The sequence below is a fragment of the Rana temporaria genome, chromosome 7 (genome assembly GCF_905171775.1).
Source record: "Rana temporaria chromosome 7, aRanTem1.1, whole genome shotgun sequence".
Lineage (NCBI taxonomy): Eukaryota > Metazoa > Chordata > Amphibia > Anura > Ranidae > Rana > Rana temporaria.
In genome coordinates, this window is record NC_053495.1 from 156,597,742 (window position 1) to 156,731,640 (window position 133,899).

Consider the following 133,899-nt stretch of genomic DNA (forward strand, 5'->3'; position numbering starts at 1 on the left):
TATACAGTAGTGCCTGGTTAGGTGGTAGTGCCAGGTTAGGTGGTATACAGTAGTGCCAGGTTAGGGTGGTAGTGCCAGGTTAGGGTGGTAGTGCCAGGTTAGAGTGGTAGTGCCAGAGTAAATACATGACATGAATAGATAAGAGTCCTGTTCCCCATTTCCATCAGCTGCACTAAAAGCATGAATCTATGACTATCCAGTGCCAGGTTAGTACCTGTATACCATACCCCCCCCCTCTCTGAATACTGTACCTCCCCCTCTCTGTAAACTGTAACACCCCCCCTCTCTGAATATTATACCTCCCCCTCTCTGTAAACTGTAACACCCCCCCCTCTCTGAATATTATACCTCCCCCTCTCTGTAAACTGTAACACCCCCCCCTCTCTGAATATTATACCTCCCCCTCTCTGTAAACTGTAACACCCCCCCCCCTCTGAATATTATACCTCCCCCTCTCTGTAAACTGTAACACCCCCCCCCCCTCTCTAAATATTATACCTCCCCCTCTCTGTAACATTTACCTCCTCCCCCCTGTACCTCAACTGTGTCGTTCTGGCTCTCCATCACATGTAACTTAGTCTCTCTGGCTCTGCAGGCTGGTCGGGTGTAGTGTGGCCACGAGTGTCAGTCTGGGCCCCGCCCCCTTCCTGCTCCTTTCTCCCATTCAGCAGAGCGGCCAGCACAGCTATGCATGTCTGTGTGCAATCAGCTGTGCGCCGCTCGGGAGGGGAGGGGAGGGGTCGGGGCTGGATCGGCACTGAAGGGGGAGAAAAGCAGTGACCGCAGCTGGACTCTGCGGCCCCTGCCTGCGATCCGGGGACGATCTCCCTATCCTAACCTGGGGGGGATTTTACCATACTTGTCCCCCCCGCATTATTTTCTGGGGGGGATGCGTCCCACCCGTCCCCCCCGGTTCCTACGCCCATGGCTCTAGGTGGCACTTCCAAACTATCACCTCCCCTGCCAAGTAGGGTGCCAGCTCAGTATGCAAGATACGTGTGATCAAAAAATGTCCGGATGGCCGCACTCCAAATACATACCTAAACATAGTCCATACAAACAATGGATAAAAATCAACTGACACGTTTCACACCAGTATTATCATTGCCTAATCATAGCCAAATGACAAATGAATAACATTGGTATTTATATATATATACACACACACACATATATACATATATATATATATATATATATATATATATATATATATATATATATACATATATGTAGCACTAGGGGCTGCTGGTTTGATTTGGGTGGCACGTTACCTTTGTTTCTCCGCCGTCTAGGGTACTGGACGAGAGCTGTAAAAGTCAATGTCCACACTGTAGGTATCTTTTCTTGTGCTTTATTACCCAACGGGGTAAAAATAGTAAAAGTAGTAGTAGGTAAGATGATAGAAGAAGTGGTAGGTAATGGATTCAGGCGCATAACAGGGTTTCGGAAGCAGTCCTGCTTCCAACAACAACTTACGTCGCCACTCTAGCCAGAGTGGGTATAGTGCATCTGGATAGGCCGCTATCACCGGTCTAGCAGCCAGAGTGTCACTCGGAACTTTAGCAAAGTCTCTGCCACAGACCTTCCCAAAGAGCGGTGATGTATTTGGTCCAAAATCCTTAACACTGGATTAAGCACCCGGATCTCTCTTGAACAGCTTGTTAAATTTTCAAATACTGATAGGCGACCCTCGTCTAGCCTTTCAGAAACGATGTGTCCTTTGATGAAGCAGTGGGCCTCTCTCAAGATACCAGCCTCGTGCTTGGTATTTCCCAGACAGGTTCTCCATCAATCGGCTTCCTCCCTCGGGATGGTCAGCACCGGACAGCTCTGCAGCCGCAGACTCAGTCTACACACTGAGCCTACAAGATAGATTGCTTGCTCCGGACCAACGTGGTCCTGGAGCCAGGAACACTGAAACACACACCCCGGCCAGGAGGGCCACACACGGGTGTGGTGGGACGACTGCCCAGGCGGATAGCGGCGAAGATGACCCCAAACCAATGGCGTCTGCCCCTAAATACCCCTCCCCAGCATGCACAGCATGGCGATCAACCCTCCTGATTGGCTGCCGAGAAGAAGTATCCACACTACTGCTGCCACATGCTGGTCTGGGGTGTGAGGCCCCCAGACAACGACAGTGGACACACAATACAGCCAAAGCTGTTACAGAGGCCCTAAAATGTAGTCAAATAAAAACGGTCAGAGGCAACTCACTCTCTGGCCACCCTCTAAATTTACAGCAGCACCTGCTATGAAAGTAGCCAGGCTCTATATATATATATATATATATATATATATATATATATATATATACACACTTATATAAAGTCAATCGTGTGAAGATTCAGGTCCATTCAATGGTGATGGGAACAGCTAAGACCAAAGTCTTCACATAGGTGTATCCCAGAGTCAGGTTTTAATTTTACCTTACCTAACTTCAATACTTTTCCTTTAACCACTTAAGCCCTGGACCTTTAGGCAGCTAAATGCCCAGGCCAGGTTTTGCGATTCGGCACTGCGTCGCTTTAACAGACAATTGCGCGGTCGTGTGACGTGGCTCCCAAACAAAATTGGCGTCCTTTTTTCCCCACAAATAGAGCTTTCTTTTGGTGGTATTTGATCACCTCTGCGGTTTTTATTTTTTGCGCTATAAACAAAAAAAAGAGCGACAATTTTGAAAAAAATTCAATATTTTTTACTTTTTGCTATAATAAATATCCCCCAAAAACATATATACATTTTTTTTTTTCCTCAGTTTAGGCCGATACGTATTCTTCTACCTATTTTTGGTAAAAAAAATCGCAATAAGCGTTTATTGATTGGTTTGCGCAAAAATTATAGCGTTTACAAAATAGGGGATAGTTTTATTGCATTTTTATTAATTTTTTTTTTTTTACTACTAATGGCGGCGATCAGCGATTTTTTCGTGACTGCGGCATTAAGGCGGACACTTCGGACAATTTTGACACATTTTTGGGACCATTGTCATTTTCACAGCAAAAAATGCATTTAAATTGCATTGTTTATTGTGAAAATGACAGTTGCAGTTTGGGAGTTAAACACAGGGGGCGCTGTAGGAGTTAGTGTTCACTTAGTGTGTGTTTACAACTGTAGGGGGGTGTGGCTGTAGGACTGACGTCATCGATCGAGTCTCCCTATATAAGGGATCACTCGATCGATGCAGCGTCATAGTGAAGCACGGGGAAGCCGTGTTTACATACGGCTCTCCCCGTTCTTCAGCTCCGGGGAGCGATCGTGACAGAGCGGCTATAAACGAATAGCCGCGCCGTCGTCCCGGATCGCTCCCCGAGGGAATCCGTACCTGTACGGCCATTTGCCTGTACGTGCCATTCTGTGGACGTACATATACATGCGGCGGTCGGGAAGTGGTTAAAATAGCAAAACGTAGCTAAAATCTTCCAATTTAGCAAAGATTTGGAGAAAAGAAAACTCTCATGCCGCGCACACACGGTCGTTTATTGTGATGAAAAAAAAAACATTTAAAATGACCGTGTGTGGGGAAAACGTTGTTTTATGTCTTCTGAAAAACGACAAAAAAAAAAATTCGAACATGCTTCAATTTTTTATGTCGTTTTTCAAAACGTCGTTTTTTGTGTCATAAAAAATTATCGTGTGTGGGCTAAAACGACGTTTTTAAACCCGCGCATGCTCAGAAGCAAGTTATGACGCGAGCTTGAACGGAACAGAGTGCTGTCGTACGTGTTGTACGTAACCGCGTTTTGCTAGAGCATTTTGAAAAAACGATGGTGTGTAGGCAACGTTGTTTTGTAAAATGAAGTTTGAAAAACGTCGTTTTTTTTCATGAGAAAAAACAACGTTTTTTTACAAGACAAAAAACGACCGTGTGTACGCGACATCAGTCGCAGTGGATTGAAGGAGGCATATTTTATTTCAGCAATCTGAGCTACTCCCCTCGGCCCCCCCTCTGCCCTGCAGAAGATTTTACCAATAATTTGTATTTTAACCACTTCCATACCAGGTACTTACGCAGCTTCCCGCCCAAGCCAATTTTCAGCTTTCAGCACTGTCGCACTTTGAATGGCAATTGCGCGGTCATGCTACACTGTACCCAAACAAAATTGGCGTCCTTTTTTCCCCACAAATAGAGCTTTCTTTTGGTGGTATTTGATCACCTCTGCGTTTTTTTTTTTGCGCAACAACTAAAAAAAGGCTAAAAATTTGGAAAAAAAATTACGTTTTTATTTTTTTCTGTTAATTTTTTTGTAAATAAATTTCCTCTTTCAATTACGGGCACTGATATGGCGGCACTAATGGGCACCGATGAGATGGCACTGATGGACATCGATGAGGTAGTACTGACGGGCACAGATGAGGTGGCACTGATTGGCGGCGCTGGTATGCGACACTGATGGGCACACATAGGCGGCACTGATGGGCACACATAGGCGGCACTGATGGGCACACATAGGCGGCACTGATGGGCACACATAGGCGGCACTGATGGGCACACATAGGCGGCACTGATGGGCACTCATGGGCGGCACTGGGCACTCATAGGCGGCACAGATGGGCACTCATGGGCAGCACTGATGGATACTTATGGGTGGCACAGATGGGCACTGCTAGGTGGGCACTGGGCATGGATGGGCACTGTGGGGTGGCACTGATGGACACTGGGGTGGCGCTGATGATGGACACTGGGGTGGCGCTGATGGACACTGGGGTGGCAGCACTGATTGTTGCCAGTCAGTGCCCATTTGTGGGCACTGACTTGCATCTTTTTTCTTTATGTTTTTTTTTTTATTTATTTTTTAGACTTTTTTTTTTTCTGGCTTTTTTTTTTTTTTGCCCACCCTGGTGCTCCAGGGTGGGCATCCCTGGTGGTCCAGTGTGGCGATCCGAGGGGGGGCTGCGCTGATAAACAATCAGCGCAAACCCCCCCTGTCAGGAGAGCCGCCGATCGGCTATCCTCTACTCGCGTCTTTCAGACGCGAGTGAGGAAGAGCCATCAACGGCTCTTCCTGTTTACATCGTGATCAGCCGTGGTTGGACACGGCTGATCACGTGGTAAAGAGTCTCCGCCGGAGGCTCTTTACCGAGATCGGAGATGCAGGGTGTCAGACTGACACCCCGCATCACCGATCGCCGCGATGCGCGCCCCCACGGGCGCGCGCGGCATGAAATCCTGCAGGACGTTCTAGAACGTCCTGTCAGGATTTCATAACCACTTCCCGGACGTAAATCGGCCATAGGCCGGGCGAGAAGTGGTTAAATATCTACATCTGGGAGTACCAGGGAATTCTGGGAGAGATATCTTGCCACAGGAGCCTGTGAGCGTTGTAAAAAGACAACATATGATTCCACTTGACAGCAGCCTCGCAAAGCATAAATAACCATTTTGTTTGTAAGATCACTAAAAATAAAATTTCTATGGATTGGCAGCGCTGGTACACACATATCTGCTTTGTCTCTCTTTGGTGTGGATCTATATAAAGCTACATAAGTAAGATACAGTAATAGCAGTATATAAACACGCACAGTAACCTTTAAAGGTCACCTCCATGTGTGTTTCTATCTCAGTAAAAGTCAAACGTAAAAAAAAGCTACGTAAAAAAAAAAAAAATGTACTTAGATGTTCAGAAATAGACGCTGGATAGGAGGGGTTAATGTTGCTTCCTTGCCCTCAGGGCCCGGTATGAACAGATGAGATGAGAGTGTTAGATTTGTTCAGGCTTGATGCTGTTTGCTATCTTTCATTTAAACCCATTTGTGCAGTGGGTGGTGGTAGCCCATTTGTTCTATTTTCTAAAGGACAGTATGAATTTTGTGCTGTGTTGTGAGAGAATATCCCTAAGGGAAATTTGTGAAAAAGTGACGCAGTGCCGTATCGCAAAAAATGGCCTGGTCATTGAGCATCCAAATCTTCCGGGGGTTAAAGTGGTTAATTGATACCTAATTAAACCTTTGGATTCAGTGCATAGGAAACTAATAATGTCATGATTCAATACGCTATTTTAATATGCACTATAAACTGGAAAATTTCTTTTACTCCCAACTGTCCCTGATTTGGAACAAAGTCCCTCTGTCCCTCGTTTCTCCTCATCGGCCCCTCATTTTAATCTGATCTATATAGCTGTATCTAAAATGCACTATTTATCTTCCAAAAAGTGTTTCCCAGTGCTAAACCTTTCATCCAATATCTAAATTGCTGCATTTGTAAATTTCAAAAGCCAGTATAAGTCTCGGTTCACACTAATGCGATGTGGGAACCAGCGCAATTCCTGTGAGGGTTACCGCATTGCATCTAATTCGCAGGCAGTACACACTGCTCTCAGCGAACCTCTGCTGGTGTCAATAGAAAGTTTATGACACCAATCGGTTCGCAGAATGCAGTGCCAACTGTGGAATCTAATGCCTCGTTTCCACTGAGCGGATCGGTTGGTGTTGGTTCGGTATGCTATTTTGGGTGTTTCCATTATGAAAGCGTGCCATAAAACTGAACCGTTTCGCACCATTCTGGGCCCTGCTTCAGATGTGGGGCCATAGAAAATAGAACGGTTCGGTTAGGGCGGAGCTACAATACATTCCACTGATTGGTGGACACGCTAGGCATTTTTTCGAAACCCTGTATGGCCCCTGACGGTCCGACTTGCAGTGAAATCGCTCACCTGAATAGACCGGACCATTCTAATCGTTCCAAACTGTACCGACCCGAACCGTTCCGCTCAGTGGAAACGAGGCATAATTGATTCAAGTGAGGACCAAAAAAAGGGACCTGGACCAAATTTGCACCGCACAGACGTCACATGTATTGTGGACAGAAATGCGGTGTGAATCACATGCGATGTTTGGCATGTACCCAGCCTAAAGGAACAGTAGTGGTAAAAAAAAGCACTTGTGGGTTTAATTAATCTTTTTTTTTTTTTTTTTTTTGTATAATGCTCTTTTAAGGCTGTGTGGCAGGAGGTGTGTCCTATGGCTACATTCTGTTTTTTTTTAAATCCTGACTTGTTTGCAAGCGTTGTCTCGCAAGACGAGCAGGATTCAAGCCTCTGAGGTGTGCAGTACCACATGTGGCCAGAGGTGCGGGGGCACCAGTGACGCTCTGAGGCACTCAGAGACGCTCGGAAACTCTCTGAGTGTCTCCGGAACTCCACCCACCTCTGGCCACATGCGGTACTGTATACGCTAGCAGTGACACTGAAACAAATTATCAGAGTTTCCATTGATTCATATGGGTAAACTCGCTTTGATATACACGTGCTTTGGATTACAAGCATGCTTCTGGAACGGATTATGCTCATAATCCAAGGTACTACTGTATATATATATATATATATATATATATATATATATATATATCTTGTTATTTTAGTTAACCCTGTCCCTTCTGGTCTGGGTTTCTATAGCTAGCATAGGCTAGAGCCAGGTTAGACATCCGATGGCCACATTTGGTAGTTAGAGGTCCAGTTGCATGATGGATTAGAATCTAGGGGCCAGATTCACAGTGAGAGTACGCCGGCGTATCTACTGATACACCGGCGTACTTTCAAATTTGCTGCGTTGTATCTTTAGTTTGAATCCTCAAACCAAGATACGACGGCTTCTGGCTTCGATCCGACCCAGCGCCCGCTGGGTGGAGTTCGCGTAGTTTTCCGCGTCGGGTATGCTAATTAGCATTTTCCGTCGATCCACGAAGTTACGCGTGGCCGTCGCATTCTCTTACGTCGTCACTAGTTGGCTTTTCCCGGCGTATAGTTAAAGCTGCTATTTTGTGGCCTATAGTTAGACTTGCCATGTTAAAGTATGGCCGTCGTTCCCGCGTCCGTGAATAGGAAAGGACGTAACTCATGTCGAAGTTCAAAAAATGACGTCGGTGCGACGTCATTTCGCGCAAAGCACGGCGGGAAATTTCAAAACGGAGCATGCGCAGTACGTTCGACGCGGCAACGCGCCTAATTTAAATGATCCACGCCCCCTACCCAGATCATTTGAATTAGGCGGGCTTGCGCCGAAAGGATTTACGTTACGCCGCCGCAACTTTACAGGCAAGTGCTTTGTGAATCAAGCACTTGCCCGTAAAACTTGCGGCAGCGTAGCGTAAATGCGATACGTTACGCCGCCGCAGATGTACCTGAATCTGGCCCTAGGTGTGTTGCGGAGGTTGAGTAGGGCTGTATAAACATCAGAACCATTACATGCACATTTCTCTAGGAGATGATTGGCCGATCTTACACTACACTCTGCAAGACCATTGGATCGAGGGTAATCTAATGCTACTAAGACACAGTGTAGATAGGCTGACTGTGAGTTCCAGTGCCACGCCACGGTTTCAGTTTGTATGAATCAGCGTTTCAGGCTGGTTGGGCCATGGTTGGATGACCACCCCAGCACCACTAATCTTGTCTTTAGGTCTATGACACAGACGGACGCTGCAGTGTGATCATCCTCAGGGAACCCTGCAACTGAACTTTGCTGCAACATTTCTCTGGAAGTATCTTTATTAATAACTATATATACCAGGGTATATTTGCACCATTCCGCCAGGATTCATGTTGTGCCCTTTATTGATAATATATGTATGTACATTGGATGTATATATACAGTTATTAATTTCTTCTCATAAAAACCTTGTATTATTTCCATACTGCTGTGCATCTATATGCTTTTGGTTAACATTATTATAATGATATAGAACATTGGGCACATGAAAAACTTTTATGCAGCAGCCATTGTTAGGTTTAAGTTCACCTGCTGGAGGAACTTGGGTTCACTTTGCCGATGGCTGCAGTTCCAGTGGCCACCAGCAGGTGTCTCCCAGAAGCCAGCAGGTTCTGATCAGCCACACCTGGCTCCAGCTGCCAGGTGGATATTTAAGGCTGCTCCTCCCTTGCCCCTAGGGCGTCACTATCCATTCTTATTGCCTCCTTGCTACTAGATTGCGCCTGATACCTTTCCTAAACCTTCCTGTGTCCTGATCCATCTTGCACCCCTCTGCCTTGTTCCATGCTCTTGTACCCAGTCGTGTTTCCCTTCCTTGCATCCCTGTTACCTTTGTCCCTTATGTTGTAGATATTGTATATAGATAGCAGTTAGGTTCATTAGTTATTTTTGTTCTTGTTTGCTGGAGTGGTTTATGTTTTCACTGCAGGGGCGTTGCTAGGTGGCAAAAAGACCAGGGGCTTCAGCCCGAAGCCGGCCGGGGGGGGGGGGGCGGTCGCGGTGCTGAATTTGTTGGCTGGGCAGTGGGGTTGTGTGACCTACCTGACACACATACACTGACCTACATGTCAGCGTGTGTGTGTGTCAGTACATACACATACTGACATGTCTTGAGTTCTATGGTACAGGCCAGTCTAAGGTTCCATGGTTGGCCTTCCAACCATCCCGTGGCCAAAGCTCCCTTTCCCTCCTAACCCGCACACTGACCACTAACCCACACAATGCACACTGACCCACACACTGCACACTGACCACTACACTGACCCACACACTGATCACTGACCCACACACTGACCACTGACCCACACACTGCACACTGACCCCTGACCCACTACACTGACCCACACACTGACCACTGACCCACACACTGCACACTGACCACTACACTGACCCACACACTGACCACTGACCCACACACTGCACACTGACCCCTGACCCACACACTGACCACTGACCCACACACTGACCACTGACCCACACACTGCACACTGACCCACACACTGCACACTGACCCACACACTGCACACTGACCCACACACTGCACACTGACCACTGACCCACTACACTGACCACTGACCCACACACTGCACACTGACCCCTGACCCACACACTGACCACTGACCCACACACTGCACACTGACCCCTGACCCACTACACTGACCCACACACTGACCACTGACCCACACACTGCACACTGACCACTACACTGACCACTGACCCACACACTGACCACTGACCCACTACACTGACCACTGACCCACTACACTGACCCACACACTGACCCACACACTGACCACTGACCCACACACTGCACACTGACCCCTGACCCACTACACTGACCCACACACTGACCACTGACCCACACACTGCACACTGACCACTACACTGACCACTGACCCACACACTGACCACTGACCAACTACACTGACCACTGACCCACTACACTGACCCACACACTGACCACTGACCCACACACTGACCCACTACACTGACCACTGACCCACTACACTGACCCACACACTGACCACTGACCCACACACTGACCACTGACCCACACATTGACCACTACACTGACCACTAACCCACACAGCACACTGACCACCAGGGTTGGTGCGAGGATTGTTGACGCCCTGGCTGCGCCCTGAACCACTTTACCCTGCAACACATGTGACATTAGAAAAAAAGAAGCCCTAAGGCAAACGCTGCGCTAATTTAAGAAGATAATAAAAAAATAAAAAATAAAAAAAAATGATGATAAAGTGTATGGGAAAGCAGGTGGCATGTAAGTTCACTACAAAAAATAAAAAAAGTTAGGATAGATAGCAAAATATGGAAAGAGTGCAGCGCTATGTGGTTAAAACCATGTGTGAAATAAATGTTATACCTTGAAGTGTAAACAAATAATACGTGAAAAATGTATTAAAAGAAAAACTAATGCAGAATACAAAAAGAACATAACATATTCTGTGAAGAGTTAATTCCAAAAGAAAATCCGTGAAGGGTTAACTCCCCAAAAAAAGACACATTGCTTGCCAAGAAAGTGAAGGTAAAGTTTGGTGAATAATAAGTCCCAAAATAAAACATGGTATTGCCAGAGTATTTTGGGACTTATTATTCACCAAACTTTATCTTCACTTTCTTGGCAAGCAATGTGTCTTTTTTTTGGGGAGTTAACCCTTCACGGATTTGCTTTTGGAAATGTACTCTTCACAGACTATGTTATGTTCTTTTTGGATTCTGCATTCATTTTTCTTTGACACCACCTGACCCCCGACACCTACAGTCTTCCCACAGCTCGGTGCAAATCCGTCCTCCTTACCTGTGTCTCTGTCCCGACTTCCCGCCAGCGCCATCCACCTGCAGCCCGCTCTATGGTGCAAGACGCGTCGCTGCACCTCCATCATCATTCTCTACCGAGCCAGCCGAGTCGCCCTGCCCCTCCGCTAGACACGCCGCCTCCGAGGGACACAGAGCAGAGGAGCATGCGGAGGGGAAGAAGACAGCTCGCAGACAGCCTAGGCATCTCCCGCCATCACATCCGTATTTCCCCGTCGCACTGTGATTGGGCGTACAGCGGTCATGTGCGGAGGCGGGACTTCAAGACGAGCGCAAACAGGCCAGCCCCACGCCGCACATGACCCCAAACGCCCAATCACAGGGCGCCGGAGTCGGACACCAAACATGGCGGGCGAGATCTGCCGGCACTGACTCGGGGCTCGTAATTAAACACTCCATGCCCGAGACTCGGGGCTTTTCGGCGGCATATTCGGGGCTCCAGCCTCCTTAGCCCACCCCTAACGACGCGCCTGTTTCACTGGCTGCTGTGTAAGTTTATTGGAGTGTGTTCACTGTAAATAAATATCACTTTAATGATAAATATTTTGTTTGGTCTCAGTTCCCTTGTGTAGCTGGTGTTTCTGGTCTCCTTAGACGCTGATCCCTGACAGCCATGTTGTTCAGGTCACAAGTCCCCCATGCTATTGTGTCATAAGGAGAGACATAGCTGTAGTGACCTTTCCCCTCCCTCTACCTTCAGTTTATTCAATTCACAAATTCCTAGCTGCATGCTAAACACCCCTTATCAGTACTGTGATATGATTAGCAGAACCCCAAAACACGTCCCAAGGACCTTGTTACCAGTGAAAGCATAAGATTGCAAGCCTAAGTAACGAATTTTAACAGATACCCACCTGGTCTCAGGTCTATCGGTCATTTAACAGTTGTAAAAAAGCTCAAAGTTTTAAGTCCAAACACCTCTATCTTAGATGATATGAGGAGCCAACGAGACACATTACCCCTCTTAGGCAAAGTAGACATCTTGTCATATTTATATCCATTCAAAAAGTAATTTAATGCTAGACAATAATATTCAAATTGGCAGACTTTAACCTGTAGGTATTCAAAGATATTAATACTTATAGAAAACTGTATCTCGGACAGAGTCATAAACACAGGAACATCCCAGCAGCAGCACCTTAACCCCCATAGACACGGGCCGAATGTCCGGAGACATCGGCCAGTTTAATAAAAATCACACGATATTTGGTCCGTGTCTATGTCGGCATGTCTGACAGAAGCCGGCCATTTGACCAGCTTCTGTTAGACGAGCATGCTGGAAAACCAGCAGCCGGCTGACTCCTGATCAGCTCTCTCAGCCAATGGCCGAGAGCACTGATCAGCATTTTCTGCGCAATGAGGATCTCTTTCTGTCATTTCCATCTATCTGTATGAGGCATTTTTCCACATGAGACATCAGCCAACGGACTTCCACAGGGGTATCCCCACACGCTTGCAATACCACACTAGAGATAGGCGGTCAAATCTAATGCCTCGTACACACGACCGGTTTTCACGACGAGAAAACTATTTTTTATATTGGTCGTGAAAACCGGTCGTGTGTACTCTCCCTAGCAGTTTTCTTGGCGAAAAAACTGCCCGCAAAAAAATTGAAACCAGCTCTCTTTTTTCTCATCGGGTTTCCCATCAGTCTTTTTCTCGTCACGAAAAACGGTTGTGTGTATGCTTTTCTGAGGCATAGGCTCAGAATCAAGTATGCAGCCCAAAAGCAGGCCAAAGGGTGGCGTCATTTGAAAGGAACTTCTCCTTTGTAGTCGTACGTGTTAAACGTCACCGCGCTTTGGTTGGAAGTTTTTTTGCATGAACGTGTTTGCAAGTCAGGCTGGAGAGGAATCACGTTGGGAAAAACAACGTTTTTTTTCCTGCCGAGAATAATGGTTGTGATTACGAGGCATTAGGGGTGAGTGCATATCCATGTGGGGCACCCAGTCTGAGCACATTTGAACATGGATTCATTGAGCATGAGCATTTTATATCACCACCATTTGGGACTGTTTAAGATACATATGTGTGCACATTTTTTTGCCAACACTAAGTGCAGTGGACTGTTTATTTGATCCGATTCTGGTGTGGACAAAAAAAGGGTCCCGGAATAGCTTGGTCTGAATGCAAATTCAGCCATACAATCTGTATGGCTGAGTTTGCATCAACAGACATTAAATGTGATCTGCACAACAGTGCGGTGTGAATCACATGCAATGTCTGACATAGCACCAGTGTGAACCCAGCCTAAAAGGTTAATTGCTTAGTTACATAAATCCAGTGACAGTGTCTCTTGGCACCTAGATTGTGGTCTCCCAAGCTAAAAAATCTTTGTGCAGGGTGTGGCTAAGAGTGCCATTGTTGCGAATTAGTGACAGCGTGTGTGAGGTTGACCAGCCATTTGTCACAAGCTGGTGAGGGTGACAGTGTCTAACTCGCCATGTGACAGTTATATGCTGGTTTCAGTAGTTCTCCTCCCAATTACTTTGATTACACTATTGAATAATTTCCCAGGAAAGGAATCTCCTTTCTTCACAGAGGCCATGTATTGGGTTGCTTACTGCTGAGATGTCAGTGTAGGGTTGCTTTCTGCTGCAATTGGGAATTAAGGCCCTGGTTTGATTCTGTCTGTGTGCCTTATACGGCATTTATGGATCTCCAAATAATATTGCTATAAGACCCCTTGACCTTAATATTGCTGGCTCTTATGAATGAATTATGGACACATTGTGGGTGACTCTGACCTTTGGTCCTGGTGACCTCCCTTAATTTTTGGATCCATTTATTTCTGCCATTTTGTTCCATCTACCATCAGTCAGCCTCGTCCCATTACTGAGAAGGTTTACCATCTCCAAAACATTTGCCTGGCCCTTTAAGCGCTGTTTATCTATTATTTTGCTCTTTATATTTCCACCAAATATATTATGCTTTTGAAGAAGCGTGCTCGCACGTGAAACATGTCAAGCTTTTCTCTCTTCGATCAAATGCAACTTGATAATCTATTGCTGCAGGTGTTGAGCCACATTTCAGGACACTGATGATACTATGGAAAGAATTTAGTGATCTTCCTAAAGGTCCTGTCATTAGCCAATGCAATGATCCGATTGTATGTTCTGTATATTTTCCGAAATGTAAAGGTCTTTTAGAATTTAACTTAATTTTTGTATTTATATCAATAAATTCTTTATACTTTTCTAAAATTAGTCTATTACTGTGCCTACAAAGTCCAAAGCCCCTCATTTTTTTATTTTTCCATGTCTTGGGTTGAGGCACTGCCAACCTTATTATCAAACCCACTCTTCCACGTTGCAAAGGTTCTGGTTCTCTTATTTACCTACAGGTTTAGCACAATATTCTGCTGGGGAAGGCCATTTCTTATACCCCCCAAACTAGGGCTACATACAGAAATAGCTGACATAAAAATTAGTGAAAGGGTTATAACAGTACTATCTTGTTTGTTTCTTTTTTTTATAATAATATTTATTATAACTATTATTATATTTGTATTATTATTTAAAACTATGCCCCAAAATCTTCTTAATTTGTATTATTTTGATGTTTCAGTTTCACACACATTCGGAGATGCTTATCATTTACTGTGTTCTAGTTCTGTCTGCTCTAATTTATGGATGTTGTTGTCAGAATCAACATATTTCAAACCCAGTGCTCTCACACTAGATTGTAAAGGCAATAACTGTGGAGAAATCTTGGTAGAGGTTTTCCTTAGAGGAGATAAAGATAAGTTGTATTGCATTCCACTTTTATTTCATTAGCATTGGCTTTTTCTCTAAGTAAAGAGGGAGTTAATAGTATGACCAGACAAGCGCACTGTACATACAGTATCTGTCATCTTTGCTTATTGACTTTATGTACAAATAAAGAGGTTGTCCAGTTTAGGATTTTCACTGCAATACATACTGGTAGGGATAATGTTTTGTCCAAACAGATCAATGACTGATAGGTTGCACTTACAACAGTATTCACTTTTTGCTTAACATTTGTGATGCCTAAATATAAAGAGAGAGCACTCCTATGGCCACATCCATTTTCGAAAATTGATAGGAGGGAAAAAAGGGCAGAAACTGCCCCAAGGTCAGACTTTAAAGGCACTTTTGGACAAAAGTTAAAGTGTAAAAAATATATTTTATTTGATAACAATGCATAAGGCAATAGAACAAAAAGGAAGACAAGAGTTAAAAATACATATATAGTAGACGAAAATACATGGCGCAACAAAATGAAAATCTGCACCACACAAAAAATGTTGTTCATGTGGTGCAGATGTTGTGTCTAAATTCAGGAGAATCGATTTGATGAAACAAATACATCAAAGACATATGGGAGTGGAAAAATGTTAAATCAGATCCCAAAATACACTGATCAGCCATAACTTTATGCAGTGCCATCGTAATAGCATCATGGGCAGCAAAAAGGGCATGTGGCTAAATTATGCTACTTATTGGGCAGAGCGTTTTAGTCTGATTGGAAACAAATAAACACAACTAGGGAATTATCCCAAATTACAATCACCCCCTTTACACACTGGACCACCCTCTCTACACCCCTGTATGCACTGACCCCCTTTATACATTGACCCCCTTTATACACTGACCTTCTTTTCCCTGTACACACTGTTCCCACTCTTTTTTATATTATCCCCTTCCCTGTACTCGCTACCCCATGTCATAAATGCCTCTTCCAGCCTATTAGTGGCCTATATATATGTCTGTACACAGTACAGAGCGGGCAGAAGGGTACCGTACAGGAGGGTAGGAGGGCACAGTACAAGGCAGGCAGGAGGGGAAAGTACAAGGGGAAGGAGAGCACAGGAAAGGGTGGGCAGGAGGGCACAGTAAGAGGGGTTAAAGGACAAGTACAGGGAGGCAGGAGGGCACAGTACAGGGTATGTAGGATGGCACAGTACAGGAGGGCACAGAACAGGGTGTAGAAAGGCAGAGTACAGGGAGGGAGGCAGGGGAGCACAGGACAGGGTGGGCAGGAGGGCGCAGTACAGGGGGAAGGAGAGCACAGGACAGGGTGGGCAGGAGGGCAAAGTACAGGGGGGGGGGGGGAGAGCACAGGACAGGGTGGGCAGGAGGGCACAGTAAGAGGGGTTAAAGGACAAGTACAGGGAGGCAGGAGGGCACAGTACAGGGTGTGTAGGAAGGCACAGTACAGGAGGGCACAGAACAGGGTGGGTAGAAAGGCAGAGTACAGGAAGAGAGGCAGGGGAGCACAGGACAGGGTGGGCAGGAGGGCACAGTACAGGGGGAAGGAGAGCACAGTACAGGGTGGGCAGGAAGGCACAGTACATGGGGCACGGGAGCACAGGACAGGGTGGGCAGGAGGCGTGTGCATCACTTATATGGGGAGGAGATGGCTTGCTTCCTTTATGGCAATAGTCTGTTAGTTTAACAAAAGAAATACATTGAACATCAAGGTTTCCAAATTTAGAGAATGTTTTACAAAACTAGCTGCAAATCAACCTATTTGCTCATATTTGGTTATAACCCATTCCCACTGTAACAAAAATGTAAAAAAAAATGCATTTTGCCTTGAGTTGGGTTTTAACCTAATACATAAATCTCAGTATATCTATTATTATTTTTACTAAAAGAGTCTAAATTGCAACAGAAGATATTTTTTTTTCTTTCCCAGTTTGTCAAACACAGATGCTAAGGGCAAGAAAAGGAGTTTTGCTTTGGCTTGCTATAGCTGAGCTCACTGTCTGAGCAATTTACAAAATAAACATTCCAATTAGATTATGACTCGGGTACTCTGCAGAATTTCACTACTTACAAATCAGGGAAATAATAAAGATGGCAATGCACCCTGCAGACTCTGTGAATTATGTATTGCGAGTTCGGATGCCATAATTGATTTTCAAGGTGGGGGAGGAAGGGGGGTAGTAAGGGACTGCAGAATACACTACGTATAAGTAAGTACACAGCAGAGTAATGCAGGCACTGCTTCCCAATCTAATTTCTGCTACCTTCCCAATAAAAGAAAGGAAGCTAATTACACAAGGTTGAACACAGCTGGTGCTAGATTTTATCCAGGATCTCTCTAATTACAGCACGTGACTTTAATTTAATATCCATCCTGATTGTGTATGCAGTACAGCACACTTCAGTGTAGTCACTGCATTATTAAAAGTCTCATGATAATAATTGGCTTGAATTGCTTGTGTACACCTGGCTGCAATACTTTGAATGGAAAATGAATAGCTTTTGGGGGGGTTTCCTTTTTTTTTTGTAAATGATCAACCATTTAAAAGAAGTCAAGTATTGTGTTTTCGATTTGATTACATATCTAGTTTTATATATATATATATATATATATATATATATATATATATATATATATATATATATATATATATATATATGGATATTTGACATTATGAATAGAGATGAGCAAAATTGAGAGGTTTCATTTCCCACATTTTACCATTTTGGTGAAGTACATTGAAGTCAATGGGGAAGATAACTGTAAGATGTTTTTGGTAGTTTTTAGGCTTTAACCACTTAAGGACCAGAAGGTTTTACCCCCTCCCTCACGAAGCCATTTTTTCCGATACGGCACTGCGCTACTGTAACTGACAATTGCACGGTGTGACGCTGTACCCCCAAAAAATTATGTCCTTTGATTTCACACAAATAGAGCATTCTTTTGGTGGTATTTGATCACCTCCTGTGGTTTTTATTTTTTGCGCTATAAACAAAAACAGAGTGACAATTTTGAAAAAAATATATATTCTTCACTTTCTGCTATAAAACATATCTAATTAAAAAAAAAAGTATTTCTTTATCAAGTTAGGCCAATATGTATTCTGATACATATGTTTGGTAAAAAAAATCCCAATAAGTGTATATTGATTGGTTTGCGCAAAAGTTATAGGGCCATATTCTCGTAGTTTTCCCGCGGCCGTAGCATAAGCCATTTACACTACGCCGCCGCAACTTACTGGAGCAAGTGCCGTATTCCTCAAGCACTTGCTCCGTAGTTTGCGGCGGCGTAGTGTAAAAGGCCCGGCGTATCCCCGCGTAATTCAAAGGGGGTGGCTTATATTTAAATTAAGCGCATACGTTGGACTGGCGTAAGGTTACCCCTCATATAGCAGGGGTAACCTTACGATTACGCAAACGACGTAACCGACGGTTACGCTACGCGATTTCGTTCGGGAATCGGCGTATCAGGCTCATTTTCATAAACAAATGAGACCTGAACGTAAACGCCACCTAGCGGCCGGCGGCGAATTACATTTAAGATCCGACAGTGTAAGTGACTTACACCTGTCGGATCTACAGCGTATCTATGCGAAAATGATTCTAGGAATCACTCGCATTGATACGCAGGTCAAAAAACAGAGATACGACGGAGTTTCCTGAGATACTCCGTCGTAACTCTTCTGAGAATCTGGCCCATAGCGTCTACAAACTATGGGATATTTTTATGGAATTTTTTTGTATTTTATCTTTTATTAGTAATGGTGGTGATCAGCGATTTTTAGCAGGACTGCGACATTGCGGCGGATAAATTGAACACTAACTGACACTTTTTTGGGAACCAGTGACATTATTACAGTGATAAAAATGCTACAAATATGCACTGTTACTGTACTAATGACAATGGCAGGGAAGGGGTTAACACCAGGGGAGTTCAAGGGGTTAAGTGTGTTCCCTGGGAGTGTTTTCCAACTGTGTGGGGGATGGACTGACTGGGACAACACAGAGATCAATGCACCTGCTTAGCAGGAACACAAGATCTCTATGTCCTCCCCTGTCTTGTTTACATAGGCAGATCCACATTCTGCCCCTTTGGGGAACGATCACAGGTAGCCAGCAGACATCGCATCCACCGGATCCGCTGATTGGCTCACCCTCTGGTCAATCACTGTACGCTTGCCCACACAGGCTAGTGCACAAAATGATGTACAGATATATCAATTTGTGCAGCCGTGCCTACTTGCCAGTAAATCTGCAGCGGGCGGGCGGCAAGTAGTTAAAGTGGTTCTAAAGCTTGAAGGTTTTTTTTTACCTTGATGCAATCTCTGCATTAAAGGGGTTGTAAAACTAAAAACAAATTCCCTAAATAGCTCCCTTTACCTTAGTGCAGTCTTCCTTCACTTACCTCATCCTTTGATTTTGCTTTTAAATGTCCTTATTTCTTCTGAGAAATCCTCACTTCCTGTTTTTCTATCGTAACTACACACAGTAATGCGAGGCTTTCTGCCTGGTGTGGAGTGTCATGCTCGTCCCCTCCCTTGGACTACAGGAGAGTCAGGACGCTCTCTACGTTGCAGATAGAGAAAGGAGCTGTGTGTTAGTGGGCATCCTGACTCTCCTGTAGTCCAAGAGAGGGGCGAGCATGACACTCCACACCAGGGAGAAAGCCTTGCATTACTGTGTGTAGTTACAGATAGAACAGGAAGTGAGGATTTCTCAGAAGAAATAAGGACATTTAAAAGCAAATTCGAAGGATGAGGTAAGTGAAGGACGACTACACTAGGGTAAAGGAAGCTATTTAGGAAAAAATGTTTTACATTTACAACCCCTTTAAGGTAAGAAACCTTCCTTGTCCAGTCTGCCCCCAAATACTTACCTGAGCCCGATCGTGATCCAGTGATTAGTGTTGAGCGGAATACGCCATATTCGATTTCGCGATATATCACGAATATATAGACGAATATTCGAGAAATATTCGCTAAAATCGAATATTCGTGATATTTTATCCAAATGAAATTTTTGCGAAATTTCGCTATTGCGAATGCGAAAATAATTGCGAGATTTCGACAAGTGCGGTAAGAGAACTCTGATTGGCTCATGCTGAAATCGAATATTCGTGATATATTATCGAAATTTCGCAAATGCGAAATTGATTGCGGAATTTCGACAACTGTGGTAGGAGAACTCTGATTGGCTCCGATGCAAAAGAAGGACGGAGAAAGTATTCGCTAATATTCTGAAATCGAATATTCGTGACATTTTATCCAAAAAACAATATTGCGAAAATTGCGCTAATGCGGATGCGAAAATGATAGCGAAATTTTAACAACTGTGGTAGGAGAACTCTGATGCAAAAGAAGGGCGGAGAAAATAATCGCGCAATATTCCTATTGCCGAATATTCGCATTGCGAATATTCGGCAATATAAAATGATCGCTTCAGCTACTCGGCCCAGTGTCTCTAATCATACCAGCAATGCTTTTAGACGTCGATGGAGATCACTAGGATGTGATCTGTTTTAAAAATAAAATTTAAAAAATGCGAATATTCGGAATAGCGAATATTGGCCGCGAAATTCGATATATTCGCTAATACTCGAATATGCCATATTCGAGCCGAATATTCGCAATTCGAATATTCGTGAGCAACACTACCAGTGATGTGCTTGAAAGCTGAGGCTCTTTCAGTTCTCTGAAGGAACAACCTAAAAACCTGGGTGCATCGATCGACACCCACCAATGCTTTCTCCAAAGACGGTAAAAGAAACAGGAGAAATTGATCAATGTATAGTATGTGCTTCACTAGAAAAATAAAAAATAAACAAAATATCCAAAAAATCGAAATTGGATATAAGGTAGATACCAAAGAATAATGAGTAGGTAGTCTTGGACTAGACGTGAAAAAAAACTGACACTAAAAGTGTGCTGTTGTCAACTATAGAGGAGGGTATTCACCTGTGTGAAGATAAAAGAGGGGAAGGGACAGACATTGCCACTGCTCAGGTGTAGTATGTCGGTGTAAGCCTTTATTCAAATAATATAAGACGATCCTACTCACAAAGGTAGATGCATCGGGAGCAATTAAGGGTAAAACTGTGCGCTACTGTTGGTGCACTGTCCTGAGCCTTACAAGGGATCAGTCCATAACCCAGCATCTGGATTGCTGAGAATGTAGTGGCTCTTTCTAGGCGCTGAGCCACCACCTAATGTCCCAGTACCAAAAAGGTCCCCCACACCGATGACACCAACAAAGGATCTAGTCTCTCGTCTCTCTGCTTCCTCATTGGCTCCTGCTGCTGTCAATCACAGCCAGTGTGGAGAGAGTGAGAGGCAAGGCTGAGCTGTGCTCTGTGTGTCTTTTGGATACACAGAGGTGGCTCAGGAGTGAGCATGCACAGGTGCCCCATAGCAAGCTGCTTGCTATGGGGACACTCCGCAGGTGGGAGTAGCCAGGAACACTGGCAGGGCACCTGAGAAGAGGAGGATCAGGGCTGCAGGTCAGTATAATATGTATGTTTTGACAATCACTTTAAAGGGTCACTAAAGGAAAAAAAAATGTTTGCTGAAATGACTGTTTACAGGGTATAGAGACATAAAAGTTAACTGATTCCTTTTAAAAATGATTAAAAATAGATTAAATTCAATCATATAATGTGCCTGCAGTTTCACTTTCGTTTTTAAACTGGCTTTATGTTTCTGTGAAGTAAAGAGACCCACAGAACAAAAACAAACAAATCCAGGGCAGTTTTGTTTTTAAAATGAATCTGACTGGTTCTGTTAAGTTTTAGACACACAGTAATGACAGCTTAGACCACTGTGAAAAGCTCCCAGTATGATGGTTATAAGGAGCCAGACAAGCAGGAAGTGTGGAGATCACAGCAGTTTTACAGCAACTTCAAAGCAAAAACGAGCAATGAGGACATGAATCCAGTACTGCAGTAAGGTAAAGGAAGCTATTTAGCTAAAAAAAAAAATCCTTTAGTGATCCTTTAAGGGTTACAAAAGCTCATTTCAACTATCCTGGACCTGTTTCTTATGCCCCTCTTTAGCCGAAGGCCCCATACACACGATAGAATCCATCCGCAGATAAATCCCAGCAAATGGGTTTCTGCGGTTAGATCCTATGGTGTGTACACGCCAGCGGATCTTTTTCCGCGGATATATCTCCCCTGGGATGGATTCCAGCAGATCGGATATTTGCTGACATGCACAACAAATCCATCTGCTGGAATCCATTCCAATGGATGGATCCGCTCGTCTGTACAGACTTACCGGATCCATCCGTCCAAAGGGATTCCCCGCACGCGTCGTAATGATTTGACGCATGCGTGGAATTCCTTATATGACAGCGTCGCGCCGTCGCCGCGTCATAATCGCGGCGACGGCGCGACACGTCATCGCCAGAGGATTTCCGCGCGGATTTCAATGCGATGGTGTGTACACTCCATCGCATAGAAATCTGCGGAAATCTTTGAGAGGATTTATCCGTGGAAACGGTCCGCTGGACCGTATCCGCGGATAAATTCTCTCGTGTGTATGGGGCCTTATTATTTTATGGTTTTAGTTTATTTTTCAGGAATGAAAAAAGGAGCAAAATAAGGTACAAAAAAATGGAACAAAAACAGCAATCATATATACAGATAAAACAAAAAAACGAAATGAGACTAAACTGCCCTAAATATAACCCCTCCCCCTTTCCCCCAAAGTAGATCCATATTTTCCAATCAACACTCTCCTAAGGAGCTCAGTAAGCAAAATTGAGGGTTTACATTTAAGCAAAAATTCACCAACGTTTCCCCAAAATCACTCTACTCATCCATAATGAAAGAGTCGTCCTTCATACCTTGGTATTTCTTGGCCACTAGACCTTCCATTGTGTTTAATCTGACTTTGAAGAAGGTTGAGACACCAATGACTGCTTTGGTATTAGGTGCTACACAATGGGGGTTATTTACGAAAGGCAAATCCACTTTGCACTACAAGTGCAACGGGCACTTAGAATTGCACTGAAAGTGCACTTGGAAGTGCAGTCGCTGTAAATCTGAGGGGAAGATCTGAAATGAGGGGAAGCTCTGCTGATTTTATCATCCAATCATGTGCATGCTAAAATGCTGTTTTTTATTTCCCTTGCATGTCCCCCTCAGATCTACAGCGACTGCACTTCCAAGTGCACTTTTAGTGCAATTTCAAGTGCACTTTCCCCTTTAGTTTGCACTTGTAGTTTGCACTTGTAGTGCACAGTGGATTTGCCTTTTGTTAATAATCCCCACTGACCCTCCTTGAAGGTCAGTCTCCTAGTACCTAAGGACCACACTATACTGACAGAAATCATTTGCTAGGTAATATTCACATGCCTGGTGTAAGGACATTAAAGCGGGGGTTCACCCTGTTAAAAAAAAAAAAAAAAGTTTTTTTTTATTAGACCATTAAATTCGGCATCGTAGCGCGAGCTACGGTATGCCGGTCTTACATTTTTTATGCCCGTACTCACTGTGCTATCGATGATTGAAGAATCCGGGGAATGGGCGTTCCTATGGTGAGAGAAGGTGATTGACGGCCGGCCCTGGCACGTCACGCTTCTCCGGAAATAGCCGAAATAGGCTTGGCTATTCACGGCGCCTGCGCATAGCCTGTGCGCAGGCGCCGTGAATAGCCAAAACCTACTCCGGCTGTCTTCGGGGAGCGTGACGTGCCAGAGCCGGCCGTCAATCATCCTCCCTCTCCATAGGCACGCCCATTCCCCGCGGGAGTCGGATTCTTCAATCATCGCTAGCACAGTGAGTACGGGGATTAAAAATTTAAGACCGGCATACCGTAGCTCGCGCTACGATGCCGAATTTAATGGTCTAATGATGGAAAGGAGGGTGAACTACCGCTTTAATGCAGATAATCTTAGCTGGCAAAAGTTATGAGATGTCATTTAGGAAGGCAGTGAAATCTAGGCTAATTTGTGTTTTTTTTTTTGCTTACCACACTACAGTATGTGATCACATTTTTTTTATATATATGTTTGTATTAACCTCCCTGGCGGTATGATCCTTTCAGATTTTTGGTGCTGAAAGCGGTACAATTATTTTGCATGGAAATTTGGCGTTTTATATTGTAGGCCTGTAATTCTTAGGAATAACTCACTTAAATCTGTCCAAACAAGAGTCTAGTAGACATCCCAGGTATGATAAAGTTTGAAACACAAAATCATAAATTATAATAACTATAAATAATTATAACTAATAATAAAATAATAATAATAAATATTATTCAATAATGTAATCAAAAACACAGAAATTTGCTCAGTTTTAGAATTGTCGCTGTCATTACTTTCAGTGTTTGATGAAGAATTTCCCCACAAATCACTATCGCTCAATTCTGCAAGTGATTCTAATTTATTATCGCTGTTTACTAGTTGGTCTAAAACCACTTTTGATGTAAAAGGGACACTTTTTGGTTGCTATGGACAATCTACAATTTCCAGGCAGAAAAAAACAGTATTTATAATATAAAAGTGCATGCAGGACACTTGACAGTCCACTAGGGACAAAGAGGATGTGTAATTATTTTATACAGCACTGTAATCTGTAAGATTACAGTATACTGTATGTGTACTATGTTTTTACTTTTTTGAATTTGGCGCCGATCTCCACCCCCGTGCGTCGTAACGTCGCAGGGAACGGAGCTCGGCGGCACTCGGGCACTGTGTGAATCGAGCGAGGAGACACCGCTCGCTCACACAGCGGGGAGACATCGCAGGATCCCGGGGACAAGGTAAGTAACTCCCTGCCTGGATACTGCGATGCGATCCAGAGTCTGGCTCGGGGATACCGCTATTAGTACTGAAATTCCACCCCGAGCCACACTCGGGAATACCGCCAGGGAGGTTAAACATGAGGTATCAGATTAATATCTATGGTGGTTGATTTACTAAAACTGGAGAGTGTAAAATCTGGTGTAGCTCTACATAGACACCAATTAGCTACCAGTTTTTTTGTCAAAGATAAATTGAACAAGCTGAAGTTAGAAGCTAATTGGCTAAAGCTCAAACACACATGCATGTATGTGTGTCTACATATATATGACCCCGACACATTAATTTCCCTGCCGATACAGTGAAAGAGAAGAGCATAAACACTTCTCTTATGGCAGAGCTCGAAACAAAGGGAGATCTTTCCCATGTTCCTGCTGCTACACAGAGCAATACTACTAATGTGCATGGGGTGATTAGGGTGTGCCTGTGCACACCTGGCACACCCTGTGCTCACACCTATGTTGGTTACCATATACAGCTGCACCAGATTTTGCACTTTCCAGGTTTTGTAAACTTATACATATTTCATATTTTTTTTTTTTTTTTTGCTTTAACCATTATTCAATGTGCAACATTAGAGGTAGAAAGTACTATCCCATCACTGTTTTAACAAGAACAAACAATGCCGATTCATAGGGCTTAACCAGTACCAGGGTTTACCTTGCCAGTAGTTTAAAGTGTTGGAAGAGTTGAGACTAGCTGAAGTAAACATCTTTTTATGTCCACTTAAAAATGTCTCCAAACATGGTCATCTGACATCAGACAGAGGATTGAAAATATGATAGTGCTTGGGGGATGGGAGGATTCTTCGTCATCAGTCACAGTCTGACTTTTGACAACAACACTAGGGTATAAAATGATCAATAGACACAGTCATCAATAACTTAATAAGCAGAGCTATGACTGCAGGAGTATATATGTGTAGTGAACAGTGTCAACATGAAATACAACTACAATAAGTAGAGCTTGATTTTCTGTTAATCGTCAATTATTATTTCCCAGTAGTACCCCACCATATTTTATATATTTTGGAGGATATTTATTATAGCAAAAAGTAAAAAATATTGATTTTTTTTCAAAATTGTCGCTCTATTTTTGTTTATAGCGCAAAAAATAAAAACCGCAGAGGTGATCAAATACCACCAAAAGAAAGCTCTATTTGTGGTAAAAATAGGACGCCAATTTTGTTTGGGAGCCACGTCACACGACCACGCAATTGTCAGTTAAAGCGACGCAGTCCGATTTGCAAAAAGGGGCCTGGTCCATTAGCTGCATTTTGGTCCGGGTCTTAAGTGGTTAAAAAAAGTAAACACAGTTTATTGATAATAAATGGTTTCAACCAAACACTAACCATGAGTTAAAGTGGATGTAGACCCTCCATACCCCCAGTGAAGTGAACAGCCTCAGATGATACACAGGGATTAACCAAATCTCCCTACATAGGTTTTAAAAGTATATCTGCTGTCTTCACATTTATATACTGTTTAGAAAGTTCAGATCGTGTTAGATTTTCTCTTCCTGGTTAACACAGAGTGTGATGTCTGGCCATACAGCCAATATAGCTAAAATTGCTGATTGGAGGAAAGGCACACACCCCCTCTCTTCATAGGCAGAGACTCTCAGAGCTGTTTTGTAAAAGGAGCTGCTCTCTGCTACTCTATTTTAGCAACCTCCTTTGACAAAAGCTTCAGGCTGCTTTTGTCTAAAAAGTCAAAAAATATGTCGGGTGTTCTCAGGCTGATAAAAACAGAGAAATCGGTCAGAAGAGAGCTATAAGACTTAGCTCATTGAAAAGAGATGACAAAATACTGCAGATATATGTGCCCAGCTCAAATTTCATGAATCGGGTTTACATCCACTTTAAAGAATATTTTCGCTGTTATCATTCATATTCTCTGAAATCATAAATGTTGCCAGGGTATGTAAACTTATGAGCACAACTGTAAGTAATAGATCTGGGAGGGGGCAAAGCCAGGGTTTCACATTAAGCTAATGAAATATGCTTAGGGAATTCCCTGGCACAGTTGCTGTTCATGGTCACATTATACGTGGGTCACCGTACTGACTGGAGTGATGTCGTAGATGTAGCCTAATATCTTGCATTCTGCTATGAGATGGAGACTTTTTCTAAAAGTCATGTGTGTTCAATTTACAGGATTTTGCTTATCTAGTAATAATGCCATTTTTCTGTGAAGTCAGCATTTTTTCTAGCCATAAAATATTGAATAGGTTACCATAGCATTCAGGTTTGTAATATGCCTTTATGGATATTTTACAAAGATGCTTGCATGACACTTTCAGTTTGATGGAATTGAACACATAGGCAGATGTTTGTAATATAGCGGTTGTCATGCTTGCCGACTTCACAATTTTAGATACTAAAAATACCCTTGGGTCTAACATACGTGTGTGCTCTGGTTTCCTGAAAAGCAGATTTTGCTATTAGCTCATTGCTTTATGTGTGCCGTAACAAGCAAGTGTAAATTAAAAAGAGGTTTATAACCTGGCCTTGGAGAAATCGCAAGCTTGAGTGAAATGAAACGCACAAGGGAAATTCTTCCTGACATGGGAAAGTTTTATAAGGAACAGAAATAAAACAAACAATGCAGAAACATTTTCAGAATAATACATGGTATGTATAAAGAGTTAGACCCCCTTCCCATTGGAGCGTTTTGGCGTTAAAAAAAGCCTGTAAAGCGCTTGAAAGAAGCCTCATCGGCAATCAAATTGTGAAAGCCCGAGTGCTTTCAGAGCCCTTTCACACAGCCAGCGCCCGAAAAATGCTGGTAAAGTGCCGCTAAGACCCCTTTCACACTGGAGTTTTTCAGGCGCTTTGGCGTTAAAAAAAAAGCTCCCTCTATGGGAAGGGGGCTTTAGGAGTGATGTATTCACCGCTCCTAAAGCGCTGCAAAGAAGCTGCTTGCAGGACTTTTTTTTTGACGCCCTGCCAGTGCAGCGCCTCAGTGTGAAAGCACTCGGGCTTTCACATTGGGATTGCAGATGCAGCTTCTTTTAGGCGTTTTACAGGCGCTTTTTTTAACGCTAAGACCCCTTTCACACTGGGGCGTTCCTCAGGCACTTTAGTGTGAAAGCACTCTGGCTTTCACATTGGGATTACAGAAGCAGCTTCATTCAGGCGTTTTACAGGTGCGTTTTTTAACGCTAAAACACCTGAAAAACTTCCCAGTGTGAAAGGGGTCCTACTTTATGAGCAATGATCTCCAAGATTCAACACCCTCTTTTCTCTTGCAGACAACGCTGTATCCTGGCCTAGGCCAACAAGGTCTAGGGCAGCACTTTGCAGGGGGGCAGCACGGAAAGAGTCCCCGCTGGCTTGCTCTACACTGTTAGTGTTACGCAAACTGCTTCTAATTTTGACTGTCCTATCATCCTGGACCACAAACCTTCTTCACTGTGCTATATGTTTTCTGCTGCACTATTGGCATGGTTATATCTTCTAATGCCGCGTACAGACGGTCGTTTTTTGTGATGAAAAAAACAACGTTTTAAAAAACGTCATTTAAAATGATCGTGTGTGGGCAAAACGTCGTTTTATGTCTTCAAAAAAACGACCAAAAAAAAATTCGAACATGCTCGAATTTTTTGTGTCGTTTTTCAAAACGTCGTTTTTTGTTTCACAGAAATTGACCGTGTGTACCAAAAAACGACGTTTAAAACAACGTTTTTTAAACCCGCGCATGCCTAGAAGCTAGTTATGAAGTGAGCTTCAATGGAAAAAAGTGGTGAAACGTAACCTCGCTTTGCTAGAGCATTGTGAAAAAAACGATGGTGTGTAGGCAACATCGTTTTTGAAAATGATGTTTCAAAAACGTCGTTTTATTTCATGATTTAAAACATCGTTTTTTTTCATCACAAAAAACGACCGTCTGTATGCGGCATTAGTCCTCTCCATAAAGTTATCAGAAATTTGTGCTTTAAAGTAGAACTATAGGCAACACTTTGTTTTTCTTTTTCATTTTGGACAGCGTAACGGAGGGTTATAGCCCCTGTCAGTTTATTTTTACCTATCCATGTCCCATTGCAGAGATTTCCCTTCACTTCCTGCCCCATAGCCACACAGGAAGTGAGAGGAAATATTTGCAAATTAAGGGAATACATCGCCCCCGTCCCCATCCCGTCCCCATCCCCAGGCCCTGAGAACTGGTGTTCCCACTCGAAAATTTCAGGGCGGGTCTTAAACAAAGGGATGTGGCCTTGACAGGAAGGGGTGGGTCATATTTAAATTAGGGGGTGCACGAGTTTAGTCAGGCCTAGGACAGCACAAAACCTAAATGCACTACTGTTTGCAGATACAGGCCCGGATTCACGTAGAGCGGCGTATATTTGTGCGGGTGTAGCGCATCTCATATGCGCTACGCCAACGTAACATTGAGAGGCAAGAACAGTATTCACAAAGCACTCGCTCCCAACGTTGTGCCGGCGTAACGTAAATTGTCTGGCGTAAGCCCGTCTAATTCAAAGTAGGAAGGAAGTGGGCGTGATCCATTTAAATGAAGCTTGACCCCATGCAAATGATGGGCCGAACGAACGGCGCATGCGCACGCATGCTCAGAATCACGTCAAATTTACTCCCTAAGATACTACGGCTCAATGCCTACGACGTGAACGTAACCTACGCCCAGCCCCATTCACGTACGACTTACGTAAACAACGTAAAATACTACGGCTGTTTTGACGTCCATACCTTTGCATGGGATGCGCCTCCTTATATGTGGAATAACTTTACGTCGGACGTACGCCTTACGTAAACGGCGTAGATTACTGCGACGGGTGCAAGTACGTTCGTGAATCGGCGTATCTAGGTAATTTACATATTCGACGCATAAATCAATGGAAGTGCCCCTTGAGGCCAGTGTAAATATGCGCCCAAGATACGACGGCGTAGGAAACTTACGTCGGTCGGAGGAAGCCAAATTTCAGGCGTATCTTACTTGCAGAATCAGGCGCAGAGATACGACGGCACATCCGTGGACTTACGCGGCGTAACAGTAGATACGTCGGCGTCAGTCTTTCTGAATACGGGCCACAGTGTCTTGAAAATGTATCAATACCCCCTTCATTCCACATTTATGTCATGTTACAACCAAAAACATACGTGTATTTTATTGTGATTTTATCTGATATTTATTTATAAAAAAAAACAAATTGAAAACCATTTATCATTTTCTTTCCACTTCACAATTATGTGCCACTTTGTGTTGGTCTATCACATAAAATCCCAATAAAATACATTTACGTTTTTGGTTGTAACATGAAAAAAATGTAAAATAAAATTCAAGGGGTATGAATACTTTTTCAAGGCACTGTATACCTTTATTATTTTAGCAATACTAAAAGGTAAGGATACGCGTACCCTAAAAAGAAAAATCTCTACCACAGTCAGTATGTATTTTTTTCTCTAGACATTTCACTGCATTTTCTGTTGCTTCATTTACAGCCTTTCAAATGACCTGAGTCCTGCAGTGGGAATGAGAACGAGGTTAAATAACCACATCAATAATGCAAGCATTACATTTTTTTTTTTTTTCATATTTAAATCTTTTATTTTATTTTTCTTTTATGGTAAGGTTCACAGAAGGTTAACATATCTTATACAATGGATACATAATCATATAGTTCTTATCACTACACACTTATGATGGGCTAGCAAATAAACAGGTGGGGATTCAGAAACTTAAGAAGAATAAACCAAAAGCAGTACCTCCCCGGTCCTCTTGCTCTATTCCCAAGCCCGCCTGCCTTTTATCAGTAACTTCTTTTCCCGTTTCCTAGTACCACTGTATTGACCTCACACTTCTTCCTCCCCTCTGTTCCCTTGTCCATTCCTATACCCCACCTAACCCCCCCTTAAACCTAGAATCAACATAATCCTCAACAAAACAACAACCAACAAAAAAAAAAAAAAAAGAGAAAACCCCGCCAACCCCCTCCCCTCCTCTCCCTCCCCTACCTCGCCGGAGACGGACGGATCCTCCCTTACTTCAACCCTTCGGCCTCTCCCTTTTCACTTCTACCCAAAAAGGAATCTTCTCTCCCCTATCTATTCCACCAGTAATCTCTTCCCCTCTTCCGTACTCATAAACTGATTCCAACCTGTCCAAGTTTCTACATACTGTTCCCTTTTGTTCCGGGCTGAGAGGATCAGGTCTTCTATAGCTCCAGTCTCTCTCACTCTATTGAGCCATCTCGCAATAGAGGGTGATCTACTGTCTCTCCATTGTAATGTTATTCCATTTCTGGCAGTATTTATCATGTGACATATCACCATCTTTTTGTACTCTCGCACTGGGATTTGTGAGCAATGGAGCAGAAAAAAAGCTGGATCCTCCTGAATCTGGTGCTCCGTAAATTTTTGAACAATTCTCTGGACTTCCTTCCAGTAATCTCTTACTTTTGCACAGGACCAAAATATATGCAGCAAAGTTCCCTGCTCCACACCACATCTCCAACAATACTCTGAGTAGCCTTTAGAAAATTTATGTAACCTTACTGGTGTATAATACCATTGGAACAATAATTTATAATTGGATTCCTGTATTCGCGTAGATATTGAGGAGTTTAGTGCTAAGTGAATTATGTGTTTACGTTGAGTCTGTGAGAAATTTCTCCCCAGATCTCTTTCCCATTTCCCCAGTCCCGGCAACTCAAAATCCTCCTGAGGGGAATTCAATAGTCTATACATCTTTGAGCTCACTCTTTGTATTGGTTCCTCCTCGTCGCAGTATTGTTCAAATTTTGTTAGTTGTCGCCGAAAATTAGATGGTTGTCCCAGGGATCTTAAAAAGTTGCTTATTTGAAATGCTTGCCAAAAGGATAACTCATAATTCCCTCCTCTCTTTGTTAGGGCCTCCAATGATGGCCACATACCAGTTTGCAGAAAATGTGATACCTGTACTTTACCCCTTTGTTTTAATTTATTAAAAACTGCTCCTGCTGTACCTGGTATGAAGCCTGGGTTCCCTAATATAGGGAACAGGGGAGAACACTTCGATGAGAATTTTGGATTTTTACATATTTTAGCTGCGATTGACAACGTTGGGCCAATTATGGGATGTTTCTTCATCTTACTTGGCAATAACTTATAACACCAAGGGGCTCTACTTAGTGCTATTGGACAGGTCTGCTGTTCTACCTCAACCCACCTTTTATAGTGTCCGTTTCTACACCAGTCTATCAATCTCGTCAAATGTGCCGCTTGATAATATTTGACAATATCCGGGACTGCCATCCCCCCAAAACACTTGGGTAACCTCATCACCTCTTTCTTAATTCTTGCCTTTTTCCCTGCCCAGATGAATTTCATCAGGAGGGCACTAATTTGCCGTAGGAAGGCCGATGGTATCAATATCGGCAGTGTTTGAAACAAATACGTAATCTTTGGCAAGATGCTCATCTTGACTATATTATTTCTGCCGAACCATGAATGTAATCCATGTTGCCATTTCTCTAGTAGCATTCTTATTGAAGTAAGAAGAGGTGGAAAATTTATTTTAAAAATTTCTTTTATGTTTGCTGGAATCAGGGTACCCAAGTATTTTAGCGCAGTCTTCCACTTAAAACCAAAGTTTTGTTGTATAATTGACTGTTTCTGGGGTGTCATTGACACACTCATTGCTTCAGATTTTGCTTGGTTTATTTTTAGGTTGGAGAGCTCTCCGAATTTAGCGATTTCTTTGACGAGATTGGGAAGAGATACGTGAGGGTTTGATATAGTAAACAGCAAGTCATCTGCAAATGCGGTTATTTTATGCCTTCTCCCCCCTATCTGTATACCCTGTATATCCGGATTTTGGCGTATTTTATTTAATAAGGGTTCCAAAGATAGCACAAATAGTAGCGGTGACAGGGGACATCCCTGGCGCGTTCCGTTTGTGATTTGGAAAGTTTTAGAGAACATCCCGTTAACTCTCACTGAGGCACGTGGGTCTGTATAAACACTTCCTATCCACCTTAACATATTCTCCCCCAGGCCCACGTGTCTCAGTACTGAGAACAGGAAATTCCAGCTCACTCTATCAAAAGCCTTCTCGGCATCAGTATTTAGGAACACGCAAGGGATGTCCCCGTCAGTGGCCTCCTGCACCAGATTAAGAACCCTTATTGTACCATCTCTTGCCTCCCGTGTAGGTACGAATCCGACTTGATCCATATCGACTAGCTCGGGTAACCATACTTGGATCCGTCTTGCTAGTAACTTCGTAAAGAGTTTTAAATCGGAGTTTAACAATGAAATCGGCCTATAGCTGCCGCACTCCGCCGGATCTTTCCCATCTTTGGGAATGACTATAATTTGAGCTAGTAATGCGTCCGGCGGGAACCCAGCCGTCTGGCCTACTGCATTGAGAAACTCTGCTAACTGCCCTCTCAGTAGTGTTACAAATTCTTTATAGTATCTTATCGTATAGCCATCCGGTCCCGGGGCTTTCCCTTCCTTCATAGTTTTTAACGTTGCCTCTATTTCTTCTATCGAGATGGGGGTGTCTAAACTGGCCTGAGCTATTGATGGTAACCTAGCTAAGTCCATTGCTGAAAGATATTCTTCTATTTTGGGTGGGGCTACTGGTAGCTGTGCCAAATTATATAGAGAGGAATAATATCTCCCAAACTCCTCCACTATCTCCTTTGGCGTACGTTTTAATTGTCCCTCCTTCCCCTTGATTTGCGGGACATACGTTTGTTGACTTTTCTCTTTCAATTTCCCAGCTAGTAGTTTACTACACTTGTCTCCAAATTCGTAATTTATTTTCCTTCCCCTTTGTATTATTGCTTTGGCCTTATAGCGTAGGATCTCTGTCAACTGCCTTCTCAGGTGGCTCAATTCTCTGCCTATTTGAGGGGTATGTGTCTTTTTATGTTGTAGTTCTAATTCCTGGATCTCTGTTAGTAAATTTTTAACCTGCTGTTCTCGCTTCCTTTTTAGAATCGATCCATGTCTGATAAGGACCCCCCTGATCACCGCTTTGTGCGCTTCCCACACCATCCCTAGATTACTCCCGGGGGTAGCATTACATTTTTACCTGTATCTGTAATGTTACTTTATAGTACAAAAGCCTGTGAAATCATATAGTAACATGGTACATTGCATTTCCTAGCCAGAAGAACCCCGACACTAACACTATCCCCCCTTGCAACCCCAACACTAAGGCTGCTTTCACACTGAGGCGCTCTGCAGGCGCTATTGCGCTAAAAATAGCGCCTGCAATGCGCCCTGAAAGAACCGCTCCTTTCTATCCAGTGTGAAAGCCTGGGGGCTTTCACACTGGAGCGTTGTGCTGGCGGTACGCTAAAAAAAAGTCCTGCCATACCGCTCCTATAGCGCCCCTGCTTATTGAAATCAATAGTTTAGCGCCTCAAACGCTGCAAAGCGGCATTTTTGCGGGCGGGTTTAAACCTTTTTCGGCTGCTAGGCGGTTAAAATCTCACCGATAGAATCTGAAAATCGCGGCAAACACGACGGTAAAACGCCACTAAAAATAGCGGCGCTTTACCGCCAGTGCACCAAGCGTCTCAGTGTGAAAGTACCCTAACTCTCACATTGACCTTCCCTCCAACACTAACCCTGTTTAATGGTTTACCCCTTGTTTTCATAATTACTTCTTCTGCTCTGAGATATGCTACGCTGGAAACTAACCCCTTTGCAACATAAAATGGTTCTAAAGGCAGAAGTTTTTTTTTTTTTGTTTGTTTTTACCTTAATGCATTTAAGGTATATATATATATATATATAATGTGTGTGTGTGTGTGTATGTGTATATATATATATATATATATATATATATATATATATATATATATATATATATATATATATATATATATATATATATATATATATATATATATTGTTTTTTTTTATTTATTTTTTATATAAAAAAGGGGGTTGTCATCTGGGGATCTCCGGGCCCCTGGGGACCTCCGGACCCTTTAATAAAAAAATAAAAATATATTAAAAAAATAAATAAAGGGGGGTATGCCATCCGGGGCCCTGGGGACCTTGTTTTCATAATTACTTCTTCTGCTCTGAGATATGCTATGCTGGAAACTAACCCCTTTGCAACATAAAATGGTTCTAAAGGCAGAAGTTTTTTTTTTTTTGTTTGTTTTTACCTTAATGCATTTAAGGTATATATATATATGTGTGTGTGTGTGTGTGTGTGTGTGTGTGTGTGTGTGTGTGTGTGTGTGTGTTTGTGTGTGTGTATGTGTATATATATATATATATATATATATATATATATATATATATATATATATATTGTTTTTTTTATTTATTTTTTATATAAAAAAGGGGGTTGTCATCTGGGGATCTCCGGGCCCCTGGGGACCTCCGGACCCTTTAATAAAAAAATAAAAATAAATTAAAAAAATAAATAAAGAAGGGTATGCCATCCGGGGCCCTGGGGACCTCCGGGCCCCTTACAGGTGTACTGACTGTACCCCCCTGATGGCAGCCCTGGTTTTGCATGCAGGATATTGAAAGAATGGACAGATTTTTTGCTATACTTTTACCTGAACATGGTGTGGGCTAAATTATTCAAAAACTGAAAAAAATAAAAGTAAAAAAATTGAGTTGGCAATAGTAAAATATACAAATAGATGTAAAAAAAAATGTAAATCGGCAGGCAATACTCAAGAGCCATACACTATATTACCAAAAGTATTGGGACACCTGCCTTTACACGCACATGAACTTTAATGGCATCCCAGTCTTAGTTCATAGGGTCCACAATTGAGTTGGCCCACCCTTTGCAGCTATAACAGCTTCAACTCTTCAGGGAAGGCTGTCCACAAGGTTTAGGTGTGTGTCTATGGGAATGTTTGACCATTCTTCCAGAAGTGCATTTGTGAGGTCAGGCACTGATCCCAAAGGTGTTCTATCGGATTGAAGTCAGGACTCTGTGCAGGCCAGTCAATTTCCTCCACTTCAAACTCGCTCATCCATGTCTTTATGGACCTTGCTGTGTGCACTGGTCCAAATCATTTGGTGGAGGGGGTTATGGTGTGGGGTTGTTCTTCATGGGTTAGGTTTGGCCCATTTTCCTCTTAAATTTAAAGTCTGACAGTAGCTGATAAAGTAAAAAGTAATGTTTTGCATTATAACTAGTTTGATACCTGCTGAAATCGAGCTGTTTTATTCACCTCCAGCACTCCTGAATCATTATTCTCACTGACTTCCTGGTTTGCGGTGCGCATTCATTCTTGCTACATCACGGCCTAATGGGAACTACAGTTCCCATTGGGATTAGCCTCCATGCCTGTGAGGGATAAGAGAGCATCCTCACGCAGGGCTGTAGTCATAGGGAGGGGGTGATCACATTCCGCTTTCCACCATGTAAAACGGCTCAGATGCTGGTGGAAAGCAAGAAGAGGAGAGACAGGAAATGGCATTTTCAAACCTGGATTACTGTATTTTGGAGGTCAAAAGGAAAAACGAGGTAAGTGATATTTAAATGCTCTAGCTTACAGCAATCAATTGATCTAATAAAAAACGAACCTTTAGTGTTCCTTTAAGGTGTCAGTATACCAAGACATTTTGGACAATTTCATGTTCCCAACTTTGTGAGAACAGTTTGGGGAAGGTCCCTTCCTGTTCCAACATGACTGACAAAGCAAGGTCCATAAAGACATGGATGAGCGAGTTTGATGGAGGAACTTGACTGGCCTGCACCTCAACCCGATAGAACACCTTTGGGATGGATTAGAGTGGAGACTGCGAGCCGGGCCATCCCATCCAACATCATTGCCTGACATCACAAATGTGCTTCTGGAAGAATGGTCAAATATTCCCATAGAGACACTTCTAAACCTTGTGGACAAACTTTCCTAGAGAGTTGAAGCTGTTATAGCCGCAAAGGGTGGGCCAACTCAATATTGAACCTTTCGGACTAAGACGCCATTAAAGTTCATGTGCATCTAAGGCCCCGTACTCACGACCAAACATGTCTGCTGAAACTGGTCCGCGGACCAGTTTCAGCAGACATGTTTGGCCGTGTGTAGGCCCGAGCGGACCATTTTCGGGCGGATCGGACAGGTTTCCAGCGGACAACTGTTTCCTGGACTTGCTTTAAAACAGTCCGCTGGAAACCTGTCCGCCCGGACATGTACGGTCGTCTGTACAGACCTACCGTACATGTCCTGCCGCCCGCCATCCCTCGCATGCGTCGAATGACTTCGACGCATGCGTGGAAGCCTTTTAAAGGCAGGCCGCCCACGTCGCCGCGTCATTGTCGCAGCGACACCGCTTCATCGACGCGGCGACACCGCAGACACGCCCCGCGGACACGCCCCGCGTATTGTTTACGCGCGGACCTCTGTTCGATGGTGTGTACGGCCATCGAACAGAAGTCCCCGGGCAGTCCCCGGGCAGACATGTCCGATGAAAACGGTCCGCGGACCGGTTTCATCGGACATGTTTGATCGTGAGTACTCGGCCTAAAAGCATGCATCCCAATACTTTTGGTAATATAGTGTATGTTAGCCCAAGTCTAGCAACATCTGGAAAATCCTTCCCTTTGAAGATTCCAACACTAGTTTGATAAGCTCTTGGATCCCCACGGAGAAAAATGCTATAGAAATATATATTTTTTATATTATTATTATTATTATTGCAGAACTGCGTGCCTCACTGTGCCCATCTGCATGCCTCACTGTGCTCAGCTGCATGCCTCATGCGCCTGATCAGCCGGCACTGTGACGTGCCTTGTGTCTCTACTGCCCATTTCCTACTGCGCATGTGCGAATCTTGCGGCGCTGTATGAATGGGCGGCTGCTTTCTGGGATACACAGTTTCCAGAAGGCAGCGCGCACCATTCCCCAGAAGACAACGCGAGGATGGAGACCAGCCGCGGACTAGGAAGAGGCAGACTAGGAAGATACACATAGCAACCGCAATTTCTGGTAAGTAAACTTTTTTATTTTTTTTTATTTATTTTTTTGTGGAATTTTGGTGACTTTTTTTTATTTTATTTTTTTGGGGTGGACCTCCACTTTAAGCTTGTTCTTACTTTTTACCCAAGTATTCATCCTTTACCAAAGAGCCATGCCTTTAAAAATGGTAGATAAAAAATATTACACAGATAAGTCAAGGCTGAAATTTAAAGGTTAGGGATTCTTTATAATGTATTGTTGGGTCTGTAAATATTATTTCTTGTACTGTAAATGTTTCTCTTACTACCGTATGTAGGAGTCAGAGATTCTTTGTAAGTGACTCATTCACCTCTACACAATAGTCTTATGTCTGTGATAATGCAGTTATCGCGCCGTGATGTAGGATGTAAGATGCGTTATTTTATTTGTAACTAATCTGGAATGTTTAAGGTTAAAGTTTTCCTCTCCCCCCCCCCCACCTTCTTTTTTCTTTATTTTAAGCTGGTGATCTTACCGGGAACACACTTGCGGCCCTGGGGTGACACAACCATACTGTAGCTAGGAGGAGGAGCATTGTCATCCTGGGACAGGGAGTGTGTTAGGACTACAAAACACTTCCCTTTCTCCAAAACATAGGGAGGGGATGTGTTTTGTAGTCCACTGAGATAGCTGGGAACAATGCTAACTGATTGTTGTGTTGTGCAGAGGCAAAGAGTTTTCATGATTTTAGTTTACATGATTTTTGGCTGGATGATCCGCACATTTTTTGCACTTGTCAATCTGATATAACAAAGTGCTTTCAATTGTATATTTAATAGTTATTGTTAGTTTAAATACACTTTAAAGCGGAGGTTCACCCAAAAAAACAAGTATATAACATTACATTCTGTATACCTCAAACATGTACAGTATGCTGTGTGTGTGTTTTTTTTTTTTGGGGGTGTACATACAGTATTATCGCTATTTTTCACCTAGCTTCCGGGTACTAGCTCCCGCGGGAGTAGGCGTTCCTATGCAGTGGCGCAATGTCCTCTGGGACTTCGCCCAGATGATTGACGTGCCTGAAAAAAACTTCCCCCCGGCAGATAAGGCGCGTCACGAATTTCCCAAACTAGCCGAACTGCGAGCCAGCTCTATACGGCGCCTGCGCACCGACTAGAAGCCGTATAGAGCCGACTCGCAGTTCGGCTAGTTTCGGAAACTCGTGACGCGCCTTATCTGCCGGGGGGAAGTTTTTGTCAGGCACGTCAATCATCTGGGCGAAGTCCCAGAGGACATTGCGCCACTGCATAGAAACGCCTACTCCCGCGGGAGCTAGTACCCGGAAGCCAGGTGAAAAATAGCGATAATACCGTATGTACACTCCCAAAAAAGAAAAACAAACAGCATACTGTACATGTTTAAGGTATACAGAATGTAATGTTATATACTTGTTTTTTGGGTGAACCTCCGCTTTAAGTCTGCTATTCAGCATACATGCATGCATATCCATACATCCATGCTACTTATGTGTTGCTTGTCTACTGTGCACTTGAACACATTATACAGTATATATATCAGTGTTGCCAACTGTCAGTATTTTTACTGGCAGCCAGTAAAAAACAGGCAATTTTCTCCTGCCAGTAAATGCCAGTAAAAGTAAAAGGTTGCCAGTAAAAAATATGGCTGTGACGCTCAGCTTGGTCCGGAGCTGAGATTATCTGAGTGCCTACTACAGTGTGATCGGCTGGCTCTGGCAGAAGTGGTGCCTGAGCATGTCGTGTGATGTAATGGTGCAATGGAGCCAAGCAGAGCGGCCAGAGCCTCGTGTGCGGGTCTGCGGTATAGGAGCAAGGCAGGCTGGGACCGGGGCCGTCAGTGCTGTTTAGACTTGAGTGGACTGGAGGGATCACTTGGCTTGGAGAGAGACTGTCACTGTGACTCAGAATGGGATATGTTGTGTTAGTAAGGTCTCATCATCATCTGTGCTCCTGCACACTGTTAGTGCCACTGTGAAAGTAAATTTTATGTGTGTGTGCCGCCCATTCTAATTTCTTGCCCTCCTAAAGCCTGTCCCTGAACTACTTGCATACTATATCTAAAAAAAAAAATAGGAAATATATTTCTTGCCTTATTATCTACCTTAAATCATATTTCTAATTGTATTTCTAATTGCATATTGTATTTGTTTGTAGCCTAAATACTGTAATTTGAACTTAAAACTGTAATTTTGTAACTTTTGGAAATGTCAGTAAAAACTGGCTGTGCCAGTAAATCTTGGGTGTTGTGTCAGTAGATTTCAATCTGGTAGGTTGGCAACATATATATATATACTCTAGTATATAGTGTACTCTAGTATGAGCCAGGTTTTTCATCACTTTTTGTGTGCTGAAAATGCCCCCTTGGCTTATACTCGACTCACTGCTGGGAAACTGAGTCAGTGTTCCGTCATGGATGAGGACAAGGAGGCGGGGCTTTGTTACACTGGACGGCCGTCGACTAGACCGCACGTCACATTCCCGGGAGATCAGGCGCATGAGGCATGCAGATGGGCACAGTGAGGCATGCAGATGGGCACAGTGAGGCTACAAATGGGCATTGTTCATCCTCTTTTCCACTTACAGTAGCTGCTGCATTTCTCACCCTAGGCTTATACTCGAGTCAATACATTTTCCCATTTTTTTGTGGTAAAATTTGGTGACTCGGCTTATATTCGGGTCGGCTTATACTCGAGTATGTGTGTGTGTGTGTGTGTGTGTGTGTGTGTGTGTGTGTGTGTGTGTATATATATATATATATATATATATATATATATATATATATATATATATAAAATATATATATATATATATATAATATATGTGTGTGTGTGTGTAAAAGTGTGGCGCCAGTGTAGACCCGCCTATTATGGAAGGGTCAATAGGCGGGTCTACACTGGCGCCACACTTTTACTTTTATACTTTACAATTATCCTTTTGTTGTGTTGGCAGCCTAAATCTTTGTAATTTTTAGTTTTGCGCAATTTTTTATATATATATATATATATATATATATATATATATATATATATATATATATATATATATATTACGCACACGCATGCGCGCGCGCACACACACACACACACTTTATATATGCAGTATATATAGTTATACATTGAATATCCATATATACATGTTATCTAAGTGTTTATTGTACTTATATAATTAGATATGAGTTTGGATTAGAGATACTGCAATTCTATGTGTTCTGCATACTTTATAGATTGTTCAAGATAAGCTCGTCCAGCCGTATTTCAGCAGTATGGGCAGCAGTCACAGCCTGGACCCAGGTGATAGCCCTGGGAAGCATTGAGTGTTTCAGGAAAATTATGTAAGCATTTCTGTCTACTTTGTGCCTTGTCTACTGTGTATCATTTCCCTGAGGCTCTGTATACTTCCCAGGGCTATCAACTGGGTCCAGGGTGCTTTTCATGGTGCTGGAATCACACAAACAACCCTAGCTTGTCTGCAAGTGGCTGCCAATTATGAATAGATTCTAAATCTCAATTGTGAAATCCCATTAAAACTAACATATATACCGTGTGTGTGTATGTGTATGTGTATATATATATACACAGTATCTCACAAAAGTGAGTACGCCCCTCCAAATTTTTGTAAATATGTTATTATATCTTTTCATGCAACAACACTGAAGAAATGACACTTTGCTACAATGTAAAGTAGTGAGTGTGCAGCTTGTAAAACAGTGTACATTTGCTGTCCCCTCAAAAAAATGCAACACAGCCATTACAGTCTAAACTGCTGGCAACAAAAGTGAATACACCCCTAAGTGAAAATGTCCAAATTGGGCCCATTAGCCATTTTCCCTCCCCGGTGTCATTTAACTCGCTAGTGTTAGAAGGTCTCAGGTGTGAATGGGGAGCAGGTGTGTTAAATTTGGAGTTATCGCTCTCACTCTCTCATACTGGTCACTGGAAGTTCAACATGGCACCTCATGGCAAAGAACTCTGGAGGAGTTGAAAAAAAAAAAAATTGTTGCTCTACATAAAGATGACCTAGGCTATAAGAAGAAGGTTTGGTTTGCAGCAGAACATGCGAACAGGCAAAAAATGTGTTTGAACACGCGAACACCATTAAAGTCTATGGGACACGAACGTGAAAAAGCTAAAGTGATAATTTTAAAGGTTAATATGAAAGTTATTGTCATAAAAAGTGTTTGGGAACCCGGGTCCTGCCTCAGGGGACATGTATCAATGTAAAAACTGATGCAGGTTTTTCAGGAGCAGTGATTTTAATAATGCTTAAAGTGAAACAGTAAAGGTGAAATATTCCTTTAAATTTTGTACCTGGGGGTGTCTATAGTATGACTGTAAAGTGACACATTTTTCCCGTGTTTAGAACAGTCCCTGCGCAAAATGTCATTTCTAAAGGGGGAAAAAAGTCATTTAAAAATACTTGTGGCTATAATGAATTGTCGGGTCCCGGCAATACAGTTAAAAGTCATTGCAAAAAATGGCATGGGTTCCCCCCACCCCCCAGTCCATTACCCCGAACCAACATTTTTAAAAAAAATTGCATGGGGTCCCCCCAAATTCCATACCAGGCCCTTTAGGTCTGGTATGGATATTAAGGGGAACCCTGCGCCAAATTTTAAAAAAATGGCATAGGAGTCCCCGTCAAAATCCATACCAGACCGTTCAGGTCTGGTATGGATTTTAAGGGGTACCACATGTCAAAATAAAAAAAATGGCGTGGGGTTTCTCCAAAAAAAAAAACACCAGACCCTTATCTGAGCATGCAACCTGGCAGGCCACCAAAGACCCCCCAAAGCACATTGTCCCCATGTCCTCCGTTCCATCAGAGGGGGACAGGGGGTGGCCCAGCCCTTAGCTATTTAGGAGCTGTCATGGCGGGTGTAGCGTCTTTCGGTGGGTGGAATCGGATTGTGGCGGCGTGTTTTTCTGTAACCTGGGTCGAGAATGGATTGTATCGCTGGATTTTTTTTGTTTTATAAATGACTTGTCCCAAACTGTGTCTTGTGTTTTTTACCATTTTTTACATTTTTTTGTGAAATGGTAGGGGTACAATGTACCCCATTACCAATTCACATGGGGGCCAGGATCTGGGGGTCCCCTTTGTTATAGGAGGCTTCCAGATTCCAATAAGCCCCCACCCGCATACCCCCACAACCACCGTTCAAGGGTTGTGGGGATGAGGCCCTTGTCCCCATCAACATGGGGACAAGGTGCTTTGGGGGTCTTAGACCCCCAAAGCATCCTCCCCATGTTGAGGGCAGGTGGCCTGGTATGGTTCAGGAGGGGGGACCGCTCTCTCGTCCTCCCCTTTTTTCCTGCGGCCTTTGGCGCAGGGTTCCCCTTAACATCCATACCAGACCTGAAGGGCCTGGTATGGAATTTGGGGGGAACCCCTATGCAATTTAATTAAATTAAAATGTTGGTTTGGGGTTCCTCTTAATATTCATACCAGACCCAAAGGGCCTCATAATGGACTGGGTGGGGGACCCATGCCGTTTTTTTTTATTACTTTTAAATGTATTGCCGGGACCCGTCAATTCATTATAGCTGCGAGTAGTTTTTAAATTACTTTTTCCTTTAGAAATTTAATTTTGCGCAGGGACTGTTCTAAACACAGGAAAAATGCGCCACTTTACAGGCTTTACTTTTCTATAAACACCCTCAGGTACGAAATTTAAAGGAATATTTATATTTTAGTGTTTCAATTTAAGCATTATTAAAATCACTGCTCCCAAAAAGATGGCAGTTTTTAAAACTTTTTTTTTTGCATTGATACATGTCCCCTGGGGCAGGACCCAGGTCCCCAAACACTTTTTTATGACAATAACTTGCATATTAACCTTTAAAAATAGGACTTTTAATTTCTCCCATAGACTTTTAAAGGCTGTTCCGTGGCTTTCGAATTTGCTGCAAACACCCCAAATTGTTCGCTATTCGGCAAACAGGAGAACACCCGATGTTCGAGTTGAACTTATGTTCGACTCGAACATCTGGCTCATCCCTAATGAATAGATAGGTGGATGGATGGATATATGGATATATGGGTGGATGGATAGGTGGGTGGATGGATAGATAGGTGGATGGATGGATGGATGGATATATGGGTGGATAGATAGGTGGGTGGATGGATAGATAGGTGGATGGATATATGGGTGGGTAGGTGGGTGGATGGATTAATGGATAGGTGGGTGGGTGGAGGAATGGATAGGGGGATAGATGGATGGATGGATGGATAGGTGGGTGGGTGGATGGATGGATAAGTTGGTGGATGAATGGATAGGTGGATCAATAGGTGGGTGGGGGGATGGATGGGTGGGTGGATGAATAGGTACATGGATGGATAGATAGGTGGGTGGATGGATGGAAAGGTTGGTGGATGAATGGATAGGTGGATGGATAGATAGGTGGATGAATAGGTGGGTAGGTGGATGAATAGGTGGGTGGGTGGATGGATAGATAGATAGGTGGATGAATGAATAGGTGGGTGGGTGGATGGATGAATAGGTGGGTGGATAGATAGATGGATGGATAGGGGGATGGATGGATAGGTGGGTGGATAGATAGGTGGGTCGGTGGATGAATGAATAGGTGGGCGGGTGGATAGATAGGTGGATGAATGAATAGGTGGGCGGGTGGATAGATAGGTGGGTGGATAGATAGGTGGATGAATGAATAGGTGGGCGGGTGGATAGATAGGTGGGTGGATAGATAGGTGGATGAATGAATAGGTGGGCGGGTGGATAGATAGGTGGATGAATGAATAGGTGGGTGGGTGGATAGATAGGTGGGTGGATAGATAGGTGGATGAATGAATAGGTGGGCGGGTGGATAGATAGGTGGATGAATGAATAGGTGGGTGGGTGGATAGATAGGTGGGTGGATAGATAGGTGGATGAATGAATAGGTGGGCGGGTGGATAGATAGGTGGATGAATGAATAGGTGGGTGGATGGATAGATAGGTGGATGAATGAATAGGTGGGTGGGTGGATGGATGAATAGGTGGATGGATAGATAGATGGATGGATAGGGGGATGGATGGATAGGTGGGTGGATAGATAGGTGGGTCGGTGGATGAATGAATAGGTGGGCGGGTGGATAGATAGGTGGATGAATGAATAGGTGGGTGGGTGGATAGATAGGTGGATGAATGAATAGGTGGGCGGGTGGATAGATAGGTGGGTGGATAGATAGGTGGATGAATGAATAGATGGGCGGGTGGATAGATAGGTGGGTGGATAGATAGGTGGATGAATGAATAGGTGGGCGGTGGATAGATAGGTGGATGAATGAATAGGTGGGTGGGTGGATGGATAGATAGATAGATGGATGGATAGGGGGATGGATGGATAGGTGGGTGGATAGATAGGTGGGTGGGTGGGTGGATGGATAGATAGGTGGATGAATGAATAGGTGGGTGGGTGGATAGATAGGTGGATGAATGAATGAATAGGTGGGTGGGTGGATAGATAGGTGGATGAATGAATAGGTGGATAGATAGATGGATGGATAGGGGGGTGAATGAATGGATGGATAAGTGGATGGTTGGATAGGTAGGTGGGTGGATAGATAGACAGACAGATATAAGGTGTTCGATGTATAAATATTTTAGAGCTGAGTTCTGATTATCTTTATGCTCTTTGTGCTGCAGACTTTATTAATGGTTGGCAGCATCTTGCAGATTTCAGCACCATGGACAGCAGGCACTGCCCGGTGACAGCCCTGGGATGTATAGAGCTCAGATGACGAATCTTCTATGTGCAGTAGGCACCCCTTTGGCAATAGATAGTGTAACTGTATGTATATAGAGTATATATTTTGTATATTGATGTATACATGTTACCTGTGCATTTCTTGTAGGCTTATTGTTATGGGGGAGGACAGCAATTCTAGTTTTTGCTCTGCAGACTTTAGCTCTCAGCAGCCGAGCAGTGTGTGTGATTTCAGCACCATGGACAGCAGAGCGGACGGAGGTGACAGCCCTGGGTAGTGTATAGAGGAGGAAGGCTGTGTGTCTGCTCTGTGCACATGTGAAGGGCTGGCATTGTCTTTATGAATGATTATCCTGTTTGTTTGTGTCTGTGATAGGGTGATGGGGCTCTGTGCTCAGAGGAAGGGGCAGATCTCCCCTTGTTTCCAATAGGATTTCCCTTCATTGGACAAGTGGTAGAGTTGGGGGAGGGGTGGAGGCAGCAATATCACATACCCATGTTGTCTGTCTTATGTAGCAGCAGCTGGGAGAGAAGGATGCACTCACCTCCCCTGTGACCGAGCAGCAGCAGCTCTACACCCAACTCCATTCACACAGCTGCCTTACCTACCAGGAGGATCAGGAGATCCAGAGTAAGTTGGCTTGCATACCATCTCATGCTGATATTTCTGCTCTGCCATATGCATTTGCTGTTGTCACTTGATCACCTTAGCTGTTTGGTGAAATGATGGTATCAATGGATTTTATAATGTGCATTTGACCTCATTAATTTAGCAGCCCTTGCTGGATTTGTTACAAGTGTCATGTTATGCAGTCCCTGCCCCCCCTCCCCTATGCTGTTTGTTCTGTTGGATGTTTGCTGTTAGGGAGGATAGATGCATTCCTCATACACCCTGGATAAGCAACACTAGTATAGTGTATAGGAGAAACCAAGGAATCCACTAGCTGCTGTGTGTTCAGGTGTGAGGAATCCATCTGTGCTGGATAGAGGAAGGATGCTCCTATTTACATAATGGTGCAGCATGGCTGTGTTCAGTGTGATCAGTCTACTGAGCCTTACTACACAGGAACAGAGAGGCTGGAGAGAGAAGATGAAGTAGCATGAGATCCCAGGCTCTACTGATCCTTACTACACAGGAGCAGAGAGGCCGGACAGAGAAGATGAAGTAGCATGAGATCCCAGGCTCTACTGATCCTTACTACACAGGAGCAGAGAGGCTGGAGAGAGAAGATGAAGTAGCATGAGATCCCAGGCTCTACTGATCCTTACTACACATGAGCATAGAGGCCGGAGAGAGAAGATGAAGTAGCATGAGATCCCAGGCTCTACTGATCCTTACTACACAGGAACAGAGAGTCTGGAGATAGAAGATGAAGTAGCATGAGATCCCAGGCTCTACTGATCCTTACTACACAGGAACAGAGAGTCTGGAGATAGAAGATGAAGTAGCATGAGATCCCAGGCTCTACTGATCCTTACTACACAGGAACAGAGAGTCTGGAGATAGAAGATGAAGTAGCATGAGATCCCAGGCTCTACTGATCCTTACTACACAGGAGCAGAGAGGCCAGAGAGAGAAGATGAAGTATCATGAGATCCCAGGCTCTACTGATCCTTACTACACAGGAGCAGAGAGGCTGGAGAGAGAAGATGAAGTATCATGAGATTCCAGGCTCTACTGAGCCTTACTACACAGGAGCAGAGAGGCTGGAGAGAGAAGATGAAGTAGCATGAGATCCCAGGCTCTACTGATCCTTACTACACAGGAGCAGAGAGGCCAGAGAGAGAAGATGAAGAATCATGAGATCCCAGGCTCTACTGATCCTTACTACACAGGAGCAGAGAGGCTGGAGAGAGAAGATGAAGTATCATGAGATCCCAGGCTCTACTGAGCCTTACTACACAGGAGCAGAGAGGCTGGAGAGAGAAGATGAAGTAGCATGAGATCCCAGGCTCTACTGATCCTTACTACACAGGAGCAGAGAGGCTGGAGAGAGAAGATGAAGTAGCATGAGATCCCATGATCTACTGATCCTTACTACACAGGAGCAGAGAGGCTGGAGAGAGAAGATGAAGTAGCATGAGATCCCAGGCTCTACTGATCCTTACTACACAGGAGCAGAGAGGCTGGAGAGAGAAGATGAAGTAGCATGAGATCCCAGGCTCTACTGATCCTTACTACACAGGAGCAGAGAGGCTGGAGAGAGAAGATGAAGTAGCATGAGATCCCAGGCTCTACTGATCCTTACTACACAGGAGCATAGAGGCCGGAGAGAGAAGATGAAGTAGCATGAGATCCCAGGCTCTACTGATCCTTACTACACAGGAGCAGAGAGGCTGGAGATAGAAGATGAAGTAGCATGAGATCCCAGGCTCTACTGATCCTTACTACACAGGAGCAGAGAGGCTGGAGAGAGAAGATGAAGTAGCATGAGATCCCAGGCTCTACTGATCCTTACTACACAGGAGCAGAGAGGCTGGAGAGAGAAGATGAAGTAGCATGAGATCCCATGATCTACTGATCCTTACTACACAGGAGCAGAGAGGCTGGAGATAGAAGATGAAGTAGCATGAGATCCCAGGCTCTACTGATCCTTACTACACATGAGCAGAGAGGCCGGAGAGAGAAGATGAAGTAGCATGAGATCCCAGGCTCTACTGATCCTTACTACACAGGAGCAGAGAGGCTGGAGAGAGAAGATGAAGTATCATGAGATCCCAGGCTCTACTGATCCTTACTACACAGGAGCAGAGAGGCTGGAGATAGAAGAAGTATCATGAGATCCCAGGATCTACTGATCCTTACTACACAGGAGCAGAGAGGCTGGAGAGAGAAGATGCAGTATCATGAGATCCCAGGCTCTACTGATCCTCACTACACAGGAACAGAGAGTCTGGAGATAGAAGATGAAGTAGCATGAGATCCCAGGCTCTACTGATCCTTACTACACAGGAACAGAGAGTCTGGAGAGAGAAGATGAAGTATCATTGGATCTCACATGTCCTTGTACTGGCTGCTGCTCCTTCTACTCTCTCTTGTACACAAGTCATCTCTCCCATTCAAATTTTTCACTGATTTTCATTATAGAATATTATGCTTGGTATATAATGTATACAGTAGAGAACACTGCTTCTCAAGTCTATTCTAGTATGTGTCTTTGTATAGTAACCAATGTTTATTTACCGAGATTAGATATACTCTTTACCATTTTTGGTGGATTAAGGGAAACTATACTTTCCAGATGATATGTGATTTTCGCAATTCTTTTGTACCAATGTGGTTGATTGTTAAGCTGGCCTTGCACCAGTAGAATTTTGGTCCAAATGTTTCATTTTTGGAAGGTGTATTTCATTTTCTAACGGTTAGTGAGGTTCAGTTTTCAGCCATAGTGAAGAGAAAATTTGAAGGAGTAGGATGTGAAATTGTTCTTGAACAGACAAAGTTCTAACGGTGAATGTGTTTTCTCTTGTAGGAAAAATCATACATATTTAAAGCGGAACTTTACCCATAATAACTTGATAGAAGAATAATGTTCTTTAGTAAGGATCATACATTCCACATTAATAACTGTGCTACCAAAATGAGTGCATGCTGTAGATTGCCTCCTGCATTGCTCCTGTTTCTTCTTTTTAACTATCAGAAGGGCCCCATAAAAGCTGTACATTCCTTGGCTGAGATATTCCACTATAGGGTTTATATGTCCTTCTGTACATGGCTTACCTAGTGATAAGACCAGATTGCCTTATGAAAATGAGTACTGGAAAGGACTTCTGTTTGTCCATTTCACAAAGTATCTCATAAAAAATTGCAATACTTGTGAAAGTATTTTGAAATCTAATAATAGGAGGAAATGGGTTGACTGGGTATGGTAATCAACTTTGTCACCATTATGTGCAAATTTTGTTTCTATGGTGTGTGATGGAACTAATGAAATCATGTTTCAGGGCTTGTTGAGATTACTTTAGAAATAGAATGTTTTTAACCACTTCCCGCCGGCCTATAGCAGAATGACGGCCGGACGGTGGTTCTGTTATCTTGACTGGGCATCATATGACGCCTTTCAGGATAATATGCCGGTGCACCCGCTGGGACATGCAGCACAGCGATCGGTGGTTCTGTATGTCACTCTCTGAAGGAGGCTCCTTACTACATGATCAGCAGTGCCCTTCAGATGCCAATCAGTAATGGGCACTGATGAGGGGGCACTGATGGGCACTGATGAGGAGGCACTGATCTATAGAATTGATGGGCACTGATAGGCTACACTGATATGCAGCACTGATGGGCACTAATGGGCACCAATAGGCAGCACTAATGGGTGGCACCGATGAGCACTAACAGGTGGCACTGATTGGTGCCACTGGTAAGGACTGATAGATGGCACTGGATAGGCAGCACTGATGAGGAGCTACTGACAGTAGCTCCTCATCAGTGCTGCCTATCCAGTGCCATCTATCAGTCCCTATCAGTGGCACGATCAGTGCTACCTATTACTGCTCATCGGTGCCACCCATCAGTGCCCATCAGTGCTGCCTATTGGTGCCCATTTGTGCCCATCAGTGCTGCACATCAGTGTAGCCCATCAGTGCCCATCAATTCTATAGATCAGTGCCTCCTCATCAGTGCCCGTTAGATTTTAAAAAATGTGATGGTAAAAGGATCCCATTCACTTGGCTGATGCAATGGCAATTGCATTGTCATATTTAAGGCTCCATGTATACTGGTTTAAAAATCGCTTCTTCAGTTTTGTGTTCTGCCTGTAGAAGCAGCTCAATGATATACACATTAGGGCCCTTTCACACGGGGCCGATCAGTAGTGATCCGCCTCCGTGTGTCCGTCAGCTCAGCGGGGATCCTCCGTAAAATCCCCGCTGAGCCGTCGGCTGACAGGGCGGTCCCCACACACTGTGCAGGGATCGCCCTGTTCTTCCGTCCGAAAAATCGGAGCTTTGCGGAGGCGGGTGATTACGCGTGTCAGCGGATGGTCATCCGCTGACACCCGCAATCACATAGGGACCAATGTATGTCCCGTTTTCATCTGCAATGGATGGATGAAAATGCGGGCATACAGTCCACACATGTGAAAGGGGCCTTAGGGTGATTAGAGGCATATTTGAAATTCAAATTCAGGCAGGAAAAAACACTGGCTTGTGTTTCTGATTGGAGGTTTCTGGCAGAAAAAAAAAGCAAAACTCACCTAAACTTTGTACAGAAAACGCTCTATATGAGGTTTTTTTTGCCAAGGGAACTGGCATTTTATAAGCCCAGTGTGCACGGGGGCTAAAATAAATCAGGAATTTTTACTATTGCTCTGTAGGGAAATGTGAGTGGGTTCTGTAACAGGAGGGCCCATGGAACCCAGAATCCCTTAGAAAGTATGAGATACCTCTGCTTCAGCTCCCCATGCACCTCTTATGTCTAAATCACCCTATGTCTATTAGGGTGACAGAAAATATATATTGGTCTACTTCAAATGGGACAGTAATATTCATTAACAATATCTCTCAAGAAATATGAAGATGTTAGGGCCCTTTCACACGGGCGGATCAGTAATGATCCGCTCCGTGTGTCCGCAAAAGCTCAGCGGGGATCCTCCGTAAAATCCCAGCTGAGCTGGTAGCTGACAGGGCGGTATATATATTATATACACTGTATTTATTGACGTAAAACACTTTTTTACCCTGAAAATAGAGGGTGAACTGTGGCTGTGTGTTATACGCAGGGGCTGTGGAAAGTTTTTTTTTTCCTGAAACTTCCCTCTTAAAGTTAGGGTACATGTTATATGCCTGTGCGGATAAATACGATATATATATATATATATATGTGTGTGTGTATATGTGATATATATTTATATATATATATATATATATATATATATATATATATATATATATATATACACACCATTTTGCATATGTTCTCCTGAAGAAGCGGATGTTGGTTTGCGAAATGCGTTGAGTAGTGCCTGCTTTTTGGCAGAGCTCAGTAAACAATAAAAAACTTGCGTATAGAGGTGTTTAAATGATTTTACAACATGAGGTATGACTGTAGAGCGTAATCAGCCCTTAACAATCAGCTGTATTTCGCTTGTTTTTATGATATAGATTTTATGTTAATATATGAATAAATAAAAACTAGCTACCTACAGTGACACAAATATACAAACATTTAACATATGACAAAAGGTTGGGTAAATGTTTAACCACTTCAATACCGGGCACTTTATCCCCTTCCTGCTCAGGACAATTTTTAGCTTTCACTTTGAATGACAATTGCGCGGTCATACAACCCTGTACCCAAACAACATTTTTATAATTTTCTTCCCATTAATTGAGCTTTCTTTTGGTGATATTTAACCACTTAAGACCCGGACCTTTAGGCAGCTAAAGGACCCGGCCAGGTTTTGCGATTCGGCACTGCGTCGCTTTAACAGACAATTGTGCGACGTAGCTCCCAAACAAAATTGGCGTCCTTTTTTTCCCACAAATAGAGCTTTCTTTGGGTGGTAGTTGATCTACGGTTTTTATTTTTTGCGCTATAAACAAAAATAGAGCGACTTTTTGCTATAATATATATCCCCCAAAAATATATAAAAAAATATATTTTTTCCTCAGTTTAGGCCGATACGTATTCTTCTACCTATGTTTGATAAAAAAAAAATCATAATAAGCGTTTATCGGTTGGTTTGCGCAAAATGTATAGCATTTACAAAATGGGGGATAGTTTTATTGCATTTTTATTATTTCTTTTTTTTTTACTACTAATGGCGGCGATCAGCGATTTTTTTTTTCTTTCATGGCTGCGACATTATGGCGGACACTTCGGACAATTTTGACAAATTTTTGGGACCATTGTAATTTTCACAGCAAAAAATGCATTTAAAATGCATTGTTTACTGTGAAAATGACAATTGCAGTTTGGGAGTTAACCACAAGGGGGCGCTGAAGGGGTTATGTATGACCTAATATGTGTTTATAACTGTAGGGGGGGTGTGGCTGTAGGTGTGACGTCATCGATTGTGTATCCCTATAAAAGGGATCACACGATCGATGACGCCGCCACAGTGAAGAACGGGGAAGCTGTGTTTACACACAGCTCTCCCCGTTCTTCAGCTCCGGGGACCAATCGCGCGACTCCAGCGGCGATCGGGTCTCGTGGTCCCGGTCACGGAGCTTCGGACCGGGTCGCGGGCGCGCGCCCGTGACCCACGGCTGGGCACTAGCACAGGACGTACCTGTATGTGCATGTGCCCAGCCGTGCCATTCTTTGTCCGAAGTGATTTGTCCGGTCACACCCATAGCATACACACGCTCTGACTTTTCTGAAAACTTTTCTAAAACTTTCCCAACATCATGTGGTTTTTCTGCTCCTTTCTGCTCTTTACCGCCACCCTTTGGTCAACTTCTGCTATTGTTGGTTGATTTTAACATTGGTTCTGGGCATGCGTGTTTGTATTTCGGACAAAAGTCCGATGGCTTGCTGTACACACGGTCGGACTAGGCACTATCGGACTTTTGTTGTCGTGAAGTTTGTCCGTTTGCAGACCGAACTTTTTGTCCGATGAAACCCGAAAAAGTTGGTCCGATGGAGCGTACACACGATCGGACAAAAGTGAAAACTTGCAGATTTTGAAGTTTGTTGGACGAAAGTCCGATCGTGTGTACGGGCCTTAACAGTGAAGCACTATGATCAAATCACAAAGAATACATGACAATGGGGGTTATTTATGAAAGGCACTTTGCACTACAAGTGCAGTCGCTGTAATTCTGAGGGGAAGATCTGAAATGAGGGGAAGCTCTGCTGATTTTATTATCCAATCAAGTGCAAGCTAAAATGCTGTTTTTTATTTTCCTTGCATGTCTCCCTCGGATCTACAGCGACTGCACCTCCAAGTGAACTTTCAGTGCACATTAGGCCCCGTACACACGACAGAGGAACTCGACGTGCTTGGCACGTCGAGTTCCTCGTCGAGTTTTGGGATGAAGCCGCCGAGGAGCTCGGCGGGCCGCCTTCTCCCATAGAACAACGAGAAAATAGAGAACATGTTCTCTATTTTCTCGACGAGCTCCTCGGCGGCTCCATCGAGCCAAAAGTGTACACACGACAGAGATTCTCGGCAGAATCCGGGTTTTGACCGAGTTTCTCGGTGAATTCTGCCGAGAAACTCTGTCGTGTGTACGAGGCCTTACACTTGTAGTTTGCACTTGTAGTGCAAAGTGGATTTGCCTTTCGTAAATAACCCCCATTGCACCTGGTAATGAATCCTAATGCAGCAAAAATGATGTTTTACATGTATTGCTAATCTTGATGGTTCTGCAGCTTTATCCTCCATCTGAGGAGTCAAGATTATGATTCTCCTGCAAAATACTTGCCAAGTACAATAAAGCAGTGCTTAAAGTCAGCAGCTACAAATACTGCTGACTTTGAAAATAAGGACACTTACCTGTCCAGGGCGCCCGCAATGTCCTCACCCAAAGCCCACCTGTCCCTCGGCTCCGGGTGGAGGCGTCGGCACCTTCAGTAAAATGAATCGGGAAGTTTTCTACTGCGCATGCGCGAGTCGCGCTGCGTGTTCTGAATGGTCCCTGCTGTCTTCTGGCACCTGTGTGTCTCCCAGAAGACAGCAGGGGAGGACGGGGACAGGTTCTTTGGCAGTTACACAGGTATCTGCTCCCTCCTCCCCCTAAAAGGTGCCAAATGCAAAGAATGCATTAACATAAAAAAAGCTTTTGAGTTTAGAACCACTATAATCTTTATATGTGTGAACTGAAGGATTTATTATTCTGTGCAGACAGTTTTGCTATCTGGCACCGACGGAATCTTGCCTCAAACTTGTGTTGCGTACACACGATTACACCGAATTCTGACCGTCAAGAACGCGGTGACGTACAACACCGAGAAAAATTAAGTTCAATGCTTCCAAGCATGCGTCGACTTGATTCCGAGCATGCGTGGTTTTGGTCGGAATTGCATACAGACGATCGGAATTTCCTCCAAGAACTTTTCTTGTCGGAAAATTTGAGAACCAGCTCTCAAATTTATCTTGGCGGAACTTCCGACCAAAGGCTCGCATTGGACTTTTCTTGTCGGAATTTCCGATCGTGTGCACGCAGCATAACAAAGAAAACAAATGCAGTCATCACATCTTTTGGGTTCAATACGACTTTTAATGTTGTATAATAACCAAAAATCTGCATTCATTAAAGTGTTACTAAACCCAGGACCCTGCATTGACTATATCTGGCCACCCACAGTACACAGAACATGGAAATGGGATTATTTTAGTAATCATAAACTGCTAAATATTTTTTCTCATCAGCAGTATAAAGCAGTCTTGTGACTTCTATTAGTGTGTGGTTAAAGCTTGTAGGAGGAGTTTTCGTTCTCCTCTGACTGTCCTATGAGGCTGCAGGACCCATGACCCTCCATCCGGACAGTGCTGATTGGCCCTGTGCTGATCACATGCACCCTCCCAAGAAAACAGAAAAAACTCTCTAGCAATACACACTAAACTGAGCATGTGCAGAGTGACTCCAAAGGCTCTTTACTATCAGGAGATGGTTTGGGGACAGTGGAAGAAGGGGAGGATCAGATAAGACAGGATCAAACAGTCTTTTTACACAATGCGGAGGATTAACCCTTTAGGTTCTACAGAGACGATAACAAGCATGCTTTATTGCATAAACAGACTGATTTTACTGTTGTGGGTTTAGTAACACTGTAAGTGTTTTCATATTTGACTGGAGTTCAGATGTGAATAAATGAGTGACATAAAAATAAAAATAGTATGTGTGTGACCATGCAAGCATGTGTAGCAGGGAAGGAGGCAAGCACTGGGGTTATCTGCTAAAACTGGAGCGTGCAAAATCTGGTGCAGTTCTGCAAAGATACCAATCAGCTTTTAGTAGGGCCGGCGCTAGCGCAAGGCAACATGGGCACTTGCCCTGCGGCACCAGCGCCGCCAGGGAACAGGGCGGAAAATTGACCGGGACAGTCGCCCGCCCGATCTTGGAGTGTATCTGTACAGTCTGTGGGCTGACACGCGGCGGGGGCGCCTACGTCCTATGTCAGTGAGTGATGTAAGTGGCCCCGCCCCTGGTTCCCCTGGCCGCTCAGCTCAGCCGCATGATGTGATAGAGCGAGGGCTGCTGGAGGCTGAGCAATGGACGGACCAGACCTGCACCAGCAGGCAGTGCAACCTGCGGCCTCATCCTGGAGGCGACGGCGACCTGTTGAGGGGCTCGGGACGGGAGCCGCCTGGTGCACAGATTGGTCAGAAACAGGTAAGGGGGACCGACCTGTTTAGTTTCCTGTTTAAAAAAAAAATGGCACACTGCACTGCTGGGATTTGTAGTCCTCTGTAACTGCTGGTATTCTGCATCACATTTTATTTAATGTATTGCTGGGATTTGTTGTTCCTCTATAGCTGCTGGTATTCTCCATTGCGCAGTATAATGTATTATTGCTGGGATTTGTTGTTCCTCTATAGCTGCTGGTATTCTGCATTGCGCTGTATAATGTATTATTGCTAGGATTTGTAGTTCCTCTATAACTGGTCAGTGGTCATCTGCATTGCGCAGTATAATCATTATACAGCGCAATGGAGAATACCACCAGCTATAGAGGACTACAAATCCCAGCAAAAGTACATTATATACAACGCCATGCAGAATACCAGCAGTTACAGAGGGCTACAAATCCCAGCAATAGTACATTATACAGCGCATTGCAGAATACCAGCAGTTACAGAGGGCTACAAATCCCAGCAATAGTACATTATACAGCGCAATGCAGAATACCAGCAGTTACAGAGGACTACAAATCCCAGCAATAGTACATTATACAGCGCAATGCAGAATACCAGCAGTTACAGAGGACTACAAATCCCAGCAATAGTACATTATACAGCGCAATGCAGAATACCAGCAGTTACAGAGGACTACAAATCCCAGCAATAGTACATTATACAGCGCAGTGCAGAATAACGCCATCTATAGAGGAAGACATCAGATCCCAGCAGTAATACATTATAGTATAGTGTACTATTGCTGGCATGTGTTGTATTCCTCTATAGCTGCTGGTATTCTGTGCTGCGCCGCTGTATAATGTATGTACTATATTGCACACCACACTTTTTTTTTTTTTTTTTACTTCCACTGCTGTTGTGTGCGTGCATGCCGGGGGGGGCGTCAAAATGCACCTTCGCCTGAGTTGGCAAAAATCCTTGCACCGGCCCTGGCTTCCATTTTTTTTTCTGAAAGTTTAAAGCGGGGGTCGGCCTAAAAAAAAAAGGATGGGTCTACTGGCACGTGCCTTGTTGCCAATCCTGTCATTGTTTACAGAGTACGGTCGCCCTGTTTGTAAACATCACATGTAGGAACATGTGCTAAACGTATCATCATATTGCTGTTCAAGGCTGAAACCACATAAATAAGAAGAGATCTATAAATTAAGGTATGGCAGGAAATCAATGCGACTGAGCGCAGAGGTGCCGCCATCCATCATTCTGTCACCTTGCTATTTTCACAGACGTAGAGTAACAGAACACTTGCTTTTTTCCATTGGAACCCTTCAAATAATTTCTTCATTGCATTAATGTTAAAGGTAGAGGACACACACTTTTCAGTTAGCATTTTATATCCCATTATAGCATTTACTTTGTTTTTTGTAATACTGACCAGTGTTAGTTTAGTCGACTAAATGAATACTATTTTAGTAGACTTAAATACGACTAAAACATTTGAGATGACTAAAATATGACTAAAAATAAAAAGGCATTTTAGTCAAAAGACTAAAATGGGACTAAAACTAAAATGCCATTTTAGTCCAAAGAGGTTGTAAAGGTAAAAAAAAAAAACATCCTAAATAGCTTCCTTTACCTTAGACCCCTTTTACACTGAGGAGTTTTTCAGGCGGTACATCGCTAAAAATAACGCTGCTATACCGCCTGAAAAACGCCATTACTGCCTACTCCATGTGAAAGCCCGAGGGCACCGCTAGCGGACGATTCCCGCGGCAATCCCGGCAGTATAACGCCGATATTTTTAGCGGCATTATACCACCATCGCGGCTCCCGCCCCAGTCTGAAAGGGGCCTTAGTGCAGTCCTCCTTCACTTACCTCATCCTTTGATTTTGCTTTTAAATGTCATTATTTCTTCTGAGAAATCCTCACTTCCTGTTCTGTCTGTAACTCCACACAGTAATGCAAGGCTTTCTCCCTGGTGTGGAGTGTCATGCTCGCCCCCTCCCTTGGACTACGGGAGAGTCAGGACACCCACTAACACACAGCTTTTTTCTCTATCTGCAATGTAGAGAGAGTGTCCTGACTCTCCGGTAGTCCAAGGGAGGGGGCGAGCACGACACTCCACACCAGAAAGCCTTGCATTACTGTGTGTAGTTACAGACAGAAGAACAGGAAGTGAGGATTTCTCAGAAGAAATAAGTACATTTAAAAGCAAAATGGAAGGATGAGGTAAGTGAAGGAGGACTGCACTGAGGTAAAGGAAGCTATTTAGGGAAAAAAAATTGTACCTCTACAACCCCTTTAAAGCGGAGTTCCGGCCACAATTTCACTTTTTAAATATAAATACCCCTGTAATACACAAGCTTAATGTATTCTAGTAAAGTTAGTCTGTAAACTAAGGTCCGTTTTGTTAGGTTGTTACAGCATTTAGACACTATATAAAATAGAAAATGACTAGGGCCATCTTAAGTGTGGGCATCATGAAGCCAGACTGTATGACTTCCTGGATTTCAGCCTTGCAAATCTCGCACATGCTCAGTGCTGCACAAGCAGTGTCAGATCAGGTTTCAGCACCTGTACTGTCCAAGTCACATGATTCTTTGAGACTGGGGAATGCACAGACTCTTGGAAAGTTACACCCACTACATTCCCAGGAGTCTGTGCGGTGTAGGTTAGGAAGCATTAAGCACCTAGGTGCAGGAAGTGGGAAGACTAACTATTCTGCCTAGCAACAACACTTTGAAGGCATCTAAAAAAAAAAAAAAATTCGTAAAGGACTAATGACATTTTTTTAAAACTACTGATGTAATGTTATATTTATGGGTGGAACTCCACTTTAAGACTAAAACGAAATTGAAATTTGACTTCAAAATTAACACTGGTCTATAGTGCACGTGGTGTACGCACACGCAGGGGGTACTTGATTTTTCACAGGCAATTTATCAGGGCAATAGCTAGTGTTCTGATGTTGGCACTTCAATCATCACGGCACCATGGTTGGTATGGTGTCAGAATGATTGAAGCACCATATTTCTTATATTACATTGTAATATAAATAAGATGGCCAGTATGGTGGCCTGAGTTTATGGGAGGAGCCCGGAGGGTATTTAAGCAGCCCACTCACACATGCTCTTGCGCTGTCGGTTCAGTGTGCGGTACTACACGTCACTGGGCCGACTCTTTCCAGCTCACCTCATGTCCGTGAGTCTGCGCATTCAATCGCATTCGACACCCTCCCGCCCTTCCCTTTTTCAGGGCACTTCTCAGCATATCCTTCTTCAATTAACTACCCATTACTTACCTTGGGTATGCCCCCTTTTCTTGGCATACTGACCAGACCACCAAGCCACACTTCAGGTCTATTTATGTTGTAAGTCTTGTCGCGTGTTTATGTGATCCACATCTCTCTCTCAGAGGGTAACGACTATAAATGAAATAGTTCAACACACCATAATGCAGAATCGGTGGGAGCCCTAAGTGTGTCACTTGCCATGTCGCCTGCCACCAGATGAGAAATGCCACTGGCCACACACTGTCTGCCACCAGATGAGAAATGCCACTGGCCACACTGTCTGCCACCAGATGAGAAATGCCACTTGCCACACTGCCTGCCACCAGATGAGAAATGCCTCTTGCCACGTCACCTGCCAGTGCCACCAGATGAGGAATGCCACTTGCCACGTCACCTGCCAGTGCCACCAGATGAGGAAAGCCATTTGCCACGCCACCTGCCAGTGCCACTATATGAGGAATGCCACTTGCCACGTCACCTACCAGTGCCACCAGATGCGAATTGTCACTGCATTGGTGGCACTGGTTAACTGGTCATTCTTGAGTAAAGGCAGGAGAGCGGAGATGCGGGGCAGGCGGTGAGAGATGTCATCTCTCTGCTCCCCGCCGCACCTTCGACATTCCGCATGCTGTGAGAGCGGAAGAGCATTGATGCTAGGTGGGTCGGAGAGAGATGATGTCATCTCTGCTCGCCAGCCCGCTTCTCTCATCCGCCTGCCACTCTGATCCACCGGGCTCTCTACCGCCCGACTTACAATGTCATGCCACCCGCCTTACAATGTCACGCCGCCCGCCGCGGCGCGGCTGCAGAGAGACGCTACGGCCCGGGGGTTGATGACCACTGACATAAATAATAACATATTAGATTTTTTATTCCAGCAGTATATAATGAGTTTGCAAATTGTAGAGCAATGTTATCTAATGCATTACAATTTAAAGAGGAAGTAAACCCTGATGGGGTTTACTTCCTCTATCTTTCCCTGCAAAGGTAAAGCATAATGGGCTACTATGCATCGCATAGTAGCCCATTATGTGACACTTACTTGCAGTAGAAGCCCACAATGTCACCGTCTTCCACCCTGGTGCCCATCACTCACGATAAAAGGGAAGGGGCTGGTAAGTTGCATATTTACCGGCCCCTTCCCCCACTCATTCTAAAACATCCCCGCAGGAACGAGGGGGGAGCCAGGGCAGTAGTGGGAATCTGTGCTGCACAGGGTGATTAGGGTGTGCCTGGGCACACCTGGCACACCCTGTGCGCACACCTATGACTGTACGTGTGCATCATACGTAGTTAAATAATTTTACCCTATAAAAATTGCACATAAAGAGCACAAGTTATGATCAGGTGCATCAGTTAGGGATGAATATGGTTAATAAGAAGGGACTTTTGATTGGCTGAACCTGACCTCGTGTGCAGATATCACTCTCTCACCGCTAACTGTTGGTACAAGTCCCAAGATACAAAATATGTTCTTGATTGATGTTGTAGGCATGCTAGCATTTGTACCTTTCACTTCTCATCATGTGCCTGACTGCACTCTGAATCTTTCTCTCTCACTTGCCCTGTTCTCAGCCCATCAGGGACTCATTTAATGGTTTCTTGCCTAACGTATAAAATGTCATACAAATATTCGCAGTTACAGAACTAAATCTTTTACATCGTTATAAAGACATTGGCCCGGATTCACAGACAGCGGCGCACATTTATGCCGCCGTAGCGTATCTCCTTTATGCTACGCCGACGCAGCGCAGAGAGGCAAGCACGGAATTCACAAAGCACTTCCTCCCAAAACTGCGCTGGGTTTCCTAGGCGTAAGCCGGCGTAACTGGAAGTGGGCGTGAGCCATGCTAATGAGGCGTGACCCCATGCAAATGATGGGGCGAGCGCCAGACAGATACGTATTCTCAACTGCGCATGCGCCGGGATGTGGACGCATCGTTCTGCGCATGCTCAGAATCATGTCGGAACAACTGTCTAAGATACGCCAGATCACTGCCTACGGCGTGAACGTAACCTACGCCCAGCCATATTCACGTCCAATGTAAACTACGTAAAATAGGCCGGCTTGGGTTCCCTGGTGCAGCCCTTTGCATGGATGCTGCTGAGTTACACCTCCTTTATGGGGCATAACTTTACGCTGTACGTACAACTTACGCGCACCAGTCGTAGCCTGCGTCGGGCGCAAGTACGATCGTGAATCGGCGTATCTCCCTCATTTACATATTTGAATAGAAAGCCACATGCATCCAGCGTAAATATGCGCCCACTCTACACCGGCGTAAGCAAGTTAAGTCGTAATGAAGCCTGTTTTTAGGCGTATCTTAGTTTTGTGGGCCCGGCGCACAGATACGACGGCGCATATTTTCACTTACGCGGCGTATCTCGAGATACGTTGGCGCAAGTGCTTTGTGAATCCGGGCCCTTGTCCATAGCAAGAATAAAACAGCGGCCAGCTTACATGTATCTGTGAATATTTCATGCGCCATCATCGTTTAACATTTACATATATATTTATTGTCACAGGTGCTTGTAGTTGCCTAAAGCTATATTTAAAAAGTATGAGATGTTCCATGTCTGGTATTCACTTTTCCCGCAAATCAAAGGCGTAACTAGAACCTTCAGGGCTCCAGTGCAAGAAACCATAAAGGGCTCCCCTGACCCCTGGCCTGTGGCAGAATGCCCAGGCTCAGTCGCAAGTGTGATCTTTGCGACCCTGGTAGTTCCGCCACTGGTGTTAGTCGTCTTTTATTTATTTTTTTATATTGTTTGCCACTTTAGGTTATTTATTTTACAATTTTATTTTTATTTTATTTTTATTTTTATTATTTAAAAAAAACAAATAGGAGCCCTGTTTAGGCTTTGGTGAATAGATCTAAACAGACTTCTCATGTTTCACCTTGGAGAGAGAGAAAGGAGATTAAAGCAAAGCTCCAGTTTTTTTTGTGTTTATTAAAAGTCGGCAGCTACAAAAACTTTAGCTGCTGACTTTTGATAAGCACACACTCACCTGTCCCAGGATCCAGCTATTTGCTCACCCAAGATGTCCCCTTGTTCCCCCTTCTCTTCCCGACACCTCAACTGTGGGAACCACGGCTGTGAGAGCTTTGTACATTATATACTACTGTAATAGAGTGTATTATAGGATTTTACAAGCATTTTAAACTAGGGATTATTTTCAGGGTAGGGCTTATATTGCACCCCTCATGGAAAATAGTGATAGGTCTTATTAACAGGGTAGGTCTTATTTTCGGGAAAACACGATATTGGTTTAGCCTTCCATGACTGTATGTTTAAGCTCCACTGTGGGGAAAGACAGACTGTGGAGTATGCCTGTACTGTTGATTTCTGTTGGGAGCATCAATTATTAAGGGAGTGCTGCTTAACCACTTCCATACAGGGCACTTACGTACCTTCCCGCCCAAGCCAATTTTCAGCTTTCAGCACTGTCGCACTTTGAATGGCAATTGCGCGGTCATGCTACACTGTACCCAAACAAAATTGGCGTCCTTTTTTACCCACAAATAGAGCTTTCTTTTGGTGGTATTTGATCACCTCTGCGATTATTATTTTTTTGCGCAACAACTAAAAAAAGACCGAAAATTTTGAAAAAAAATTACGTTTTTATTTTTTTCTGTAATTTTTTTGTAAATAAGTAAGTTTTCTCTTTCAATTACGGGCACTGATATGGTGGCACTGATGGGCACAGATGAGATGGCACTGATGGACATCGATGAGGTAGTACTGACGGGCACAGATGAGGTGGCACTGATTGGCGGCGCTGGTATGCGGCACTGATGGGCACACATAGGCGGCACTCATAGGCGGCACTGATGGGCACTCATGGGCGGCACTGATGGGCACTCATGGGCGGCACTGATGGGCACTCATAGGCGGCACAGATGGGCACTCATGGGCGGCACTGATGGGCACTGTGGGGTGGCACTGATGGGCACTGTGGGGTGGCACTGATGGACACTGTGGGGTGTCACTGATGGACACTGTGGGGCGGCACTGATGGACACTGTGGGGCGGCACTGATGGACACTGTGGGGCGGCACTGATTTACTTGTTGCCAGTCAGTGCCCAGTTGTGGGCACTGATTGGCATCTTTTTTTTTTGCATCTTTTTTTTTTTTGCCCAGACTTTTTTTTTTTTTTTTTTGACTTTTTTTTTCCATTTTTTTTTTACTTTTTTTTTCCATTTTTTTTGGTTTTGCCCTTCCCTAGTGGGCATCCCTGGTGGTCCATGTGGCGATTCGAGGGGGGGCTGCGCTGATAAACAATCAGCGCGAACCCCCCCTGTCAGGAGAGCCGTCGATCGGCTCTCCTCTACTCGCGTCTGTCAGATGCGAGTGAGGAAGAGCCATCGACGGCTCTTCCTGTTTACATCGTGATCAGCCGTGGTTGGACATGGCTGATCACGTGGTAAAGAGTCTCCGTGAGAGACTCTTTACCGAGATCGGTGTTGCGGGGTGTCAGACTGACACCCCGCAACAACGATCGCCGCGATCATATGACGTCCAGTCAGGATTCTACAACCACTTTGCCGACGTCAATCTGTCATTGGCGGGCGGCAAGTGGTTAAAGTGGATGTAAACCGATTTTTTTTTTTTTTTTGCTGTCACAATGTAAAGTATAAGATTTCCTATTATCTGTGTCCAGTCTTGCCTCAAAGAGTTAATCCAGCTCTGAGCCATCCTCTTTACTTTTTTCAGTGAGAAAACATTTGTACGTTCTTCCCCCTTGCTGTGAATGACAGGTTAGTTACATATCTCATGCACTAGCCGGAGACAGACATTATTTTTTAATTCCCACCCCCACTCCTTTTCTGAAGTCATGTGGTTACTTTTCTGGATTTTGACTGGATGTTAGTGATCATAGCAGAATTTAGTGTAAGGAATAGACAGGAGAAAATGCATGTTGACAAGGGGAGTGTAGAGGTGGGCTGGAAGTTTACTGACATCACGACTCCACCCACCAAGCTCCAGACAACAGACCCACCCACAGAATCTGCAGTTTTTCGCGTCTCATAACAGCCAAAGGGGAGACATTTGACAGGTAAGGATACATGCAGGAGGCATCTATATCCTTATAGATCAGCACTATGGCAGTAGTTTAGAAAGGATGAGAGTGGGTTTACATCCACTTTAAGACTTTTTCAGAAGTTATAAAAATAACAGCAGAAGACATGAGCATGTGGGAAGAACATTCATACAAAGCAAGGTAACCACATGTGTAGAACTCCCCTAAATAGGCTGAAAGGCTTGGTTAGGCAAATTTGGTGTGTCTCTTGTAATCAGCAGAACCACACGTGTGATTGCTTTAGGCTACAAGTTTGATTTCTTCCCCTGTCTTTTAGAGATCTCCAGAATATAGTGAGTGGGAGTGTCAAATGAGCAGCCTGAATATTTATGCAGCTCCAGCCAATCCCTGGGGAGGTGTGCCCAGATGGTGGTTGAGAAGTGCATCAATAGTTTGAGCCTCAGAGATCAGTGTTCCTCCACAGGAAGAGAGGATCCCAGCCGAAAGGGCTGGCAGACCTTCCTGGTAGACTAGCAGAAGATTCTACTTGTCTCATGGTGGTTTAAAGCTGTGCCCATTCTGCTGCTCGAGCTGGGAGAGCGATTTCTCAGAGGATCTGATCTGGAGGCCCCAATAAGGAAACGGTAAGCGTATATTGATTGGTTTTCGCAAAAGTTATAGTGCTGGATTCAGAAACGAGATACGACAGCGTATCTCCGGATACGCCGTCGTATCTCTGAGTTGCGGCGTCGTATCTATGCGCCTGATTCATAGAATCAGTTACGCATAGATTTCCCTAAGATCCGACTGGCGTAAGTGTCTTACACCGTCGTATCTTAGGCTGCATATTTACGCTGGCCGCTAGGTGGCGCTTCCGTATAGTTACGCAAGGAATATGCTAATTAGGTATTTACGCCGAGTCAGAAACGTACGTCCGTCGGCGCATTTTTTTACGTTGTTTACGTTAGGCTTTTTCCGGTGTAAATTTACCCCTGCTATATGAGGTGTAGCTAATGTTAAGTATGGACGTCGTTCCCGCGCCGAGTTTTAAAATTTGTACGTCGTTTGCGTAAATCGTTCGCGAATAGGGCTGTACGTAAGTTACGTTCACGTCTAAAGCAATGACGACTTGCGGCGTAATTTCGAGCATGCGCACTGGGATTTTTTCACGAACGGCGCATGCGCCGTTCACAAAAAAACGTAAAATATGCAGGGTCATGTTAAATTTAAATAAAACACGCCCACAACATCCCCATTTGAATTAGGCGGGCTTACGCCGGTCCACATACGTTACGCCGCCGTAACTTAGGGCGCAAGTTCTTTCTGAATACGGAACTTGCGCCCAAATTTACGGTGGCGTAACGTATCTGAGATACGTTACGCCATCAGAAAGATCCACTGATCTTTCTGAATCCAGCCCAGTGTGTCTACAAAATAGGGGATAGATTTATGGCATTTTTATTATTATTTTTACTAGTAATGGCGGCGATCTGTGATTTTTATCGGGACTGCGACATTATGGCAGACACATCGGACACTTTTAAAACCATTTTGGGACCATTGGCATTTATACAGCGATCCGTGCTATAAAAATGCACTGATTTCTGTGTAGGGAAGGGGATAACAATAGGGGGCGATCAAGGGGTTAACTGTATTCCCTATTGTGTGTTCTAACTGTGGGGGGATGGGAGTGACTGGAGGAATTGACAGATTGTGGTTCCTAGCTTGTAGGAACTCGCGATCTTTCTTTCCTCTCCTCACAGAACAGGGATGTGTGTACTTCCACACACACTCACGTCCCTGTTCTGCCTCTCGTGCCCACGATCACGCGTGGCCGGCGGTCATCGTCATGGGCGATCCTGCAGTGCAACGGGCGTGTGCGCGCCTGCTATCCCGCTTAAAGGGACCGATGTACAGCTACGACGGTGCGCGGGATTGTGCCGACCTGCCGCAGTATGACAGTGGTGGTCTTCCTAGTGACACTGACATGATCGTCTGTTCCCTATCATAGAAAACGACGATCAGTGACGTCACACGCTAAGCCACGCCTCCCACAGTAAGAAACACAAATCAGGGCACACTTAACCCCTACAGCGCCACCTACAGGTTAACCCCTTCACTGCCAGTGTCATTTTTACAGTAAACAGTGCATTTTTATAGCACTGTTCCCTGTATAAATGACACTGGTCCCAAAATAGTGTCAAAAGTGTCCGATGTGTCCGCCATAATGTCGCAGTCACAATAAAAATCGCTGATTGCCGCTATTACTTGTGTAGCACCTGTGTACTTTGAGTACAGATGCTATATTAAATTTAGAGGGGGATGAGAGAGTTACTTTGCTCTCATCCATGTTGATTTGGTTAAATTAGGTTTCTGCCAGGCTGGGCTGTCCTGTGGTTTCATTCTGTGTTCCAAAGATACATTTCCATCTTTGGATAACAGGTGGCGCCAGAGGAGGTCAGGCAGAGGCGCCTTTCTCCAGCACCCAATCAGAGGATTGTTTGCCTCGCAGGGCATTCTGTTGGAGGGTATTTCTTGGGCAGACGCCATTTTGTGGGGTTCGTCTTCGCCCGTTCCTGGTGCGGCACCTACTTTTAGGGTGTGCGCACAAACACGGGCCCCGGCGAGATGGCCTACCAGGCCGGGGCGCACGTGCTACGCGGAGTTCCCAGTTCTGGGCCCTCATGGCCCGGAGTAACTGATGCTGCAAAGGGGCCCCAGTGACTTACTGGGTCCCCACATTCTATGAAGAAGATCCCAAGCGAGTTGTGCTGTTCGGTGGGGAGTCGGTCTGAGGTGAGCCCAGAGGCAGGTGATCCAACAGGGCTTAGACAATCCATCTGGGTAGCTGGACACTGAGAAGTTGTATGCTGCAACTTTTCAGTCGGTGACCCCAAAATCAAGAAGTCTACCTGAGGGAGATTCAGGCAAATTATATTCGCTGAGAGGATTCGCTCTATTATCTACGTTCCTGAGTAGAGGGCCTGTGGCAGAGGTTCCACTCCTAATTCTAATTCCATTAGAGCCAAGTCGGTGGCAGAGACTTGTTCCTTCTCAGGAGTTCCAAGTGATTCCCTGGCTGCCAGGCCTGTCCAGGTACACTATACCCACTCTGGCTGGAGTGGCGGCGTGAGTTAAAGTCTTATTGGAGGCAGGACTGCTTCCGTTATCCATAGGCCTGAATCTGCAAATTCTCCTTTCTCTATCTACCTCAAGTTAACTGTTTGCCATGTTGGGCGAGAAATAAAAGCACAAATGACACCCTGCTGTTTGGACATTTCGTCATTGCTCATCATCATCATCATCATCCCTAGACACATCACAGAGGTAACATAACATGCCGTCCCAATCTAACCAGCCGCTCCTGAGTGGTAGTACTACACTAGTAAAAAATAAATTATTAATAAAAATGCCATAAAAATATCCCCTATTTTGTAGACACTATTACTTTTGCGCAAAGCAATCAATAAACGCTTATTGCAATTTTTTTACCAAAAATACGTAGAATAATACATATCGGCCTAAATTGAAGAAAAAAAAAGTTATATATTTTTTGGAGATATTTATTATAGCAAAAAGTAAAAAATTTTGCATTTTTTTCAAAATTGACGCTGTATTTTTGTTTATAGCGCAAAAACTAAAAACCACAGAGGTGATCAAAAACCACCAAAAGAAAGCTCTATTTGTGGGAAAAAAGGGACGCCAATTTTTTTATTTGGGGCCAGGTCGCACGACCGCGCAGTTGTCAGTTAAAGCGACGCAGTGCCGAATCGCAAAAAGTGGCCAGGTCTTTAAGCTGCATAATGGTCCGGGGCTTAAGTGGTTAAGACAGGAAAAGTGTTACTGGCCAGATTACCAAGTAAAATAATGGGAAAAAAAGCTTAAACAATAAAACAAATGCAGCTACCACATCCAAGGACTGGTAAGCTGCAATATATTATTTTTGGGTTTAATACCTCTTAACCGAAGCTCTCATGCCGCGTACACACGATAATTTTTCGGCATGAAAAAAACTTTGTTTTTAAAAAATGTCATTTAAAATGATCGTGTGTGGGCTTCACATAATTTTTCAGGTTCTGAAAAATTCGAACATGCTGCATTTTTTTTACGTCGTTTTGAACAATGTCGTTTTTCGGGTTGTAAAAAATGATCGTGTGTGGGCTGAAACAACGTTAAAAACCTGCATGCTCAGAAGCAAGTTATGAGACGGGAGCGCTCGTTCTGGTAAAACTACCATTCATAATAGAGTAAGCACATTAATCACGCTGTAACAGACAGAAAAGCGCGAATCGTCTTTTACTAACACGGAATCAGCTATAGCAGCACCAAGGGTGGCGTCATACGCATGGAACTTCCTCTTTATAGTGCCGTTGTACGTCACTGCGCTTTGCTAGAGCATTTTTTTAAAACGATGGTGTGTGGGCAACCTCGTTTTAACCCCTTCCATACAGGGCATTTTCACCCCCTTCCTGCCCAGACCAATTTTTAGTTTTCAGCGCTGTTGCACTTTGAATGACAATTGCGTGGTCATGCAACACTGTACCCAAACGAAATCTTTGTTTTTCCCCCCCCCCACAAATAGAGCTTTCGTTTGGTGGTATTTGATCATCTCTGCTGTTTTTATTTTTTGCGCTATAAACAAAAGAAGAGCGACAATTTTTAAAAAAAACACAATATTTTTTACTTTTTTATTTAATAAATATCACAATTTTTTTTAAAAAAACTTTTTTTTTCATCAGTTTAGGCCGATACGTATTCTTCTACATATTTTTGGTAAAAAAAAAACGCAATAATCGTATATTGATTGGTTTGCGCAAAAGTTATAGCGTCTACAAAATAGGTGATAGATTTATGGCATTTTTATTTTATTATTTTTTTTACTAGTATTGGCGATTTGCGTTTTTTTTTTTTTTTTACCGTGACATTGCGGCAAAAACATCGGACACTATTGACAAGTTTTTGGGACCATTCACATTTATACAGCGATTAATGCTATAAATAATGTGTGTAAATGTGACTGGCAGGGAAGGGGTTAACCACTCGGGGGTGCTGAAGGGGTTAATATGTTCCCTAAGGTGTGTTCTAACTGTAGGGGGGAGGGGACTCTCAAAGGGAGGAGACCGATGTGTGTTTCTCTGTACTGGGAACACACATTGGTCTCCTCACCGCTAACAGGAGGTGGATCTGTGTGTTTACACACACAGATCCACACTCCTGCTGTGATTACCGGCAATCGTGGGTGCCCGGCGGCAATCGCGGCCGCCGGGCACCCGCGCCGGGTCACGAGCGCTGCCGCGGGCACGCCCTAGATCACCGGGAACACAGGACGTCATATGACGTCCACCCGGATCGGCGAGGGGTTCCTGCCACCGTCATTTCCCTATGGCGCGGTATGGAAGCGGTTAATGATGAAGTTGGAAAAACGTCGTTTTTTTTTCATGCCGAAAAATGATCGTGTGTACGCGGCATTAGGCTTCTATCCAAAACCTAAAGAAATGTAACTTGAGTCTGACTTGAATTCCGTACATCCCAACAACATATGGTGGTAGGAGAGAATTAAACGGTTTAAATCGTAATCTGTTTATCTAACCACGATGGATAGTTGATATATCATTCGCCAGAGAAAAACATTTACACAATAGGAAAACCTTTGTGGATTTAGCAGTAAGAAGAAGACTTGGTTTGGGCGCTGTTGAGTCATCAGGGCATAAGATCAGGAAGTGCCTTTTAGCTCCATTTGCTGTGAGTGCTGCTGAGACCCGGCTGTTCTTCTACCTACATAGGGGCAGAGGAATAGGAGAAATGCATTTCAAGTGTAACAGCTGCTGACGGAGAAATGATCTTTCACTATCACACTATTTGGACTGACTCTATGACTTTGAAGCAAAAACTACATGACCCAGTTGGCAGAAAATGTGAATAATTTACTGTACTGCACATACATAGCTGTAGCAAGGGGAGCTAGTGCCCAAGGCTAATTTCAGCCTGCCATTTACCCATCCTTCCATTATTGGTTTAACATGCAAAGGACAAAGAACAGATCCCAGTTCAATTGTTAATATTGTTTGATTACATTGGAGGTTAAAGCTGAATAAATGAATGCAGTAACTATTATTAGATCATTAAATGCATATTTTTGAATACACACAGTGTGAGAACTTGGATTTGACTTGGTTTCACCCTTTTGCAGTCTACTGTATAGCAGTGCTTAGGGAGTGAGACGGAAAGCAGAACATGGAGCCATTTCACATTTTCAAGTTGAGAAGCAGGGGGGGGGGGGGTGGGGTGATTACTGAATTTTATTAAGTTAAGGCCTGGGGGGAGGGGGGGTTTGCTGCCGAAAACATTACTTAATTTGTTAGGATATCTTACAATCTTCTCTAGCCTGCATACACGTGTATGGGCAGCACTCCTCTCCCCACCACCTGCACAGGGCTGTATCCTGGCCTAGGCCAACTAGGCCTAGGGCTGCACGTTGCAGGGGGGCAGCACAGAAAGAGTCCCTGCCGGCTTGCGCTATTAGTGTAGCACTGTTAGTGTAGCACCAGTCTTATGGGGCGGACTGGGCAGAGAGGCAAGCATCCCGCAACTGTAGGGGGGGCGGAGCTTCTAATTTTGACTGTCCTATCATCCTGGACCACAAACCTCCCTCACTGTGCTACATATTTTCTGCTGTACCATTGGCATGGTTATATCTTTTTAGTCCTCTCCATAAAATTATCAGAATTTTGTGCCTAAAGTAGAACTATAGGAACACTTTTTTTAATTTTGGATAGAGTAAGGGTAAGGGAAGGGCAGGTCTTTAACACCAAGGGGTGTGGCCTTGACAGGAAGGGGTGGGTCATATTTAAATTAGGGGTGCACAAGTTTAGTCAGGCCTAGGGCAGCACAAAACCTAAATACATCACTGATACACGTGTATGGGCAGCACTCCTCTCCCCACCATCCAGGATACCGCTATACCCCCGTTCAAGACAGTCTACCTATATCCTCCGCAGAGCCTAACAAGACGCCACCCATTGCCGCACCGCTGCTTCCTCCTGCAGTCCGGTCGGCCGCATGGAACAGGAGATTCAGTTTGCTGTTCCCGGGCCGGACTGAAAGGAAGTGAACACTCAGTGTGTGCACTTCCTGTCAGTCTGGCCGGGAACAGGAAACAAAATCTCCTGTTCCTCGCGGCCGACCGGACTGCAGGAGGAAGCAGCGGTGCGGCAATGGCCAGCCCTGCTGGGGCCCCTGGCCGGCTCGGGGCCCCAAGCAGTTGTTTGGTTTGCCTGTCGGATTCCGACGGGCCTGCATGGAGCCAGTCTAATGCCCCGTACACATGGTCAGAAATTCTGCCAGCAAAAATCCCATGTGAGCTTTTGAACGGAATTTCCGACCGTGTGTATGCTCCATCAAACTTTTGCTGTTGGAATTTCCGCCAGCAAAAGATTGAGAGCAGGTTCTCAATTTTTCCAAAGGAAAAAATTCCGATCGTCTGTAGCAATTTCCGACGCGCAAAATTCCGATGCATGCTCGGAAACAATTTGTCGCATGCTTGGAAGCATTGAACTTAATTTTCTCGGCTCGTCGTTGTGTTGTACGTCACCGCGTTCTTGATGGTCGAAAGTTCAGAGACCTTTTGTGTGACCGTGTGTATGCAAGCCGAGCTTGAGCAGAATTCCGTTGGAAAAACCATCCAAGGATCCCGACGTAAAATCCGATCCTGTGTACAGGGCATAAGGCCCTATTCAGATTTATTCATGTCCGCTATCATACACTTTCCTTGCTTTTTTTTGATGTTTTGATGTTTTGTTTGTTGCCCATTTTCATGCGTTGTGGATTATTGGTTTTGACCAATGAAAATACTTTTCTCGTAGTGACATCATGAGGGAATGTGCTTCCTGGGTTTCTGTATCTGGAGTTGAGGAAGCGCAGCTGAATTTACACCACTGTTTACAGCTGCTGCAGCAACTGTCGTAGTCTTTGTTTAACATCAGAGGAAGATTCTGGTATAATTCAGTGCTAGAAAATCGAAAGCAGATCAGCTCTGCGCTTTGCATCATCTCATTCTTAAACAATATCTAAAGGTTCTTTTAAAAAAAAAAAAAAATGTCATACTTATGTAGCGCTACCCCCGGAGGATCTGCTGGTTAGATTTGGGATTGGCGTATTTAAGTTACCTCTGTGATGTGTCTAGGGGTGATGATGGTGATGAGAGCAGTAATAGAATGTCCAGACCGTCGGTTGACGTTTTCAATGCTTTATTTTCTGGTCAAACACGACCAACATGTCAACTTGAGGTAGACAGGATAGGTTGATGAAAGAAGAATAACTTCGCAGAATCAGGCTATGGATAGAGAAAGCAGTCCCGCCTTCTATAATTGTATTCGTCTCGTCGCCACTCCAGCCAGAGTGGGTGAAGTGCCCCTGGACAGACCCCTCTCACACGTCTGGCAGCCAGAGCGCCACTTAGAGCTTCTGGGAAGGAACAAGTCTCTGCCACTGACTTGGCTCTAATTAAATCAGGATGTTAAGATGAGACCTCTGCCACAGGCCTAGTGCTTGAAAGTTTGAATGGTAGAGCGAATCCTCCCAGTATGTCTTTTTGGGGTCACCGACTGACAGTCTGTATGCAACCTGTCAGCGTCTGGTCACCCAGATCCCCGATGGTTCGTTCAAGCCCTATTGGATCACCTGCCTCCGGGTTCTCCTCAGACCGATCCCCCATCGAATAGCACCCAGCTTGGGATCTTCTCAAAAAGAGGGGGGAACCCAGTAAGTCACTGGGGTCCCCTGGCAGCATCAGTTGCTCGGGGCTATGAGAGCCCAGAGTCAGGAACTCCACGTAGCACGTGCGCCCCGGCCTGGTAGGCCATAGTGGTGGGGCCTGTGATGTGCGCACACCCTAAAGGTGGGTGCCACATCTGCCACACCTGGAACCCGCGAAGAACCCCGAACAACGGCCTCCGCCACAAAAAATACCCCTCCCCAGCATGCCCCGCGAGGGAAAACTCTAATTGGCTGCTGGGAAGAAGCGGCTCCGCCTGGACCCCTCTGGCGCCACCTGACGTCCAGAGATGAGGCTGCATCTCTGGGGCACAGACTGACCCACAGGACAGTCCAGAATTGGCGACAGGCAAATTTAACAAATCAATGAATGAGAGCAACATAACTCTCTCATTCCCCCACTAAATTTAATATAGCACCTGTACTGAAAAGTACACAGGCGCTACACTTAGACCCCTTTCACACTGGGGCATTTTTCAGGCGCTTTAGCATTAAAAAAGCGCCTGTAAAGTGCCTGAAAGAAGCTGCATCTGCAATCCCAATGTGAAAGCCCAAGTGCTTTCACACTGAGGCGCTGCATTGGCAGGGCATCAAAAAAAAGTACTGCAAGCAGCTTCTTTGCAGTGCTTTAGGAGCATTGAATACACCGCTCCTAAAACCCCCTTCCCATTGAGGGAGCTTTTTTTAACGCCAAAGTGCCTGAAAAACGCCCCAGTGTGAAAGAGTCTTAGCGGAGCTTTACCAGCGGTTTTCGGGCGCTAGCAGTGTGAAAGGGCTCTGAAAGCACTCTGGCTTTCACATTGGGAATGCAGATGAGGCTTCTTTCAGGTCGCTTTACATGCTTTTTTTAACGCCAAAGCGCCTCAAAAACGCCCCAGTGTGAAAGGGGCCTTACCTACTCTGTGTAGTTGATTTTGCACAGAGTGGCCCTGATCCTCCTCTTCTGGGGGCACTGCTGGCTCCTCCTCTTCTTGAGTGCCCTGTTGGAGAACCTCTCTCCCTCTGGGCACTCGTGCAGGTGCACTCCCGTGTCCTGCTGCTGCGTCTATTTTGCCTCATGGCTTAAAGAGGAGGTCCACCCGATTTTTTTATTTTTTTTAAAAAAAGCCAGAAGCTACTAATAGTGCAGCTGCTGACTTTTAAAAAAGGGACACTTACCTGTCCAGCACGCCCGCGATGTCGGCAGCCGAGGCCGAGTAATTGCTTGTCCCTCGGCTACCCCCGCCGCCATCCTCGGTGAGGTATTGCAGCTTCACTGCCCGTATGCCCATACTGCCCGTATGCCCGAGTAGCGTGGCGCTCCCTCACTGGTCCCTGCTCTCTCCTGGGAGCAGTGTGTTTCCCAGGAGACAGCGGAGGTGGGCGTAGTTTCCCATGGGAGACTATGCCCGGACGATACCCCCCTGAAAGGTGCCAAATGTGACACCGGAGGGGGGGAGGGTTCCGAAAAGTGGAAGTTCCATTTTTGGGTGGAACGCCGCATTAAGGATAATTATGAGAAAAGTGAGGGATCAGCCCAGAACTACACAGGAGGAGCTTGAGAATGATCTTGAGGCAGTTGGGACCACAGTCATCAAACAAACCATTGGTAACACAGGGTCCCCCTCCTCACAAAGGCACATGTACAGGCCCATCTGAAGCTTTCCAATGAACATATAAATGATTTAGAGAAGGATTGGGAGAAAGTGCTGTGGTCAGATGAGTCCAAAATTGAGCTCTTTGGCATTATTTATTCAACTCGCTGTGTTTGGAGAAAGAAAAATGACCCTAAGAACACCATCCCTACAGTCAAGCATGGAGGTGGAAATGATGCTTTGGGACTGTGTCTTTGCTATAGGCATAGGCCGGCTTTGCCGAATTGAGGGGCCAGTGGAAGGGGCCATATATTGTAAAATTTTGGATGAGGACCATCTTCTCTCAGCCAGAACACTGAATATGGGTCTTCCAGCATGACAATGACCCAAAACATACTGCCATGCAACAAAAGAGTGGCTCAATAAGAAGAAAATTAGGGTCAGAGCGGCCTAGCCAGTTTTCAGACTAATTCTATAGAACATTTATGGAGGGACCTAAAACCGTGAATTGCCAAGAGACAGCTGAGAAACCTTAAAGCGGAGTTCCGGACACAATTTTGCTTTTTAAATATAAATATCCCTTTAATACACAAGCTTAATGTATTCTAGTAAAGTTAGTCTGTAAACTAAGGTCCGTTTTGTTAGGTTGTTACAGCATTTAGACACTTTATAAAATAGAAATTGACTGGGGCCATCTTAAGTGTGGGCATCATGAAGCCAGACTGTATGACTTCCTGGATTTCAGCCTTGCAGATCTCGCACATGCTCAGTGCTGCACAAGCAGTGTAATAGGTTTTAGATCAGGTTTCAGCACCTGTACTGTCCAAGTCACATGATTCTTCGAGACTGGGGAGTGCACAGACTCCTGGAAAGTTACACCCACTACATTCCCAGGAGTCTGTGCGGTGTAGGTTAGGAAGCTTAAGCACCTAGGTGCAGGAAGAGGGAAGATTAACTATTCTGCCTAGCAACAACACTTTGAAGGCATCTAAAAAAAAACTTTTCTTAACGGACTAATGACATTTTTTTAAAACTACTGATGTAATGTTATATTTATGGGTGGAACTCCACTTTAAGTGCCGGTTCACACAGAATGAAGAAATGATACCGCTCTAAAAGCTACTGACCCCTCGGATTGCTTCCGCCCTACTGAAACCGACAGGTGCTGCCTCTGCACAGGTGCATGGAATTGGAAAAAAATCCTGGACTGCCGCACTCTGTTAAACAACGTCTTTATTGGACAAAATCAGATCAAAACATAATCCAAAGTGGTGCAGTCAAGATGAAAAGGGGACAACAGGACAAAAAATGGCTAACATGTTTCACATCGTAAGAGTTCACACAGGGGCAACCCGACTTTGCAAGGTGACTTCAGCGCGACTTGGAGCAACTTACAACGTGACTTAAAGTTGCCTTCAGGACAGGCGACTTTGGCTGTGGCCAATCACAGAATAATCAGCTCTGTGGGAGGGGGGGTTTGCCTGCGTAAACTATTTTCTTTTCCTGTAAAGTTGCTTCAGTTAAGATGTGATATGACTTTGGAGGCAACTTCCATTGAAATCTATGGGTACACGTTGCCTAGAAGTCGCCTTGAAGTAGTACAGGAACCTTTTCTCGGAGCGACTTCAGTAGTGTACATTAAGACGGCTCTCATTGACTAACATGGGATTACTAATGTCAAGCGACTTGAGGTCTGACAAGTCGGATCCCAAGTCGCTGTAATGTGAACCGGCACTAAAGGGTAATGCCACTTTTGTGGAGGAAAAAAAAGCAAATAAAGAAAAAAATAATATCGTATACAATTGCAACACAAGTCATATTGTAATTGTTATTAAAAATTACCTTTCCTTTTTAATCTGCAGCTCTAATTTTCTAAAAATGCAATACAATATGGCTACCAGGAGGTGTTCTGTACACAGCACCAGCACATTATGTAAAAGTGATCTGGTAGTATGAACTAAAATATGCAAACACAAGCAGGGCAGGTATTTTGCTATGCAAGAAATTCACCAGCAGCAGGGTAGTTTTGTGAACAGATTACGGTTTAGACAAAAGGCAGGTATTTTGTTGCACTAAAAATGTATGCTTTCCCCTGGTTCTCCTCCTACCTATCACAGCGCTCCCTCAGCGTTACCTATAACTTTATCTCCTCCTCTCCACTTCCTCTTTCTGTGGGGGTCCCCCAAGGTTCTGTCCCCGGACCCCTCCTTTCTCCATCTACACCTACTCTCTTGGTCACCATCTCTATGCTGACGGCACACAAATCTATCTCTCTACTTCTCACCTCACTCCTTCAGTTTCCTCTCGCATTACTAACTGACATATCAGTATGGATGTCACACCACTTCCTCAAACTCAATCTTTCTAAAATTGAGCTCATGATATTTCCTCCGGCCCGTGTTCCCTCCCCTGACTTCTCCATCAAGATCAATAATACAACCATCAGTTCCTCCCCTCATGCCAGGGTGCCAGGTGTAATCCTGGACTCTGAGCTGTCCTTTCAGCCCAAATCCAATCGCTGTCCAAATCTTGCCGGCTTCACCTCTGTAACATCTCCAAATAAACCCCTTTTAAACTGATGAACCCTCTAAACCAGGGCCATCTTATCCAGTGGGCACACCTGGGCACAGCCCAGGGGCCCCAGGTGCCCATGGGGCCCCATCAGGGCCGATCCTAGGGTGGGTGCACTGTGCCCTGGTGCTGTAAGCTGCTGCAGAGAAGGGGCACCAAGCCACCAAAGCTGTAGCAGGCCACTTGACTGCACTGGATGCTAGAATCGCCGGCCGCCTGGCGCCTAACAACCAGTGACGTCGGCAGCTGCCCCAACGTTCAGAGCGTTCTGTGGCCGCCTCAGCATTCATAGCGCGCCGCCTCCGCGACTGGAAAACCAGCTCGGCTCAGCCCACCTCTGCCATCTTCAGACTCAGACAGCATAGCAAGCCGCAGGCCACCATCTTCATTGTTGGGGCCCCAATTTATTTATTTGCCCAGGGGCCCATGATGCTATTAAGATGGCACTGCTCTAAACAGTTTATTCACTCCCTTATTATTTCTCGCTTTGACTATTGTATCATAGGCCTACTTCTCCGCAAGCTATCCCCTTTTCAGTCTATCATGAATGCTGCTGCCAGACTCATCCACCTTACCAACCATTCAGTGCCCACTATCCCTCTCTACCAATCTCCCCACTGGCTTCCCATTGCTCAACAAATAAAATTCAAAACACTAACAATAACATACAAAACCATTTCCTGCCCCAAAGCAACCCTGCCACAGGCTTCATTACCAATCTCCAAATACCAGTCTCCAAATATCACCCAAGCCATCCTCCTCACTCCTCCCAAGTCCTCCTGTACTCTAGCTTTCTTGTCTCCTCCTCCCATGCTCATCTCCAGGACTTCTCCAGCGCCTCTCATATCCTCTGGAACTCACTACCCCAATCTGTCTGGCTACTCTGTCCACTTGAGACTCATCTTTTCAGGGAGGCCTATCCTGTCTTCAGCTAATAACCAAATCTTTTATCTCTCCCATCAGTTCATTCCTCACATTTATTACCTTTTGTTCCACCAGCCCCTCCCTTTAGATTGTAAACTCCCAGAAGCAGGGCCCTTCTAACCGTCTTGTATTGAATTGTATTGTCACTATACTGTCTCCCTTTATATTGTAAAGCCCTGTGCAAACTGTTGGCGCTATATAAATCCTGTATAATAATAATAATACTAGGCTGTTACTGATTAAAAAAATCGAATAATCGAACACGAAAATTTTTATCGATTAATCGCCTAATTTCAATTAATTAAAACGCACATGAATTTTTTGGATCACTACCATATATCGTCCCCACTGTAATATCCACAGACATCTCCCCCACTGTAATATCCACAGACATCTCCCCCACTGTAATATCCACAGACATCTCCCCACTGTAATATCCACAGACCTCTCCCCCACTGTAATATCCACAGACCTCTCCCCCACTGTAATATCCACAGACATCTCCCCCACTGTAATATCCACAGACCTCTCCCCCACTGTAATATCCACAGACCTCTCCCCCACTGTAATATCCACAGACCTCTCCCCCACTGTAATATCCACAGACCTCTCCCCCACTGTAATATCCACAGACCTCTCCCCCACTGTAATATCCACAGACCTCTCCCCCACTGTAATATCCACAGACATCTCCCCACTGTAATATCCACAGACCTCTACCCCCCACTGTAATATCCACAGCCATCTCCCCCACTGTAATATCCACAGCCATCTCCCCCCACTGTAATATCCACAGCCATCTCCCCCCACTGTAATATCCACAGCCATCTCCCCCCACTGTAATATCCACAGCCATCTCCCCCCACTGTAATATCCACAGACATCTCCCCCACTGTAATATCCACAGACATCTCCCCCACTGTAATATCCACAGACATCTCCCCCACTGTAATATCCACAGACATCTCCCCCCACTGTAATATCCACAGACATCTCCCCCACTGTAATATCCACAGCCATCTCCCCCACTGTAATATCCACAGCCATCTCCCCCCACTGTAATATCCACAGCCATCTCCCCCCACTGTAATATCCACAGCCATCTCCCCCACTGTAATATCCACAGCCATCTCCCCCCACTGTAATATCCACAGCCATCTCCCCCCACTGTAATATCCACAGACATCTCCCCCACTGTAATATCCACAGACATCTCCCCCACTGTAATATCCACAGACATCTCCCCCACTGTAATATCCACAGACATCTCCCCCCACTGTAATATCCACAGACATCTCCCCCACTGTAATATCCACAGACATCTCCCCCACTGTAATATCCACAGACATCTCCCCCACTGTAATATCCACAGACATCTCCCCCCACTGTAATATCCACAGACATCTCCCCCACTGTAATATCCACAGACATCTCCCCCACTGTAATATCCACAGACATCTCCCCCACTGTAATATCCACAGACATCTCCCCCACTGTAATATCCACAGACATCTCCCCCCACTGTAATATCCACAGACATCTCCCCCCACTGTAATATCCACAGACATCTCCCCCACTGTAAAATCCACAGACATCTCCCCCACTGTAAAATCCACAGACATCTCCCCCACTGTAAAATCCACAGACATCTCCCCCACTGTAAAATCCACAGACATCTCCCCCACTGTAATCCACAGACATCTCCCCCACTGTAATCCACAGACATCTCCCCACTGTAATCCACAGACATCTCCCCCACTGTAAAATCCACAGACATCTCCCCCACTGTAATCCACAGACATCTCCCCACTGTAATCCACAGACATCTCCCCACTGTAATATTGTCCACATCTCCCCCACTGTATAGGAAGATTAGTGCACGCGAGCAGTTGAGGCCGGGTGATGACGTCAGCGCTCTAGGCTCACCTAGGCTGCCGCCGGGTGGACAAAGATGGCCACCGCTCCAGGAGATAGGCTGAAGCCGCAGCCTTTCCTATGGCCGAGGCAGCAGCGGAGCTCCACCGATCACATGGTGACCCGTTCGGATCACAGATCAGTTACGATCTGCTGCACCACTACTACCAATCAAAAGAGTTTTGATCGATCAAAACATTTTACGATTAATTGAGGAATTAATCTTTAATTTCCACAGCCCTAAATAATACTGTCCCAGAGACGCTTTAGGAAAAAAGGTCAGCAGCAAGGTGGTAGTTTATCACATCTAAGTGAAATAATCCTAACCGTGCAGACACAAACAAAGCAGTGTGTTTTTTTTTTCTCTACAAGAAAAATGACAGTGTTGTACTTCAAATACATTTGTGAAAAAAATTAAACAGAGTGTGAACAATACTAAAGCTTCTCGAATAGGCCAGCATTTGAAAACACAAGGCAGGTTTTTGTTAGAAATATCTTTTTTTTTTAAGCGCCAGGGAAGCTGATCTACATGAATGAATCTTTTTTCCCGTCGGGATTCCCGGCGGACATTTTCCCGTCTGGAATGAATGCTTTTCCAAGGGGAAAAAACGTGCATGCTCAGAATCAAGTATGAGACAGGAGAGCTCGTTCTGGTAAAACTAGCGTTCGCAATGGAGATAGTACGTTCGTCACGCTGTAATGGACTGAAAAGCAAGAGGCTGAAAAGCACGAATCGTCTCTCACCAAACTTTTACTAACACGAGGATCAGCAAAAGCAGCCCAAAGGGTGACGCTGTTTAAATGGAACTTCCCCTTTATAGTCCAATCACTACGTCACTGCGATTTGGACAGGCGGTATTTGGCCTGAAAGTGTGTATGCAAGGCAGACTTGAGAGGAATCCCGTCGTGTGTGTACGAGGCATCAGAGTTTTATTTACAGCCTTCTCATCCCTTACCCTGCTGGCTTGAGGACCTACAATAATATAAATGAAAAGTATAAAAGAACTGTACATATGTAAATGTAGCGCCTGGCTACTTTCAGAGCCGGTGCTATGGTAAATTTAGAGGGAGTTCAGAGAGGTAGTTGGCTCTGAACCTGTTATTTGGTTACATTTTTGGGCCTCTGCTCTAGTTTTGGCTGTACTGTTTCTGCATACTGTCGTAGTCTGGGGTTGTGTTCCCACCCCAGGCCGACAGGTGGCAACAGTCCCTATTTCGCCAAGTGGTCCTGGGCTGTCCGTCCAATTGGAGGAAGCTGACTGATGAGGAACCTGTCCGGGAGATACCGAGCACGAGGCTGGTGTTTCAGAAGAGGCCTGTCTATTTATCGGAGGACACTTTGGTTCTGAGAGGCTGGACGTGGGTCGCCTATCAGTTGCTGATTAAACCAAAAGCTATGCGAAGGAGAACCGGGTGCTAAATCCAGTCACAAAGGATTTTGGACCGCAATTGTCTCCAATCTTCAGGAGGGTCTGTGGCAGTGACTTAATCCTATCCATCCGAGTGACACTCTGGCTGCCAGGCTGGTGAGAGAGGCCTGTTCAGATGCACTATACCCACTCCGGCTGGAGTGGTGAAGTAGAGTTGTCGTGGGAAGCAGGACTGTTTTCCATATCCAGTTACACCTGAATCTGCTGTTTCCTATTTTGCTATCCCTTCATCCTCCTACTGTTTATCGTTTTTACCCGGCTGTGTAATAAAAGCACAGAAAAGACACCTGTCGTGTGGACATTGACTTTACTGCAGCTCTCATCCAGTACCCTAGACGGCGGAGATTTAGAGGTAACGTGCCACCCAAAATAAACCAGCAGCTCCTTCGGGGGTAGTGCTACATAAATAAAACATGTGTTGAAAAATTATAGTGGAGATGGGAAAGATATTTCTATATGTATTACTGTGAATTAGGGATGAGCCAAACGACCCCCAGTTAGGTTCGTTCCTGCTGCCAGGGTACCAGTAGCCGGCAATATGCTCTAGGACTCTATTATTATACTATTATTATATTATGCTATAAAGGACAGTGGCCCAGATTCAAGAAGCACTTGTGCCCGCGCAACCATAGGTTACGCAGCGCAAGTGCTTACTTGCTCCGGTGTAACGAGTGCTCCTGATTCAGGAACCTCGTTACACCGACTGCAGGCTAAAATATGCGCGGCATAAGGCTCTTATGCCTCGCAGATTTTAGGCTGCATCCTTGCGGGGGCCGCTAGGGGGCGCTCCCATTGTGTATCAGCGTGTAGTATGCAAATTGCATACTACCACTGATTCACAAGCTTGCGCGGGCCCCGCGCAAGCCAGGTACGGAGTTTCCGTACGGCTACTTTTAGCGCAAGGCTGCCCCTTCTAATAGTAGGGGCAGCCAATGCTAAAGTATAGCCGGCCTTCCCGCGCCGTGAAATTTGAATTTCACTGCGTTTGCGTAAGTAAAAAGTGAATGGTGCTGGACGCCATTCACGTTCACTTAGAAGCAAATGACGTCCTTGCGACGTCATTTGCCGCAATGCACGTCGGGAAAGTTTCCCGACGGGAGCGCGCCTAATTTAAATGATTCCCGCCCCCGGCGGGATCATTTAACTTGCGCATGCTTACGCCGGGCAAATTTGCCGGCGCGCCCTCGCAATTCACGGAGCTACTGCTCCGTGAATCGAGGGCAGCGCAAAATATTTGCGGGGGCGCAGGGCAAAATCGTTGCCCTGCTCCCCCGCAAATATCGCGCAATTCTACTTGAATCTGGGCCAGTATTAGCAATGTCCTGCGGAATGTCTGGCCAGCTTATTTTACTCTACATTTTTAATTGCAGTATCTTAATTTCTACCGCCTTCCTCAATCCATATTCAGGATACAGACACCCCTTACCCCTGCATGATGCAATGTGAACACCTGCACAACAGTCATGTTGTGTGAGAAAGAGACAATTGAATGCCAGATTGTCCTGTGGCGCTTTCTGTTGAAGTGTACGGGCAGACAGACAAGAATATCTGTAATATGTACATAATGATCTGTGTGATCTGGCTCTCTACTGGAGAACAGTTAACCCCTTCTGTGTTAGATTGATGTTCCTTACTAGATGAAACATGCAAAGTTGCCATTATCTACATATATTAGGGGGTGAAGGAAAGCATGACATCACCACCCTGCTTCTGCATTCATTCAGAAAATGCAAAGTATTCTCTGACTGGGGCCACTTTAGCGGCCAACCTCCTGTTTTCAGAATGCATAAGGTCAGCTGCTCAGCACAGGACCAAGAAGCAAGCGGGGATCACTGGAGTAGTGATGTCTATTTGTAGGTAGGGGGACACTCATCCACAGCAGCAATGCAGGTGGAGGAGGAAGTGGAGAGGAGCCTAGTTCCTGTATGGTTCCTCGGTTACAGGGAGACATCTATCCATCTATTTGGATGCTGGCACCCCATATGACTTTGGTTGTCATCTTGGGTCAGGCAGAGTCTATTTAAAGCCCAGGCTCCTGGGTTTGACATGCATTTTGCGGGTAGCTAGAGTAGAGATAGGTCACCAGGCTATCAGAGATAGTGCTTAGAATCAAGGAAAGGTTTGGAGAAGTAGGGAAAGAGCAGGAATATGCCATCTTTCCTGGAAGCTTTCACGTTTGGGTGCAGACCAGCCCAGCCAGGCCGCATTCCACTCCTTAAGACAGACACTGTCAGCACCTCTGATTCACTACTCTAGTGCCACTGTGCTGTTAGAACTTGTGAGTGTTTCCAGTAGGGTTGCTTTCCTGCAGGACCTGTTTGTATTTCAGGACTTCTATTGCAGAGCTGCACCAGATTTTTTATTCTCCAGTTTTAGTAAATCAACCCCTGTGTGTTTTCTGCTGCTGCATCATGCTGCACATACCCACATGCTTTAGTGAGTTTCAGCTTCCAGGGGCTTCTGCCAGGTATAGAATATGCAGAGTTTAATTCGTCCAAGTCGGACGAATTTCTTCAATTAAAGGTGTTGTAAAGGTACAATTTTTTTCCTAAATAGCTTTCTTTACCTTAGTGCAGTCCTCCTTCACTTACCTCATCCTTCCATTTTATCTATATAATAACAACAATAACATATAAATTGCATATCTATATAATAATATCCATGATTTCATCAGGACGCAGTCGATGAATAATTACTACTAATAATAGTTACTACTACTAATTGTTATTTTCAGACCTCCCTGTACCCAGAGGGGCTATTCATGTACAATATACCAAGGTGACACTGTGGGGATAGAACAGACGTCTCTTTATAATCAGGTACATGTTTGTGTGTATATATATATATATATATATATATATATATATATATATATATATATATACACAAGTAATAATATCTATAGTCCAATATATACCATCTGGCCACTTCATGTGGACCAGAATATGAATAAACTGACATATTTAAATGTTTTTACCCAGATTGTACCAATTTATGTGGGTTATCCTGCATTTTTGTGTCCCCCGGGGTGGGTTGCTTCCCTGAACGGGGTTCTTGGCCACCTACCTGACACAGCATCCACGGTGAGATTGTCTTGAATGATAGTTATATATTGGCAGATGGATGTACTCTTATCTATATAACTGTAAATATTAATATATTTTCCACAATGTATAAAAATACTAATGTTTATTTCTTTGTTTTTAGTTTTGTGACATATTCCATATACATCTGTAGCGCCTGTGTACTTTCTGTACAGGTGCTGTTTTAAATTTAAAGGGGGATGAGAGAGTTAGTTGGCCCTCATCCAGTTGATTTGGCTAAATTGTGTCTCTGCTTTACCTGGGCTGCGCTGTGGGTCCATTCTGCTGTTGTCGGGGTGTTAAATCACCCCGAGGCGACAGGTGGCGCCAGTGGAGTCCAGGTTAGGGTGCCTCTTGCCAGCAGCCAATGGGGAGGGTTCTTCCCTCGCGGGGTATGCTGGGGGAGGGTACTTCTGGAGCAGACGCCATTGGGCGGGGGTCTTGTTCCGGGTCTGGCGCCCACCTTCAGGGTGACATCACGGCTCCCCGGCGAGATGGCCTACCAGGCCGGGGTGCGCGTGCCACGTGGTGTTCCTGGTTCCGGGACCATGTCTAAAGCTGTGGCGGGGCCCCAGTGATCTACTGGGTCCCCAAATTATGAGGAGAGGATCCCAAGCGAGTGTGCTGTTCGGTGGGGAGTCAGCCTGAGGAGAGCCAAGATAGGCAGGCAGTCCAATAGGGCCTAGACAATCCATTGGGGATCGAGGTAACTGGACACTGAGAGGTTGAGAGGGCTGCCCCCCTGTGCTTGTCCCCTAAAAAGGAGATGTATAAAATGTAAATATAGATGGGGTGGTGGCGCTGCCTGATGCACGTGAAATGAACCCAAATATTGGTGTCTCGGTGCAACCTGTAAGGCTATAGGTGGCTGGAAGCCCAGCAGTGTGGGTAGGCTTGAAATCCACTCAGAATAGTACTGGGTGAGTGCTAGTGACTATGCGCTAAGATGGAATGGTGTAGATAGGTGCTAATAACAATGCACAAAGTCTAAATACACTGTGTTGCAGTACACAAATCAGCAGTCATAGTCTGCGTATATAACACATGCATGTAATAAACAATATACAAAAATGCTGTGGTATAAATATCCAATAGAGTCCTGCACATAAAATAAACCAAAATTATGGTGTCTCGGTGCAACCTGTAAGGTTATGAGTGGATAGAGACCCAGCGGTGTGGGTAGGCTGGGAATCCACTCAAAATAGTACTAGATGACTGCTGGTGACTAATATAGGTAGGTATTAATAACAATGCACAAAGTCTAAATACACTGTGCTACAGTTCACAAATCAGCTATTCATATACTGCGTGTATGACACATGCAAATAATAAACAATATACACAAATGCTGTGATGTGAATATCCAATAGAGTCCTGCAGTGGTGTAAACAACACAGTGAGGGACTTATACACAGTATTATGTGAAGTATTCAGTCCACATCCATTAAACCATAGATATCAGTAAACAATAACAATGCTGGATATATAGAGAGTCCAAGAAGGGTAAGGCGTGTAGAGGAAGTGGTCCTAGGTCTTTAAACACGAGGTGGTCCCAGTGCTCCCCTCAGGGTTCCCCACTCACCAGATGGTGTTCCCCGTTTGGGGTGCCAGGCATGTACCACGAGCTCCCTCAGATGTTGCTCCTTTCCTCTGCTCACACGCACAACTGCCCTCCAAATAGACCTCCAGAACCTCCAGAAGTTGCCCGTCTGGCAAGATGTATGCACCACTCAGTTGCTCCGTATCTCAAAAAATATATATATAAAGAGAGAGGGGCTCCAATGGTGCAGTACCGTAATTAAAATGTATTTAAAATAAAATGAGATAAAGTTGTAGCCACTAATGCTCCCAGGGAGCGGCTATATATAAAAACAAACAACGCAAAAACACAGACCCAGACAAACAAAATAAAAAATATAGCGTCAGGGATACAGAGTATAAAGCATATGGACGGCGGTGAGTAGCGTGCGCTCCAGCTACAACCACCTAGACGCTGACCCGGAAGTGACGTATGTACGCGCATATGCCTGACGTACGTTTCGATTTGCTGATCGTCTTGGAGCGGTGAGCGGTGAGAAAATGTGTCTGTTTGTATACACGCATGTGTTTGTGCTCTGGGGCGCACACCCTAATGCATTATGCTATGCACACCAATGTTAGTCAGTACCAGCTTGAAAAGGTGTATATGCTTTTGAAGTTTAAATCACCTTTAACCGCCCTGGTGGTAATCCCGAGTTAGGCTCGGGATTAAATTTCAGTACCATTGGCAGAGCCACACATGGGATTGCATTGCAGAATCCTGGTCCAGGTTACTTACCTTGCCACCAGGATCCTGCGATGTTCCTCTGCTGTGTCTGCGGGCTGTGTCCTCCGCCCGAGGCTCATTTCCCTGCGAGTGTCAAAAAGTACACAAAACATAACGCATACAGTACACTGTAATCTTACAGATTACATTACTGTATCAAATTATTTCACATCCCTTTTGTCCCTAGTGCTTTGTCTAGTGCCCAGCATGCACTTTTATACTATATATATATATATATATATATATATATATATACTGTTCTTTCTGCCTGGAAACTTCAGATTGTCCATGGCTTTAGACAGCTAGAAAACAGCGATAATAAATTAGAGCACTTGCAGAATTGAGCGATAGTGAATCGTGGGGAAGTTTATTTTAATATTATAATTTTTTTAATTATTTATAGTTATTTATTATATTATAATTTATGATTTTGTGTTTCAAACTTTATCATACCCGCGATGTTTACTAGACTGTTGTTTGGACAGATTTAAGTGAGTTATTACTAAGAATTACAGGTCTACAATATAAAAACGCCAAATTTGTAATGTACCGCTTTGAGACGCAAATAATCTTACATCTTACATAATCATACCGCCAGGGTGGTTAACATTGGGTGTCCTATATGTATTGATGTTGCTGCATTATGAAAAACTATCAGAATCGTTTTTACATTTTAGAATAGGGAATCTCAAGACTGTCTATAATTTTGGAGGATGTGTGGAGATTGTCCATACTTTTAAAGGGTGCCTAAACTGAAAAAAGGTTGAGAAACACTGACACATTATATTTTGGGGTTATTCCTTTAGAGCCTAAGAGCAGCGCCTATCTTTACAATCATATATACATATACACAGAATCCTTAGTTTGTCTCAGTGCTTCCAGGTACAGTGATGAAAATAAGTATTTGAACACCCTGCTATTTTGCAAGTTCTCCCACTTGGAAATCATGGAGGGGTCTGAAATTGTTATCGTAGGTGCATGTCCACTGTGAGAGACATAATCAAAAAAAAAAATCCAGAAATCACAATGTATGATTTTTGTAACTATTTATTTGTATGATACAGCTGCAAATAAGTATTTGAACACCTGAGAAAATCAATGTTAATATTTGGTACAGTAGCCTTTGTTTGCAATTACAGAGGTCAAACGTTTCTTGTAGTTTTTCACCAGGTTTGCACACACTGGAGGAGGGATTTTGGCCCACTTCTCCACACAGATCTTCTCTAGATCAGTCAGGTTTCTGGGCTGTCGCTGAGAAACACGGAGTTTGAGCTCCCTCCAAAGATTCTCTATTGGGTTTAGGTCTGGAGACTGGCTAGGCCACGCCAGAACCTTGATATGCTTCTTACAGAGCCACTCCTTGGTTATCCTGGCTGTGTGCTTCGGGTCATTGTCATGTTGGAAGACCCAGCCTCGACCCATCTTCAAAGCTCTAACTGAGGGAAGGAGGTTGTTGCCCAAAATCTTGCAATACATGGCCCCGGTCATCCTCTCCTTAATACAGTGCAGTCGCCCTGTCCCATGTGCAGAAAAACACCCCCAAAGCATGATGCTACCACCCCCATGCTTCACAGTAGGGATGGTGTTCTTGGGATGGTACTCATCATTCTTCTTCCTCCAAACACGGTTAGTGGAATTATGACCAAAAAGTTCTATTTTGGTCTCATCTGACCACATGACTTTCTCCCATGACTCCTCTGGATCATCCAAATGGTCATTGGCAAACTTAAGACGGGCCTTGACATGTGCTGGTTTAAGCAGGGGAACCTTCCGTGCCATGCATGATTTCAAACCATGACGTCTTAGTGTATTACCAACAGTAACCTTGGAAACGGTGGTCCCAGCTCTTTTCAGGTCATTGACCAGCTCCTCCCGTGTAGTCCTGGGCTGATTTCTCACCTTTCTTAGGATCATTGAGACCCCACGAGGTGAGATTTTGCATGGAGCCCCAGTCCGAGGGAGATTGACAGTCATGTTTAGCTTCTTCCATTTTCTAATGATTGCTCCAACAGTGGACCTTTTTTCACCAAGCTGCTTGGCAATTTCCCCGTAGCCCTTTCCAGCCTTGTGGAGCTGTATCATACAAATAAATAGTTAAAAAATCATAAATTGTGATTTCTGGAATTTTTTTTTTGATTATGTCTCTCACAGTGGACATGCACCTACGAAGACAATTTCAGACCCCTCCATGATTTCCAAGTGGGAGAACTTGCAAAATAGCAGGGTGTTCAAATACTTATTTTCCTCACTGTATGTCTGAAGCCTCCGATCATGTGTTTCTTTGCTGTGTAACCTCACTAAATGACAATTATAGAATAAAAATAATGAACACATGGCTTGCATTTTTAAAGCCTCCGATCCAGGACAATTCAGAAAATGAGGATTGGATTATACAGAAAGGTACAGCCAGCTGTGAAATGCCAGCATGAATACTAGAACCACTCAGCATATGTCCCCTAAGAGAGTTTAAATGTTCAAGTTTGACTACAGTGTATCCCTAATACAAATCTTTTTCTTGGGTATAGTGGATTTCTTTACTAGGTCAATGCATAAAAAATGTATTTGCTTGAAAACCAAGAAGCATATTTTTTTCTTTATTGGCGAGTGAGATAACTGACAATATTAATATTATATGTGGTCATAAATGATTAACTAAAAACTGTATACTGAGCGGACTAATATAAGAAATGTGGTTAATATGAAACGAAGTAACCACAAATAAAGAATTAAAGTAAAACTACAGGCAAAAAAAAAACCTCAGTAATGAATATGTTGCCGTATACTCGTATAGGAAGGTCTTACTAATTTCTACATTTTGTATTTGTCTGCACTATGTTGCAGTAAAGTAAGCCCCATTGGTCCTTATCATGTTAATAAATAAATGTAAAAAATTACCAGCCCAGAGGAGCATTTGAAGTTTTTGTGATGCTATTTGATTGTTTTGTACAATGTTAGTCTACAGTTTTTGCATAAGAGCTGATGTCTAAAATCTGGTATGCAGTAATAGAGGAGCTCAGTATATTATGGATTATCTTCAAATATTTATGTTTGGACTGTGTTGCCTGGAAGAAGATAGTTTTGCAAGAAATGATTACCTTCAGTTTAGAGCTAGATGATCTTTTACAGAGGAAATCCATATACATATTAAAATCTTATGTCCATCCTCTTTTATAGACCATTCCCCTGGTAAGTAGTGGCTTGCCTCCTAGTTCTGTTAGTATATCATACATTTGAGATATTCCATGTTTCATAGGCATTTTGATATTGCAAAGTTTTTCAATTTGGTTCAGTGTATTCTCATCTCTACACACGATCAGTCCATCCGATGAGAACAGACCGATGGACCGTTTTCATCGGTTAACCGATTAAGCTGACTGATGGTCCGTCGCACCTACACACCATCGGTTAAAAAAACGATCGTGTCAGAACGCGGTGACGTAAAACACGACGACGTGCTGAAAAAAAACGAAGTTCAATGCTTCCAAGCATGCATCGACTTGATTCTGAGCATGCGTGGATTTTTAACCGATAGTTGTGCCTACTAACGATCGTTTTTTTTTCCCATTGGTAAGGAATCCATCGGTTAAATTTAAAACAAGTTGGCTTTTTTTTAACCAATGGTTAAATAACCGATGGCACCCACACACGATCGGTTTGGACCGATGAAAACGGTCCATCAGACCATTCTCATCTTTTTAACCGATCGTGTGTACACGGCATAAGTGGTTGAGGCATTGTGCTGACTAAGTGTTTGAGTTGCAGATACTCCCAGTCGCTAACCTGCTGCCACCCGTGTATTGTTATTAAATCTTCTCTTGTCCTAATTTTACCTTGTGTCACAATATCCTTTACTTGTGCGTTTCCCATATAAGTTCCCAACCGTGTCCCATTCCCTGGGATAAAAAAAACATGTACCTGTTAATGGGATTAATGGGGAGTACGCCCATTTTTCTTTTCGATATAATGTATCCCATACTTTAAATACAGTTTTAGTAAAATCATGTGTATCCGTGCTAAGTGTTCTGAATTTCAGTGATATCCAAATATTTTTTGTTTAACTGTGTCGTGTGTATCTTCCATTTTTACCCATCTCTTTTTACTGTTTGTGTTTATCCATTCTGCTAACCTTACCAGAATAACCGCCATATAGTATCTCTTAATGTCAGGGGCTGCCAACCCTCCTTTCTTTTTTTTCTAGATAGGAGCAGATTATTAACTCAAGCTTTTTTATTCTGCCATATGTATTTCAAAGCTATTGTTTTTATTACTTTAAAAAAACATTGTGGTATCTCCTGTAGGGAGCATTTGAAATTTATATAGTATTTTTTAGTAAATTCATCCTTCCTATCCAGGAGATGGGTCTCCTCGATAGGTTTTTTATATCTAATTTAACTTTGTTAAGTAATGGTATATAATTGGCCTGATAGATTTTTTTCTAGGGTGGGTGTTAATTTAATTCCCAAATATGTCAAAGCTTCTATCTCCCAGGAAAACGTGAATTCCTTTCGTAATGCTATTACCTCTTTCTTCTCTATTCCTGAATTTAGTATTACTGTTTTGTAGGGTTTATCTTAAAGTTTGTAAGCTCACCATATTGTTTCAATTCTCTTATTACACTAGGTAACGACAACCTTAGCTTGGTTATATATAGAAGTTTGTCATTACATACTGGAGCAGTGAAAGTGGGCATCCTTGTCTTGTTCCATTGAACATCTCAAAGGTGGATGACATTAACTTTAACCCTGGTCGTAGGGTGATTATATAAATTATTGATCCATCTCATAAAATTTGAGCCCAAGCCAATGCTTTGTAGTGTATCCATCATAAATCCCCAGTTTACTTGGTCAAATGCTTTCTCAGCATCTATTGACATGCGTAAGACTGGGGATTTCTTCTTTTGTCCCCCACGCATTAATAGCATTGTTCTTATACTGTTGTCCCTTCCCTCCCTTCCTGGGACGAAGCCTACTTGGTCTACATTTATCAACTCTGGTATTAAGTTTTTTAGTCTCGCTGCCAGAATTTTTGCATATAATTTTATATCTGCTTTTAATAACACAATAGGACGATAATTGGAGCATATAGATCTGTCTTTGCCTACTTTTGGTATTACTGCAACATCTGCCAGGAGAGATTCTCTTCTTATTTATTAATTTTCTCCTCTTTCATTTAAATAGTTACATAAGAATGGTACTAGTTGTTCCTTAAATCTTTTATAATATTTTATAGTGAAGCCATCTGGACCGGGGCTTTTCCCCCTGGTATTTTTTTAGGGCGTTATATATTTCTTCTTGTGCGATTGGTTTCTCTAAGCGCTCAATACTTTCTGCTGTTATCTTAGATATGTTTGCTTCTACTAAGTATTGTTGTATTTTGAGTTTTCTATTCTTCTCCTCATGTCGTGTTTCTTTATTTCTAATTGCACACAATGAACTGTAGTACGTTTGAAAAGTCTCTGCAATATCAGTTGTTTTATATTTAGTTTCACTTCTTTCATTTTTTATCTTTTCTATGTAATTTAAGGTTTTCTTTTCCCTTGATATTTTTGCTAAATATTTCCCAGGTTTATTTCCCCATCTATATCTCTCCTTTGCGACATTGCTAAATACTTTTCTCGTTTCTTTCTCCATCAGTTTCCCTAAGTGACCCCTTTTTGTAACTAACCTATGATGTGTTTACCTATCTAGATGTTTTTTATGTATTTGTTCCAAGTCATGTAGTTCACTTATTTCCCTTTTTATAGTTATTTCAGTTTCTTTGTTTCCCCTGCTCCTATTGAAATTAATTTACCTCTAATATAAGCCTTAGGTGCTTCCCAAATAGTGGCCCTTATCACATCTGGTGTGTCATTAGTACCAAAAAATTGTTCAATTTCAGTTGTTATGTTTTACCTACTTCTACATCATCTATGAGATCTTCGTTTAACCTCCATGTCCCTTTTCTATGGTTCTTATCCTTAAATCTGATCTTTAGTGTTACGGGGGCATGGTCCGAAATTGTTGTTATCCCTATTGAAGTCTCTACTACATATTCTAAAAGTCCATGGTCCACCAGAATATAGACCAGTCTCGAGTACGTGTCGTGCACCGATGAGTGAAATGTGTAATCTTTTTTTCTTGGGTGTGTTACTTTCCATGCATCCACCAGCTGCATTTTTTTTTATCAATTTCAATTGTTTATTCTCTCTAATCGGTGCACCAGACGTACTATCAAGACCGTGGTCCATTGAGAAATTGAGGTCTCCTGCCACGATTAGGTGGCCTAAGTCCATTAAGGCATCAAGAATCCCTTTTAGGTATTTGTTAGGATATTTATTAGGGCAATACATATTTGCCAACGTGTACCCTTTCCCTTGTAGGGACCCTTTCAAGAACAAAAAAACGACCCTCTGAGTCAACTTTTCTGTCTTCCAAGCTTTTATTTGGGGAGTCTCCATAGTACCAGGTTGGGATAGCCCGTGAATTTAATTTTATATTTGAATCAAGTGATAAATGTGTCTCCTGTAAAATAATTATCTCAGCGGAGTACCTTACTAACTCTCTTAGCACCATATGTCTTTTTTCAAGGTGTATTCAGTCCTCTTACATTATATGTCATGAACTTAACAACAGTCATTGCTTTGTTCTGTTTTCAGCTTACTTAATCCAACAGATAAATTCTTATACTGGAGTATACATATATTCTTCTTCCTATTTCTTAGACCAACAGATGACTTTTTATACAAGGATACACAGATCTTTCCCCCCTCCCCTCCTTTTCCCCCTTCTCATGTTGGTATCTTGACCTAATGGTCTGGAGCAAGAATTTTCCCCCCTTAGGGACACCCTTGTCCCCCTGCTCTCTCATTCCCAAGGTGGAGTTCTGTATGGCACTATCAGGCTCGCCACCCGACTTCCAGGGAGGATGTTCCAAAGCATGCCAAGAGTCATGCCAAGTTTCCATATCCCCATTTTTATGTTCTTCATCTATTCAAACTGTTTCCCGCTCCCCCCTTTTAGGCCTCCCCTCCCTCTCCGCCCCTGAAACGTACTGGAGCGAAAAAAAAAAGGAGCGAAGAAAATAAGAAAAAAAAAAACTGGGTCATCTTTCTTGTTCTAATTATTTGTTCTGTCCTATGATTTCTTCTTGTCTTGACATTGTCACCAGGCAATTTTCTATCATTGGAATCTCCAGTTTTTTTTCAGAATTCAGGCATCTCTTCAATGAATCTTAATCTAGCAGTCCCGCCATTTTTCCTGGCAATCAAACATGCGGGGAAGCCCCAGTTGTATTGAACTCCATGTACCAACAACGACTTTAAAGTTCTCCTTCTTTTTAAAGTTTCCTTTGAAAGATCTTGAAAAATTTGGATGTTATTTTCTTTGAAATTTTCCCCTCAAATTTCTCCACAGTTGATTTTTTTCCTCCCAGTTTTCGAATAGCACTATGATATTTCTCGGATTTTCCTGTGGGATTTCTCTCAGTCTCCTTAGTCTATGTGCTCTCTCGATTTGTATTGGGTTTGTTATTTCTTTGTCCAGCACTGGGTTCAAAATCTTCCTTATTATTTCTGTTAGATCTTCATACTGAGGAGAATCAGGGACACCACAAATTCTTAAGTTTTTCTTCTGCCTCTGTTTTCTTGGTGTTCTAATTTATATGCCTGTTCCTGTTGATCTCTTTTTATGGATTTAATTTCTCCTTCAAATTTTCTGGTTACGTTGAAATCTGTTATTTTTTCCACTTCCTCCACTCGTTCAAGCATATGACCAAAATTTCGGTGGATTATCTTCATTTCCGCTTTTAGCGATTTTTCTAAGGCCGCAAACATAGGTTCCATTTAAATTTTAGCTGGTAGTGGATCTTTATTTTGATGTTTAGCGCTTCAGATATAATTCATTTTAACAACTTCAGCCCCCGAAAGATTTGGCTGCTCAATGACTGGGCCATTTTTTTGCGATACGGCACTGTGTCTCTTTAACTGACAATTGCGCAGTCATGCGATGCTGTACCAAAACAAAATTGACGTCCTTTTTCTCCCACAAATAGAGCTTTCTTTCGGTGGTATTTGATCATCTCTGTGGTTTTTTAACCAAGATTTTTTTTTAAAAAAACACAATATTTTGTACTTTTTGCTATAATATAATAAATAGCCCCAATTTAAAAAATAAATAAATACATTTTTGTTCCGCGGTTTAGGCCGATATGTATTCTTCTACATATTTTTACTAATAAAAATCGCAAATAGCGTATATTGATTGGTTTGCACAAAAGTTATAGTGTCTATAAAATAGGGGATAGATTTATGGCATTTTTATTATTAATATTTTTTACTAGTAATGGCGGCAATCTGCAATTTTTATCGGGACTGCGACATTATGGCGGACAGATCGGACACTTTTGACACATTTTTGGGACCATTGACAATTATACAGCGATCAGTGCTATAAAAATGCATGGATTACTGTGTAAATGTCACTGGCAGGATAGGGGTTAACACTAGGGGGGCGATGAAGGGGTTAATTGTGTTCCCTAGTGTGTGTTCTAACTGTGGGGGAAGGGGACTATCTATAGGAGATGGCAGATTGTGGTTCCTAGCTTGTAGGAACTCACGATCTGCCTCTCCTCACAGAACTGGGACGTGTGTGTTTACACACACACGTCCCTGTTCTGCCTCTTGTGCCCGTGATCGCACGTGGCCGGCGGTCATGCCTGCTAACCTGCTTAAAGGAGCAGACGTACAGCTATGACGGATCGCAGGAACGCACCGACCTGTCACAGTATGACAGCGGCTGCTCGGAAAGCGGTTAATGATGCACCTAAACTTATTACACAAGTTTACAAGTGTCAAGCGTTTTTTCTGCCAAGACTCTTTTACCAAGAAGAAAATCTGGGAGAGTTGGCGAAATGTCCAGTGTGCATGCGGCCTCAAGTGTAACTAAAGGCAAACGCTAGGAGTGCCAACAATGACAGAGCCCGTCCTAGCTCAAAACATCCAATAGGGAAAGGAAGTCCTAGAAGTCTTAAAAGTAAAATCCTGTGAGGAGGTGTATGACAGTCTCAGTCCAGGGAGCTCGGGTTGAGGCTGTCATACACCACCTCACAGGGTTTTGCTGTGATGTGCGACCTTTAGTACTTCCTTCGCCTCTCTATTTTTCCGGTTTACTGTTATCATCGAAAATTAAATTAAAGGAAAGTCCCAAATTTTGGGTTGATTTCAGAACACTAATAGAGGGGAAATCTTCAGATGAGGATACTAGTTCTGGCGGCCCATTGTGACACACTGGAATTCCCTCACTTTGTAGGGATTTTCTCTCACTTCCTATCTTAGCTTTGGGACAGGAAGTGAAGGGAAAGCTCCCCAATGGGACACAGATGTTAGAAACTGACAAGGTTGAATGTTTGCTGTTCTGTAAAGTACTCTTACAGTACTTACTTTTTGCCTAATAAAGCGATTGAAACAGAAACTGACAAGGTTATAAACCTCCCTATCCAAAATGGAAAAAAAATTAAAATTTGTCTTTAGTTACACTTTAAGGGCCAAATCCACAGACATGCAGCCTAACTTAACTTTTCAGAGTTAAGTTACACTGCCGCAATTTTCCGAAGTTAAGTACCGATCCTCAAAGCACTTACCCGGAAAATTGCGGCAGCGCAACTTAACTCCGTCCATCGTAAGGCGTTCCTAGTTTAAATGGGCGATTCCCATTTAAATTAGGCGCGCTCCCGCGCCGGACGTACTGCGCATGCGTGTGACGTCATTTTTCCCGACGTGCAGCACGCGAACGTAATTTACGCCGGGCTTTGTGGATTGCGACGGGACAATAAAGTTGCGACGGGTGAAAAAAAAGTTACGCGCCGGGAAAAAAAATTCAAATTTAAAAAAAAATCACGGCGATCGAAAAAAAGGTCTGGTTTTACATGGTGTACTAACTTTACACATTGTAAAACCAGCCCTAATTTTACGCGTGCAAATCGTAACTTACCCAGAAAAACACAAAGCTTAAAAGCTTTGTGGATCTGCTTAAGTACTCATTTGCATACGCTAGGCGGCATTTCGACTCGAAATGCCCCCAGCGGCGGATGCGGTACTGCATCTTAAGATCTGACAGTGTAAGTGTCTTACAGATGTCAGATCTTCTGCCTAACTTTGGAAAAATACTTTTGAGGATCGTTTCCAAAGTTAGGCACAGAGATACGCAGGCTGAACAGCAGTTCCGCCTGCGTATCTCTTTTGTGGATTTGGCCCTAAGTTCTCATTCAGCTATGCAAGGAAGTCCCACCTGGCGTGACGTATCTAAAATGGTAAATAACTATGTCATCCGAACACCAATACAGTAATACCTTGGATTGTGAGTAACAAGGTTTACAAGCGTTTCGCAATACAAGCTATTATTTAAAAAAAATCCTGACTCGGTTTGGTATAGAGAATAATTATCAACTACATTATGCTCTGAAGCAAAAGAGAAAAAACTGGAAGAATAAGGCCTCATTTCCACTGGCGTTTTTACAGCCACGTTTCTGAGCGTTTTTTACAGCTTAAAAACGCCTGTCCATGTTATTCTATGGCTTCATTCCCACATAGGCGTTTTTGAGCTGCAAGTGGCATAGACGTTTTTGAGCTGTAAAAAAGCCTAACAACAGTGGCTGTAAAAACGCCAGTGGAAATGAAGCCTAAAGCAGATTATCAGAAACATTTTTGTAGGGTCCTAGCCTAATACATAATTATTTTCTACCCTGCTCCAATGTAGTATTGTGATCATTTGGTGGTATTAAAGCTTTTTTTTTTTTTTTTTTTTTAATAACACACATGTTATACTTACCTGCTCTGTGTAGCAGCTCCGATCCTCTAATTTTCAGGTCCTCTGCCGCCACTCTTGGTTCTTTCCCCTTAAGCAGTGCCCCAGAGAAAGCCACTTGCCCTTGGGGCACCTATGCATGATCGCTCCTGAGCTGCTGCTCTATGCATCAATAGAGCCCTGCCCTGCTCTCCTCATTCTCTCACAAGCTGTGATTGAAATAAGTGGGAGCCAATGGGCTCCCGCTGCTGTCTCAGCCAATGAGAAGGGAGAGTCCCGGGACAGCCAAGGCTATTGTGAACAATGCTGAATTGAAGGGGGCTGAGGTAATGATTGGGGGTGCTTGGGGGGGGGGGGGCACCACCATACAATCACAAGAAAATAAGGATATTCACAATCTCACAATGATAAGGTGGTAATCTTATCCATTAGCAACAAAGCAACAGGCATCACAGGCTGACGTTCCGGTACCTTACAGGATCCCTTTTTCAGGGTAGCTTGTACAAATCAATGGTAGGTGGCCATGTACATGAAGACTTAGGTATGCACCAAATATCATATAGCCCCTTGCTTGATGAACCCTCCTTTCTCATACCTCCCAACTTTTTTTATGGGAACGAGGGACACCAATTGGAAAGAGTATTTAGATATAGGGGACACACCCTGCAAAACCCCATTAAAGGAGAATAATGCCCGTACACACAATCGGAATCTCCTTTGGGATAAACTCTGACGTATTTTTCTAACAGAATTCCGTTCAAGCTGTCTTGCATACACACTGTCACACCAAATTCCGACCGTCCAAAACGAGCCGAGAAAAAAGTTCAGTGCTTCTGAGCATGTGTCGACTTGATTCTGAGCATGCGTGTTTTTTTCTCCATCGGAGTTCCATACAGACGAACGTAATTTCCGATAGAAATTTTCTTCATCGAAAAAAAGAGAATTTGTTATCTTTCGAAGTCCATCAGCATTCCGGTGGAAAAACTTTGATGGGGCACACACACGGTCGGAATATCAGATGAAAAAATTTCGTCTGACTTTTTCCATCGGAAATTCCGATTGTGTGTACAAGGCATTATACAAAAAAAATTATTAGTTAAACCCACAAATGCTTTTTTTCCCCTTTTTATATTGGCTTTTTAAAATGTACAAATGCAGCCATTTAGAATTTGGATGAAAAGTTTAGCACTGGGAAACACTTTTTGAAAGATTCAGGGCCAGATTCAGGTAGACTTACGATGGGCGTATCAGTAGATACGCCGTCGTAAGTCTGAATCCCCGCCGTCGTATATTTAAGCGTATTCTCAAGCTGAGATATGCTTAAATATTGCTAAGATATGACCGGCCTAAGTCTCCTACGCAGTCGTATGTTAACTGCATATTTACGCTGGCCGCTAGGGGCGTGTACGCTGATTTACTCCTAGAATATGTAAATCCGCTAGATACGCCTATTCACGAATGTACGCCCAGCCGGCGCAGTAAAGATACGCCGTTTACGTAAGGGGTTTTCAGGCGTAAAGATAAACCACTAAAAAGATGGTGCAGCCAATGTTAAGTATGGACATCAGAACCGCGTCAAAGTTTTATGTCGTTTGCGTAACTCGTCCGTGAATGGGGCTGGCCGTAATTTACGTTCACGTCGAAAGCATTGACGATTTGCCAACGTCATTTGGAGCATGCGCACTGGGATATGTCCACGGATGGCGCATGCGCCGTTCGATCAAAACGCCATTTACGTGGGGTCACACTTAATATACAAAAAAACGCCCACAGCTTCAACATTTGAATTAGGCGGGCTTACGCCGGCCCTAATGCGCTACGCCACCGTAACTTCGGCCGCAAAATCTTTGAGAATACCATACTGGCCTCTTAAAGTTACGGTGGTGTAGCATATAGGAGATACGCTACGCCCGCCTAAAGGTATGTGAATCTAGCCCAAAAAGTGCATTTGATATACAATTATATAGATCAGACCAAAATGAGACAGATGAGGAGGAAAGAGGGCCATTCCCGCAAAATCAGGGACAGTTGGGAGCTATGTTTGCTATATACAATTTTAGGTGTCTATGTATGCTTTTATACAGGTATTTATAATTATATATGCTGTATCTCTGGTATTACATTCTGCCAACACCTGTCTCCTGTCTTGTGTCTTTGCAGAATAAAACGACCGGATATCTGGTTGAGTTCATTTGCGGTTTGTGTGACCTAAGACAGACTGACAGCACTGCTTCTTTATCTTACCCTTCTGGTTTCCAGGCTTCTGCACTACCTTGACCTACAGTACTTGTGGTATGACTCATTTCTGCTAACAGCAATCATGTATCATTATTACAGCACAATATAATTACACACTGTTTATGGCACTAACATATTTAGGGCCAGTATAAAGAGCTCTCACTGTTCTTTGCTGAGCTCATACAACCATGACTGGGTAAAATAAATAAAGTGAGTAGCAACACACTATCTTTTAGTGACAGTTGGTTTTAGCTGCTGTTCCATATCATTATTTATTCCCATCTATAACAAAAAACAGCAATTAATGTCTAAGCTGCTGGCAACAAACGTGAGTACACCCCTAAGTGAATATTTTATTAAAATTGGGCCCAAAGTTTAAATATTTTGTGTGCCCACTATTATTTTCCAGCACTGCCTTAACCCTCTTGGGTATGGAGTTCACCAGCGCTTCACAGGTTGTCTCTGGAGTCCTCTTCCACTCCTCTATGATGACATCACAGAGCTGGTGGATGTTAGAGACCTTGCGCTCCTCCACCTTCTGTTTGAGGATGCCCCACAGATGCTCAATAGGGTTTAGGCCTGGAGACATGCTTGGCCAGTCCATTACCTTTACCCTCCGGTTTTTTAGCAAGGCAGTGGTCATCTTGGAGGTGTGTTTGGGGTAATTACCATGTTGGAAGACTGCCCTGCAGCCAAGTCCCTGAAGGGAGGGGATCATGCTCTGCTTCAGTATGTCACAGTACATGTTGACATTCATGGTTCCCTCAATGAACTGTAGCTCCCCAGTGCCAGCAGCACTCATGCAGCCCCAGACCATGATGCTCCCACCACCATGCTTGACTGTAGGCAAGACACACTTGTCTTTGTACTCCTCACCTGGTTGCCACACACGCTTGACACCATCGGAACCAAATAAGTATATTTTGGTCTCATCAGACCACAGGACATGGTTCCAGTGGTCTGATATGTCTATTTCTCAGAGACAACCTCTGGATATGACTCCGAGCACGTGCACTCAACTTCTTTGGTCGACCATCGCAAGGCCTGTTCTGAGTGGATCCTGTCCTGTTAAACCTCTGTATGGTCTTGGCCACCGTGCTGCAGCTCAGTTTCAGGGTCTTGGCAATCTTCTTATAGCCTAGGCCATCTTTATGTAGAGCAACAATTATTTTTTTGAGATCCTCAAAGAGTTCTTTGTGTTGAGGTGCCACGTTAAACTTATAGTGACCAGTATGAAAGCGTGAGAGCGATAACACCAAATTTAACACACCTGCTCCCCATTCACATCAGAGACCTTGTCACACTAATGAGTCACATGACACCGGGAAGGGAAAGTGGCTAATTGGGCCCGATTTGGACATTTCCACTTAGGGGTGTACTCACCTTAGTTGCTAGCAGTTTAGACATTAATGGCTGTGTGCTGAGTTATTTTGAGGGGACAGCAAATTTACACTGTTATAAAAGCTGTACACTTACTGCTTTACATTGTAGCAAAGTGTAAATTCTTCAGTGTTGTCACATGAAAAGATATAATAAAATATATACAAAAATGTGAGAGGTGTACTCACTTTTGTGAGATACTGTGTGTGTGTGTATATATATATATATATATATATATATATATATATATATATATATATATACACACACACAGCCCTCAAATTTTCCACTCGCATTTTGCCAGTGGAAAATAAGGGCTGGCTAGGAGCTTGGCTGGGAGTGAGGGGGGGGCTGAGCACCGCCGGTGAGCGGGGTTGATCAGGAGCCATTCTTTTGGTGGAAGAGTACATGGACATGGAGTTAGAGGAGAGCCGCGGGATCATCCCAGCATTGGACCAGTGTTCTGTCTATCACAGGTGCGGGGTTAGGAGGAGGTGGGGATGTGTGAGAATGAGCAGAGCGGAGACAGTTTCAATGTCAGCTGTTACGGTGTGTTTTACCGCTCAGTGATCCCGCGGCTCTCCTCTAACTCCATGCACGATCCGGACACCCTGTCAGTTACTCCGCCCTGGCAAGACTGCAAATGGGGGCGCTGTAAGGCTGCAAATGGGAGCACTGTAAGGCTGCAAATGGAGGTACTGTAAGGCTGCAAATGGGGGCACAGTCAGGCTGCCAGTGGGGGCACAATCAGGCTGCCAGTGGGGGCACAATCAGGCTGCCAGTGGGGGCACAATCAGGCTGCAAATGGGGATACTGTAAGGCTGCAAATGGGTGCACAGTCAGGCTGCAAATGGGTGCACAGTCAGGCTGCAAATGGGTGCACAGTCAGGCTGCAAATGGGTGCACAGTCAGGCTGCAAATAGGGGCACAGTCAGGCTGCAAATGGGGGCACTGTAAGGCTGCAAGTGTGGGTCATGGTGAGGCTGCAATGTGGGGCACAGTGAGGCATGCATTGATGGGCATAGGTGAGTCTGCATTGATGGGCAATGGTGAGGCTGTGCTGAGGGGAACTGATAAAGTTGTTGTTAATATTTATTTTTGTAATTTAACCACTTAAGGACCGGACCAATGTGCTGCCTAAAGACCCAAGCTGTTTTTACAGTTCGGGACTGCGTCGCTTTAACAGACAATTGCGCGGTCGTGCGACGTGGCTCCCAAACAAAATTGGCGTCCTTTTTTCCCCACAAATAGAGCTTTCTTTTGGTGGTATTTGATCACCTCTGCGGTTTTTATTTTTTGCGCTGTAAACAAAAATAGAGCGACAATTTTGAAAAAAATTCAATATTTTTTAATTTTTGCTATAATAAATATCCCCCAAAAACATATATAACATTTTTTTTTTCCTCAGTTTAGGCCGATACGTATTCTTCTACCTATTTTTGGTAAAAAAAAATCGCAATAAGCGTTTATCGATTGGTTTGCGCAAAATTTATAGCGTTTACAAAATAGGGGATAGTTTTATTGCATTTGTATTAATTATTTATTTTTTACTACTAATGGCGGCGATCAGCGATTTTTTTCGTGACTGCGACATTATGGCGGACACTTCGGACAATTTTGACACATTTTTGGGACCATTGTCATTTTCACAGCAAAAAATGCATTTAAATTGCATTCTTTATTGTGAAAACGACAGTTGCAATTTGGGAGTTAACCACAGGTGGCGCTGTAGGATTTAGTGTACACTTAGTGTGTGTTTACAACTGTAGGGGGGTGTGGCTGTAGGAATAAAGGGGATCACTCGATTGATGCAGCGCCATAGTGAAGCACGGGGAAGCCGTGTTTACATACGGCTCTCCCCGTTCCTCAGCTCCGGGGAGCGATCGCGACGGAGCGGCTATAAACGAATAGCCGCGCCGTCGTCCCGGATCGCTCCCCGACTGAACCCGACCGCCGCGTGTAGCCGCTAGAAGGCAGGGACGTACAGGTACGCCAATGTGCCTGTACGTGCCATTCTGCCGACGTATATGTGCATGCGGCGGTCGGGAAGGGGTTAATTCTGCATAAAACATTTAAGTGTAATTCCATGAGATAATTTATAAGGGCGTGATTAGGGGTGGGGCAGGGTAAGGGTTGGGTGGGGCAACTGGTGGCGATTAACCCTTGAGACCTGGCTAGTAGCTCAGGACTTGAAATTTTGAGCCCTGCGCATATATATATATATATATATATATATATATATATATATATATATATATTGTTATTCAGTTCGTACAGGTCAAAATAAAGATGAGGCTTCTAAATCAAAGTTCCCACAAATTGCCTTGCCATATCGATGTGTCGATGTACCAAATCGGTTCTCTTCTTTTTCCCAGCAAAGATTCCATGTCCAAAATATAAGCAAATCAGTACAGGTATGCACTAAATTTCTCTTAGTTCAACTTTCAAAATGTCATTGTGACATTTATGTCCTAAAGCAATTACTGGCATTTGTTCAGGTATGAAAAACATCTATTCCTTGCTCCCACCTATGAACTTTGGTCTTTTTGCTGATAGAATTCCCATGTCAAATCCACTCTGTTTTGTTAAACACAATGGCAGTAATTTTAATGTGGACCTATCAGCACCCTTAAGGTAAGAAAACTAAGAATTAATTAATTAACTAATTAGGAAAACTAGGATCGTGGCAACCGGTCCCATCACTCCTTGGCAAATAGAAGGAGAAGAAATGAAAACAGTGACAGATTTTATCTTCATAGGCTCCAAGATCACGGCAGACGGTGACTGTAGCCATGAAATTAAGAGACGTTTGCTTCTTGGGAGGAAAGCAATGGCAAACCTTATACAAAGCAGAAACACCACCCTACCGACAAAGTGTCATATAGTCAAAGCTATGGTATCCCCAGTAGTAACCTAGGGTTGTGAAAGTTGGACCATAAGGAAGGCTGAATGCCGAAGAATTTATGCTTTTGAACTATAATGTTGGAGTAGACTCTTGAAAGTCCCTTGGACGGCAAGAAGAACAAACCAGTCAATCTTGAAGGAAATCATCCCTGAATATTCACTGGAAGGACAGATCCTGAAGCTGAAACTCAAATAATTTGGCCACCTAATGCAAAGAGAGGAGTCGTTGAAAAAGAACCTGTTGCTAAGAAACATGGAAGGGAAAAGGAGAAGAGGACGACAGAAAAGAAGATGGAAAGATAGCATAATCGAAACAATGAACATGAAGTTAAGCACCGGGAGGCAGTGGAGGACAGGAAAGCCTGGCGTCCAATTGGCCATGGATGTCACAAAGAGTCGGACATGACTAAACGACTAAACAACAGCAACAATCAGTATCCTTATAAGTATACATTCTTAACTTATGTGTCTATGTGACCTGCTATAGAAAGAGAAGGATGGTCGGAAATTAATCTATCCCCAAACACCCCATTATGGAGAAATCCTGAACTGCCACATCTGTATTCTATTCAGGACCCAGGGGCATGGACTAAATATGGAGTGAAAAGGCTATCGCAAATAATACAGGGAGAAAGATTCTCTTCATTTGTATAAATGAGGAAGTCCTGGAATATCCCCGAGAGTTATATGTTTAGATATAGGCAACTTACCCATGCACTGTTGGCCCAATTCCCAGGGGGAACTCCGCAAATAACGGAAATAGGTCTCGAAAAAATGGTGAAAAGTGAAAAAAGGTCAACTTCAACCCTATATAAGTACTTATTAAGAGCCATACCATTCGATACAAGTAAATTAAGGGAACAGTGGAGAAGAGACGTTCCAAACCTGGCAGGGGAGAATTGGGAGGAAGTGTGGAAGTCCCCATTGCAGATATTGGTATCACTCCGAGATAAATTAATACAATACAAGATAATACACAGGAGCCACTATACACCATATAAGTTATATAAGATCTATCCATCAAACCCTCAGAATTGCTGGAGATGTGCAGACATCCCAGGAAATTGTATGCATATATTTTGGTCATGCCCAACGATAGTGGTATTTTGGAGGGAAGTCTTGAGAATAATTACCATAGTAACATCAATAGTCTTGGAACAGGAGGCAGAGATCTGCCTACTGGGATTGGTAGGGAAGATTGTCCCGATAAGACGGAGAACACAGGTGGGATTACTATTATTCTATGCTAGAAAGACGATAGTCCTAAATTGGAAAAAGGTAGAGGCCCCTTCGGTAACACATTGGAAAAATCTAGTAAATAATAATTTGCCACTATATAGGGAGACATACTGCAATAGAGGACAGGGGGATAAATACGAGAGAGTATGGGCATGTTGGATAGAAAATCCTATGACAGCTTCAGGATAAATAGGGCATAGGGGGAGGTTAAATACACCATTAAAAAAACAAGGGGAGAGAAGGGAATGTAAGATGATGACTGGGTCAGATGAAAGGAATGTTAGGGGGAAATTTTAGAATGTTGTTGTAAAAGGTGAAATGTATTTGTATATGTACTTTTTTTTTTTTATCTTTATGAATGTAAATTGGAAAAATTAATAAAGAGATTTATAAAAAAACGTATGTGTCACAATATACAGCAATGCTATAATTATTCTGGGGTAGATTCAAAGAGCAATTGCGTCTGCGTAACCATAGTTACGCAGCGCAATTGCTTACCTGCGCCGGCGTTACGAATGCTCCTGATTCAGGAACCTCGTTACGCCGACTGCAGCCTAAGAAATGACTGGCATAAGGCTCCTTATGCCGTCATATCAGAGGCTGCATTCTTACGTTGGCCGCTAGGTGGTGTTCCCGTTGTGGTCAGCGTATAGTATGCAAATTGCATACAAACGCCGATTCACAACCCTACGCGAGCCCTGCGTACGCAGTTTACGTCGTTTGCGTACGTCGGGTTTCGCGTAAGGCTGCTCCTGCTAATAGCAGGGGCAGCCAATGCTACGTATACCCGTCGTTCCCGCGTCGCAAAGTTTAAATTTTACGTTGTTTGCGTAAGTGAATCGTGAATGGCGCTGGACGCCATTCACGTTCACTTTGAAGCAAATGACGTCCTTGCGACGTCATTTGCCGCAATGCACGTCGGGAAAGTTTCCCGACGGAGCATGCGCACTACGTTCGGCGCGGGAACGCGCCTAATTTAAATGATCCACGCCCCCTACGGGATCATTTAAATTACGCGCCCTTACGCCGGGCATTTTTGAGGAGCGCCCACGCAAATTACGTGGCTACTGCTTCGTGAATGAAGCGTATCGCAAATAATTTGCGGGGGCGCAGGGCAAAAACGGGACGCTGCGCCTCCGTAAGGAGTGTGCAGCGGTACCTGAATCTACCCCACTGAAAATATGTTATTGCTACAAAAATCAATCAGTGCATTCCAGTCAACTATCTGTTCCTAGGCTGGATAGGAAAGAATCTGGGAAATGATGTCAGCAATCTGCTGCAGGCAGGAAGTAGCATTTCCCCGGTCTCCCCATCTCCAGTCATAACTGTATTAATAAATACAGTAGCTTTGTAGCTGGTTACGAGGTGAGATGCAGAAGCAGCAGAGAACTGATCTGAGAGAGACAGCATGTGTGCACACAGTCCTGAACATAAAGATTATCGCACAGGGCGGACTGGCAACTCATGGGGCCCCTGGGCAATAGGAGATTATGGGGCCCCTGGGCAATAGGAGATTATGGGGCCCCAAGGCAATAGATTTTAGGGCCACACAGTACTGTACACACATACAGTATACATACACAGTATACACACACGCACAGTATACACACACACACACACGCAGAATACACATACAGACACACAGTACACACACAGTATACATACACACACTGAGAAGGTACTGGAGAGGCGGGGCAGCTACAATCTTGGCATTTTTAGACCAAAAGGATGTCGATAAGGGACATTTCAAGGACAGATGTAAAAAAAACACAGCTTTTTACATACTGTCCCTGGTTTTACTGAGGCTGGCAACCCCGATGGGGCGCCCTAGTGGCATGGGGCCCTCGGTGGTCAGTCAGTCCGCCCCTGTCGCACAGGCACCATGTGCAAGCAATCCAGACCAGCTGTACACATCTGTAAACATACTTAGCTGGTAGACTCACCTGAGTGTCATTAAAAGAATAGTATGATTTTGAACTTGTACTTAAAAATGCTGTAAAGCTTGGATTCTTTAAAAAAAGAAGGAAATGAGTAGTTCTTTCTTTTTTTTTTATCAATTAAGCTACGTACTGCACAAACGGAAACCTTAAAGTGCAACTACCGGTATATTTTTGTTGAGAAAAAAAAAATTCTAGGTGTTCATTGCATGGATTTTAACAAACTTTGTTGCAGTTTTCTACCTTTTGTTAGTCTGAATAAATAGCTGTTTGTTTCTCTGTGTCCATGTAAAAAGTGAATGTGAATAACTCTTTAATTTCATTAGGTTCACCCCTATGCATTTGCGTGAGCACAGAAGTCCATTCATTTGAATGGGTTGCTGTACTTTTAAAAACACAGCTGCAGGGAGATCATATGATGCTTTTGCACCATGCGATTTCCCGCACCTGAAAACACGCTCCTATCCCTCCTATACAAAACTAAAATAAACAGGGCCGATCCGTCCTATAGACTCACTATGCAAGCCGTTTAGGGCCCCACAAAGCGGCGGAGGGCCCCCGAAATTACTAGAGGCCCCCGCCTGGTTAAGTAATTTTCGGCCCCTCACCCCGCTTCTCAACTCGCTGGCTGCATGGGAGAAGAGGTAAGAAGTCAGCACCCTCCGCTTCTCACTTTACCGTAATATATAATTTCCGACAGCAGAACTACTCCCCCCCCCCCCCCCGCCGCTGCTTCTCAACTTTAATTTTTAATGTGACATGTCATTTTCGGCAGCACCCCTCCCCATCCGCTTTTCAACTTTAATGTGACATGTCATTTTGCTTAGGGCCCCAGGGAGGTCAGGATCGGCACTGAAAATAAGTATAGATACACTTTAACAGGTCTACTTATAAATGTTTTCACACAAGATTCAAACATATTTTTCTGATTGGATTTAACTGGGAAAATATGTGCAATCTATGTAAAAACAAGTATGTACCATATAGACCTAAGTGTTTATCAAATGCTTTAAATATTATTTTATTCCCAGCTGTCTTATATGTACCATTCCCAAAGGAGCAGCAGGAACATCTTTGCTTACCCTTAATTATGTAGTCTAAAAATGTCTCATCCGCTACTGAGAAATATGGTCACAAAAGGAGTTTTTAGTGTAATTATTAATCATGCTTTCAATATCCATTTACTCATGTAATGTCTTAAAGGGCTTCCATTATGGGACCCTTCTATGTAATGATTTATTTACTTGCACTTGTGAAAAGCTCTAAAACTACTTAACCATTTGTAGGGATAGGTTTGTTCTTGGCGTCGGGAGTCTGGTGGTGGTCATTTCTGGTGTGAAGTTCTTGGCGCCTAGAATAAGTATAAAGCCTGCTCTAAGGTTAAGTAACTAAAACAATCCCATTCACTAAAGTGCCCTAAACACTTAACCTGCCTCTATGTAAATAATGAACACAGACGTAGCTGCAGATGACTACTACATATACTGAATCCTTAAGCCTTAATCTATCTCATCGCCTTCTCTAACACCTATCCCAAAGTGATCTATTAACTGTTATGCTTAGCACACACGGGCTGAATGTTGGGCAGCATCGGCCGGCTCAGTAGAAACCGGCAGACATTTGGCCGTGTGTACTGCAACCAAGCTGTCTTCTATCGAAGGGGAAAGGCCGAAAAAAGCTCTGCCAATCAGTTCCCGATCAGTGCTCTCAGCCAAAGGCTTACCAGAGTGTTCTAAGGGGGGGGGGGCAAGAAGTTCCCCTTGTCAGAACACAAGGAAGGTGGCTGTACTAACATTGCATAGTTAGTACAGTGGCTTCTCCTGGGCTGTCAGTTTTTTTTATGTGTTCAGCCCTAGGCTTTAGTCTCTTCCCTACCAATTTTCATATAACCTGACCCTAAACCCCCCACATTTACCATAATCCTAATACTTAAATGTATGTCAAGACAAAATAAAAAAATATTTAGGAAATCTCTGGAATTAATGCAAATTTACCCATATTTTTCCTATTAAACACACTGCAAGTACATAAAAAAAAACTGTTGATGTGCAGCTATTCCCCCTTTAGTCTTCCAGATTCATTCACTTTACCAACCAGTCAGAGGCGGCTCTCTAATTAGGCAAATTAGGTTGTCGCCTAAGGCCTCACACTCACAGGGGCCTCGCGGCCGCCTAATTTGCCTGTGATCAATACTTATGTCGGGGTCATCGGATCTCTCTATTACACCTCTCTCTTTCTCACCTCCCCCTCTTGCAGGGACTGAATATGTCTGAGGCCTCGTACACATGACGGAACATGTCCAATGAAAACGGTCCGCGGACCTTTTTATCGGACATGTCCGCTGGGGGATTTTGGTCTGATGGCTGTACACACCATCAGACCAAATTTCCCGCGGACAGCGAATGCGGTGACGTGGCCGCGCCGTCCCCGTGACAATGATACGGCGACATGCGCGACCCTGGAAGGTCAATGCTTCCACGCATGCGTCGAATCACTTCGACGCATGCGAGGGCTTTCGGCCGAGCGGACATGTCCGGTGAGTCGTACAGACGACCGAACATGTCCGACGGACAGGCTTCCAAGCGGACATGTTTCTTAGCATGCTAAGAAACATTTGTCCGCTGGAAACCTGTCCGATCCGCCGGAAAATTGTCCGGTCGGCCGTACAGACGACCGAACATGTCCGCGGAAACTGGTCCGCCGGACCACTTTCAGCGGACATGTTTGGTCGTGTGTACGAGGCCTGATGGGTGAGGAGGGTGCCCTGGAAGTGGTGCTGATCACCTGTGTGCTAGATCAGTGCATTTTCTGCAGCCATTTTCCTTGCTTAAATTATTTTTCCCATTATGGGCGTGAGTGGGGCCTCATGTCTAAGTTTTGCCTAATGCCTCACAAAGCCTTGAGCAACCAGTCATTGTCTGCAACGTCTCTTTGACAAAATACTAATATCAACATACAAAGCCATCCAGACATTGTCTGCCACCCCTCTTACCCAATCCCCCCACTGGCTTCCACTCACCTAATTCAAAATACTAACATCAACATACAAAGCCACCCACGTCCAGGCTTCTCTACAGCCTCTCCTATCCTCTGGAACTCCCTATACCAACTTGCATGGTTATCTCCTAGCAGAAAACAAACGCTCCAAACGAGTGGATTACCAGACAGTCTAGGTATCGTGATGATATATGTCACAGGCCTTGCTGCCCTCAAGCATAGGACCCTGTTCTGGTCCTAAGCTGCTACCTCTCTTATAGCATCAAAGGAAGTGCTTCCCAGATTTTAAGTCTTGGATGTGTACTGAGGAGTGCCTGGTACAAAAGTTCATCTCACTTAAAGGGTTTTGCACAGAGCAGCCCCGATCCTCCCCTTCATCTGGTGCCCCACGGAGAGCCACTTTCCATGGGGGCACCCATGCGGGCTCTGCCCCGCTGTCAATGGATGCAGCAGCGGGACTCAGCCCCGCCCCCTGGCCAATGACTCCTGCTGCTATCAGTTTAGCCAATGAGGACAGAGACAGCGGCTGGAGCCACTCAGCTCATGCCCATCACTGGAACGGATGGGTTCAGGTAAGAAAAAGGGGGTGGGGCTCTGGGTGCAGCAGCAGCAAAGAAGGTTTTTTGCCTTAATACATAGAATGCATTAAGGTGAAAATCCTTAAGACTTTACATTCCCCTTAAATACAGCCAATGTGTTCCAGTACCCCCCCTCCCCCTTGTACCAGGGACATCCACCCGGCAGTTGAGAGCCGCGCTGTAGACGTCATTCGTCTATAGCGCGGCTCTCAAGTAGTTAAATGTACAAATTTAATTGGTTTGAAAGACTCCCTTTAGGCAATACAGTGGAACCTCAGATTGAGAGGAACGAGGTTAACGAGCGTTTCGCAATACGGGCATTGTTTTTTTTTTTTTTAATCCTGACTCGGTTTGCAAGTGTTGTCTCGCAAAACGAGCAGGATTCAAGCCACAGCGGTGTGCAGTTTCACGTTTGGCCTGGGGTGGGGGGCGCTGGAGCCGAGCGAAGCTGATCGGAGCCGATCAGAGCTGTTGGAAAACCTTGGAAATACTCCATTCCCGAGGTTTTCCGAGTTCAGCCGAGGTGTCCACGGGCCTTTCCGAGTGTTTCCGAGGCTCTCCGGTGCCCCCACCTCTGGCCACATTTGGTATTGCATGCTATTGAAGTCAATGCGGAACAAATTATTTTAATTTCCATTAACTTCTATGGGGAAACTCGCTTTGATATGCAAGTACTTTAGATTACGAGCATTCTTCTGGAACAGATTCAAGGTTCCACTGTACAAATTATAGAAGAGCTTGGGAAATTATCATGGTTTATACTTTACCTGCTTGTCTATGTCTTTAACTAAAATATGCTATTTTTTTTCATTTTCCTGCTATTTAGGTTTGATGGGGGATTGTTCGGATGACAGCTGGAACTGTAGTGATCACAGGAGGAATCCTAGCGTCTGTAATACTACTTTGTATTATTGGAGTACTATGCTACTGCAGGCTTCAGGTAAGACTAGTATGCAGATCACAAAATATAAAAATATTAAAATCTAAAAACTGTCAGCCTACCAGATTCATCAGTACATGAGTACTTTATTATCACAAATCAGTCAGAAGAAATGTACACTTAGCTTCTCATTCCTGATTAGGAGTAGAAGAGCAATTCCTGACATGTGACACTACTCAGAAATGCTCTGTACTTCTCGGCTCACAAGAGCCCACTGTGACATCATCAGAGACATATCCTGCCCATTCATTCTTCCGATTACTGGAATACATTTATGTTTTCATCAAGGTGTCCAGGGTCAGAAAAAACTGCCTGGGGATAGTGGGTGCCCACCCTCCCCTTTCATTTGCCAGGTGGCAGAGGTTATTGGTAATGTAGCATAAAAACTCATCATTTTCCATCAGGAAGGAGGGAGGAAAACCCCCATAAAGCAGGATTTCATTACATGTAAATTGTAATAGCTTTGGTAAATGTGGTTTTCATTGTGCATCCTGCTCATTTCTAAACTTATGTCGGCCATAGCGTCCAACTCTATGATATAAGGAATGTTTTATCCTAAACAGAAAGGTTTAGAAAAGGTGGGGATTTAATAAAATGGGAATGGTCTTTTTAAATATAGGTACATTTAATTAATTTGCATGTAGGTTAGGGATGGTCCTTTACAGTGCCGATCCTGACCTCCCTGGGGCCCTAAGCAAAATGACATGGCACATTAAAGTTGAGAACCGGGGGACGGGGGGACGGGGACGGGGTTAGCCCTGCCAACAGTGACATGTCACTTTAAATAAAGATTAAAGTTGGGAAGCGGGGGAGGGGGTGTTCTGCTGTCGAAAATGACATCTTACATTAAAGTGAGAAGCGGGGGGGGTGCTGACTTCTTACCTCTTCTCCCATGCAGCCAGCGAGTTGAGAAGCGGGGTGACGGGGCCGAAAATGACTTCTCACCAGGCGGGGCCTCTAGTAATTTGGGGGGCCCTCCGCAGCTTTGCGGGGCCCTAAGCGGCTTGCATAGTGAGCCTATGGGGTGGATCGGCCCTGGTTCTTTACAATCAGCAGTAGATACTGAAAACCTTTCACCTCCAGACACTTTTCTCTTTTAATCATTCAATCATGACAGATTTTTAAGCCTCGTACACACGATCGGATTTTCCGACAACAAATGTGTGATGGCAGGGTTTTGTCGTATAATCCGACCGTTTGTACGCTCCATCGGACAATTGCTGTCGGAATTTCCGACAACACATGTTTTATAGCATGCTTTCAAATTTTCCAAATTTTTCGTGTGTACACCAGTCTGTTGGAATAAAATCCAAAGTACAAACACGCATGCTCCGAACCAATGCTAACCATAGCACAACATTATCAGAAGTTGCCCAAAGGGTAGCGCTAAAGAGCTTAAAAACCACGTAGTTTCGTGTATGTTCACGGCCAACGCCCTTCAACGGATTAGTCCGATGGAAATCCGATCGTGTTTACGAGGCTTTAGTGTAGTGTGAGCCTTTTAAGTCTTCTAAAAATGGGTGAAATATATATGAATAGGAACCGGTGCCAATACAAAATAAATATGAAAATCTCTTATATATCAATTGCAGCTCCAAAATTAGTAATACTAATAAGCAATGAATAAAAATGTGAAAGGGCACAACAAGATATAAAATAAAGCGTCAACAAATATGTAATCAAATGTCCATAATTAAAGCAGATGTTTAGACAATCTATAATGTGTTATAATAAAAAACAGTGATTTTTCCGGGTCTTCTAATATTCCATCACCGTGCCTCCTAAAAAGTGCAATGTGCATCAATCAAAGTGCTTCACCCGAAGTGCCACCCATTTGCAATTATCAGATATCCAAGCAGGCCCGGATTTCCCACAAGGCCACCGAGGCCAGGCCTCGGGGCGGCAGGGTGCCAAAGGGCGGCAGCGGCATTGAGTCCCCCGATGCCCAGAACATACAGTTAATGGCGGTAAGTTGCTTTCTAGCAGGACTAAATGTAGTGTGCTCGCTCGTTAAGTGATTGCGGCGAGGTCGCCAAAATCACTTGTAAAATGTGTGCTGCTGTCCGTCCTCCCCTCTCCCCCCCCCCACACACACACATACCTCTCTCTGCTGGCTCTGTCTTCGGGACTCCGTCCTCCCCCCAGCCGCCGAGTCTGTTTCCTGTCCCCACCGCCGCTGATGTACACAGTGAGCTGTGCTCCCCCCATCTCAGCTGTGCCAGGACTCCTGTTTTGGAGGTGACATGGTCAATAAAGAGAACCTGTCACCTCCAATTGCTATCACACAGGGAAGTGTTTTCTCCTGTGTGATAGCAATAAAGTTAAGTGAAAAAAATTGATTAAAAAAAAATGAAAATAAAAAAATACTAAGAAATAATAATTAAATTAATAAAATAAAAAAGTAATTAAAAAGTAAAGAATAAGAAAAATAATATTAAAAATAATAAGAAAATTAAACAATAATAAGAGAGTAAATGACAAGCTACAAATAAAAATAAATAAAAAAAGTAAAAAAAAAAGAAACAAAGATTTGAACTAACCGTGCCGCCCCTGCACCCGGGTTGCCATTCTCTGTTGATTTGGGGGGGGGGTAGTTTAGTTAGCGGGGAGGGGGTGCATTATGGAACCTGGCCTTGGGGCGGCAGGGAGATCAAATCCGGCCCTGTATCCAAGGCCATAAATGACCACTAGGCATATAGGAGAATCTTTCCTCAGGATCCCTCCTCTTAAAGCCTCTCACAGGCTATGATCAGTACTTCCAGAAATTGAAAATTGAAAATGTATTCGATAAAATCACTTACAAGGCTTAATTCTTAATTCTAGCGAGTGATACAAAACAACATGGCGTGCGTATCAGCTGATTCAATGGGGCAGGAAGCTAATGTATCAGGCGTGCTGTGCACCAATCTCTCTATGCATTTTACACTCATGCGCATGTCAGGAAATTGGCCAATAAATTTATAAAAATGTGTGCTTGACTAATATATATTTAAAGCCATTTTTTTCTTTTTCAGGTTTGAAAATAAAATGTGTGTTTGTTTACAATAAGTAACATATTGACTGTATGCAGAAAGTTCCATAAAAGCCCTGATTACAAGGTCCAAGGCAGGGGCGATCCTAGGCAGGGTGCACTGGGTGCATTGCACCCAGGCGCCTGCAGAGGTGGGGGCGCCGAACATCTAACAGACTCTCTAACAGAAGCCCTCTCTGTGTCCATCACATAGGCCCCCCTCCAGGTCCCAATAAAGTACTCTGCTTCTCTTCCTGTATTTTGTTTATTGTTAAGAGATCATGTAAGGATCCCAGGGTAATAAAGACTTTGTGGGGGAGCATCTCTGTGGTTGAGTCATTGCCATAGAAACATTTGTAAAGGGGAGGAGTTAGTAAAATTACGACGCCCATGTGGGGGCACCAGAAATATTTCTGCACCCAGGCGCCTGTGACCCTAGGATCGGCCCTGGTCCAAGGTAAAATATTAATTTTGTTATTTTTTCTTATTGTAGTATTACTGCTGTAAAAAAGATGAGCTACGTGGTGAGGCAGAAGAAGATCCAGGTCGCCACCCTCACTCCCACTTTCCCTGCCATGACTGCTCCCCTGCTCATCTTGATGGAATGTTTCCTCCTTATGTGGCACCAGCTTACTCTCCATACGGCTCCCCTTATATCATACGGACTGCAGATACCATGTGCAATGGAAGAGAGAGAGATTCCTTCACTCCAACTCACTATGCAGAGGCCGGACCTTTACTTGTGATGGGCACTCCAAATCTTTCTAGAGGGCTACAGGCTCTCAGTACCCAAGTATGACCTGAGAAGTAGCCACCGTTTTGTGGAATGCCTTTGCATTTTAACCGTTTTAAGGATATCACACCACCTCTCGTGTTCACACAGAGACTGGCCATTTTGAAGGTCACTCCATGAACCGTCCAGGTCTAAGAACTTGTATACGACCTGTAGGTATGATCTGAATATTTTCACATCATGTTAGCTATAGAGAGGACTAACGTACATCTCCTTGTTGGTCACATGGAAGAATAGGATTTGATGTGTCTTTGGCATTTGGAGATTCCTACTTTATGTGAACTAGTAACTTTTATTCCAGTATAATGTCAGAGAAGTTTTATTTTGTCCTGAAACAAGATATTGAATTGTAGAAAAGAACTGTATGAATTTTTAAAACTTAATTTATCACAGTAATATTATATATATATATAAATATATATTTATTGTTATTTAGGGCATTTTCAGCATAGGTTTGCTTAGGCTTATATAACTGATTGAAAAAGGTCTTGGGAGGTAAGTAATGTCTTCTTGGCATTGGAAAAACTTTTTTATTTCTATTTTGGATCAACGATTTGGAAAAGTTTGGATTCAGGTTTATCAAAAGAGTTAGGAGAAATGGTTGGTACTTTGCATTCCATGTTGAGTTTGTTAGCAAATTTCATTTCATGCCGTGCTTCCAAACTGAGACGTGAACTTAAGTGAGACTTGACTGACTGAAAGGATGTCTATCCCGCTTCTGTAGTAAAAAAAGCAATTTACCAATATAAATGTAAATGGAAACCCTGCTTCTGATTAATGTATGGAGAAGGCAGTAATAACTTGTAGGATCATCAGAACTGTTGTCACAGATAAAACAGGACTTTTACGGCAAAAGGGCCAGATCCACGTACATCCGCGCCGGCGTAGCGCATCTCATTTATGCTACGCCGCCGCAACTTAGAGAGGCTAGTGCTGTATTCTCAAAGCACTTGCGTTCTAAGTTACGGCGGCGTAGTGTAAATGTGCCGGCGTAAGCGTGCATAATTCAAACTGAAGAGGTGGGCGTGTTTTATGCTAATAACTCGTGACCCGACGTGATTGACGTTTTGAACAAACATACCGTGGGGTATACCAGTGCGCATGCGCGAAATCACTTTGCAAATAGTCAATGCTTTCGACGTGAACGTAACTTACGCAAAGCCCTATTCGCGAACGATTTACGTAAACAATGGAAAATTTGACGCTGTCCCGACGTCCATACTTAACATTGCGTACGCCTCATAGAGGCAGGGGTAACGTTACGCCGAAAAAAGCCTTACGTAAACGACGTAAATAAATGCGCCAGGCGGGCGTACGAGGATCAGCGTATCTAGCTAATTTGCATATTCTACGCGTAAATCTACGGAAGCGCCACCCAGCGGCCAGCGTAAATATGCAACTAAGATACGACGGCGTAAGAGACTTACGTCAGTCCTATCTAAGCAAAAATCCGGCGTATCTTGCTTTCTGGATACAGAAAAAAGATACGCCGGCGCATCCTAGAAGTTACGCGGCGTATCAATAGATACGCCGACGTAACTTCTTTGTGGATCTGGCCCCAAGTTTGTCCTTTCATAGTCCAACACCAAAATTGTGGCTTCCAGAGTGATTTTGCAGGTCTTTTATTTATTTTTCTTTCAAATGTTAAAATGAATATGTGATCACAACACATACCCCACCAAGAAACTGCCAAGCTCCAGTGCACTTTGTGGTCAGGGCTCAGACACAAGCTGCTTTCATCAAAGGCTTGCAGTCAGGTATGCAATGTAATTAATTATTCCTTATAATGCTTTAGGCCACGTGACTTACCTGGATTGCTGAAAAGAACATTAACCTGGTCCTATGGCTTAACTCCCTTGTTAGACAAAAGCTGCAGAATTTTACTCACATCTGATCAATGATAGAAGGGCTCCTTGTAGATTGTACAGGGTGGGCCATTTATATGGATACACCTTAATAAAATGGGAATGGTTGGTGATATTAACTTCCTGTTTGTGGCACATTAGTATATGGGGGGGAAACTTTTCAAGATGGGTGGTGACCATGGCGGCCATTTTGAAGTCGGCCATTTTTAATCCAACTTTTGTTTTTTCAATAGGAAGAGGGTCATGTGCACATCAAACTAATTGGGAATTTCACAAGAAAAAGAATGGTGTGCTTGGTTTTAACGTTACTTTATTCTTTCATGAGTTATTTACAAGTTTCTGACCACTTATAAAATGTGTTCAATGTGCTCTCCAGTGACATGCGGCGAGTGCTACGCTTTGGGCTCTTGCTGAATGAAGCTAGGACAGCCACTGATGTTTCTTCATTAGACCCCTTTCACACTGGATACGCCTATAGCGGAGCATTAAAATCGTGGTAAACCACCGCTATTTTACCGCGATTTTACCGTGATTTAACGCTCCGCTATAGGCGTATCCAGTGTGAAAGGGGTCTAATGAAGAAACATCAGTGGCTGTCCTAGCTTCATTCAGCAAGAGCCCACAGCGTAGCACTCGCCGCATGTCACTGGAGAGCACATTGAACACATTTTATAAGTGGTCTGAAACTTGTAAATAACTCATGAAAGAATAAAGTTACGTTAAAACCAAGCACACCATTGTTTTTCTTGTGAAATTTCCAATAAGTTTGATGTGTCACATGACCCTCTTCCTATTGAAAAAACAAAAGTTGGATTCAAAATGTCCGACTTCAAAATGGGCCGCCATGGTCACCACCCATCTTGAAAGTTTCCCCCCTCACATATACTAATGTGCCACAAACAGGAAGTTAATATCACCAACCATTCCCGTTTTATTAAGATGTATCCATATAAATGGCCCACCCTGTAGATTGCCCAGTGAGGCAGCAATACTGTAGGTACAGGTGCATGTTCTCTATTCTCCACTGTTGGGAAACTTGCCAGCAACAGGTTTGCTAGTGTGACATGGGCCTTTAAATGTATTATTTATCATTGTTTCTTATGTGTTTCCATTCACACAACAAAAAATATTTCTTACCTTTCTAGTTGTTTCTTTCAGGCAGGATTATACACAGGCAAGCTATTCGCAACAATGTCAGACTGGGGACATCTAGTTTACATCTCTTAATGAGATCTGCCAGCACAGTACAGACAGATTGCCTACGAACCCAATCACCGCTTTTTGAGACAAGATAAAAATGCATGTCGGAACAGTTATCTCCACATAACCCAGTGTTTCTCAATTCCAGTCCTCAGGCCCCCCCAACAGGTCAGGTTTTCAGGATTTCCCTCAGATGAAAAGGCTGTGGTGATTACTAAGGCAGTGAAACTAATCAAATCACCTGTGCAAAATAATGGAAATCCTGAAAACCTGACCTGTTGGGGGGGGCCTGAGGACTGGAATTGAGAAACACTGACATAACCCAATGCTTTCTTTCTTCTCCGGCATTTGCTTCCCTAGCTAATTTTCATCGTTGATCTCACTTATGTCTAACGAGACTACATTATCTGGTCACCTCCACTTGTTTTATGCCTCTCTCATTACTGCACAAACTGAATAAACTTCTGAGATCCCAGGGATTTATGGCAATTTTAAGCCAAGACAATCTAATCACAAACAAACCTCGACCGAATGACAATGCTTGAGCTGACCCACGCACAAAAGGGGTGATCTCTAAGCTTTATAAGAAGGGCGCCAAAAAGTCATATGGCATAGCAATGGAGTTTATTTGACAAGTAAAAGCAACATTGTATAATTGCACCCACAAAACTATCATCAGCTCTAGGTATGTACAGAGGATCCAGCGTAGCTGTAGATGGATGACCACACGGCTGGGCTCATGACAGAGGTGGGAAGTAGCAGCCGTCACTGCAACAGATCACTGGAGCCACCAGAAGGCTGGCACAGGAGCCAAAAGGGAAGCCACTAGGATCACTGCTGAAGGCACCTGGACACTGCCATGGAATCTGTCAAAAGCACAATGGCTTATGGGAAAAGCATTATGAAGGCTAAACTTGCCTTCTTCCTCAGTCTCTTGACAGTGTCCGGGGCCCCAGCCTGAATTAGAGGAGGCAGATGAGCTAATTATTACTTAGGCGCAGCTTTACCTCTGGTGCTTGTGTTTAGTTACCTTGTCACATTATTCATTCATTTTGTTTAATTGTGTACAATCTCCTTTGTTACATTTGTTACATTTGTTATTTCATGGCATTGGTTTCATTCATTGACAGCCCATCCACATCTGACACATGGATTGTGTTTAGGCTTCAGGGCAAGTGACCGCTTTATTTACCTATTGTTACCAGGAGTTTCTTTGCGCTCTTTCACACGGGCCGACCGTTTGTCCGCTTTTTCATCCATCCGTGTACGGATGAAAAAGGGACATACATTGGTCCCTATGAGATTGCGGGTTTCAGCGGATGAACATCCGCTGACACCCGATCTGCAGACGGAGGAAAACCCAATTTTTTTTCATCCGTCTGCGGATCGGATGAACACGGACAGACGGTACATTATTCCCTATAGAGATGGTTCACATCTCCACTCCAAAACTCCTGAAGCTCAAACAAGTACCGGACCCTTTTTTTTCGTGCAAATCGGGCGGTTTGGGCATTTTTGAGCGTTTCTATTTCCCATAGAAGGTAATGGAAACGCTCGATTCAAGCGACTAGCGTGACAACGAGCGTTTGCTACGGGCGTTTTGTCGCTTTAATCAATAGAACATTTCACCCAGGCAGAAGATAAAAAAAATCTACCAACATAGCAACAAGTGATGAAAAGATGATAATTTTTCCTATTGGCTAAAATAAAAAATGTCGAAGTTTAAAAACGTCGGACGACGCTGTATGCAAACGCGCAAATAAGCATGAATACGCGCGACAAAACGCCGGAAAAAAACGCCAGAAAAAATGACCGAACGACCTACGCTCAGGTGTGAATGCAGCCTAAGAGTTGACTTTGTGATTATACTGGCAGATTGCAATTTGTGGTCTCCCGGGCATTTTGAGCACCACAAGCATACATTTTTTTTCTAAGCTTTATCAGAACCTGCTAACTAGCTCTTAAACGCTAACCCCCCCTCCCGTGCTTATGTCAAGCACTTGAGGCCGAAGATTGGAATGACACTTGGCTAGCCATACAAAAATTTCTCAGCATTAGAAACAGCCTACAAAGTACTATCTAGATCAGGGGTCTTAAACTGATGGGCCACCAGCTGTTGCAAAAGTCCCATGAGGCATTGCAAGGTTGACAGTTACAAGAATGGCTCCCACAGGCAGAGGCATGATGAGTAGTTTCGCAACAGCTGGAGGGCCGCCAGTTTGAGACCCCTGATCTAGATGCTAGATGGAACCTTGAACCAACAAGAATAGCAAAGCATGATTCAAGTTACCCTTCCGCATATTTTTGTGATTGTGGAGAACCCAGTCCATACATTTTATACCAGGTGGACCTGCCCACTGATACGGTCCTTCTGGTCTGAAATTTTCCAAATCCTCTCTCACTTAATTGGTATTACCATCCAACTGGACCCTCAGATTTATCTGTTGAACAGTAGCCCATTGGAGCTGACCAAGAACCAATTAAAATTCCTGCTCCTAATTGCTACAGCTGCTAAGCAAACAAGTGGCAGATCTTGAAAATGTTATACCCTTGCTACCAAACATAGGGTTACTCAAGCAATGACACATTTTAAGATTGATGCTACCTTGCATGACAGGGTCAGCAAGTATGCAAAAATTTGGCAGCCTTGGTTGACAAGTTCCCAACCCCAGATTTCAATGAAATACTACTGCCTACTGCCAAGAGCCATTTTGTTCACATCTCACTCTAGTTAGAATAACCACCTCCTCTCTCCCACCCAGGGCTGGCCTTAGGTGTTCAGGTACCCTGTGCGAGCTAATCTTGTGTCGCCCCCCCCCCCCCATCTTCACCCCTCGCCCCTGGTCACCTAAACATACACAAAGAGGCTGTCCAGTGCCCCTCTAACCTCTGTCGGGAGCCTGGAGAGCGACAATGAGGAGGAAGAGGTGAGGCAAGAGTCAGCGCTGCCCCTAGGTGGCAGTGTGCCCTAGGTGGCTGCCTTCTTAATCCGCCTAGTGGTAGCGCTGGCCGGGCCCGCTGCGACTTAAATTCTGCGAGCTGTGATGGCCGCATGGCGCCCCTGTTGCCCATGGCGCCCTGTGCGGCCGCACAGCTCGCACACCCCAAAGGCCGGCCCTGCTCCCACCCCCTCCCTATTTTTCTGAATTCTGAAAGGTAAGCAGTATTTTTATATTATTATTTAAGTTATGCTATGTGAATGCGAACATGTAACAAATATAAAGTAGGTATTATGCCAATTTGGCCATTTTCTAATGGTTCTATTGTAAGGAAGTCTTTTTTTCCTCCAGACAAGACTAGAATTGACTGAATAAAAGAAATTTGAAGACCCAACTTGGGTTATGAAAACCTCTTTAACATGTATAAGATGTGCCATTCCAGCCCAACTAAATGTATTTTTCAGCTGTTCTCCAAAGTATATCCAAACCCAATCACTAAAGCCTTTTATACATTTTAACATGTTAATGTAATTCCAAAAGTACATTTATTGTTTTTAAAAATGAATGCTTTAATTAAAATAATACCTTGTGATCCTACTGTGAAGGTCTTTATTCAGGTACTTCTTGCTATAGCATGTAATTGTGCTCATAAGTTATCAATCAACCTGTTGCATTCAATGGATGCTACGGAAGGCCTTGTTGCCACATGTTGCATAGGCATGGTCCACATTCAGCACTGGAGCAAGTGCATGTAGACAGCAAGTGGATGAAAAATACTAGCAGCCTCATAAGATGCAAAATAAGATGAATAAAGGTAAAAACATTATTTTATTAAAAAAAAGTATCAGGGCATCTGTTTATGATACACAGTGCTTTTGCAAACTAAATGTCATCCTGTTAGGCCTCGTACACACGACCGAACATGTCTGCTGAAACTGGTCCGCGGACATGTCCGACCGTGTGTAGGGCCTACCGGACCGGATTCCTGGGCTAGCGGAATGGTTTCCAGTGGATAAAAGTTTCTTAGCATGCTAAGAAACTTGTCCGCTGGAACCATGTCCGTCGGACATGTCCGATGGTCAGTATGACTCATCGGACATGTCCGCTGGTTATGACGTATAACCAGCGGCCCGAAATCCCGCGCATGCGTCGAATTGATTCAACGCATGCGTGGAAGCATTGAACTTCCGCGTCAGAGAACGTCGGTGTCGTATACGTCACCGCGTTCTCTGTTCGCAGGGATTTTGGTCTGATGGTGTGTACACACATCAGACCAAAACCTCCCAGCAGACATGTCCGATGAAAACGGTCCGTGGACCGTTTTCATCGGACATGTCTGGCCGTGTGTACAAGGCCTGAGTGTTTAGGGTTCATTTAATACAGACAGAGGCAGTATTATTTGGGAAAACATGAAATGATATTAAAAATTGGAATATAGTGTCAGCATTCTCAACTTTAATGTTAAATTTTTATTATAATTTAAGTACTTGCAATAGTTAGTCAGTGGTTAATTTAATGTTTTTTGTTTTGTTTTTTTAATGGGTGATGGATAAAACACTGAATTTAAAGGAAAATATCTACTCTCTAAGAAGACCAATTGTATTCAATATAAATAGACTTTCATAAACCATTTAGGGTCCAGATGAAACCCATTTTGTACATGTACTGAGGCAACCATTCGCAACTAGGATTCCATCCAGAAGAGGGTAGGGGTTCCTTGAACTGTGGCTGACTGACCTTACATTAGGTGGTGCCGGTGATCTGACGATATGGTTCCGGCTATCGAGATGGTTCCTGTAAGGACTGCGCAGGCGCAATCCTTGCCAACGAAAATAACCAAACCTCCAGGGTGACATGGAATTTAAGGGAAGTGGCCAGTCGGCCTCACGTCGTCGCTTCGCTCGGACGGCTCGCTACACTCGCTCGGCCTCCTGGCTCTTTTTTTAACATCCTCCAATCCATGGGGATGTTAAGGAATGAGCTTGGATGCTGGCCGAGGTTCAGAGATTTCCGTCTGCAAGGATTGCGCCTGTGCAGTCCTTATAGGAACCATCTCGTGGGCCAACTCTTCTTGGTGGAGCCAGCAATGAGACACTAATTTCGTTTTTTAACTGTCTGTAAGGGTGGTATTCCTCCCATTGACCACCAATGTAAGAAACATTCTTTCCACTGACTACCAATTTAACAGCCAATCTTCCCATTGAGCACTAATGTAAGGACCATTCTTCCCAACGAACACCAATGTAAGGGGCATTCTTTCCAGTGACCTTCAGTGAATTGCAGTGGCGGCCCATCCATTAGGGATTCACGCACTCCGCCCCCCTATCCGGGCATCCGGCCCCCTAATCTATATTCGGGGTGCCAGGTGCATGGATTACAATGGGGGGAGTTGTTTTTTAAGCACATGATTGGAGCCAGAGGCACTAATAAGTTATAAAATAAGATGGGCTCAGGGCACAGAGCACTGCGCTCCAGGCCCACCCAGTTGTGTGACACTAGCGAATGATACACTAATTCTCCTCCCAGCCAATCAGGAAGCGGGTCTGAAACAGGTTTCCCAATTGGCCGAAAAGGAGAAGCTAGGGTGGCCATCGCGAGGAGAGGAGAAGCAGGGGAAGCTAGCTGGCCGCCTGACCTTCGCCCGGGGTAAGTGTTGCAGCCAAGTGACCGACTGACTGGGGGGGGGTGAGGAGATGTGGGTGTCCTGACCGGGGGGGTGAGTGGCTGACTGTGCACTGTTTGCCACCCCCCACTGGTGAATTGGTACTAGCAGGGGTTCCTGGGAATCAAAGAATTTTTGGGGTTCCTCTGGCTTCACTAGATTCCACCCAACGTTAGGTTACTCCAAAAGAGCTGGCATGGTAAAAGCATTTTTGGGTAAGCAGAAGCTGCTGCGTACTCGACATTAGACCTTGGTAGTAAAACTGTTTTGCCTTTAGTTTGAAATGTTGTAAAGTGTGGTCAATCTATAAATATTATTGATCCACTGGGCCCTGTTTGTGGTTAGAAAGAGTACATTAAAAGCTTGTTAAATTATTACTTGAATCTCTATTTAGTTTTAAGCCCACATTTCAAATATATTACAAAGGATAACTAAACAGAAATTCCCAAATTATATGTTAATAAAAAATTTGTTCCCCTCATGCTTAGAAAAGGAATAATGAGGACATATGATATGAATAATATTGTTACAGAACTTGCCAAATAAGTAAAATGAGAAACAATATTGTTATTGTTATATGGAATTTTCTATCAAAATAAATAAAACTGTCAATATAAATTTTCTTAATTTCTGGTTTTATTGTTCATGGTACAGTTAAATGATGACCACAAACTTAGGATGGCCGAAGTTCAACAGGGACTGGTGGAATGTTGGTCCATCCATGACACAGGTGTTAAACACAAGGCCCGCGGGCCAAATCCGGCCCTCCAGGTCATTTTAATGCGGCCCTCGCCCCTGCAGGAGAGCTCCAGCCCTTTTCTGGTCCTCCTCCAGACCCTTACTTTCTGCTTTCAAGCAATGCATCCAGCTTCTTCCCAGCATGATGTAAGGGATAGTGAGGGACTGAACATCTGATGGTGGGGTGGTGTAATGTAAGGGGAGGGGACAGGGACGGACTGACAATTCATGGGGCCCTTGGGCAATTAGAGATTATGGGGCCCCCGGGCAAAAGGAGATTATGGGGCCCCCAGGCAATAGATTATGGGGCCACACAGTACTGTATACACACATACACTATACATACACAGTATACACACAGACACACAATATACACACACAGTATACATACACACATAATACACATACAGACACACAGTACACACACACACAGTATACATATACACATACAGACACACAGTACACACACACAGTATACATACACACACTGAGAAGGTACCGGAGAGGTAGGGCAGCTATAATCTTGGGATTTTTAGACTAAAAGGATGTCGGTAAGGTACATTTCAGGGACACAACAAGGGAAGAGGCGCCTTTGGGTGTAGTAGTTTAAAACAATTTTAATGGTAAAACATAGGTAATGGTCACTCACATTTTTGAAGTGACAAGTAGGCATCAGGGTCTGTTGGAGCGCTGTGTGGGGAGGTTTCACTTTCACTGATGGAGATAGCCGGCTGCGATGGAGGATCCTCAAAACTAGCTCCTCGTCTCTCCTCCCATATGCTTGAGAAAGGAGTGCGGCAGCCACGTCATTCGCTGCCTGACCACTCGGAAACGCGTCGCATACCCGGTGACGCCATCATCTCTCGCCTGCTGTCCATCTGCGCTCCAAGCCTCGGTTTGAGGATCCTCCATCGCAGCCGGCTATCTCCATCAGCGGTGAAAGTGAAACCCCCCCATACAGCGCTCCAGCAGACCCTGGATGACAGTAACGGCCAAATGACACCTCTCCCCTCCTCGGGAATATTTTCTACATGCCTACTTGTCACTTCAAAATGTTTTACCATTACAATTGTTTTAAACTACTACACCCAGAGGTGCCTCTTCCCTTGTTGTTTTCCTATAGAATTGGAACATGGTTTCTGTTCCCCTCTGATGGCAGCCCTGAGAGTGTGTACCCTCATCAAAAACTTACAGACTCTAATTAACCAACCTTGTCAGTCGATGTAAACTATTACCTACTGACTTTGTCCCTTTTTCTTATATGGTGCTGAATTGATACCTGAGGCATTGTTTATTCTGCATTTTTTACTTGTGTTGTACATTTCAGGGACAGATGTAAAAAAAAAACACATCTTTTTACATACTGTCCCTGGTTTTACTGAAGCTGGCAACACTTGTGGGGCCCCCTAGTGGCATGGGGCCCTCAGGCAGTGCCCGAGTGCCCGAATGGTCACTCCGCCCCTGGGAGGGGATGAGTTGGACATCTAATATTACAGATACAACTGGCCCTTTTGAGGGCAATCATGCTGATGCAGCCCTTGATGAAATTGAGTTTGACACCCCTGATCTATGACCATTGCCACTCAACAGAAGTCGACTTCTGTGGAACAGGACTGTTGGAAAACTTTTGTTGATCAGCTGCTTGAAGCCATTCAGCTGCAACCATGGGCTGATCAAAAAAAAAATAAACTGTCTATGGCCAGCCACAGTGGAAATCTCCCTGAAAAGTATACAAAAAGCAGTAAAACCCTGAACGAGGTTCTATGCCTTGCCCACTTTTGCTCTAGTGACTGCACAAGAAGTGAAGGTAGGAATATCGATTATACAGGCTTTCATACTTTGCTCCATTTTTGTTGGTTCCTCCAAAATAATAAGTGCTTTTTTCCCCCCCTTCCTTCCACATACAGATCCACACTCCTGCTGTGATCGCCGGCAATCGCGGGTGCCCGGCGGAAATCGCGGCCACCAGGCTCGCGCACCGGGTCACGAGCGGTGCCGCGCGCGCGCCCTAGATTGCCGGGAAGAAAGGACGTCATATGACATCTACCCGGAGGGAGGGTTCCTGCCGGCGTCATTTTATTATGGCCCGGTAAGGAAGGGGTTAAATGAATCTACCATAAAGGGATTTTTTTCTTCAAAGAAGCAGATCCATGCATAAAATATACAGTGGGGAAAATAATGATTTGATCACCGGCAGAGTTGATAAGTTTGCCCAAATACAAAGAAATGAAGGGTCTATCTTTTTTATCATAGGTGTATTTTAAATGATAGTGACAGAATATCAACCAAAAATCCAGGAAAAAACACGATACAAATGTTATAAATGAGTTGCAGTTCAGTGAGTAACATGAAAGTAAGTGAAAAACATGACTTAGTACTTGGTGGAGAAACCCTTGTTGGCAAGCACAGAGGTAAGAAGTTTTTTGTAGTTGGTTATCAGGTTTTCACACAGGAGGAATTTTGGTCCACTCTACTTTACAGATACAAACCTTTAAGGTTTCTTGGTTGTCGCATGGCAACTCAAAGTTTCAGCTCTGTCCATAAATTTCCTATAGGTTTAAGGTTTGGAGACTGGCTAGGCCACTATATGATCTTAATGTGCTTCTTCTTAAACCACTCCTTTGTTGTCTTGGTGGTATTTTTGGGTCATTGTCATGCTGGAAGACCCATCCATGACCCATCTTCAGTGTTCTGGCTGAGAGAAGAAGGTTCTCATCCAAGATTTTACAATACATGGCCCCTCAATGCGGAAAAGTCCGCCTGTACCATTAGCAGAGAAACCGCCCCAAAGCATAAGGTTTCCACCTCTATGCTTGACTGTATGGATGGTGTTCTTAGGGTCATAGTCAGAATTTTTGTTCTTCCAAACACATCGAGTCAAGTGAATGCCAAACAAGCTCAATTTTGGTCTCACCTGACCACAGCACTTCCTGCCAATCCTTCTCTGAATCATTTAAATGTATATTGGCAAACTTTTTTTTTAACAGAAAGATATTGGCAAACTTAAGACGGGCCTATACGTGTGCCTTCTTGAGGAGGGGGATCTTGTGAGTGCTGCAGGATTTCAATCCATGGAGGCGTATTTTGTTACCAATGGTTTGTTTGGTGACTGTGGTCCCAACTGCCTTGAGATCATTCACAAGCTTCTCCTGTGTAGTTCTGTGCTGATCCCCCACTTTTTTTCATGTTCATCCTTACCCCATGAGGTGAAATCTTGCATGGAGCTCCAGACCGAGGGCAAATTATGGTTATTTTGTATTTCTTCCATTTGCAAATAATTGCTCCAACAGTTGTCTCCTTCTCATAAAGCTTCTTGCTGATGGTCTTGTAGCCTATTCCAGCCTTGTGCAGGTCTACAATCTTGTTCCCGATGTCCTTTGACAGCCCTTTGGTCTTGCCCATGATGATGAGGTTTGAATTTTATACACGTTGTCGTTAGGAGCGCCCTCTTAAATTAACAGGACTAATCTGTTTATTACCACATGAGCACATACTGTAGCCAGTCTGTGGGAGCCATAATTATTGTTTGGTAGGAGGTCAAATACTTATTTTACTCACTGAATTGCAACTCCATTTATAACATTTCTATTGTGTTTTCTGGATTTTTGGTTGATATTCTGTGCCTATAATTTAAAATACACCTATGATAACAATTATAGACGCTGTGGAGCAGATCCACAGAGCGAGTACGCCGGCGTATCTACTGATACGCCGGCGTACTTTCAAATTACCCCCGTCGTATCTTTGGTTTGAATCCTCAAACCAAGATACGACGGCATCTGGGTTAGATCATACAGGCATATGGCTTCGTACGCCTTCGGATCTTAGATGCAATACTTCGGCGTCCGCTGGGTGGAGTTCTCGTCGTTTTCCAGCGTCGAGCATGCAAATTACCTTTTTCCGACGATCCACGAACGTACGCGCGGCCGTCGCATTCTCTTACGTCATCTCTAGTCAGCTTTTTCCGGCGTATAGTTAAAGCTGCTGTTTTGCGGCATATAGTTAGACTTGCCATGTTAAGTATGGCCGTCGTTCCCGCGTTTAATTTGAATTTTTTTTTTTGCGTAAGTCGTCCGTGAATCGGGATGGACGTAATTCACGTCTATGTTAAAAAAAATGACGTCCTAGCGACGTCATTTAGCGCAATGCACGGCGGGAAATTTAGGGACGGTGCATGCGCAGTTCATTCGGCGCGGGGACACGCTTCATTTAAATGAAGCACGCCCCCTAATCGCCGATTTTAATTCCACCGCCGCCAGAGATAGACTACGCCGCCGTAACTTATGGCGCAAAATCTTTAAGGATTCGAAGATAACACAAGTAAGTTACGGCGGCGTAGCGTATTTCTGATACGCTGCATCGGGGCAGATCTTTGTGGATCTGCCAGTGTGTTTCTTCGTAAGTGGGCAAACTTAAAAAATTTGCAGGGTATCAAATAATTATTTTCCCCACTGTATTATAGGTGAACCCCATTCTGGTTCTAGGCAGCTACCTCTCTGAAGCACTTGCCAGATGGTTAATTCTTGAATACATACTGAGGTTATGAAACATTTAATGGTTAAGAGCAGTGGTCTCCAAACTGCGGCCCTGGGGCCAGATGTGTCCCTTTGCTTACCTCTATCTGGCCCTTAAGGCACTATTGTATCCACAACTGCCACTAATGATGGGGTTCTAATGATGCACCATTACTCCCATTGACACTAATGATGGGGTGCTATTCTTCTTACTATTATCAACCATGGGGCACTATTATCATCACTGATACCAACAATAGGGCACTATTCCTTCCACTAAAACCAATGATAGGACATTTTCTGCTTCGACTACCCAGTCTGGTCCCCCCTAAAGTCTGAAGGATGGTATCCTGGCCATTTGTTTAGAAAGTTTGGAGACCCTTGGTTAAGAGCATCAAATACAACCAACAAGTTTCAGGGGGAAAATCCATCCCCTTCTTCAGAGTTTGAGCAGTCAATGTTAATGAAATCACGACAGAACATTTCCTGATGGCATTAAAGGAAGCTCGCTTTGGCAGCCCTGAAGAAGGGAGAGTTTTTTTCCCCCGAAATGCATTGGAGTACTTGATACTCCTAACTAATAAATGTTTAAAAAGAGTCCTTCAAGTGAGATGAACTATTGTACCAGGCCTTCCTCAGTACACATCCAAGGATCATAGAATAGTACACACAATGTGGCTTTTGTTTCCTTTTTCTATACCAGAAGGGAAAGGAATATTGAAAGGATAACTGAGATATTTGAAATGGTGTGTTTTTACTCAGGAATTTAACTCATTCAGATTAATTAACATGATGCTAAGTTTCGAAGTATTAGCATCTGTATCACTTGGGTGTTTCCTGCCTGGATACTTTCATGCTCATTTTCCCATGTTGATTGGACATAACCACTCTAATGCATCCTTCTATGTGCCAGTTAGGGATGAGCCGAACACCCCCCATTCGGTTCGCACCAGAACCTTCGAACGGACCGAACGTTGGCGCGAACATTTAGAACCCCATTGACGTCTATGGGACTCGAACGTTCGAATTCAAAAGTGCTCATTTTAAAGCCTAATATGCAAGTTATTGTCGTAAAACGTCTTTGAGAACCCGGGTCTTGGCCCAGGGAACATGTATCAATGGAAAAAAAGTTTTAAAAACGGTTGTTTTTTCAGGAGCAGCTATTTTGATAAAACTTAAATTTAAAAAAAAAAAACACCCAGCAGGTACAATATTTAAAGGATTTTTTTTTAAAAAATGTAAGCATCATTAAAATCACTGCTCCTGAATCTTTAGGTGCAAACTACAGAGCACACGGCCGATACACACCAAGTAGCTTTAGGTGCAAACTACAGAGGACACAGGCAATAAACCACGTAAGAATACTGCAGCTAGCACAATCACCTGTCTGCCAGTAAATTAGGAAGAACTGATGTAGCTAAACTATACAGTGTATAAATATATGTACAACACCTGGGATGTATATATATCCTCTACACACTGTAACATTAACTGACTAGCCTGCCTGCTCTATCTACCTGCAAAAAATGACACTCTCTCTGTCCTCTCTTAACCACCGCAACACACTACACAAGGCCGACCTGCAGGCGGCCTTTTATAGTGTGGGGCAAGTACTAAACCCCCTGAGCCATAATTGGCCAAAGCCACCCTGGCTTTGGCCAATTATGGCTCTCCGTTTTTTGCAAGCTGTGATTGGCCAAGCATGCGGGTCGTAGTGCATGCTTGGCCAATCATCAGTGAATTATGGTCTGTGAAACGTAACTCGAATTTGGCACGAACGACCGGTTTTGTTCGTATTTCGACGAACGATCGAACATACGATGTTCGAGTTGAACATGAGTTCGACTCGAATACGAAGCTCATCCCTAGTGCCAGTGCACAGTCTAGCTAAAAATTATTCTGTTTGCATTAGTGGCAGCAAATCAACTGTATTTGCCAGCGTTTCTTCATATACTGTAGTATGCTTTTTAATGCTATTTCTATCTTTAGGACACACTTAGGTTAATACTGTTGCTGGCTTACTGATGTGGAAGCTGGTTACAACCTAACAGCCTGTTGCTGCCTTCAACTTGCAGTGTAGTAGATCAGGCATCGTGATAAGTCCCTGTAGTATCAGTCTAAGAACCCAGCTGGATACAGGTAGCTAATTTGTAGATTTATCGACCTTGCTTCCGCTTAGCTTGGTGGATGACAAGATGGAACCTGGGCTGTTATCACTGGCAGGACAAAGGAACACATTTTGCAGCTGAAACGTATCAGTTTCTTCTAGGCTGCTACTAAAACCTAGGTGAACACATTATTTTGAAAGAGCGAAATGATGAGCAACAGTAAGCTCAAGGGTTTTTGAATGTCATAAATATGTGTGAGTTTACTCTTATGCCGCGTACACACGATCGGAGTATCCGATGGTCTAAAATCCGATGGATTTTTTTCATCGGAATTCCGTTCAAGCTGTCTTGCATTCACACTGTCAGACTAAATTCCAACCTTTCAAAATGCGGTGACATAAAACACTATGACGAGCCGAGAAAAATTAAGTTTAATGTTTTCGAGCATGCGTCGACTTGATTCTGAGCATGCATGGATTTTTCTCCAACGGAATTCCACACAGACGATCGGAATTTCCCATCAGATTTTTTTCCATCTGAAGAATTTAAAACATGTTCAATTTTTTTTACTCCGATGGAAAAAAGTCAGATGGGGCCCACACATGATCGGAATTTCCAATGAAACAAGTCCATCAGACTTTTTTCATTGGAAAATTTGATCGTGTGTACGCGGCATTAGGTATCAGCTAAATAAATGTTACAAATAGGCACCTAAAATGTCCTTTATTGTTTTATTATGTCCGCAATGAAATCCTTGCATACCGTCACTATCTGTCAAACAGCAGCCGGGAAGTATACAAAAAATAAGGTGGCTCCTCAGATGGAACATGTGTTCACTCACTGCCATTAACAGATGCCAAGTGTATTCATAATGTATTCAGAACCCTTTCACTACACTATACTTTACCTATACTTTATACTATACTATACCTTTTACTATACTACACTTGTTTAAATTCATTTTTTCTCATTAATCTACACCCAGTACCCCATAATGACAAAGTGAAAACAGAATCTTAGAAATGTTTGCAAATGTATGAAAAAGGAAAAACTGAAACATCACATTAGCATAAGTATTCAGACCCTTGAAATTTTGCTCAGGTACCTCCCATTTCTCTTGGTGGTTGCTGAGATGTTTCTAAACCTTGATTGGAGTCCACCTGTGGTACAATTGATTGGACATGATTTGGAAAGTTACACACTTCTCTTTAAAAGGCCTCACAGTTGACAACGTATATTGCATTAGAGAAAAAGCCTTGAGGTCAAAGGAATTCCCTGCAGATCTCAGAGACAGGATTATTAAAAGGCACAGATCTGGGGGAGGCTTGAACAAAAGGTTCCCAAGAGCACAGTGGCCTCCATAATTTTCAAATGGAAGAAATCTGTCACAACCAGGACTGTTCCAAGAGCTGGTCGCCTGGTCAAACTGAGAAATTGGGGGAGAAGAGCCTTAGTAAGAGAGGTGACCTAGAACCCGATTATCACTCTCCAGAGATCCTGTGTGGAGATGGGACAAAGTTCCAGAAGGACAACCATCACTGCTGCCCTCCACCGTCCTCGGCTTTACGGCAGAATAGCTAGATGGAAGCCTTTTCTCAGTGCAAAACACATGAAAGCCCACTTGCAGTTTGCAAATAAGCATCTGAAGGACTCTGAGGCCCCGTACACACGACCGAGTTTCTCGGCAGAATTCAGCCAGAAACTCGATCGGAGCTGCATTCTGCCTAGAAACTCGGTCGTGTGTACACTTTTCAGGGAGGAAGCTGACGAGGAACTCGTCGGGCCAAATAGAGAACATGTTCTCTATTTCCTCGTTGTTCAATGAGGAAAGTCGGCCCGCCGAGATCCTCTGCGGCTTCAACACTGAACTCAACGAGGAACTCGATGTGTTTGGCACGTCGAGTTCCTCGGACGTGTGTACGGGGCCTCAGACTGAGGAACAAGATTCTCTTATCTGATGAAACCAAGATTGAACAGTTTGGCATCATTTCTAAACATTAAGTCTGGCGAAAACCAGGCACCGCTCATCACCTGTCCAATATCATCCCAAATGTGAAACATGGTGGTGGCAGCATCATACTGTGGGGGTGTTTTTCAGCCGAAGGGCCTGGGATACTGGTCAGGGTTGAGGGAAAGCTGAATGGAGCAAAGTACATTTTCTCAATAAAAACCTGTTTTACAGTGCTCAGATATGACAACAATCCTAAGCACACAACCAAGACAACACAAGAGTGGGCCAGCCAGAGCCCTGACTTGAACCCTACTGAACATCTCTGGAGAGACCTGAAAATGATTGTCCACCGATGGTCCCCATCCAAACTGGACTGAGATTCAGAGGATTTGCAAAGAAGAATGGTAGAAAATCCCCCAATCCATGTGTGCAAAGCTTGTTGCATCATTCCCAAAAAGACTTGAGGCTGTAATTGCTGCCAAAGCTGATTCAATAAAGTATTGAGTAAAGGGTCTGAATACTTAGTGTCCCTAAACTCACATCACAAAAAACTATCAATAAATGGTGTATTACATGCGGTTTATACTCACTCTGAGATTCCCTTTCAGTATTCTGCAAAACACCTGGTTGCTCATGCTGTTCTCTATCTCCACCTTCTGTCCCTGTTCCCAATTCAGCTAGGGATTTGACAGCTGTGGTGGTAACTCTGCACATGCTTAGTTTTCAGCGAGTTTCTATGCCAAGCATTTCCTCCCTATCACATCTGAGCAGCCAATGTGATCATAGACTCACATATGTGGTC

The 133,899-nt window shown here is 43.9% G+C and overlaps 1 protein-coding gene across 2 annotated transcripts; it reads left to right on the top strand.

Moving 5' to 3' along the window:
* The first annotated feature begins 45,416 nt into the window (after window positions 1-45,416).
* On the top strand, window positions 45,417-115,707 carry FAM163A (family with sequence similarity 163 member A). Of its 2 annotated transcripts, XM_040360209.1 has the most exons (4): window positions 45,420-45,823; window positions 99,265-99,396; window positions 111,204-111,317; window positions 114,821-115,707. In XM_040360209.1, the coding sequence occupies exons 3-4, from the start codon at window positions 111,225-111,227 to the stop codon at window positions 115,124-115,126; spliced, it is 399 nt and encodes a 132-aa protein (XP_040216143.1). In that variant the 5' UTR covers window positions 45,420-45,823; window positions 99,265-99,396; window positions 111,204-111,224; the 3' UTR covers window positions 115,127-115,707. The 2 variants fall into 2 exon arrangements, with proteins under 2 accessions (XP_040216144.1, XP_040216143.1); XM_040360210.1 differs by lacking the exon at window positions 99,265-99,396 and having other exon boundaries at window positions 45,417-45,823.
* Window positions 115,708-133,899: the final 18,192 nt, after the last annotated feature.

Excerpts from the sequence above, each read along its gene's own strand:
- FAM163A (XM_040360210.1), top strand. The coding sequence starts at position 111,225 with ATGACAGCTGGAACTGTAGTGATCACAGGAGGAATCCTAGCGTCTGTA. Across the intron at positions 111,318-114,820 it reads TATGCTACTGCAGGCTTCAG|TATTACTGCTGTAAAAAAGA; the intron begins GTAAGACTAGTA and ends TTCTTATTGTAG.